The sequence below is a fragment of the Microchirus variegatus genome, assembly GCF_963457635.1.
Source record: "Microchirus variegatus genome assembly, chromosome: 4".
NCBI lineage: Eukaryota > Metazoa > Chordata > Actinopteri > Pleuronectiformes > Soleidae > Microchirus > Microchirus variegatus.
In genome coordinates this window covers 36894974-37009551 of record NC_139805.1, presented here as the reverse complement: position 1 = coordinate 37009551, position 114578 = coordinate 36894974, and the positions used below count along the sequence as shown (strand labels likewise).

At 40.6% G+C, this 114578-nt stretch overlaps 4 protein-coding genes across 4 annotated transcripts; 1 reads left to right on the top strand and 3 right to left on the bottom strand.

Annotated features, from left to right (window-relative positions):
• Nucleotides 1–9914: 9914 nt before the first annotated feature.
• Nucleotides 9915–41626, bottom strand: nek1 (NIMA-related kinase 1; the record flags this gene model as incomplete). The annotated part of the gene is made up of 35 exons (XM_083888335.1): nucleotides 9915–10478; nucleotides 12125–12257; nucleotides 13339–13472; nucleotides 13762–14111; nucleotides 15692–15867; nucleotides 16881–17098; nucleotides 17917–17999; nucleotides 18136–18262; nucleotides 18347–18484; nucleotides 19657–19830; nucleotides 19938–20054; nucleotides 20145–20397; nucleotides 21823–21879; nucleotides 21970–22134; nucleotides 23197–23292; nucleotides 24188–24265; nucleotides 24348–24431; nucleotides 25368–25454; nucleotides 25738–25828; nucleotides 28068–28196; nucleotides 28300–28496; nucleotides 28588–28668; nucleotides 29749–29796; nucleotides 29989–30048; nucleotides 30377–30436; nucleotides 32641–32801; nucleotides 35101–35173; nucleotides 35256–35456; nucleotides 37765–37819; nucleotides 38707–38793; nucleotides 38901–38968; nucleotides 39069–39152; nucleotides 39249–39346; nucleotides 39433–39529; nucleotides 41510–41626. 35 exons carry the CDS (start codon nucleotides 41624–41626, stop codon nucleotides 10465–10467), a joined length of 4191 nt encoding a protein of 1396 aa, XP_083744461.1. The 3' UTR covers nucleotides 9915–10464.
• Nucleotides 41627–44157: 2531 nt separating this feature from the next.
• Nucleotides 44158–55216, top strand: fbxl5 (F-box and leucine-rich repeat protein 5). Its single transcript, XM_083887695.1, has 11 exons — nucleotides 44158–44265; nucleotides 45277–45492; nucleotides 46820–46915; nucleotides 47007–47199; nucleotides 48199–48390; nucleotides 48462–48587; nucleotides 50371–50525; nucleotides 50623–50705; nucleotides 51493–52188; nucleotides 53433–53581; nucleotides 54739–55216. The coding sequence occupies exons 1-11, from the start codon at nucleotides 44182–44184 to the stop codon at nucleotides 54813–54815; spliced, it is 2067 nt and encodes a 688-aa protein (XP_083743821.1). The 5' UTR covers nucleotides 44158–44181; the 3' UTR covers nucleotides 54816–55216.
• Nucleotides 55217–55854: 638 nt separating this feature from the next.
• Nucleotides 55855–89663, bottom strand: cc2d2a (coiled-coil and C2 domain containing 2A; the record flags this gene model as incomplete). Its single annotated transcript, XM_083888334.1, has 39 exons — nucleotides 55855–56169; nucleotides 57429–57606; nucleotides 59796–59854; nucleotides 60141–60263; nucleotides 60350–60484; nucleotides 61316–61429; nucleotides 63086–63169; nucleotides 63255–63458; nucleotides 63598–63612; nucleotides 64523–64699; nucleotides 65550–65648; nucleotides 65741–65837; nucleotides 66745–66848; nucleotides 66933–66990; nucleotides 68696–68863; nucleotides 69789–69803; nucleotides 71508–71599; nucleotides 71774–71866; nucleotides 72200–72403; nucleotides 73069–73207; nucleotides 73296–73443; nucleotides 74705–74858; nucleotides 74949–75126; nucleotides 76167–76477; nucleotides 77856–78012; nucleotides 78097–78237; nucleotides 78488–78594; nucleotides 78692–78901; nucleotides 80446–80577; nucleotides 82319–82455; nucleotides 82533–82698; nucleotides 84666–84707; nucleotides 84750–84890; nucleotides 84965–85066; nucleotides 86397–86480; nucleotides 86567–86735; nucleotides 86965–87065; nucleotides 87159–87239; nucleotides 89541–89663. The coding sequence occupies 39 exons, from the start codon at nucleotides 89661–89663 to the stop codon at nucleotides 55984–55986; spliced, it is 5028 nt and encodes a 1675-aa protein (XP_083744460.1). The 3' UTR covers nucleotides 55855–55983.
• A 3448-nt stretch (nucleotides 89664–93111) lies between these two features.
• On the bottom strand, nucleotides 93112–105733 carry c1qtnf7 (C1q and TNF related 7; the record flags this gene model as incomplete). Its single annotated transcript, XM_083887697.1, has 3 exons — nucleotides 105699–105733; nucleotides 96898–97134; nucleotides 93112–93740 (listed from the first exon to the last, which is right to left on the bottom strand). Exons 2-3 carry the CDS (start codon nucleotides 97124–97126, stop codon nucleotides 93112–93114), a joined length of 858 nt encoding a protein of 285 aa, XP_083743823.1. The 5' UTR covers nucleotides 97127–97134; nucleotides 105699–105733.
• Between the last annotated feature and the right edge of the window lie 8845 nt (nucleotides 105734–114578).

Genomic DNA, 114578 nt, shown 5'->3' with positions numbered 1-114578 from the left:
GGTATAGTTAGAAGAAAAGGCTGAAAACACACAGATTTAAGCCAGAGAACCTAATAAAACAACTAAAAAACTAAAGTTTTTGTCGCGTTGTAAAAACGCTCACTCTCCCCGCACCAAAGCCCATAGAGAAAATCAGTGATTTTAGCTCACGGTGGACACAGGAGCTGCTGCTCTACTGCTGCCTCGTGTGGTCACTTTGTGTCACTGAGTTAAGTCTAAATTAAATATTGTAAAAGCCGAATTCTGTAAAATAAGACATTGTAAGTTAGTGATGGAGGCAGCAGTGGATCAACAACTCCTGTGAACTCCTGTGTCTCTGTGATGTTAAAATCACTGGTTTACTCTATGGACTTTGGTGTGGGAGAGTGAGTGGTTTACAAACTTGAGTTTCCTGTTGTTAAAGTCCGTCTAACAGTGAAGATAAAATATATTCTGAAGATTTAAAACACGCGTAAATTCCTGGCAGCCATGTTTTCTCTCAGACTGGTTCTCAGCTGCAATCAACAGATGAATGAATTGGTAAATTAAAATAATTATATAAAAAGTAACTGCAGCTTCACAACAGACGTGACAGTGGTTTGGCTTCGTTTATTGAGCGTAATGATGCATAAATCAGTCATCTCACACACACACACACACAGAGACACTCACACAAACACACACACGCACAGAGACACTCACACACACACTCGCACAGAGACACTCACACACACTGACACACACAGACACGCACACACACAAACACACACAGACAGACACGCACACAAACACACACTCACAAACACACACAGACACACAGACAGACACGCACACAAACACGCACTCACACACAGAGACACACACACACAGACACTCACAAACACACTCACACAGACACGCACACACACACACCAAGTGCACACACCAAGACACTAACACACACAGACAGACTCTCACACACACACACAGACACACACTCACACACACTCGCGCGAAGAGACGCACGCAAACACACACACACACGCACACACACAAACACACTCACACAGACACGCACTCACACACACACTCGCACAGAGACACTCACACACACTCACACACACAGACACGCACACACACAAACACACAGACAGACACGCACACAAACACACACACACACACACAGACACACACGCACACAAACACGCACTCACACACAGAGACACACACACACAGACACTCACAAACACACTCACACAGACACGCACACACACACACCAAGTGCACACACCAAGACACTAACACACACAGACAGACTCTCACACACACACACACACACACACTCGCGCGAAGAGACGCACGCAAACACACACACACAGACACGCACTCACACACACACACACGCTCACACACACACAGACACGCACACACACACACGCTCACACACACACAGACAGACACACATAGAGACACGCACACACACTCACACACAAACACACACACACAAACACACTCACACACTCTCACTCTACACACTACGTTTAATCTTAAGCCCGTAAAGTCTGCCGTTAGATTACAGAGTTGGGGATTGAAGGTTACACCGTTAATCTCATTTTCTCTAAAGTGGATGACGACACCAGGTAACTGTGATTCTACTGTGATTTTACTGTGATTCTACTGTGATTTTACTTCTCTCTAAAGTGGACGACGACACCAGGTAACTGTGATTCTACCGAGATCATCGCGGCAAACGGACGACAGAAGCTACAGAGACTGAGATTAGAGTGAAAACAGGGATTAAATCAACATTCTTCAATAAGTGAACACTATGCACCAGGTGATTCTAATCCTAATTCTAATCTCTCTCTAAAGTTTATAGTTTTTGGACATAAGACCTATTTTCCAACTCAGCCGGTGTGATGGAGACGTTTTCAGGAAACTTCATTCAATTCTTCTAGTTGCCGAGTTCGCTGGTGCTATGGCTAGCGCAAGTCAATGATACCTGCTAGCATAGCATTAAAAACACTCATAGCGGCTCCACAGTGCACCCGAGGCAAATCAGTTGTAACGGCAGACTATCGACGTACATATCTGTGTTGATAGAATAGTCCGCCGCTGCCGTAGCCTAACAGGAAGTATGACGCGCCGCTGCCGTAGCCTAACAGGAAGTATGACGCGCCGCTGCCGTAGCCTCACAGGAAGTATGACGCGCCGCAGCCTAACAGGAAGTATGACGCGCCGCTGCCGTAGCCTAACAGGAAGTATGACGCGCCGCTGCCGTAGCCTAACAGGAAGTATGACGCGCCGCTGCCGTAGCCTAACAGGAAGTATGACGCGCCGCTGCCGTAGCCTAACAGGAAGTATGACGCGCCGCAGCCTAACAGGAAGTATGACGCGCCGCTGCCGTAGCCTAACAGGAAGTATGACGCGCCGCTGCCGTAGCCTAACAGGAAGTATGACGCACTGCTGCTGAGACATAAATCCTTCAAATTGCAAGGTTGGTTTTATTTCAAACATTCTATCAACACAGATATGACCCAGACACACTTAAATATATATATTTTTTTTGATACATTTTTTGAAGTTTATAAATCGATTCAGAATTGTGGACGATTAGAATCGCGATTCCAATGTGAATCGACTTTTTTCCCAGCAAATTAAGCCACCGCTTAAGGCCCCGTGACCACTAGAGGGCCCCCAAGAGCAATTAAGTCAAAAATCGCTGTAGTTTATTTAGAATTTTTCTCCCCATTTTTACCAAAGCTTTTTTCACAGTTTTTACATAGTTGTCAGATGTGATTGTTTAACTTTATATTTTATTTATAAACCATTTTTACGACCTTGTTCCGGGTGCCTCTGTTGATTTACATTATTATTGAAGCATTTGTTTGATATTTATTTGTTTATTTTATTTAATGCTGTGGGGGGTTTTTTTTACATATAAAAGTCAAATCTTTGTATTACAGGAGTGTATTTTGAGAACATTGCGCACATTTTTTAGATTTTCAGACCTTAATATCTTCATATTTTAATTATAAACCGTGTTGTTTTATGTATTGATTCTCTGTGTCACCAGTAGGGGGAGTTGCTGAGTTTGCCAAAATAAAATTGAAAGGTTTTTCTATAAAGTTTGCAAATTTGCTTTCTCTCACATTTAGTTTTACAAGTGTTTTTGTATTCGTGACAGTAGTAGAACAAGAAGAATATCTTTAGTATAGCAGGTGTGTGAATTATCAATAATCATTATTATTATTGGCAGTAACAGAGGGCCCCAAAGTCACATTTTGTTTAGGGCCCCACGGAGGCTTGGGCCGCCCCTGATGTTAACCGTACGTTCACTAATGAGCGGCTACTTTAACAAGTTGTTAACGCGTCTAAAAAAGAACGCATTTTCAGTAGTTTAATTACATTTTAAACACTTTAAAGTGACTCGGTGCTTAAATTAAAGTGAACTTACCTCCTCCTCCTTCTCCTCCTCTTGTTGCTCCGTATCTCCCGATGTTCCTCCTCCTCCTCCTGCTGCTGCTGCTGCCTCTTTGCTAACGTTCGGAGTTAGCGAGATTTCCCCCCGGAGTCGACACGGCACTTTTTCTGGAATATTCCGCGGACAAACGCCCGAGTGAGACTTCGGGGGGGGGGGGGGGGTCGGGACGTGTGTGGTGAAGTGAACCGGGTCAGGTGTTTAAAAAACGACCGCGACGGTGATGAGAACACGACGGGGAAAACACGACCACGGTGTCCGCAGTGAGCGCTAAGCTAGTCCGCTACTCCTGCTCCTCCTGCCGCTGCTGCTGCTGCTCCTGCCGCTGGAAACAAGCACGGAGGGGGAGGGGCGGGGGGCGTTCACGGACTGTGCTCGAGAGTCGGAGATTTCAGAGACCCGCGAACAAGGCAGCGACACCCTGTTACCCGGGCTGTTACTTTAGAAATATAAAGTTAGAAATATAAAGTAGTTTGAAATGAATATGAATATGAAGCCGCACATGGTTGAATTTTTGGGTTAGGGTTATATATATATATATATATATATACATATACACATATATACATATATAAATATATATACATATACATATATGTATATATATATGCACGTTTTATTATATACAGTATATACACATACATATATGTATGTATATATATATGGCTAGTTATATATACACGTATATAAATATATACATACAGTATATATATACACATACATATACATGTATGTGTATATATATAAATGGTTAGTTATATATACATGTATATACATATATACATACAGTATATATATACATATACATATATACATACAGTATATATAGATATACATATACATACATATATATATATATACATATATACATATATATACACACATATATACATGTAAATATGTATATATATATGCACGTATTATTATATACAGTATATACACATACATATATATGTATGTGTATATATGGTTAGTAGTATATACATGTATATACTGTACATATATACATACAGTATATGTAGGTATATATATATATACATACACATATATATGGTTAGTAGTATAGTATATATATACACACAAATATATTTATATATATATATATATACGTATAAATATATATGTGTATATATATGTGTAAGTATATACATATACGTATACACATATACACATATATGTATATACATGCATACAGTACACATACATATATTGAATTTGTGTCGTTTGTTTTGTCACATGTTCAATCAAAACTCGCACAGTCAGTCAGTGAGTGAGTGAGTGAATGACCAACGCAGCTGAGAATTCCGAGGCGAACCTGAAGGCGTCATGAAAAAAGGGCGTGACTGCAATCAGTGACAAAACTTTTAAAATCTTTATTATTATAATAATGACATTATAGATATTATTTATGTATCTTTTTTTTTATTATTTATTATTTATCTAAAGTTCCATAAAACACCTGCACACACTTTAAACTCTTTCAGTGTGTCGATTATTGTAATTTGTAATAAAGTTAAAAAAGCAATAAAGTTTTTATTTATTTACTTATTTATATATTTACTGATCTTTATCGTTCATTAATGACATTTATGGACCAAACAAATACTCAACTAAGCAGCAAGTCTTCTTTTATTGACACAGAGTGAACAGTGACACCTGCTGGCCACTGTTTCAGCCCTGAAACAACACAACCACAGACCATAATAACAGGATTTATAGATGGAACGAAAACTTACATTTGCAAAAAAAAAATAACAGTAGAGTCGCGTTATCGTGTAAGATACGCAAAATATACATATATATGTAGATATATATGTAGATATGAATATACATATATGTGTATACATATATACACATAAAATAAATGTATGTAACATATATACATATGGTTAGTAGTGTATATATATATATACATACATACATATACATATATACATACATGTATATATATACATACATATATAAACATATATATATATACATATATGTATATATATACAAACATATATAAACATATATATATACATGTGGGTACATATATACACATATGTATGTATGTATATAAATATATATGTGTATATATATACACATATATATACATATATACACATTATGTACATATATACACATATATGTATATACGTATATACATATATGTGTATATATACATACATATATACTGTATATATACACACATATATACATATACTGTATATATACACACATATATACATATATGTATATATATATACACACATATATACATATATATGTGTGTATATATATGCACCTATATGTATACATATATGTATATATATACACACATATGTATATATATATACACATATATGTATATATATATATATATACACATATGTATATATATATATGTGTATATATACACATATATATACATATATGAATATTTACACACATATATGTATACATACACACACATATGTATATATACACACATATGTATATATATATATACACATATGTATATATATACACATATATATATATATACACACATATATGTATATATATATACACATATATGTATATATGTATATATATACACACATGTATATGTATATATATATATATATACACATATATGTATATATATGTGTATATATACACACATATATGTATATATATATACACACATGTATATATATATACACACATGTATATATATATACACACATATGTATATATATATACACATATATGTGTGTATATATATATATGTATATATACACATATATATACACATATGTATATACATATGTATATACACCGCTATATGTGTGTATATATATATATATATGTGTATATATACACACATATATGTATATATATATACACACATGTATATATATATACACACATATGTATATATATGTGTATATATGTGTATATATACACATATATATACACATATATGTATATATGTGTATATATACACACATATATGTATATATATATACACACATGTATATATATATACACACATATGTATATATATACACATGTGTGTATATATATACATATGTGTATATATACATATATATATACACATATGTATATAAAAAAATGAAGAATAAATCCATGAATGTGATGGAGAGAAGAGGAGGAGAAGTGGAGCGAGGGAGGAGACGACGGAGACGATAAAGGTGTGATTTATGTCTGAGGAGGAGAAGCAATAAAGAGGGTGATTTATAAACACAGGAGTCATGTGATCCCCGACACCAGCGCTCGCTCCTACTTCCTGACTGCAGTCAGGCTCCGCCCCCCCGTGACCTCTGTATTTATCAGTGTTGTTGTACATGATTTTTTTTTACCTTTTTCATGAACTGAGCTCATTTTTTGATTTCAGGATAATGTTAATCCGACACGTTTAAAGAAACTCTCACGGACAATTAAAATTAAATAAACCAGACTTTGTTGTTGTTTTTGTCCACGTGTGAAACCTTTAACCGAGGATTTCAAACGTACGCAGTCGTATTTAGCGGATATTAATATTTTAAATATTTTTTAAAAAACGCAGCCTCTGTGTTTTATGACTTCACAGTATAATCTCAGAATATTTGCATTTATGTTAAAGCTCAAAAAGACAAGATTTTTAGGATTCCAAAGATCACAAAAGGTCTGAAGACGACACATTTGGACAAGAGTTCACAAAATTACAGGAAAATGAAGTTTGTAAACCGCTCACTCTCCCACACCAAAGTCCATAGAGAAAACCAGTGATTTTAGCTCACAGGGACACAGGAGCTGTTGGTCCTCTGCTGCCTCGTGTGGTCACTTTGTGTCACTAAGTTAAGTCTAAATTAAATATTTTAAAAGCCAAATTCATCAAAATAAGTCATTGTAAGTTAGTGATGGAGGCAGCAGTGGATCAACAACTCCTGTGTCTCTGTGATGTTAAAATCACTGGTTTTCTCTATGGACTTTGGTGTGGGAGAGTGAGCTGTAAAAAACACACAAAACAATGTTTTAAAAGCAGGAAAATGTGCATTAAAATAATTTTTTGGTGAACAAACGTACATTTATTTGCATTCTTTATAAAAAATATAAATAAAATCTCACTTGATAAAATAAGACTTGTTGTTGTGTAGTGTGTTGTGTAGTGTATCGTCTGCACAGAGGAGAATAATGATGTTTTCATATAAAAGCAGGAAAATGACAAAGAAAAGAGTAAAACTGAGATGACAAAGATATGTTATATCATTTTTTTCTCTCCGACATTGTTCGGACGTCACAGCGGTCGACTCGGCGGCGCTCAGAGGACACGCCCCCTTCTGCCGCCGCCATAAATCAGACGTCAGAACGCGAAAAGGCTGGAGTTTTATTATTCCACCGAGACGAGTCCACAAATAAATCTCAGTGCTGACTGTGTGTGTGTGTGTGTGTGTGTGTGTGTGTGTGTGTGTGTGTGTGCGTGCGTGTGTGTGTTCTTGTACTTGTGGCATACTGAGGACCAGTGAGGGTTTTTAACCACCAAAGTGAGGTCATTTTTACAGTCAGGACATTTTGGCCGGTCCTCACTTTGTTTTCATTGAAATCACTTCCTTAGTTTGCTATAACATGCTCAATTTGTCAAAAAAAATGTCAAATTTTGGAGTAAAATTTTTTTTCAAATTTTTTTTCAAATTTTGGACGACATAGTATAGTATGACATTTTAGTCAAATTTTTGACCAAAAAATTCGGGTCAAATTTGTTTTTCAAATTTTGGAAGACATAGTATGACAATTTTTGTCAAATTTTGGACCAAAAATTTTTGGTAACACTTTTTTTAAATTTTGGTCGACATAGTATAGTATGACGTTTTTGTCAAATTTTAGAAAAAAAATTTTTGTCAAAGATTTTTTTTCAAATTTTGGATTTTTGACCAAAAATTTCGGGTCAAATTTGTTTTTCAAATTTTGGAAGACAGTATAGTATGACAATTTTTGCCAAATTTTGGACCAAAAATTTTGGGTGAAATGTTTTTTTCAAATATTGAAAGACAGTATAGTATGACGTTTTTGGCAAATTTTGGACCAAAAATTTTTGGTAACATTTTTTTTTAATTTTGGTCGACATAGTATAGTATGACGTTTTTGTCAAATTTTGGAAAAAAAAATGTTGTCAAAGATTTTTTTTCAAATTTTGGATGACAGTATAGTATGACATTTTCGTCAAATTTTGTACAAAAAATTTTTGGTAACATTTTTTTTAATTTTGGTCGACATGGTATAGTAGGACGTTTTTGTCAAATTTTGGACCAAAAATGAAAAAAATAAAAAATAAAAAATAAAAAAAATCGAAAAAGTTTTCCTCTGGGGCTCCACCTGCAGATATTTTATGGTACTGCAACCAGTAGTTCTATATAGATGTCATTCATGAAGTAGATATTTGTAATTGTGTTGATTTATAAAGTGGAAATGCTGGTCCTCACTTTGTCAGCAACCCAGTCCTCAGTATGCAGCAAGTACAAGAATGTGTGTGTGTGTGTGTGTGTGTGCGTCTGACCCATTTTTACGACTTTTCTAAAGAACAAATTTCGTCATCTTTTTCTTGTCCTCGCGACGTCGTCGACGCTAACGGCAAACGTGGAGCGAGACGATCGTCACTTCCCTTGTTGTGCAGTTAAAATACACTCGAAGAAAAAATGTTCTCAAAATTCCTTTTTATTAATAATATTTTCACAAAAAAAAAACATATGTACAATATTTGCTTAATAATCATTTATAATGGTAAACGTACATGAATTACTGTTGTTGTTTTTTTTTTTTAAACGGTACAGCGGTCCATGTACTGGGGCTCACAGCGTCACACACACACACACACACACACACTGATGCGTCGCCATGGCAACAACACACAACAACAACAACAGTCTCACATTTATAGATTTGAATCACGACGACGACGACACTAGGAAGTGTGAAAGGAATGTGAGAGAAATCTTATATTTGTCTCTTTCTCTTTGGAGGTTTGACTGGTTCTGTGTGTGTGTGTGTGTGTGTGGTATCAAAAGGGATAGTTCACGGTTTTTTTTTAAAGTGTATTTGTTAGATAAAAAAGTACAGTGTGTCACATTTATTGATGACATAAATAATTTGTCCCAAATTTTACACACTGCACCTTTATTATTATTATTATTATTATTACAGTTATAATAATAATAATAATAATGATAATAAAAAATCATCTAATTAAATCTACACTCGCTAAATATATATTAATATCTATGTTTTCAGACCACTCACTCTCCCACACCAATCCCCATAGAGAAAATCAGTGATTTTAGCTCACAGAGACACAGGAGCTGCTGGTCTACTGCTGCCTCGTGTGGTCACTTTGTGTCACTGAGGTTTATCTGAACCAAGGTTTTCAAAAGCCGAATTGACAAAATAAGACATTGTAAGATGGTGATTGGAGGCAGCAGTGGATCAACAACTCCTGTGAACTCCTGTGTGCTGTGGGACTTTGGTGTGGGAGAGTGAGTGGTTTACAAACGTCAGTTTCCTGTAACAAAAAAAAAACGTAAACTATCGCGTCTTTGACAGATCCGATCATGAGAGAGAGAGAGAGAGAGAGAGCACCTGAGACGACCACATCTTTCCCCGCCAAAATAAAACGCCTCTGACGAGTCTAATGAGAGCGAAAGGAGGGGGCGGAGTCTCACTGCTTTAGCAAACGTTAGCCACTCTTGCTACAAAGTCGCTGCTCTGCGAAAAAAAACCACTCACGAAAAACGTTCTCTCTCTCTCTTTTTTTTTTTTTTGCGTCAACACTGAACTTTGGTGAATAACGAACGTAACGTACTCGCGAACAAACAACAAACGCCGGGCGGCGACGACGTTAAGTTTGTCAAACACAAAAACAAACAGATTCCTTGAGTTTTTGCGCGTGTGCGCGAGGCCGAGGCGCCGTCGGACTCACGACTGCGACGTTTCATGCATAGTTCCACCGGGGGGCGACGTTCGTCAGAGGAAGACATCGGAAAAGAACGGGCAGAGAGTCGTCGTTATTCCTCGTTATCTACGAGAAAGAGAGAGAGAGAGAGGTTATGTTAATAATGGGCTCCTCTAAAGCTCACGAATCCGAACCAAAACAAACGCAGAGTACGAAAAAAAAAGGGCTAGGTTTGTTCATGTTTGCGACTATTTAAATATAGATATAAAAAAAAATAGTTTTTGACTAAATAGTGAGTGTTTTAGAGACATTTTAAGAGTTTTTTACAATTATCGTATATTTTATATTGCACTAATATTGTGAATCGCGAAATTTGAGTCGGCATAATAGCGACATTTAACTCTGTAAAACTGAATTATCACAATTATTACAATCATCCGATCGCGAAATATTGGTTAACTGCGCAAAAATATCGTAGTTAGACTTTGTAAAAACAGACGCGTGAAGTAGAACTGTCCGATTTTTACTGATTTTATAAATAGTGAGTGTTTTAGAGATATTTTAAGAGTTTAAATAAGATTTTTACAATTATCGTATATTTTAGCGCTAATATTGTAGTGATATTGTGAATTGCGAAATTTGACACGGCATAATAGCGACATTAAAACTCCGTAAAACTGTGAATTATCACAATTATTACGATCATCAAAAAAAATTTTGATCTGCACAAAGATATCGTAGTTAGACTTCGTAAAAACTGTCCGATTTTTATATATTTTATATCTATATATATATATATATATATAGATATAAAATGTTTTCTTTATCAATAAGTGAGTGTTTAAGAGATATTTTAAGAGTTTAAAGAAGAATTTTACAATTATCGTATATTTTAGCGCTAATATTGTACTTTTGTGAATCGCAAAATTTGAGTCAGGATAATAACTTTTAACTCTGATATTGTCCTACACCTTGGAAAAAGTGTCAATTATCACAATTATTACGATCATCAGATCACTAAAATTTGTTTTAACTGCGTTAATTGTCAAAAATATCGTAGTTAGACTTCGTAAAAAACGCAGAGTGAAGCAAAACTGATAAGATATACATATGTTTTTGATCAAAACGTGAGTGTTTTAGAGACATTTTAAGAGTTTAAAGAAGATTTTTATTAGAAGAAATTATCGCATTTGCTTTAGCGTTAATATTATACTAATATCGTGAATCGTGAAATTTGAGTCAGAAAAATGGCGACATTTAACTCTTAATTTGTCCTATAGCTTGGAAAAACTGTGAATTATCACAATTATTACGATCATCAGATCGCAAAAAATTGGTTAACTGCGCAAAAATATCGTAGTTAGACTTCGTAAAAACGGACGTGTGAAGTAGAACTGTCCGATTTTTATTGATTATATATATATAAATGTTTTTGATCAAAAAGTGAGTGTTTAAGAGATATTTTAAGAGTTTAAAGAAGATTTTTACAATAATCGCATATATTTTAGCGCTAATATTGTACTATTATTGTGAATCGCTAAATTTGAGTCGGGATAATAGCGACATTTAACTCTGATATTGTCTTACACCTTGGAAAAACTGTAAATGATCACAATTATTTCAATCATCCAATCGCTAAAATTTGTTTTAACTGCGTTAATTGTCAAAAATATCGGCGTTAGACTTCGTAAAAACAGACGCGCGAAGCAGAACTGTCCGATTTTTGTCGCGTATGGCGGTGAAACGTTGCTAAAATGAGTTGACCCGCTCACCCTCTTGGTACGCTCCGTCCGCCATGACCAGGTGAAGGATGTTGGGATACAGATGCTGGTGCTCGGTCCCCAGAATGTTGAGGACGAGGCTGGAGCCAAGGTCGATGTTCTCGTCTTCATCCTCATGGATGGCCTGGAGAAGAAAGACACACACTGAGTCACTGAGGAGACAAGGAGACGAGGAGAGAGTAGACGAGGAGACAGGAGACGAGGAGAGAGGAGACGAGGAGACGAGGAGAGAGGAGAGAGGAGAGAGGAGACGAGAGAGGAGACAAGGTCGATGTTCTCGTCCTCATCCTCAGGGATGGCCTGGAGAAGATAGACACACTGAGTCACTGAGGAGACAAGGAGACGAGGAGAGAGGAGAGTGGAGACGAGGAGAGAAGAGAAGAGACGAGGAGAGAGGAGACGAGGAGACGAGGAGATGAGGAGACGAGGTCGATGTTCTCGTCCTCATCTTCATGGATGGCCTGGAGAAGAAAGACACACACTCACTGAGGAGACAAGGAGACGAGGAGACGAGAGAGATGGAGAAGAGGTCGATGTTCTCGTCCTCATCCTCATGGATGGCCTGGAGAAGAAAGACACACACTGAGTCACTGAGGAGACGAGGAGACGAGGAGAGAGGAGAGAGGAGATGAGGAGACGAGGTCGATGTTCTCGTCCTCATCTTCATGGATGGCCTAGAGAAGAAAGACACACACTCACTGAAGAGACAAGGAGACGAGGAGAGAGGAGAGAGGAGACAGGAGACGAGAGAGGAGACGAGGAGAGAGGAGAGAGGAGAGAGGAGGCGAGGATAGAGGAGACGAGGAGACAAGGTCGATGTTCTCGTCCTCATCTTCATGGATGGCCTAGAGAAGAAAGACACACACTCACTGAAGAGACAAGGAGACGAGGAGAGAGGAGAGAGGAGACAGGAGACGAGAGAGGAGACGAGGAGAGAGGACATGAGGAGAGAGGAGACGAGGAGAAGAGGAGACGAGGAGAGAGGAGACGAGGAGAGAGGAGAGAGAAGAGAGGAGGCGAGGATAGAGGAGACGAGGAGAGAGGAGACGAGGAGAGAGGAGAGAGAAGAGAGGAGGCGAGGATAGAGGAGACGAGGAGAGAGGAGACGAGGAGAGAGGAGAGAGGAGAGAGGAGAGAGGAGAGAGGAGAGAGGAGACAAGGATAGAGGAGACGAGGAGAGAGGAGAGAGGAGACGAGGTCTCCACCTTGATCTTGTTGTAGGCCTGGATGAACTTCTCAAAGCCCATCAGCTGCTCCAGGTTGAGACGAAGCTCCTCCAGACGACTGAAGATACTGTCGTGATGCTCAGCGTCGCCGCTCTGATCGTCTCCACTGTCGTCTGAGAGGAAACAGCAGCGGGATTTAAAGACGCCATATGTAAGAATGTGGCCAAAAGTCTGACCGAATAAAACCTACGTCAGTTTAAGTCTACGACGTCTTTAAGAACACGTTCACGTCTTTATCTTCACTGTTAGACAGATTTTAACAACAGGAAACTGAAGTTTGTAAACCACTCACTCTCCCACACCAAAGCCCATAGAGAAAACCAGTGAGAGGTGATGGAAAAGTCCGTCTCACAGTGAAGATTAAGTGTTTTTGTGTTTTCACAATGTAAATGTGTGTCACACCTGAGTGCCACTCTTCATTGAGTTGGCTGTTGTCCTCTTCTCCAGCACCGTTGGTCGACAGTTCGCCTGCCTCCGCATCACCAGGACTCCCATTGGAGCATTCTTCATCCTCCTCCTCCTCCTCGTCATCTTCCTCATCCTCATCGTCCTCCTCATCGTCCTCGTCTACGTTCATCTGAACGTTGTCCTGATCGACGCCGTTGAAGAACTCCTTGTCTTGGCTCTGTGAGGGGTTTCCGTTGAAGTCTCCGTCCCCGACCTCCTCTTCCTCCTCCTCCTCCTCCTCCTCCTCCTGCAGCAGCCGCTCCATGGACGCCCTGATGTCCCGCAGATCTTCGTCCTCAAACGCACTAAAGAACAGGAGATTCTGTCGTTACCCGAGCGTCACACAGGGTCTCTGCAGGTTTCAACAAGTCAAATTCAAGACTTTTTAAGACTTTTTTAAGACCATAATGAATACAATTTAAGACCCATTTCAAATCCATACTGGTAAAAAAGTACAAAAGACAAATTAACATAGTATAGTGTAGTATGACGTTTTTGTCAAATTTTGGAACAAAACTTTTTTTTCAAAAAAAAAATTTAAATTTTGGCCGACATAGTATAGTAAGACATTTTTGTAAAATTCTGAGCAAAGTTTTTTTCAAAAAAAATGTCAAAATTTGGACAACATACTATAATATGACGTTTTTGTCAAATTGTGGCCCAATAAGCTATTTTAAAAAAAAAAATCTAATTTTGGACGACATAGGTTTTTGTCAAATTTTGGACGACATAGTATAAAGTATGACGTTTTTGTCAAATTTTGGAACAAAACTCTTTTTTCAAAGAAATTGTCAAATTTTGGCCGACAGTATAGTATGACATTTTTGTAAAATTTTGGACCAAAAGGCTATAAAAAAAAAAAAATCAAATTTTGGACGTCATAGGTTTTTGTCAAATTTTGGACGACATAGTATAGTATGACGTTTTTGTAAAATTTTTGACCAAAAAGTAATTCTTATTTATTTAATTTTTTTTAATTTGTCAATTTGGACGACATCGTATAGTCTGACGTTTTTGTCAAATCTTGGAACAAAACTTTTTTTTCAAAAAAAATTGTAAAATTTTGGCCGACATAGTATAGTATGACATTTTTGTAAAATTCTGAGCAAAAAGTTTTTTTCAAAAAAAATGTCAAAATTTGGACAACATACTATAATATGACGTTTTTGTCAAATTGTGGCCCAAAAAGCTATTAAAAAAAAAAAAAAAATCTAATTTTGGACGACTTAGGTTTTTGTAAAATTTTGAACGGCATAGTATAGTATGACGTTTTTGTAAAATTTTGGACCAAAAAGTAATTTTTTTTTTTTTTAATTTGACAAATTTTGGACGACATCGTATATTCTGACGTTTCTGTCAAATTTTGGACCAAAAAAAGTTTTTTTCAAAAATAATGTCAAATTTTGGACCACATAGCGTAATATGACGTTTTTGTCAAATTTTGGACCAAAAAGCTATTTAAAAAAAATAAAAAATCGAATTTTGGACGACATAGGTTTTTGTCAAATTTTGGACAGCATAGTATAGTATGACGTTTTTGTCAAATTTTGGACCAAAAAGTAATTATTATTATTATTTATTTTTTTAATTTGTCAAATTTTGGAAGTTTCATTAATAGATTTTTAAGACCTTTCAAAATTGTATTTAAGACCTTTTATGAGATTTTAGGAGAATTTAAGACATTTTAAGGCCTTAAATTCAAATTATTGGATTTAAGACTTTTTAAGACTTTTTAAGACCCCGTGGATACCCTGGTCAGAGCAGCGCGAGGAACGGAAGGAAAACAGCTCTCCACGTGCAGTACCCATTTCAAACACTAGTTGCTGCTGTTTTACACAATCGTGTAAAACATTATTCAAACTAAAAACATCGATCTGCGTCTCACTCTTCAGGCTCAGACTGATCGTCATCGCCGTCGTCATCTTTAGCCGCGTCATCCAGGTCCTCGATCTCCAGGTTATTGTGTGGAGCGACGTTAGAACAAGTGGCCGCCGCCGCCGCCGCGTCCTGCTGAGCGCTGAAGAGACGACTGAGGTCCGGCAGAGAGCAGGTCCTCAACATCTGACGACACAAAGAACAGCTAGATCCACTGTTTTTATATAAGAACATACAAGAAAGCAACTTTATTTTAGAAGATTTTAGAACAGTGTCTCCCAGTCCTGGTCCTCAGGGACACTCCATGTTTTAGATGTTTCCCTGCTCCAACACACCTGATTGTTTAGTTTCTTTCCATCATTGGTTAGTTTTTGAGATTTTACTAACGGCACAATTTCTACGATAAGGACGAACAGACTTTTTTCTTCTTCATCTGTGATGTCAACAATGTCCAACTGTAGATCAGTTAAAAAGACTTAAAAATCTACTTTAAGTTCCAAAATCTACTTTAAGTTCCAAAATCTACGTATAATTCAAAAATCTACGTATAATTCAAAAATTTACTTAAAATTAAAAATTCCAAAATCTTCCTATAGTTCCAAATTCTACTTATAACTCCATAATCTTCCTTTAGTTCCAAAATCTACTTAAAATTCCAAAATCTATTTATAATTCCAAAATCTACTTAAAATTCCAAATTCTACTTATAATTCCAAAATCTTCTTTAAGTTCCAAAATCTACTTATAATTCCAAAAGTTCCAAAATCTACTTATAATTCCAAAATCTACTTAAAGTTCCAAAATCTACGTATAATTCCAAAATCTACTTAAAATTCCAAAATCTACTTAAAGTTCCAAAATCTACTTAAAGTTCCAAAATCTACTTATAATTCCAAAATCTACTTAAAATTCCAAACTCCAAAATCTACTTATAATTCCAAAATCTACTTATAATTCCATAATCTACTTAAAGTTCCAAAATCTTCTTAAAGTTCCTAAATCTACTTAGAATTCCAAATTCCAAAATCTACTTAAAGTTCCAAAATCCAAAATTAGCCTGGTTAAGGGGTAAAACGTCTCTTAAAAACACTTAATCTCTGAACCAATGAAAGTTTGATGTATTTTCTTCTTCCTTTGATGAATAAAAAAGACGGAGAATCTTCATCTCAATCCCTGACAGGATAATCCCGGCTCCTTACCTTGGGATTGTTGGCGTCGAACATTCCCGTGGACAGACCGATGAGGAGCGAGCTGTGAGGTTTGCAGCGCAGCGGAGAGACGGAGCGCGAGCGCGAGGCCACGGACGACGACGACTCGTCCACGGACGACTGGGCCGAGAGGACGGCGAGGGCGGCGGCGCGGCGCTGAGCCGGCGAGCACAGCCTGACGAACAGAGGCTCCTCCCACTGAGCCACACCTGACGACAGACGAGGAATACGTGAAGCGTTACAAATAGATAAGATGACTGGAAATGGTGAGGTCATGACTGTCTATAGCGCCTCCTTAGGTGAAAACGGAGGCGAAATTGGGTTGCACCGAATTTCCCCAAACTTGGTGGGAAGATGTTATCGACCCAGACGACGAAAAAAGTCGAACGTAACCATGGCCTCACCTCAAGAGGAAGTCGGACATTTTTAATTTTGCTGTTCATTTTGTCTACGCATTTGCAATGAAACAGGAAGTGCCCTATGACTTCGGCATACGTTGAGTTCCACCAAATTTCACGAAACTTGGTGTGAAGATGTTATCGACCAAGACGAACAAAAAAGTCAAACGTAACCATGGCCTCAACTCAACAGGAAGTCGGCCATTTTGATTTTAGCACCCTACGTAAATTAGCGAACTTGTCGAACGAGCGTTTGTCGTACGAACATAAAAAACACTGGAATTTGTCATCAAAGGTGAAAAGCTGTCGAAAGGTTTCGCAGATTCAAAACATCGCTGCCACGGCAACCCTCGACGTTTTGGTGAATTTCGCCCATTCGCCACGAAACAGGAAGTGCCCTATGACTTCGGCATAAGTTGAGTTCCACCGAATTTCGCGAAACTTGGTGTGAAGATGTTATCGACCAAGGCGAACAAAAAAGTCAACCGTAACCATGGCCTCAACTCAACAGGATGTCGACCATTTTGATTTGCACCCTACGTAAATGAGCGAACTTGTGAAACCGACCATTTGCCACGAAACAGGAGTAAAGGTAAATGATCCTAAATGGATTTCAATGACACTCTCACCAGAGGAGGATGACGAGGTCGGTTTCTCTTCGCTCTTCTCTTCATCCTTGGAAACAGCTGGTTTTCCGACGCCCTCTGGTGGCCTACGGGTGAAAATGAAGGCAAATGAGTAGAGTTTACATATCAGCGGTGTAAACAATGATCTTTTTTTTGGACAGATGAGTCACGTTTTTTGAACCGATTTATTTGAACACATAAACAGCGGAGAGTAAAAGTCACCGTGGCGGCTGAACGCCTCCCTGCTGAGCGCCTCCCTGCCGCTCCCACGCCTGCTGAACACCAGCAGGAGGTCGTGACGTCGGCTTGGGCGTCTCCTCCAAAACCAACAAGTCCACATCTGCTGGATCTGAACACAGTCGTCACAGGAGACTTTATTATCTCAGCGAGAAGAAACTGAGGATGTGAGTGACGATGGACAGAAGAGACCAACCCTGAGTGTCAGTGAGGTTGTGTGGCAGTGTCACTGTGTGGATGGTGCTGGTGGCAGATGTCTGGTGTGGTGGAGCAGCTGCTGCTGATGCTGCTGCTGCTGATGCTGCTGCTGTTGCTGATGCTGCTGCTGATGCTGCTGCTGCGTGGTCTGAATCATCTGCAGAAAACCAAACAAGAGAAAAAACCTGCTTCTCAGAGACCTTCTTAGTTCCCTACAATCACAATATACTCTATACTTAAATCCTCTTTTTCTCGACTGAGGCTCGTCGTCATGGTGACGGTTTGTCTTCCTGACAAAGTCTGAGAGACTCTGATGACGCCATGATTTAATCTCGACTGGATTACCGTAACTCTCTATGTGTGACGAAAAGAGAGCACATCGCAGCCGAGTCGTTTAGCTCCAACATCTACTTAAAGTTCCAAAATCTACTGATAATCCCAAAATAATCTACTGATAATCCCAAAATAATCTATTTATAATTCCAACATCTACTTAAAATTTCAAAAATCTACTTAAAGTTCTAAAATCTACTGATAATTCCAAAATAATCTACTTATAATTCCAAAATCTACTGATAATTCCAAAATAATCTACTTAAAATTCCAAAATCTACTGATAATCCCAACATTATCTACTTATAATTCCAAAATCTACTTAAAGTTCCAAAATTTACTGATAATTCCCAAAAAAATCTACTCATAATTCCAAAATCTATTTATAATTCCAAAATCTACTTAAACTTCCAAAATCTACTTAAAATTCCAAAAGCAACATAATTCCAAAATCTACTTAAAGTTTTAAAATCTACTTAAAATATTTCAAAATCTACTTATAATTCCAAAATCTACTTTAAGTTATCAAAAGCGACTGATAATTCCAAAATAATCCACTTAGAATTCCAAAATCTACTTGTAATTCCAAAATCTACTTAAAATTCCAAATTCTACTGATAATTCCAAAATCTACTTAAACGTCCAAAAGCAACATAACTCCAAAATCTACTTATAGTTTCAAAATCTAATTAAAATTCCAAAATCTACTTAAAATTCCAAAATCTACTGATAATTCCAAAATCTACTTAAACTTCCAAAATCTACTTAAAGTTTCGAAATCTACTTAAAGTTCCAAAATCCTGGAGATCCTGGTCTTTTCTGTAGCTGCCTCTAAACCTTGGAAACATTCTGTTTATTGTATGTATCTTCATGTAGAAGATGGGAGGATCTTCTTCTTCTACACGTGAGACGGGTTTTGGCGGCACACTCTAGCGCCCTCTATGTAAGAACGTGAAGGACTGTGTGAAAACAAACCGTGGATGGCGGCGGCGGCGACGGCGGCGTCGTTCTCCAGCTGCTGAGTCAGAGGCTGAAGCTCCGCCTCCTGAAGGACCTTCAGCACCTGAGAGTCCACGTCTGAGGCCCAGACTTTCCTCTGGACTTCCTCCTGGAGGACATTCATCAGTATGACCTCACCTGCTGTTTGCTCTGAGACACACACACACACACACACACACACACACACACACACACACAGTCATTACGGTGTGTGTGTGTGTGACAACAGGAGTTTCCTCGTGAAGACGACGACTCACCGATGGTCGTGATGCACGTCTCGTCCAGAGTTTGCTGAGCGACGGAGAGAACCAGGGGAACTCCCGCCTCCCACTTCCTCCTGTCTCCACCAGAGGGCGGTCTGTCCTCAGACGTGACTGTGGACAGACAGAGGAAGTGTTCTGTCCGTCCGTGTGTCGGACGTGAAAATAAAAACATTCTTCTACTCCACAGAAGGTTGAGCTCACCGCTTGTGCCGGTTTCACACGTTTCTCCCAGCGTTTGCTGGACCACGGGAAGCACCGGCAGTTCGGCCGCGTCCCATTTCTTCCGGTCTCCGTTGGACGGCGGGCGATTCTCGGCATGGTGTGGAGCCGGTTCTGGTTCTGGTTCTGGTTCTGGTTCTGCGACAGGTGGCAGCAGCGACTCGGCCTCTTCCACAGGACTCTGGGATTTTAGGTTCTGGTTGAGTCGTCGCAGAATCTGCTTTTTCTCACTCTGCTGCAAGAAAAATGATTTGTTTTTATTTATTTACTCGGTCAGATGAAGTCTACGATATCTTAACACGGTCACGTCTTAATTTCACTGTTAGACTTTTCTAACAGGAAACATTTGTAAAGTTCCAAAATCTACTTAAAGTTCCAAAATCTACTTATAATTCCAAAATCTACTTATAATTTCAAAATCTACTTAAAGTTCCAAAATCTACTTATAATTTCAAAATCTACTTATAATTTCAAAATCTACTTATAATTTCAAAATCTACTTAAAGTTCCAAAATCTACTTAAAGTTCCAAAATCTACTTATAATTTCAAAATCTACTTAATTTCAAAATCTACTTAAAGTTCCAAAATCTACTTATAATTTCAAAATCTACTTATAATTCCAAAATCTACTTAAAGTTCCAAAATCTACTTAAAGTTCCAAAATCTACTTATAATTCCAAAATCTACTTAAAGTTCCAAAATCTACTTATAATTCCAAAATCTACTTATAATTTCAAAATCTACTTAAAGTTCCAAAATCTACTTATAATTTCAAAATCTACTTATAATTTCAAAATCTACTTATAATTTCAAAATCTACTTAAAGTTCCAAAATCTACTTAAAGTTCCAAAATCTACTTATAATTTCAAAATCTACTTAATTTCAAAATCTACTTAAAGTTCCAAAATCTACTTATAATTTCAAAATCTACTTATAATTCCAAAATCTACTTAAAGTTCCAAAATCTACTTAAAGTTCCAAAATCTACTTATAATTTCAAAATCTACTTATAATTCCAAAATCTACTTAAAGTTCCAAAATCTACTTAAAGTTCCAAAATCTACTTATAATTTCAAAATCTACTTAAAGATCCAAAATCTACTTATAATTTCAAAATCTACTTATAATTCCAAAATCTACTTAAAGTTCCAAAATCTACTTAAAGTTCCAAAATCTACTTTTAATTCCAAAATCTACTGATAATTTCAAAATCTAGTTAAAGTTCCAAAATCTACTTAAAGTTCCAAAATCTACTTCCACTCACTCTCCCACACCAAAGCCCATAGAGAAAATCAGTGATTTTAACATCACAGAGACACAGGAGTTCACAGGAGTTGTTGATCCACTTCTGCCTCCATCGCTAAGTTCAAATATATTATTTTTCAAATTCGGCTTTTGAAATCCTTTGTTCAGATTTACCGCAGTGACACAAAGTGACCACACGAGGCAGCAGTAGACCAGCAGCTCCTGTTTCCCTGTGGGCTAAAATCAGTTATTTTCTCTATGGGCTTTGGTGTGGGAGAGTGAGTGGTTTACAAACGTGAGTTCCCTGTAGTCAAAGTGTGTCTCACAGTGAAGATAAAGTGGTGCATAGATTCATAAGAGCGTTAAGAACTAAAAAGACTTTATAATGACACCATCACACAGCCTCCTCTCACCTGGGTGACAGAGGAAGTCTCTGCCTCAGGTAAGTCGTCTCTGAGTGGAGTCATCTGCTAAAAACACACAAAAAAACAAAACAGTTACAGGAAACCAACGCAGAAAACACAGTGTACGACGAACAACATGGACGCGACTGCAGTTACATTGACTCCTCCCACATTCCTCAGGGCCGCGGTCATGGATATGGCAGGGGCGGAGGGTTTGGACGCGGGCGGAGCCGCAGCTTTGGCACCTGCTTCCGTCTGAGAGGAGGAAGTGGACTGAGGAAGTGGACCGTCGGAGGCAGCCTTCATCCCCCGAGCTGCAAGCTGACACAACACACAGCTACTGTGACTGCACAGTTTCACACACACAACTTTGTTAACTTTTGCAGAAACAGCGTTATGTCCCTTTGTAAACCACTCACTCTCCCACACCAAAGCCCATAGAGAAAACCAGTGATTTTAACATCACAGCACACAGGAGTTCACAGGAGTGAAAAAATCAGACTTTTTTCTGAAAAAAAAAAAAAAGTTATATAAAAAAAATCAAACATTTTTCCTCAAATTTTAGATTTTTTTTCGTAATTTTATTTATTTATTTTTCCCCAAAAAATGTTTTCCTCAAAATGCAGATTTTTTTGCAAAAATTCAGATTTTTTTACTCAAAATTCTGAGATTTTTTCCTCAAAATCCATTTTTTTCTTAATTCAGAGTTTTTTTTCTCGTAAAAATTCAGACTTTTCCTCCTCAAAATTCAGACCTTTGTCCTAAAAAAAAAATTGATTTTTTCCTAAAAATTCATTTTTTTTCTTCAAAATTTAGATTCTTTCTCAAAAATTCAGACTTTTTTTTGGGGGGGGGGGTTATCTAAAAAATTATGACTTTTTCCTCAAAATTCTGATTTTTATCACAAAATTCTGATTTTCAATCTTAGAATTCTGGTGTTTTTCAACATGTGTGCAAGAAATAATATTAAGATATCAAAAAGGATAAAAGATTATATATATATATATATATATATATATTATATCATTAAGCAAAAAAAAATCATCCATTAAAAGCATTAAAATACACCAACACACACATACAGTAGGTACTTTAACATCACAGCACACAGGAGTTGTTGATCCACTGCTGCCTCCATCACTGAGTTCAAATGTCTTATTTTGTCAATTCGGCTTTTGAAATCCTTTGTTTGGATGGACCTTAGTGACATAAAGTGACCACAAGAGGCAGCAGTAGACCAGCAGCTCCTGTGTCCCTGTGAGCTAAAATCACTGATTTTCTCTATGGGCTTTGATGTGGGAGAGTGACTGGTTTACAAACGGTAAGATAAAGACTGTGTTCTGTGAAGAATATTAGTGTGAAATAAAAGATGACAGCGCTCACATGCTCCTCCCACACTCTCTGTTCTCGCTCATACGCCTCCTTCCTCTTCTTCTCCAGCTGCTCCTTCAGTACGGCAGCTCGGGCGTTAGCTTGGGCCTGACAGACGACAACATATGAACATACAAGACAAGGTGTAAGTACGCTTTGACCGCTGTTGTTTTCTTAAGAAATTACTATTATATAATAATAATAATAATAAAGGTTTTTTTTTAACCTCCACCTTCTTTAGAATTCTGGTGGGAAAAAACTTTTGCATTCAGACTCAAGGCTTTTTTCCCCTCAAAATTCAGATTATTTTCCGATTTTTTTTTTTAGATTTTTTCCTAAAAATTCATTTTCTTCAAAATTCAGATTTTTCTCAAAAATTCAAACTTTTCCCCCCAAAATTCAGACTTTTAAAGAAAATTCAGACTTAAAAAAGAAAAAATTTGAATTTGTATATAAAAAAATTAGAATTTTTATATAAAATTTGTTGAATTTTTATATAAAATTTGTTGAATTTTTATATAAAATTTGTTATAATTTTTTTTTTTCTTAATTCAAATTTTTTTTCTCCTAAAAAATCAGACTTTTTCCCTTTCAAAATTCAGACTTTGTCCTAAATAGTTTTTTTTCCTAAAAAAATCTGTTTTTTCCTCAAAATTCAGATTCTTTCTCAAAAATTCTGACTTTTATTTTAATTGGTTTTTATCTAAGAAATTCTGACTTTTTCCTCAAAATTCAGTTTTTTTACACAAAATTCTGACTTTCATTCTTAGAATTCTGGTGTTTTTCAACATGTGTGCAAGAAATAATATTAATATATTAAAAGGATTAAAGATTTTATATATATATATATATATATATATATATATATATGTATATTATTAAGCAAAAAAAAATCATCCATTAAAAGCATTAAAATACACACAAACTCATTTATTACTTTTACCTTTTTGCCGTTTATTAAAGAAATTAGAGAAAAAAGGGAATTGATAGACTCTTTACTCACCTTTAAAGCCTCTATCTTCTTTCTCCTGAGCTCCGTCTCCTCACTGGACTCCTGACTGTCTGAACCGTCGCTGTCGTACTGAAACACATCACAACAACAATCAGCCGTGACGTCAAAGCGAGGGCGACGAGGCTGAGGATGAAGAGCAGAGACAGCTCACCTTCTCTCCTCTGAGACGAGCTTTGATCTGCTGACGTTCGTTGAAGTTCAGCAGACGGATCTGCCTCAGTTTCTTCAGGTACTCCTGAACAGAAAGCACAGAGGAATATCACACACTGTGTACTTTTACAGAGCAGGATGCAGCACTGACACCTGCAGGCACATTCAAACTCAAGATTTAAAAGGAGGCTTCATTCCAAACAAAAACGTGACGTTAGCGTCTGCAGCAGGTTTAAATATCAGTCGTTCAGCCTGAGGAGAAAAAACACATTTAGCCGTTTCAGTGCATTAATGATGCATCAGGGGAGAGTTCAGGTTTTTAAAAGTGAAAATCTTATCTTATCAAATCTTAAAAAACACATTTGACTTTTATTTTGTGTCGTTTTCATTTTCACCACACAGCACACAGGAGTTCACAGGAGTTGTTGATCCACTGCTGCCTCCATCACTAACTTTAATTGTGTTATTTTTTTGCGTTCGGCTTTGAAAATCCTTTGTTTTGACTTACCTCAGTGACACAAAGTGACCACACGAGGCAGCAGTAGACCAGCAGCTCCTGTGTCCCTGTGAGCTAAAATCACAGCTTTTCTCTATGGGGTTTGGTGTGGGAGAGTGAGTAGCTCATAAACTTTAGTTTCCTGTTAGTAAATGTTGTCCAATGATGAGATAAAGCACTAAACATATTCTTAAAATAACGTGCGTCTTTACCCCCCCTGCAGGCAGCCACCTCATACAACCACACATTTTAAAAAACACCTGAACTCCCCCTTTAAATGTGTGCATATCATTCAAAGCAAAACAAACAAACAAACAAAAAAGATATGGGACACTGAAAACAGGAGGTGGTGGAGGTGAGGTTATTAAAAAATAACGCCGTAAACGATGGAAAACATAATGGGATTTGATGGTCGGCTTGTCGTGAACGGTAACAGCCACTGAACAGCAGGGGGCGACGTCACAGGTGTGTCACATGAGTCGTGCCATGAATGAGAGGGTGAGGGCTCCGGTTCCGGACTCCTACCTCCTCCTCTTTGTTGACTCGGGGCCTCCTGCACTGAGCCGAGCCGAGCCGGCCCCCGAAGGTCGCAGACAGGTTTTGCCGCGTACCCTGTTTACCGTTCAATTTAAACCACATTTTAGAAGGACTCGGGCTCACGTGAACGTGCCGTGGGGATCATTCAAGGCTGTGCAACATCGGGTTTTATATTTTAATAAGGCAGAAAGAATAGTTTGAGATATTACTTTAGCGACAACATGAATGTCTTACAATCCCGGTATAGGAGATACGGGATGCGTCGCAAACAGGAAGTCGGTTAAACGTCTAAATCTCATCGTGCGTTATTCAGCGACATGACCGTGAATAAGCTCAACTCCAGACACACAGTACGTACCAGTTGTCCCTCGGCGCGGACTTTGTTGAGCATAGCTTCTCTCTTGCGTTGTAAAAACTCCTCCACTTGAGCGGTCATCGGGTCGCGCTGCCTGAAAACAGAGTCACACACTGATCAACACAATTATTTACCTGCACCGACGACAGGCGAGCAGGAAGTGATCGATTCTAGACATTACTGCGATAATTCAGGACATATTTGTAAATTTGTTCGCAGAAACTAGGGGTGGGAATCGCCAGAGACACCGCAATACGATATTTGTCACGATACGATATCATCGCGATGTTGAAGTCATGATACGTCATTTTGAGAATATTTAAGTCACGATATCATCACAATATTTAAGTCATGATGCGATATTACAACGATATTTAAGCCATGATATGATATTATCATGATATTTAAGTCATGATACGATATCATCACGACATTTAAATCACAATACGATATCACAATATTTTTAAGTCACAATACGATATATTTGCGATATTTAAGTCACAATGCGATATCGCGATATTTAAGTCACCATTCAATATTATTGCACGATACAATATTATCATGATATTTAAGTCACAATACGATATTATCATGATCTTAAAGTCACAATACGATATTATCACGATATTTAAGTCACAATACAATATTATCACGATATTTAAGTCACTATATAATATTATCACACATACGATATTATCACGATATTCAAGTCACAATACGATATTATCGCAATGTTTATGTCACAATACAATATTATCACAATATTTTTAAGTCACAATACAATTGCGATATTTAAGTCACAATACAATATTATCACGATATTTAAGTCACTATATAATATTATCACACATACGATATTATCACGATATTCAAGTCACAATACGATATTATCGCAATGTTTATGTCACAATACAATATTATCACAATATTTTTAAGTCACAATACAATTGCGATATTTAAGTCACAATGCGATATCACAATATTTCAGTCACTATACAATATTATTGCACAATACGATTTTATCACGATATTTAAGTCACAATACAATATCACGATATTTAAGTCAATATATAATATTATCGCACATACGATATCACAATACGATATGATCACAATATTTAAGTCATGATACGATATTATTGCATATTTAAGTCACAATACGTTATTGTCACGATATTTAAGTCACAATACGATATCACGATATTTAAGTCACAATACGATATTATGACAATATTCAAGTCACAATACGATATTATCACGGTATTTAAGTCACGATACGATATTATGACGCTGGGATGTATGGGTTGCATTTTTGTCAAATGTCAAACAGCTAATGTGAAAATGACCCCCGATATTTTTATGAAAAACATATGATTTACAAATTTAAAATGGCAAAATGAAAATTTTAACCTGAAAAAGACCAAATAAATGCGCATAAACACATATTTAAATGAGATGATTGCGACTCATTAGGTCCTAGAATGATGGGAAACAATACCAGGCTCCCCCCTGTGGTGTAAATAACTAAGACTGTATGTTGGCGAGGTAGACAGAAAAGAAAGGTAGGGGAGGTTAGAGGTCGGTCCGATCAGGGAGTTTGAAGCGGACCAAGACAGGAAGTTCCTATTAAGGCTGTTTTTTAGTGTGTATCTGCGTCATTACCTTGTTTACGAAGCCCTGAAGGTTCTAAACAAACAGTTCAGCCACTGCTGAGAACGCTGTGTTTTATTGTAATCTCGGGCTCAGCGAGATCTCTGAAAAAACCCGGTCCGGTTACGTAAACAGCGGTTCTCCTGAACAGCAGATCGTCCTGCTCCGGGCACTAGTCCGGGCACATCCGGCTGCGTACACTGAACCGCAGAAGAAGAATAACGTCCGTTGTGGAGGTGTTTCACGAGCGACAGTGTCTTCAGACTCTGGGTCAAAGTCATCAAAGGGACTGCGGCGGGGAGTCGTGAAGAAGCTATTTGTTAAAACAATGTTTTGATAATGAGGAGCAGTGCATCCACCGTTCCAGAGGGGGGAGCTGCGCTTCTGAGAACGGGTGTGCTGAATATGTCACTTCCGGGTATTGGCCTATTTACAAGACCGTTGGGAAGGCTCTACGCTGGCTGGCCAATCACAACACAGTCTGTCTTCTGGGGGTGAGATTTATGTCTGAAATATCGCGGCTGATAAACAGCGTCAGAAAAGACAGATTTCTATCGGCTCGTTTACAGCAACTAGGAGGTTTTAGACCATAAAAACAAGTCAATGTATGTAAGTAGACCTCCATAACTATATGTGCGACAGGACCACTCTATGTGACCTTTAATAAATGAAAGCGAGGCTACTTGACTGACCTACTGATGCCAGCTTGAACAGAAACAAACTGCAGCCTCTGAAGTTCTCTCTTGATTGCGTCATGGTTGAGGAGGTGGGCGGGTCCTTTGGGCCGCACTGGTCCAGCAGCTGCTGGTACACTATTACACACACACACACACACACACAGATAGTGTGATTAAAATAATCATTTAAAACACACTGCAGCTAAAGAGAAGGAGAGAGAAAAACATGCGGACTAACCGGACTGGACTCCCTGGTCCTGGAGACGATCCCTCCCTGCTGATGTCTTTAGGTTGTGCTATAGTTATCTGATCCAGAGCAGCGTGGTAGTGCTCATAGCGGCCTTTGCTCTGGACAGGAGCTTGACCAGGACCCGGACCATAGCCCGGGACATCGGGGGTAACACCGGCAGCCCTGTTACGTCCACCTACAAAACACTGAGGACAAGCCGTGAGTGTAAAAGTGAAAGTGTGTCAGACGTGTTTAGCCGTGATCAGATCTGTCAGGACGGACATGGATGTCCAGTACCTTCCTCTCTGGACTGCTGCCTCCACTGGAACTCAACACATGCTTCCAGCCTTGTTCTCTGGCCTGGTTTATGCGGTTGATCTGGAAAACAGGGGAGGTAGGTAGTTAGGGTAGGTTAGGTCAGTAAGCTGGAAGGCAGGATAAGTAGGGTAGGTAAGGTGGGTAAGTTAGATAAGGTAGGATAAGTAGATAAGGTAGGTAGCCATGTCAGGTAAGGTGTGATAAGTAGGGGGGAGGTATGTAGGCCAGTTACGGGAGGTAAGGTAGGTTAAGTAGGAGAGGTAGGTAAGGTAGGATAAGTAGGGTTGGTAAGGTAGGGTATGAGGTAGGATAAGTAAGGTAGGTAAGGTAGGATAAGTAGGGTAGATAAGGTAGGTAAAGTAGGGAAGTTAAGGTAGGGTATTAGGTAGGATAAGTAAGGAACGTAAAGTAAGGTAGGTAAGATAGGATAAGTAGGGTAGGTAAGGTAGGGTATAAGGTAGGACAAGTAAGGTACGTAAAGTAGGGTAGGTAAGGTAGGACAAGTAGGGTAGGTAGGTGAGGTAGGCTAAGTAGGGTAGGTAAGGTAGGTAAAGTAGGTAAAGTAGGGGAGGTAGGTAAGGTAGGGTAAGTACGGTAGGTATGTAAAGTTGGGTATAAGGCAGGATAAGTAGGGTAGGTTAAGTAGGGTAGGTAAAGTAGAGTAGGTAAAGTAGGGGAGGTAGGTAAGGTAGGATAAGTAGGGTTAGTAGGAAAGGTAGGTAAAGTAGGGTATAGGTAGGATAAGTAAGGTAGGTAAAGTAGGGTTGGTAAGGTAGGTAAAGTAGGGGAGGTAGGTAAGGTAGGATAAGTAGGGTTAGTAGGTAAGGTAGGATAAGTAGGGTAGGCAAGGTAGGATGAGTAGGGTTGGTAAGGTAGGGTATAAGGTAGGATAAATAAGGTAGGTAAGGTCGGATAAGTGGGGTTGGCAGGTAAAGTAGGGTATAAGGTCGGTAAAGAAGGGGAGGTAGATAATGTAGGATGAGTGGGGTTGGTAAGGTAGAGTATAAGGTAGAATAAGTAGGGAAGGTAAGGTAGGATAAGTAGGGTTGGCAGGTAAGGTAGGATGAGCCTTTCAAATGCTCGTAAGAGTCAAATCATGAAGATTAAGAGAAGAGAAATCATCAAATTTAACTCTCTCACCTTTTCCTTTTCATATCTCTTGATTTGCTCTGCTTTCACCAGGAACATCTGAAGACGACAGAGAGAAAACGTTCACTCTCATCTCACTGGATCCAACCCAACTTATGCAAAGTTTGATTAAGTGCAAAATCAAATATTGGATGAAAACATCTGAAAATCATATAAGGTAGGATATTTGCTCTGCTTTCACCAGGAACATCATCATCTTCAGATTCAAACAAATCAATCACATGTGATCACCTGCTCTCTCTGCTTCCTCTCCCTCTCTATCAGCTCCAGTCGTTTCTTCCTGATGCCGTCCTGCAGCACGAGGCAAAAGCATGTGAAATGAAAAACAAACAAACAAACAAACAAACAAAGAGGGTTATTTATTGATTTATCCTTTCAAGAAAAGGATCCAGAGGCAGCAGCAGGACTGAGGAGGGAAAGATCGAAGAACACGTCCAACAAGTGAATCAAGCAATGACGACAGAGGGAGAGAAATCAAAAATGGTGGAAGACACACATTCACGTCTTCATGTGTGTTTGTGTGTGTGTGTGTGTGTGTGTGTGTGTGTGTGTGGAGAGAGAAGAGGGAACGGGAAGAAAACAGAGTTAAAGTTGTACTGTATGGTTCTCTCAGCTGTACCTGGTGTTTCTTCCTCTCCTCCTCGTCCTCTCTTCTTTTGAAGGCTGCAGGGAGAGGAGCCTGAGCGACATATGATGCTTCAGAGGTTACCAACACACACATACAAACAAAGGGGAGTGGCCTCAGAGGTCACAAGTTTGAATGAATGTGCCATATAGAGCACAATCTATAGGCAATCTGATGAAATTACTGTTTTTTATTCACTCAAAATATTACATTTTTAAGTTGGCTTGGCTCATTTTTATGAACAAACTTGCGTCATAAACTGAACCATAACTTGGATTTTTTTAAAGCCTGAAGGTGTGACCTATAAACACACACCCACAGGATGTCCATATAAGGAGTTGTGTATTATTCTTGCAGAAATTAACCAAGGATGCACCTGCGCAAACACGAAGGGTTAAAGATGCTAAATACAAACACGCACGTATGAGTAACGCACCATCACAGTGAACTTTAACTTTAAAATAAGCTACCAAACTACCAGTAATACAGCTACTAAAGACCAATTACCAACACTACTACCAAACTACGAAACAAAACTACCAGTAAATGAACTACTAAAACAACTACTGCTAAATATACCACACAAACTACTACTAAAACAACTAAACACAAAATATATATAAAAAACTAAACTACCAGTTTACCAAAATAACTACTAAAACTACTACTAAACTACAAACACAACTACCAGTAAAATAACGACTCAAACTACTACTAAAACTACCACAAAAACTATGGTTAAACAACTGAACTACCAGCAAAATAACATAACTACTAGAACTATTACACAGACTATTACTGAACTACGAACAAAACTACCAGTAAAATAACTACTAAAACTATTACACAAACTAACAGCAAAATAAATACTAGAACTATTACACAAACTACTACTAAAACTACCACACAAACTACTACTAAAACAACAAAACTACCACACAAACTACTACTAAACAACTAAACTACCAGCAAAATAACTATTAGAACTATGACAAACTACTACGAACAAAACTACCAGCAACACAACTACTAAAATTATTACACAATCTACTATTAAACTACTAACAAAACAACCAGTAAAATAACTTCTTAAACAACCAAACTACCACTAAAACAACTATCAGTAAAACAACTACCAAATCTACCACACCAACTACAACTAAACACAAATATATAAAAAAACAACTAAACTACCAGCAAAATAACTACTAAAACTATGACTAAAACAACTAAACTACCAGTAAAATAACTACTGAAACTATTTCATAAACTACCAGCAAAATAACTACTAGAACTTTTACACAAACTACTACTAAAACTACCAAACAAACTACTACTAAACACAAATATATATATATAAAAAAACAACTAAACTACCAGCAAAATAACTACTAAAACTATTACTAAAACTACTACTAAACTACGAACACAACTACCAGTAAAATAACTACTTAAACTACTACACAAACTATGACTAAAACTAAACTACCAGTAAAATAACTACTGAAACTATTACACAAACTACCAGCAAAATAACTACTAGAACTATTACACAAACTACTACTAAAACTACCAAACAAACTACTACTAAAACAACTAAACTACCAGCAAAATAACTACTAGAACTATGACACAAACTACGAACAAAACTACCAGTAAAATAACTACTAAAACTATTACACAAACTACTACTAAACTAGGAACAGTTCTTAAACTACTACTAAAACAACCAAACTACCACTAAAACAACTAACACTACCAGCAAAATAACTGAACCTAAAACATTAGAACTCCCCTAAAACCGCAATTAGATATTTTACCCTGAAATAGTTCAGGCCTCGTTAATTCAAACACAATTTCAATTTAAAACTCCACTTCTTTTAACACAAACAAACAAACAAACAACCGCTGATCGTGTTTGTTCTACACTGGTTTAAATTTCACAATAAGAGCAGACATCTGACATCACTAGCTTTCAAAATGAGCAAGAAACAGGAGAAAATGCTTTAAAATGTAAAAAAAAAAAAGTACGAAATAACACTGTTCACGTCTTTTAATTCTCTCATGTTATCATTTAATGGCTAATTTAGCTAAATCACATTGTTTAGTGTCAAGTCAGAGTCATTTTCCAGCCTCTTTTATCATCATTGTTCTTTTATATGCAGATGATACGCTTCACTATATCGCAGAATTGTAATAATATCACAACATTCCAAGAGTGGAACCACACAAAGAAATCTAAATAAACGTGTACTGACCGCTTTATGTTTCACAGCTGGATTCCTCTCCGCGGGATCCTTCTTCTTGGCGGCGCCGTCCGACACCTTCCTCACGATTAAAGGCACTCCGTACTTGGCGGCTGGTTTGGTGATTTTCTGGGCTGGAGTTAGAGGCGTGAAGCCAGGGGCCGGACGTTTGACTGATCAAACAAAAGAAAACACAAGTAAACAGAAATAAAAGTCATTTAAGGAGCTGAAAAATGACAGAAACATGAAAATATTCACATTTAAGAAGCTGAAAAATGACAGAAACGTGAAAATATTCACATTTAAGAAGCTGAAAAATGACAGAAACGTGAAAATATTCACATTTAAGAAGCCGAAAAATGACAGAAACGTGAAAATATTCACATTTAAGAAGCTGAAAAATGACAGAAATTTGAAAATATTCACATTTAAGAAGCTGAAAAATGACAGAAACGTGAAAATATTCACATTTAAGAAGCTGAAAAATGACAGAAACGTGAAAATATTCACATTTAAGAAGCTGAAAAATGACAGAAATTTGAAAATATTCACATTTAAGAAGCTGAAAAATGACAGAAACGTTAAAATATTCACATTTAAGAAGCTGAAAAATGACAGAAACGTGAAAATATTCACATTTAAGAAGCTGAAAAATGACAGAAACGTGAAAATATTCACATTTAAGAAGCTGAAAAATGACAGAAACGTGAAAATATTCACATTTAAGAAGCTGAAAAATGACAGAAACGTGAAAATATTCACATTTAAGAAGCTGAAAAATGACAGAAACGTGAAAATATTCACATTTAAGAAGCTGAAAAATGACAGAAACGTGAAAATATTCACATTTAAGAAGCTGAAAAATGACAGAAACGTGAAAATATTCACATTTAAGAAGCTGAAAAATGACAGAAATGTGAAAATATTCACATTTAAGAAGCTGAAAAATGACAGAAACGTGAAAATATTCACATTTAAGAAGCTGAAAAATGACAGAAACGTGAAAATATTCACATTTAAGAAGCCGAAAAATGACAGAAACGTGAAAATATTCACATTTAAGAAGCTGAAAAATGACAGAAATTTGAAAATATTCACATTTAAGAAGCCGAAAAATGACAGAAACGTGAAAATATTCACATTTAAGAAGCTGAAAAATGACAGAAACGTGAAAATATTCACATTTAAGAAGCTGAAAAATTGACAAAAATGTGAAAATATTCACATTTAAGAAGCTGAAAAATGACAGAAACATGAAAATATTCACATTTAAGAAGCTTAAAAATGACAGAAACGTGAAAATATTCACATTTAAGAAGCCGAAAAATGACAGAAACGTGAAAATATTCACATTTAAGAAGCTGAAAAATGACAGAAATTTGAAAATATTCACATTTAAGAAGCTGAAAAATGACAGAAACGTGAAAATATTCACATTTAAGAAGCTGAAAAATGACAGAAATTTGAAAATATTCACATTTAAGAAGCTGAAAAATGACAGAAACGTGAAAATATTCACATTTAAGAAGCTGAAAAATGACAGAAACGTGAAAATATTCACATTTAAGAAGCTGAAAAATGACAGAAATTTGAAAATATTCACATTTAAGAAGCTGAAAAATGACAGAAACGTTAAAATATTCACATTTAAGAAGCTGAAAAATGACAGAAACGTGAAAATATTCACATTTAAGAAGCTGAAAAATGACAGAAACGTGAAAATATTCACATTTAAGAAGCTGAAAAATGACAGAAACGTGAAAATATTCACATTTAAGAAGCTGAAAAATGACAGAAACGTGAAAATATTCACATTTAAGAAGCTGAAAAATGACAGAAACGTGAAAATATTCACATTTAAGAAGCTGAAAAATGACAGAAACGTGAAAATATTCACATTTAAGAAGCTGAAAAATGACAGAAACGTGAAAATATTCACATTTAAGAAGCTGAAAAATGACAGAAATGTGAAAATATTCACATTTAAGAAGCTGAAAAATGACAGAAACGTGAAAATATTCACATTTAAGAAGCTGAAAAATGACAGAAACGTGAAAATATTCACATTTAAGAAGCCGAAAAATGACAGAAACGTGAAAATATTCACATTTAAGAAGCTGAAAAATGACAGAAATTTGAAAATATTCACATTTAAGAAGCCGAAAAATGACAGAAACGTGAAAATATTCACATTTAAGAAGCTGAAAAATGACAGAAACGTGAAAATATTCACATTTAAGAAGCTGAAAAATTGACAAAAATGTGAAAATATTCACATTTAAGAAGCTGAAAAATGACAGAAACATGAAAATATTCACATTTAAGAAGCTTAAAAATGACAGAAACGTGAAAATATTCACATTTAAGAAGCTGAAAATTCACAGAATTCCTCTTTAAGGAACATTACAGTCTAAAAGTGGCTGTAAACGTCTTCTTTTTCCATAAAACTTAAGTTAAGAGTATTTGTCTCACCTGGTTGCCCGGGCAACGCGCTGGCTTTAGGCTGCTTGTGAAGAAAAGTATGGCGGAATTCCTGAGCGATGAGCTGTAACGAGTTTGAAAACAGAGAGTTACAGAGCGCGGTTCAGTCTGAAAACTCTGACGGAGACAAGAAGACGCGAGGTCACCTGTGGCGTGAGGAACCTCTCTATCCTGTGCGACAGGAAGGGTTTTTCCAGGACGCCGCTGACGGACGGACGCTCGCGCGGGCTGCGTTTGAACAGCAGCGCCACCAGAGAGCGCAGCTCCTGGGAGTAGTGAACAGAGACGGGAGGATAGGAGCCGCGGATGATCTTCAGAACCAGGTTCTTCATGTTACCAGCCTCAAACTGACGCACACACAACACACACACAAAGGGGTGTGTTAGCCAAGTACACAGACACCAATAAACTACCAGTAAAACTATGACCAAAACTACCAGTAAAATAACTACTAAAACTATTACACAAACTACTTCATTATTAGTAAAAAAAAAAAAATTACTTAAACTACAACTAAAACATCTAAACTACCAGCAAAAAAACTACTAAAACTACTACACAAACTACCAATAAACTATGAACAAAACTACCAGTTAAAAAAACTACTTAAACTATTACACAAACTACTACTAAAACTACCACTAAACTATGAACAAAACTACCAGTAAAATAACTAAAACTATTACTAAAACTACTTAATTATCAGTAAAAAAACTACTTAAACTACAACTAAAACAACTAAACTACCAGCAAAAAACTACTAAAACTATTACACAAACTACCACTAAACTATGAACAAAACTACCAGTAAAATAACTACTAAAACTATTACACAAACTACCGCTAAAACTACCACTAAACTATGAACAAAACTACCAGCAAAACAACTACTAAAGACCAGCTACCAACACTACTATTAAACGATGAACAAAACTACCAGTAAAATAACTACTTAAACTACTGCTAAAACTACTGAATTATCAGTAAAACTACTTAAACTACAACTAAACTACCAGCAAAAATAACTACTAAAATGATTACACAATCTACTACTAAATAATACTAAATAACTACGAACAAAACTACCAGTAAAACCAGTACTTAAACTACTACTAAAACTTAACTCTCAGTAAAACAACTACTAAAACTACCACACAAACTACTACTAAAACAACTAAACTACCAGTAACATAACTACTAAAAGTATTACACAATCTACTAAACTACTATCAAAACACTACTACCAATAAAACAAGCAGTAAATCAACTAATAAAACAACTACCATAAAACTAGTACCAACACTGCTAAACTACTAACATATCTACCAGTAAAACTACTAAAACAACAATAACTAAACTAATAGCAAAACTACTATGAAAACAACTACTACCTAAACTTCTAAACTACTAGTAAAACAACTACTAAAAGCCTCCTACAACAAAACTACTATCAACGCTACTAAAACTACAACAAAACTACTTAAGTACCAGTAAAACAACTACTAAAAGCATACTACAACTACTAAACTACTATCAAAGCTACTACTAAAACAACTAACAAAACACAACTAAAACAACTACTGGACTCATACCAAAACAACTACTACTAAAACAACTTAACTATCAGTAAAAAGACTACTAAAACTACCACACAAACGACTACTAAAACAACCAAACTATCAGCAAAACAACTACTAAAACTACCATCAAAACACCACTACTAACAAAACTACCAGTAAATCAACTAAAAAAAACTACTACCAACACTCCTAAACTACTAACATATCTACCAGTAAAACTACTAAAACAACAATAACTAAACTAATAGCAAAACTACTATGAAAACAACTACAACCTAAACTTCTAAACTACTAGTAAAACAACTACTCAAAGCCTCCTACAACAAAACTACTATCAACGCTACTAAAACTACAACAAAACTACTTAAGTACCAGTAAAACAACTACTAAAAGCATACTACAACTACTAAACTACTATCAAAGCTACTACTAAAACAACTAACAAAACACAACTAAAACAACTACTGGACTCATACCAAAACAACTACTACTAAAACAACCAAACTATCAGCAAAACAACTACTAAAACTACCATCAAAACACCACTACTAACAAAACTACCAGTAAATCAACTAAAAAAACTACTACCAACACTCCTAAACTACTAACATATCTACCTGTCAAACTACTATCAGCACTACAAAAACAGGTCGCGAAAACTACGAGTAAAACAACTACTACTACTACTACTATCAAAACACTACTAAAACAACAACCAAAACTACAACTAAACTAATCACAAAATTGCTAGTAAAGCAACTAACAAAACACAACTAAAACAATTACTAAACTAATACCAAAACATTACTAAAACTACTACTAAACTAATACCAAAACTACTAAACTAGCAGTTAAACAACAACACTACAGAAAACTCATCTTATTCTGAGTGAGACAGTGTTATGATGGAGTTCTAGCACACGTTTAGTAGGGAAATGTAAAAACAACACAGGACATGTTTTAGAGGAGGCGGAGCTTCACTAACTGTCTTACAGTTCAATTATATATAAATATATATATATAATTATCAGAGTAAACTCTCTCTCACACACACACACAGTGTGGACACACTTACTGCATGTTTCAGGGTGCACATTTCATACAGGACGCAGCCCAGGGCCCAAACATCACTGCAGAGAGACAGAGGGACAATAACACAACCACTTATTCAACATAAAGGGAATTAACGGACTCCACTTCACTAAAGTGGATTAAATTACCTGCAAATGTAAAAGACTTGTAAAGGAAAAGGAAAATCGATTTGTGCTGCAGCTGCACACGAGCAGGTTCACTCGATAAAAACAAGAGACGCGACACCTTTGCATCGACGAGACGACTCCCACGCGAGTGTTTGACCTCTGCTCCACTATTAAATATTCATTCATCACACCCTGTTATTATTGAGGGCCCTAAATATTCTCATCCTTTTCCCGGTCCTTTTTGAGGTGGTTAACGTGCATAAAATCTATTGAACTCTTGGCTCTACAGCGCCCCTCTAAGGTGAAAACAGAGGCAAAATTGAGTTCCACCGAATTTCCCGAAACTTGGCGGGAAGATGTTATAGATCAAGACGAAGAAAAAAGTCGACCGTAACCATGGCCTCAACTCAACAGGAAGTCAGCCATTTTTAATTTTGGCGTCCATTTTGGCAATTTGCACCCTACAAACAGGAAGTGCCCTATGACTTCGGCATACATCGAGTTCCACCGTATTTTACCGAAACTTGGTGGGAAGATGTTATCGCCCAAGACCAACAAAAAAGTCGACCGTAACTCGGGCCTCAACTCAACAGGAAGTCGGCCATTTTGAATTTTGGCGATTTGCACCCTGCAAACAGGAAGTGCCCTATGACTTTGGCATTCATCGAGTTCCACCGAATTTCCCGAAACTTGGTGTGAAGATGTTATCGACCAAGACAAACAAAAAAGTCATCTGTAACCATGGCCTCAACTCAACAGGAATTGGAATTTTGGCCTATGTAAACGAGCGAGACACAAAGGCGAAAGGTTGTCGTTACCTCTTGTTGTTGTACGGTTTGTTTTCGCAGATCTCTGGCGACAGGTAATAAGGCGTTCCGATGCACGTTCTCGCCAGTTCTACGGTGCTGCAAAAGCAGAGGAGAAAAAAATAAACGAATAAAACGTTAATATATTTAAGAACTTTTCACAAATAAACTGCAGATTGATTTATTCACCGTGACGTCGTACGAACCTGTTCAGCACCCGCGCAATTCCAAAGTCCCCGAGTTGCACGGTCCCGTCTTTGGTCAGAAATATATTCTGTGCAGACATTACATTTTCATTTTGTTTTTATTCGTGATAAATGACGAAAAAAAGGCTAACTCGATGTGACGTGACGGACGACGAAGCGATCAATCACCTGTGATTTGATGTCACGGTGCAGGATTTTGCGGTCGTGAACGTGTTTCAGTGCCAGGCAAATCTGCACGAACCAGTCCAGGATCTACAAAGAGCGAACGTCGTTTAATATTGATGTACAAGGTCAATATAAATCAAACCAATGCGTCCGTAAAGGCTGCGTGACGAGTGTGAACCTCACCTGCTCCTCTGTGAACAGAACTCCTTTCTGAGAGTTGATCTTCTTGAACAAATCTCCACCTTCACAGTAATCCATCACAATATAGAGACAGCCGCCCTCTGAAAACAGGAAGCACAGGCACATTAAACACCGTCATCATCATCATCATCATCATCATCATCATCATGATGAGGATCCGCGTTACCTTCAAAAGACGCCTTGTACTGGACGATGTTGGGGTGACTCATTTTGGCCAGAAGAGCGACTTCTTTGCGAGACTCCTGTCTCTCTCTGTCTGGCATCTGCGCAAATTAGAAGTAAAAGACAACAGGGATTATTTTTCTCCGAGGCTACGCTCATTTTCGAGAGGGTTAACGCGCATAAAAACTCTTGAAATTTGGCACGGAGGTCGGGTCGGCGAAAAATGCGATAGTTGCAGCCGTTAGTTTGAACCCGTACGTTGAAATTTGGCGAGTGTGTCAGGCTTACTCCAAAGTTTCTTAAAGAATTTTTTCGGCATTTTTGACGCGAGATAAAGTGGCCAAAATTGCGTTAAATGCTATTTTTACACCCAGAAGTCGGCCATTTTAGAAAAAAACGAAAACTCGGTCCATACGTCCCATTGTTCCTGTTAAGATTATTATTTTTCTCCAAAATTGCGTTCATTTTTGAGGAGATTAGCGTGACTAAAAACTCTTGAAATTTGGCACGAAGGTCGGGCCGGTGAGAAATGTGATGGTGGAATGGAAATGCACGGGCTCTATAGCGCCCCCAGAAGTCAGGACATGGTCAGACACAAGTTGTCGGATGGGGACGAAATTTGGCGAGTGTGTCAGGCTTACTCCAAAGTTTCTTGAGGAATTCTTTGGGAATTTTTGACTCGAGAAAAAGTGGCCAAAATTGCGTTAAATTCTAGATTTTTTCCTATCGTCTCTAAGTCGTACGTAGTTGTTCCGATTTGAACCAAACTTGGGAGAGTGGTACGACGTACTACTACTAAAACTACCACACAAACTATTACTAAATGACTATCAAAACACTACTACTAAAAAAACTACAACTAAACTATAGCAAAACTACTACGAAAACTACTAAACTACCAGTAAAACAACTAAAACAACTGCCAAAACACAACTAAACTACAACAACTACCAAAACACAACAACTACTAAACTACTCCTAAACGATCTTAACGATCAGTAAAACTACCACACAAACTACTACTAAACGGCTATCAAAACACTACTACCAACAAAACTACCGGTAGATCAACTACTACAAAAACTACTACCAACACTGCTAAACTACTAACATATCTACCAGTAAAACTACTAAAAACAACTACTAAACTAATAGAAAACTACTACTAAAACAACTACTACCAAAACCAAACTTGGTACACTTGTTGCTCTCATGATTCGAAATAAAATAATTTCTAATGTACTTCCATTAGCTCCGCCCACCCAGAAGTCGGCCATTTTGGAAAAACAAAAATGGCTCATCTACGCATTTGAACAAACTTGTTGTCCTAGCATGTTTGAGCTAGCCGAATCAAACTCAGTCCATACGTCCTATTGTTCCTGTTGAGATTATTATTTTTCTCCGAAATTGTGGTACTACTACTAAAACAACTTAATCAGTACTTCTAAAACTACCACAAACTACTTCTAAAACTACTACTAAATGACTAACAAAACACTACTACTAACAAAACTACAACTAAACTAATAGCAAAACTACTACGAAAACTACTAGTAAAACACAACTAAAACAACTACTAAACTACTCCCAAAACTACTACTACTAAACAACTTAACTATCAGTAAAACTACCACACAAACTACTACTAAACGGCTATCAAAACACTACTACTAACAAAACTACCGGTAAATCAACTAATAAAACAACTACTACTAAAACAACTACTATCAAAACCAAACTTGGTACACTTGTTGCTCTCATGATTCCAAACAAAATAATTTCTAATGTACTTCCATTAGCTCCGCCCACCCAGAAGTCGGCCATCTTGGAAAAACAAAAATGGCTAGTCTACGCATTTGAACAAACGTGTTGTCCTAGCATGTTTGAGCTAGCCGAGTCAAACTCGGTCCATATGTTCTAGAAAAGTTAATGATGAAAAGTTGTCAGAGGATTTTCTCTACGTCAAGCGCTTCGACAAAGTTGACGTTAAAATGGCAGGAAAACTACTTAACGTAACGTAACGTTAACGTTAACGTAAACAGAACTACATGAACTCTAACAGTGGTCTGAAAGCAGCTTACTCCAGAGATGCCGATCTCCTTGATGACATAGTGACGTCCATCTTGTTTGGATTTGACGAGGATGGCCTTTCCAAAGGAACCTTCGCCGATTTTCTTCACCTTGTCGTACTTTTCCATGTTAGTGAGAACGTGGTCGTCTCCTCATGCTGGGTCTGCAAAACCGTCAAAACCGGCAAAATCGTCATGAGTGACGTCAGTGATGATTTATGATTCAGTTTTAATGATTTTTCTTTGTTGTATGGAGCAAAGAAACCAAAGAATATTCACATTTAAGAAGCTGAAAAATCACAGACGCTTGCTTTACGTAAATTAAAAATCTCAAATATTCACGTTACAGGCATTAAGCAGCAAAGAAACCAGACCATTTAAGATTTTAAAGTCAAATATTAACATTAATTTAGTAAATGATTGTATATTTACAGTCATTTTGATGCTATCATGGCTGTAGAGCCTCCACTAACTATTACTTTTACAAATGCATTGATTTACCTTCGATTGGTTCATAAAATATGTCAAATTTTGTAAAATATTCGATCAAATACCAAAATGATGATGTCCACAAATGTTTGGAACATTAAATCACAGCAAATATTAAGATTAATTTAGAAATCGATTGTATATTTACAGCCAATATGACGCGAACATAGAACGTCAACTAAATATTCATTTTCAAATATATTAATTAACCTTTGTTTGGTTGAGTCAAATTTTGTCAAATGTTTTTTTTTTCCCAAATCCCAAAATGACGATGTCCTCAAATGCTTGGTTTTGTCCACAAAAATATTAATATTATTGGCATAAAAGAGGCAAATAAACCAAAACACATTTACAGTTTAAGATTTATTAGTCAAATTAAGGTTAATTTAGTAATCGGTTGTACATTTACAGTCATTTTGACGTTAACAGAGACAAAATGTTACAAATGTAGTAAATTTACCTTTGTTTGTTCCTTAAAATGTGAAAACGTTTGCTAAATATCTGACTTTTTTTTTTATTATGATGTCCTCAAATGTTTGGTTTTGTGCACAAATCAAAAACACTCACTTTATTGGCATAAAAGAGATCATTCGTTTACAAATTAAGAGGCTGAAATCACAGAAAATGTTTGTTTGTTCGTTTAAAAAGGGCGATTAGTAAATTATCAATAGATTAATCAATAAGATGAACATGTGATGTGTGTAGCTGGTGTAGCTAACACACAGTCAATGTTATTAGCTCCATCATGCTAAAAAAACAAGCACACACACACACATTACTCGCGCTAGCAAAGGTTGCTAACGTTACCGATACAGATTAGTTAAGACGAAAACGGCGAAGTGTCGTAAATAAAATATAAACCGCGCGAGTGAACACACAGAGAATTAAATTAAGCCACTGACATGTGTACGCGCGTGTGTGTTAAAGTGTGTTAATCGTGTAAAAGTGTGTGTTTTCTCACCATTAGTGTGTCAATCTCTCTTTTCTCCCAGAAAGCTCCCTGCCTCGCTCTATCTAACGTCGCTGCTTCCTCTGCTGCGCTCTCATTGGTCAGCTTCGTATTTCCCGCTCGCCGACTGGTTCACACAGACGTCAGTCAACTCCCTGCCGGGTCTAGGCCCCGCCCTCTCTAACGGGGCAGTTGCTGTGGACGTTTCCTGTCGTACCTTAGCAACCACAGGCACGAGCACGAACACGAGTACGAGCACGAGAGCGAGCTTCACTGCACCTCACTGAGTTTCAAAATAATGGCTCAAAATGTTTCTTTTTCTTCAGAAAAGAATAGGAAAAAAATAAAAAATTTAATTTCTATTTTTTGAAATGTATTTAATTTGCATTTTTATATGAAATAGAAGAAAAACACACAATGAATCATAAAAAAAACAACACTATTTATTTATTTTAATAATAATAAAAGTGCTCTACTGTACAGAACTTTACAGTTTAAAAATATGCTATATTATTATATAGTTTAGATTGCGTATTCATACTGTGAAATACAAACAATTTACTATTATCAGTATTATTATTCTTTTTTATCTCATGCATGTTTATCTTGCAGGTTTAAGGTTTTCTATCTTATTTTGTGTTTGATGTAACTCTACACAGTACAATTTAAAAAAAATCTGTTTAGAAAAACTATATAATATGCTATTTAAAGTGTACTATTATTAATATAATTACAATAACTGGGTGAAACATAGATAACAAATCTATTTATTTGACAAAATACAAGAAATTAAAACACAAAAATAGAGTTCACTTTTGTTGTTTCTTGCATGGTTTTGGCCTATTTTATAAATATATATATATATATATATATATACTACACTTATTAATATATATATATAAAACTGATGTTTAATTATGAAATGAGTCATTTTAGAGGCTCATAATCTCATCCACACATTGAAAAACAAACATCAAACCAACAAAATGAAAAAGTAAAATGTGCTGGAATAAAGGAAATGTGTAATAGTACATTTGTTTGCGTTTATTTACGTGTATTTCCACGCACCTGAGTACCTGCACGTCAGCGCAGACTTTTACGCCGATTACGTAACGCTCCTGGTCACGCACGCAGCGCACGTACGCGCACACGCACGTACGCACGTACGCACGCCCCCTGGTTGTTTAGTATCGCAGCAGCAGCCGCAGATGACGCACTGACTCGGGCCGTGGAGTGCGGACAAAACATGGCTCCTTTCCCGGATGAGGTGGATGTTTTCACCGGACCACACTGGCGCATGAAGCAGCTGGTGGGGTTATACTGCGAAAAGGTGCGTACGAATTATTACCGACTGCGTGTTTTAAAAAAACAAATATTATTATTATTATTTTTACGGTCGATTTAAGACGTGACGTTACGGCCCCACGGACGAGCTAACGGCAGCTAGCGTGCTAACCAGCTAGCTTGTGTTGCGCGAAGCAGACGCAGAAACCGAGAAACGGCGGTGGTTTGCGAACACGAACAGTGCGACATTAACGCCACAAAAAAGGGAATTAATTCGGCGTTAAACACGAGGTTATTGATTCAAATAATATCAAGTTTACGCTTGTTAATAGTCGCAACTAGCACAACTAACCTGCCTGAACAGCGTATTATGCAACACGCTTAAAGTGTTCGCACTTTCTAAAGGTTTTAATGGGATTAAATGCTCTTTAAAACACACAAAAATGACAAATATGAAACTAAAAAGAATATATAGAGAGGCAGAAAAATACAATTACACTGAATGACGTATACAGAATATTATAATGTGCTCACACCACATTGATAAGTGTAATAACAGTGTATTATCTTGTGTACAATGTGTATAAACATGTACAAGATATAAACTACAAATACATTTTATTTTGTTTTAACAGCCAAATGTAAAAAAAAAAATATAAAAAAAGAATTGCTGAATAGTGAGCTGAATATCTTAGCGCTAAGCTCATGTGTTTATGTTTTAAATAGCATTCATAGAATTGTGTTGTAATGATTCGTTTATCTATGAGTGAGTCCCAACATGACAAATTTATACTGGGATTTTCATTTAAAAAGTTTTTTTATTGCTCCATATAAAAAATATAAATTAATCAAAATCATCATTCTGGGGTTTTATGGGAAACACTGATCAACGTTTATTGACATTTTATGGCCCAAACAAATCAAGGAAACGATCGACAGTTTAACTTATAATTTGAATCTAGTATTATCTTTGGCTCAAACCTCCACCAAACTAATTGTCTGATGTTTATCCCTACAATGTTCCGACTCCCACTGCGCTCTCCTTTTTCCCCCGCAGCTCTCCAAAACCAACTTCTCCAACAACAGCGACTTCCGCTCCTTCCTGCAGTCGCTGTGCGCCACCTTCAAGGAGTTCAAGATGCACGAGCAGATCGAGAACGAGTGCATCATCGGCCTGCTGCAGCAGCGCTGCTGCACCGTCTACAACGTGCACGCGGGCAACAAGCTCTCCGAGATGCTGTCGCTCTTTGAGAAGGGACTGCACAGCGTCAAGGTAAACATCCCGTCGTGTTCGAATCGTCGTTTAAACGTGTTAGGTGTTGCCAAAAAAAATTGCAGGCTTTACTGACGCGGCGCGGCGGGGTGGAAATTAGCTAGAAACCGCAACTGCTGCTTGTTCCTCGGTAGGTGCAGTAACACTGTGATTAGGATAACGACCACGTTAACCAACCGTAGACTCCTAAATTGTTATTTTTCATATGTACAGGCTAATTGTAAAGGTCGGTAATTATCATACAGAGTTCGGGAGGTGTCTTAGTGTCTCCCAAGACTCCTGTAGGTTACACAACAGAAAAAGTATTCCCATAAATATGAAATATTAGCTAATGTTAGCTAATATTCTCAATAGAAAAAGTGCCAAAAATCTTTAAAACAAAGGTTGTTACGCCCTATGATGATGCACTTGATGCACGGTCGATTTAAGACGTGGCGTCACGGCCCCGCGGACTAGCTAACGGCAGCTGGCGCGCTAACACGCAGAAACCGAGAAACCGCGGCGGATTTAGGAAACACGAACGGCGCGCCGCTAACGCCGCAAAACGGCAGTTAATATGGCGTCAAACATTAAAATAATAACAAGTTTACGCTTGTTAATAGTCGTATTATAGTAACTAGCATAGCTAACCTGCCTGAACAGCGTATTATGCAACATGCTGAAAGGTACAAAACAATACAAGTACAAGTGAATGAAATATACAGAATATAATATAATGTGTGACTTGATAAGAAGTGCATAGAAATTATGATAAAGGTTTGTTATTCTTTCCAAAAAGATGTTGTAGTATCATCAACATGGGACCAAATGACTCTACGCTCTATTATAGGGATAATACTGATGAATATTGTGAATAAAAATAGCCAAAAACAATGAAAAAGTAAAAAAGACTGTGTAATATAAGCTAGAAATGGGATTTTTTTTTCCCATATGCCACCACCGGGGCTAAATCTAAATACGGATTTATTTATCGTAAAGAAATGTGTTTTTGTCACAAATCTGTGGCGTAAAAACGACTTAAACAAAGGCAGAAATAAAAGGATTGAAGTGTTCGATAGAGGTCGAGTTATTGTTCTCTTAATTAAAGATGAACTTTCATTGTCCTGATGTAAACACAGCCGTGCTTAGACTGTGTTAATAGTCTATTTTGGTGAAAGAGATCGTTCTTAACAGTTAGGTTGTGGGAGATTTTTATGTGGGGGGCCACCGTGAGGATTATAAATAATTATTAAATAACACGTGCATGAATTGAAGCAGTGACTCATTGATCAAATGTGCAGTATGTCCAGGAGTAGAGGTTTAAAACACTGGCGTTTTCCCTCTTTAGAGTGAATGTGAGCAGCTGAACTATGTGCAGCAGCTGAAGGAGCGACTGGAGGCGTTCACGCAGGACTTCCTGCCCCACATGAAGGAAGAGGAAGAGGTGAACACATGGATTCATTTATTTACTCAATAAAACACCTGCTGGAAGTGTGAAGTGTGGAGATAAAGGTGAGGAGCTTGTGTGTGTGCAGGTGTTTCAGCCCATGCTGATGGAGTACTTCACCTACGAGGAGCTGAAGGACATCAAGAAGCAGGTGATCGCTCAGCACTGCAGTCAGCAGCAGTGGGACTGTGCTGCCGAGGTCCTGAAGGGCTTCAGTCTGTGGCGTCAGGCCGAGCTGCAGAAAGCCTTCAAATACACCGACCACGAGAAGACCGACCACGGTCAGTCACACACACACAATCATGCAGAAAATGCTCTTTTCTAGCTTGTTAAAAGAAGTATTTAAGCATCACAAACGTATTCATATCCTGATTTTCAGAGCATCAACAACACTTCGGCCCCGTCCCAATACCTCCCCCTTAAAATTTCCACTTGGTTTGGAGTGCCCTCAACCGTAAATTCCCCCTCGTTGACTTAATCACAATTCCCCTAGCTCCCAGCTACACGTGAACGCGCAATATTTGGGACATCACTATATGCAAATTAGCGCAGCGACCTTAACGAACGTGCTAACCTATGCCACATGTTGACGATTCTACCGGTGGAGCGTGCTAATATTTTCGTTGCCGGCGGTCATGTAGCTCTACATGACGGGCATACGCTCTCGAAGCACTCGGCAAATAGCCGCTAGCTAGCTAGTTAGCTAGCTGCTTTCATAAATGGTCACTTGGTTTCTGACATTAGTGTTCAAAGCTCAACGGTCCTTTGGATGTATAACAAGCCAACACACTTCGACATTGAGGGTTGATTAAAAGGGCAAAATCGCAATTCCCCTAGCTCCCAGCTACACGTGAACGTGCAATATTTGGGACATCACGATATGCAAATTAGCGCAGCGAGCTTAACGAACGTGCTAACCTACGCCACATGTTGACAATTCTACCGGTGGAGCGTGCTACTATTTTCATTGCCGGCGGTCATGTAGCTCTACATGACGGCCGTATACGCTCTCGAAGCACTCGAGAGCGTATACGCTTACTTAACATTTTCTGGACCATACGATTCACTCGATTCATCGAGAAATGAATCGTTAGTTAAAGCTCGACTTGAATGAACTCTGATAACTGACCCTAACTAAGCCGTGTTATCTTTCAAACGTGTCCTTGTGTGTGAAGCTGGTTGTAATCCTCAAGCATTTTCACAGTCGACGATGAACGTTGTTGACGATGAATGTGGGCGAGCCGTTTATTTTCCCTGACTCGCTTGTGTTTTTTTGAAAGAACTGGAAAAGAAAAGCAGCGACTCCTCCTGCGCCCACATCTGCCAGCTGCCCACAGAAATCCTCCTGAGACTCTTCCGCTACCTGAGTCCTCAGGACCTGTGTCGCTGCAGTCAGGTGTGCAGCTCGTGGTCAGAACTGGCTGTGACCGGTTCTCTGTGGAGGCACCTGCACCCCGTACGCTGGGCCAGAGGTAAATACCGACATCGCAACCGATCGCGAGTCATTTCAAAAAAACGTCACCGTTGCTTACTCTCCCCGCAGGCGATTACTGCAGCGGCCCACCGGGGGAGCTAGACCAGGAGCCTGACGACGAGTGGGTGAAAAGTCGGGAGAACGAGGGCCGGGCGTATCAGGAGTGGGACGAGGACGCCGACGTCGACGAGTCCGGTAAGGGTTTTTTTTGTTACGCGCACGCACGACGCCGTCACGCTTGTTGGTGGGCGTGTCTCGACGGTACGTGACGTTATGAGGATCTGTCAAAACTAGTGCTGGGCACGTTAACGCCATCAACGCTAACGCATGGTGCGTTTTCAAGACGGCCGTTAAAGTTGACGCACATTAGCGCATGACGCCGGTAAAGCACATTAACGCATGGTGCGTTTCCATGACAACCGTTAAAGTTGACGCACATTAACGCACGGCGCGTTTCCATGACGGCCGTTAAAGTTGACGCACATTAACGCACGGCGCGTTTCCGTGACGACCATTAACGTTGACGCACATGAACGCATGACGTCGGTAACCCACATTAACGCATGGTGTGTTTCCTTGACGTCCGTTTAAGTTGACGCACATTATCGCATGACGCCGGTAACGCACATTAACGCATGGTGCATTTCCGTGACCACCGTTAAAGTTGACGCACATTAACGCACGTCGCGTTTCCGTGATGACCATCAAAGTTGACGCACATTAACGCATGACGCGTTTCCGTGACGGCCGCTAACATGGACGCACATTAACAACCATTAAAGTTGACGCACATTAACGCATGTCACGTTTCCGTGACGACTGTTAAAGTTGACGCACATTAACGCATGACCCGTTTCCGTGACGACTGTTAAAGTTGACGCACATTAACGCATGACCCGTTTCCGTGACGACCGTTAACATTGACGCACATTAACAACCTTTAAAGTTGACGCACATTAACGCATTGCTGCGTTTCCATGACAGCTGTTAAAGTTGACGCACATTAACGCATGGCGCCGGTAACGCATATTAACGCATGGTGCGTTTCCATGACGACCGTTAAAGTTGACGCACATTAACGCACGGCGCGTTTCCGTGACGACCATTAACGTTGACGCACATGAGCGCATGACGTCGGTAACCCACATTAACGCATGGTGCGTTTCCTTGACGTCCGTTTAAGTTGACGCACATTATCGCATGACGCCGGTAACGCACATTAACGCATGGTGCATTTCCGTGACCACCGTTAAAGTTGACGCACATTAAGGAATGGCGCGTTTCCGTGACGACCATCAAAGTTGACGCACATTAACGCATGACGCGTTTCCGTGACGGCTGCTAACATGGACGCACATTAACAACCATTAAAGTTGACGCACATAAACGCATGACCCGTTTCCGTGACGACCGTTAACATTGACGCACATTAACAACCATTAAAGTTGACGCACATTAACGCATTGGTGCGTTTCCATGACAGCTGTTAAAGTTGACGCACATTAACGAATGGCGCCGGTAACGCATATTAACGCATGGTGCGTTTCCATGACGACCGTTAAAGTTGACGCACATTAACGCATGTCGCGTTTCCGTGACGACCGTCAAAGTTGACGCACAACGCATTTCCATGACGACTGACCGGAAAAAGAAACGCGTGACGGCATGTTTACATGCCGCAGCAGTTAGCCCCTTTAGCGCCGTTAGCGCGCCTACAGTGGAACTGGAGCGGTCTGTTTATTAAAGGAAAAGAGCAGCTCTACAAATAACCAGCATACCCGTGTACCTTAACGTATCGGGGAGTCACGCGTCACGTAAACATGACGTCGCGCGCGTCTTTTTCTCGTCATGCGTTAGCGTAAGCGCTGTTAACATGCCCCAGCGCTGGTCAAAACAAGAACAGCCTCGTCACGAGTCACCTAAGCCTTTACGTGTTTGCTGAAGATGATCAGACGGAGTCTTTCTTGTGTCCTGTCAGACGAGTCGGGCCACACGCCGGCCTCTCTGGCCATCAGCGCGGCTCGCAGAGAGAAACGCCTTCTGAACGGGATCATCCAGAACCTTCTGCCCGCCGTGGGGACGTCCGTCAAGTCCATTGTTCTGGCGTACAGTTCAACGGTCTCCAGTAAAATGGTGCGTGGCTCGGTCCGATTCATTCACTCTTCGCGGCCAGAGTGCGTGGCTCCAAAAGCGAGACCGTGTGTCGTTGACCCTGTTTTTTTGTTTCCAGGTTCGTCAAATCCTCAGACTTTGTCCCAACATTACTCACCTGGATTTGACCCAGACCGATGTTACCGATTCTGCTTTTGACAGGTGAATATTGGAACCAGATAGTTAGTGAAAGAGTTGCCTCATGAAATCTACGTTTGTCTACGATATCTTTAAGAACATGTTAAAAAACCACTCACTCTCCCATACCAAACCCCAAGGAGAAAACTGGTGATTTCAACATCACGGCACACAGGAGTTCACAGGAGTTGTTGATCCACTGCTGCCTCCATCACTAAGTTCAAATGTCTTATTTTATTACTTCGGCTTTTGAAAGACTACGCTCAGATTTACCTTAGTGACCACACGAGGCAGCAGTAGACCAGCAGCTCCCGTTTCCCCGCGTGCTAAAAATCACTGATTTTCTCTATGGGGTTTGGTGTGAGTTGATTTGAGAGAAGAAAAACTGATTTTTAGCCACTAAACAATAGACTCGCCTAATAAAATCTATGTCACTTTAAGTCTACGAAGTCTTAAGAACACGTTCACGTCTTTATTAGACAGACTTTAACAACAGGAAACTTAAGTTTGTAAACCACTCACTCTCCCACACCAAAGCCCATAGAAAAAAACAGTGATTTTAACATCACAGCACACAGGAGTTGTTGATCCACTGCTGCCTCCATCACTAACTTCAAATGTCTTATTTTCGTCTATTCGGCTTTTGAAATATTTAATTTAGACTTAACTCAGTGACACGAGGCAGCAGTAGACCACTGATTTTCTCTATGGGGTTTGGTGTGGGAGAGTGAGTGGTTTACAAACTTAATTTATCAGTGGACATTATATTTTGTACTCACCTCTGCGTTTCCTTCCGTCCTCTGTCTTCCAGCTGGTCCTCTGTCGGCGCTCGCCTCTCTCTGGAGCACCTGGACCTGTCGGGGTGCGAGAAGCTCACCGATCACACCCTGAAGAAGCTGTCCATCGGCCTGGGCGACCTCGACAAGCGCCCGGAGCGGCGAGCCAAGCTCCTGAAGAGCGCCACCGTCCCCGCGCTGGCGCTCCTGGACGAGAGGCACCTGCGCCCGCTGGGGCGCAAGCGGCAGGCCGTGGTTTTCAAGCAGCGGCGGGACGGGCGCTGGAGCTCCGCCTGCACGCCCGCGCACGTCTGGGTCCTGGACTCGTCGGACCTGGCCGACATCGAGGACGCCGCCGAGTGGAGCCGGCGCGGCGCGGAGAGCTTTGTGGAGGAGACGCAGCTGGTGGGAGGCTTGTGCTCCTGCAGCAGGAGGAGGCGCAGGAACAGGACTGAGTCAAACGCCCCCTACCTGCAGCAGCAGCAGCAGTACGCCGTGTCGGCAGAGCTGCTGTGCGGTCACTCCACCTGCTGCTCCACAGACGCCGCCCTCAGGACTTTAGAGACGGGCTCCGGCAGAAACGCCGCTGCACACTTTCGGACTAAATGCTCCTCCTTTGGAGAGGTGCAGTGTGTGGAGCCCGAGAACAGGACTGACCAATCAGAGGCCAGACGCTCGCTGAAATTCCTCAGTCTCTCTGGATGTTACCAAGTCACGGATTCCGGATTGAGGTAAAGTACCTGAATGTTTTTTTTTTTACTGCACTTAAATTGAACGAAAACAACGTCCTTTAACAGAATTTACTACCACAGCATAAGCCCTCTGCTGCCACCCACTGGCTTCCTTGTGCACTGCATCTTTGGTGGCATTTAAGTCTGAAAACTGCCACAAAAGAAACATCGGAATAAGCGAGTTTTACGTCGCGATATTCTGCCACAGCTCAGTCCTGTCTCTGAACCACCAGCTGATAAATGACAGAAACATGAAAACATTCACATTTAAGAAGCTGAAAAATGACAGAAACACGAAAATATTCACATTTAAGAAGCTGAAAAATGACAGAAACATGAAAATATTCACATTTAAGAAGCTGAAAAATTACAGAAGCGTGAAAATATTCACATTTAAGAAGCTGAAAAATGACAGAAAGTAGAAAATATTCTCATTTAAGAAGCTGAAAAATGACAGAAACATGAAAATATTCACATTTAAGAAGCTGAAAAATGACAGAAACATGAAAATATTCACATTTAAGAAGCTGAAAAGTGACAGAAACACAAAGATATTCACATTTAAGAAGCTGAAAAATGACAGAAACATGAAAATATTCACATTTAAGAAGCTGAAAAATGACAGAAACGTGAAAATATTCACATTTAAGAAGCTGAAAAGTGACAGAAACACGAAGATATTCACATTTAAGAAGCTGATAAATGACAGAAACATAAACATATTCACATTTAAGAAGCTGAAAAATGACAGAAACATGAACATATTCACATTTAAGAAGCTGAAAAATGACAGAAACATGAAAATATTCACATTCAAGAAGCAGAAAAAAAATTAGACTCAATTTAATAATGGATTAATCTTTGCAGCCCTATTTGTTTTATTTATTTATGTCAATTTTGCATCGTAAAACACTTGAGCTGCATTTTACGTGCGAGGTTTGGGGAAAAACTGAGCCACATTTCTTTGATATTTTATGGACAACAAGGGGATTCAAGCACTTGAATGAATTCATTAAGTGATTTAATAATGGATGGATCGTTGCAGCGCTGGTTTATTTGACGAGAGTCTCGCGAAGACGGTGCTACAGTGTCGTCTCAGTTAGCTCCTCATGACTCAGCTGTTTGACCGTGGACGAGCACACAGTCACGTCTCCACGGTTTATGACCTCGGCTTTTCTGATTATGTTGCTGTCTTGATGTTTTATTGTGTGTGTGTGTGTGTGTGTGTGTGTGTGTTCACTCAGGGCTCTGTCTCAGCGTGGAGGGCTCCCCCTGCTGGAGCATCTGAACCTGTCGGGCTGCCTCTTCATCACAGAGGTGGGGCTGCAGGAGCTGGTGTCGGCCTGTCCCTCCCTCAACGACGAACACTTCTATTACTGCGACAACATCGATGGTAACACATGGAGACACACACACACACACAACACAACACACAACACAAGGGCTCACCTAATACATTCTACATGTTCTTACTTCTACGATATCTTTAGAATATGTCATTTATCTCACTGTGAGACAGGAAAGTTAAAAAAAACACTCACTCTCCCCACACCAAAGCCCATAGAGAAAATCAGCATCACAGAGACACAGGAGCTGCTGGTCTACTGCTGCCTCGTGTGGTCACTTTGTGTCACTGGTTTAAATGTCAATCAGACATTGTAAGTTAGTGATGGAGGCAGCAGTGGATCAACAACTCCTGTGAACTCCTGTGAACTCCTGTGTCTCTGTGATGCTAAAATCACTAATTTTCTCTATGGGGTTTGGTGTGGGAGAGTGAGTGGTTTCAAAAAACTTCCGTTTCCTGTTGGAAAAGTGAGATGAAGACGTGAATGTGTTCTTAAGATTTTACGAGCCTTGTGTTAAGTGATGTAAATCAGTTTTTGTTTCCTCGTGTAAAACTGGTTTGTTAAACCACTCACTCTCCCACACCAAAGCCCATAGAGAAATTCAGTGATTTTACAAGACTTTAACACCACAGCACACAGGAGTTGTCGATCCACTGCTGCCTCCATCACTAACTTACAATGACTGATTTTAGTGAATTCGGCTTTTAAAATCCCATGTTCAGAGTCACCTCAGTGACACAAAGTGACCACACGAGGCAGCAGTAGACCAGAAGCTCCTGTGTCCCTGTGATGTTAAAATCACTGATTTTCTCTATGGGGTTTGGTGTGGGAGAGTGAGTGGTTTACAAACTTCAGTTTCCTGTTGTTAAAGTCTGTCCAACAGTGAAGATAAAGACATCGTAGACTTAAACCGAGTCTTCCATTTATCTATATAAACGATAAGAATATTCTATTTCTTTTTGCCTTCAAAAATATGAACTGTCCCTTTAACATCGTCCATTATAGAAAAAGTAAAAAAAAAAAATCCTAATTCTAAACAAAACATGGCTAATCTCACTGTGTCACAGCTGCTCAGGTCAAAGGTCAGTATCGGCTTCTTCACTGGTGCTGTCGCGTGCCTGCAGTTCATTAACTGACCACTGTGTGGCGTCTCTGTCCCTCTCTCTGTGTGTGTGTGTGTGTGTGTGTGTGTGTGTGTGTGCAGGTCCTCACGCAGACACGGCGAGCGGCTGTCAGAACCTTCAGTGCGGCTTCAGAGCTTGCTGTCGCTCAGGAGAGTGACTCCGCCCCCCATTGTCCCCGCCCCCCCCCACCACCACCACCACCACCACCACACGCCCCTCCCCCCTCCCCTAAATAAAACAGAAACTGGTCCCGCCTCCTTTTCTCTTGCACTTTATCACAGGGGGGGAAGGTCACGCTGCCTCTTTTTTTTTTTCTTCTGTTTATGGAAAAATAAAAATTAGGGGGAAAAAACAAAACCATGAACATGTTTATATTTAGTTTGTTTTCTGTCTGTTTTTTTTTCTTTTTCCATTAAAACTTTATTGACTCTGCTTTATTCTCCATAATCAGCGTCATCGTCACGGTGTCGTTTTCGCGATGTGGGAAATGTAAAAACGGGAGTTCACTGTTGTCACGGCGATTGGTTATCAGACAGGAAGTCGATAACTGATGATATTCTGGAGCTGCAACGATTGATATTGAAGTTATTATTAAATGAATTGCAAACTATTACGACGACGACTTTGAGTGTTTACTTTAATCTGGTTTTTTTTCAGTGTGGAGTTTAACTAAAGAATTTACGAACGTCTTGTTCACGTCTTTATCTTCACTGTGAGACAGATGTTTTCCAACAGGAAACTGACGTTTTACTCTCCCACACCAAAGCCCATAGAGAAAACCAGTGATTTTAACATCACGGGGACACAGGAGCTGCTGGTCTACTGCTGCCTCGTGTGGTCACTTTGTGTCACTACAGTAAATCTGAACAAGGGATTTCAAAAGCCGAATTTGAAAAATATTTTTTTTGAAGTTAGTGATGGAGGCAGCAGTGGATCAACAACTCCTGTGTCTCTGTGATGTTACATCTTGTAAAAAATCGCTGGTTTTCTCTATGGGGTTTGGTGCAGGGAGAGTGAAACGTCAGTTTCCTGTTGGAAAAGTCTGTTTAACAGTGAGATAAAGACGTGAACGTGTTCTAGAGATATCTTGAGTAACACACTAAGTGAAATAACCCTGTTTGTGAATAAATCACCTACAGAAAAACTGAGAGAGATGTGAAACGTTACTGTAAATGTTTTAATTTAATGGAGGTGATGGATTTGACATGAGTTTAAAAACCTTAAAAGCTGCTTAATTACATTACAAACATATGTTACAGTGCGTGTCGGTGTCGTGAGTGCAGCGTGGAGCACACATACTGTGACCGAGGAGCAGAGGTCAGAGGTCAGGTGTGGACGAGCGACGCCAGGTAGACCCACACCGACAGCACGTTGTTGGGGTAAGGGTGGACGTACACGGCCAGCGCAAACTCCACGTTGGACGCCTGGACGTGGTGAACGCCGGTGCTGTGCACCGCCTCGATGATGGGCCGGATCTCTGAGAACGGGAGGTGCAGCGGGAATCCTGAAATCTGAGGAACGACGGCGACGACAACAACAACAACAACAAAAAACAGCTGTTAAAGACGCTGGGTGACTGATGACATCACACGGTTCAGAGCCACGCACACTTCTCTGTGTTTAAAGGTCCTTCCTGTTCCGAAGTTTTGGCAGGAACGCGCCCCTCATGTCGGGATGAGCATTAAAATTTACATTTATATAACACAAAAACTTACATTTATCTTTAAATATAACACAAAAACGTACATTTATCTTTAAATATAACATAAAAATGTACATTATCTTTAAATATAACATAAAAATGTACATTTATCTTTAAATACAACATAAAAACGTACATTTATCTTTAAATATAACACAAAAACGTACAGTTATCTTGAAATATAACGCAAAACCCTACAGTTATCTTGAAATACAACACAAAAACATACATCTTTCTTTGAATGTCACGCAAAAACATACATCTTTCTTTGAATGTCACGCAAAAACGTACATTTATCTTTAAATATAACGCAAAAACGTACATTTATCTTAAAATATAACACAAATGTACATTTATCTTTAAATATATCAAACATATATTTATCTTTAAATATAACGCAAAAACCTACATCTTTAAATATAACAAACGTACAGTTGTCTTTAAATATAACATAAAAACGCACATTTATCTTTAAATATAACGCAAAAACCAACATCTTTCTTTAAATATAACGCAAAGAGCATAAATATAACGTGAGCGTATATTAATCTTTAACTATAACATAAAAATATACATTTATCTTTAAATATCACATTAACGTATATTTATCTTTAAATATATAACACAAAAACTTATATTTATCTTTAAATATAACAAACGTTTGTATTTATCTTAAAATATATAACACAAAAACTTATATATTTATCTTTAAATATATAACACAAAAACGTATATCTTTAAATATAACAAAACCGTATATTCATCTTTAAATATAACATAAAAACGTACATTTATCTTTAAATATAACACAAAAACTTACATTTATCTTTAAATATAATAATATTATTTATTATATATATTATATATATAATAATATTATTTATTTTATATATTATATATAGTTATTATTCATTTATTTTCTGTTTTTTTTTACTATATATCGTTCCATGTCAAAACAATAACTTTTATTTTGAAATCCCGTGCAACTGCATAATGAAAAAGTGTGTGAGGGTTTAAGGGTTTTATGGTTTTATGGTTTAAGGGTTTAGGTTACTGGAGCAGACTCACCCTGTTGTCTCCCAGCATGCTTTGCAGCTCGTGGCGGTGTCCCTCGGCAAGGTCCCGCCCCCCGCTCTGCTCCAGTTTGGGCAGGAAGTGTTTGAGGGTGGTGGTGCAGTGACGGTTCCAGCGCGTGGGCTGACGGGGGCGCCATTCCATGATCTTCTCCTTCAGGATCTTCTCTATTCTGTCAACGTCAGCACAGAGAGAGAGAGAGAGAGAGAGAGAGAGTGTGTGTGAGAGAGTGTGTGTGAGTGAGTGAGTGAGAGTGTGTGTGTGAGAGAGTGAGTGAGTGAGTGAGAGTGTGTGTGTGAGAGAGTGAGAGAGTGTGTGTGAGAGAGTGTGTGTGAGTGAGTGAGTGAGTGAGAGTGTGTGTGTGAGAGAGTGAGAGAGTGAGTGTGAGAGAGAGTGTGTGTGAGAGAGTGAGTGTGAGAGAGAGTGTGAGAGAGTGTGTGAGAGAGTGTGAGTGAGTGAGTGAGTGAGAGTGTGTGTGTGAGAGAGTGAGTGAGTGAGTGAGAGTGTGTGTGTGAGAGAGTGAGAGAGTGTGTGTGAGAGAGTGTGTGTGAGTGAGTGAGTGAGTGAGAGTGTGTGTGTGAGAGAGTGAGAGAGTGAGTGTGAGAGAGAGTGTGTGTGAGTGAGTGAGTGAGTGAGAGTGTGTGTGTGAGTGAGTGAGTGAGAGTGTGACAGAGTGTGTGAGAGTGTGAGTGTGAGAGAGTGTGTGAGAGAGTGAGTGAGTGAGAGAGAGTGTGTGTGTGAGAGAGTGTGTGAGAGAGAGTGTGAGAGAGTGTGAGTGAGTGAGTGTGTGTGAGTGAGTGTGAGAGAGAGAGTGAGTGTGTGAGTGGGTGAGAGAGTGAGTGAGAGTGTGTGTGTGTGAGAGAGTGAGTGAGTGTGTAAGTGAGTGTGTGTGAGAGTGAGTGAGTGTGTAAGTGAGTGAGTGAGTGAGTGAGCGAGTGAGAGTGAGTGTGTGTGTAAGTGAGTGTGTGTGTAAGTGTGTGAGAGTGTGTGAGTGAGTGTGTGTGTAAGTGTGTGAGTGTGTGTGAGAGAGTGAGTGTGTGAGAGAGTGAGTGAGTGTGAGAGAGTGAGTGAGTGTGTGAGAGAGAGTGTGTGTGTGTGAGTGAGTGAGTGTGTGTGAGAGAGAGAGTGTGTGTGAGAGTGAGTGAGTGTGTGAGAGAGTGAGTGAGTGTGTGTGAGAGAGAGAGTGAGTGAGTGAGTGAGAGTGTGTGTGTGAGAGAGTGAGTGAGTGAGTGAGAGTGTGTGTGTGAGAGAGTGAGAGAGTGTGTGTGAGAGAGTGTGTGTGAGTGAGTGAGTGAGTGAGAGTGTGTGTGTGAGAGAGTGAGAGAGTGAGTGTGAGAGAGAGTGTGTGTGAGTGAGTGAGTGAGAGTGTGTGTGTGAGTGAGTGAGTGAGAGTGTGAGTGTGTGACAGAGTGTGTGAGAGAGTGTGAGTGTGTGAGAGAGAGTGTGTGAGAGTGTGAGTGAGTGAGTGAGTGAGAGAGAGTGTGTGTGTGAGAGAGTGTGTGAGAGAGAGTGTGAGAGAGTGTGAGTGAGTGAGTGTGTGTGAGTGAGTGTGAGAGAGAGAGTGAGTGTGTGAGTGGGTGAGAGAGTGAGTGAGAGTGTGTGTGAGTGAGAGTGAGTGAGTGTGTAAGTGAGTGAGTGAGTGAGTGAGCGAGTGAGAGTGAGTGTGTGTGTAAGTGAGTGTGTGTGTAAGTGTGTGAGAGAGTGTGTGAGTGAGTGTGTGTGTAAGTGTGTGAGTGTGTGTGAGAGAGTGAGTGTGTGAGAGAGTGAGTGAGTGTGAGAGAGTGAGTGAGTGAGTGAGTGTGTGAGAGAGAGTGTGTGTGTGTGTGTGTGAGTGAGTGAGTGTGTGTGAGAGAGAGAGTGTGTGAGATTGAGTGAGTGTGTGTGAGAGTGAGTGAGTGTGTGAGAGAGTGAGTGAGTGTGTGTGAGAGAGAGAGTGAGTGCGTGAGAGTGAGTGAGTGTGTGAGAGAGTGAGTGAGTGTGTGTGAGAGAGAGAGTGAGTGTGTGAGAGTGAGTGTGTGTGTGTGTGTGTGAGAGTGAGTGAGTGTGTGTGTGTGTGAGAGTGAGTGTGTAAGTGAGTGAGTGAGTGAGTGAGTGTGTGTGTGTGTGTGTGTGTGTGTGTGTGTGTGTGTGTGTGTGTGTGTGTGTGTGTGTGTGTGTGTGTGTGTGTGTGAGTGAGTGAGTATGTGGGTGTGTGAGTGAGTGAGTGAGTGTGTGGGTGTGTGAGTGAGTGAGTGAGTGAGTGAGTGTGTGGGTGTGTGTGTGAGTGAGTGAGTGAGTGAGTGAGTGAGTGAGTGAGTGAGTGAGTGAGTGAGTGAGTGAGTGAGTGAGTGAGTGAGTGAGTGAGTGAGTGAGTGTCCTCACCTGTCCTGAAGTTCAGCAGCTGCTGCTCTGTCTGTGCGTCGATACACCAGCTCCTCCGGCTACAAACACACACACACACACATCAACCATGTTCACATAAACAGCTGCTGGTCTACTGCTGCCTCGTGTGGCCACTTTGTGTCACTGCGGTAAATCTAAACAGGATTGGACAGCAGTGGATCAACAACTCCTGTGAACTCCTGTGTCTCTGTGATGCTAAAATCACTGGTTTTCTCTGTGGACTTTGGTGTGGGAGAGTGAGTGGTTTACAGACTGCGGTTTTAAATGCCGTCACATTATGTTATGCCTGTGCGTTGATGGAGGCTCGGCCTCGACGACACTCACCTGAACACTGGACAGTCCGGGGTGAGAGAACGCTCTGGAGAAAAACGGCTTCCACAGATTGGCTTTTGTGACGTCAAAATTCATCGTCATCGGTGAAGCGTATTCTTGGACGTTCAACCAAACCTGAGTGAGTGAACATGAAGTGATGAGGAACGTCGTCAAAGAAGAGCGACACGCAGTGTGTGGACGGATAATGAAAGCGCGCTCACGTTGTCCGCGTTGACCAGGCAGCCCACGGCCTGCAGGGGGCAGAAGGTGTCGTACTGGCCGTAGAACTGACCGCTGCAGGGATTCCAGATCAGGTATCGGCTCTGCTCAACGGTCAGGACGTACGCTGTCGGTCCCTGAGACGTAAACAGAGCAGAAATGTCAGTGCTGCTACTTAAAGGGACAGTTCAACCTGAAGTTTGTAAACCACTCACTCTCCCACACCAAAGCCCATAGAGAAAATCAGTGATTTTAGCATCACAGAGACACAGGAGTTCACAGGAGTTGTTGATCCACTGCACAAATAGTTCAAATGTCTTATTTTGTTAATTCAGCTTTTAAAATTCTTTGTTTTGATTTACCTCAGTGACACAAAGTGACCACACGAGGCAGCAGTCGACCAGCAGCTCCTGTGTCCCTGTGAGCTAAAATCACTGCTTTTCTCTATGGGGTTTGGTGTGAGTTGATTTGAGTGAAGAAAAACATGATTTTAGCCTCGAAACAAAAGACTCTCCGAGTAAAACCCACGTCAGTTTAAGTCTACGATATCTTAAGAACACGATCACGTCTTTATTTCACTGTTAGACAGACTTTTCCAACAGGAAACTGAAGTTTGTAAACCCCTCACTCTCCCACACCAAAGCCCATTGAGAAAATCAGTGATTTTAACATCACAGAGACACAGGAGTTCACAGGAGTTGTTGATCCACTGCTGCCTCCATCACTAACTTACAATGACTGATTTTGTCAATTCGGATTTTTCAAACCTTCGGTCAGATTTAGCGCAGTGACAAAAAGTGACCACACGAGGCAGCAGTAGACCAGCAGCTCCTGTGTCACTGTGAGCTAAAATCGCTGATTTTCTCTATGGGCTTTGGTGTGGGAGAGTGAGTGGTTTACAAACCTAAATAGATTTTATTTGATGTCTTTTAAATCCCTCTCCATGTGATAAATGAGTGTTTTCTCACCTCTGGTATCGCCGTACCAATAATGAGCCAGGCTTTCTTGCCCATAGACAGGAAGTAGTTGCACAACAGCACGGCGTGTTCCTCTTCATCTCCTGCGAGGAGGGTGAGGAATTGCTGTGACAGTAACAAACAGGAGAGGAACATTCATTTTTAAGAAAGCACATAAAACTATACACAAAACTATACCCATGTTTCTCTGATTTTGGACTTCAGACGAACTTCACAGTTACTGACCCAATATGAGAGCAAAATTCAAAATGATCGACTTCCTGTTGAGTTACAGTTTTCCTCCGTCTTGGTCGATAACATCTTCCCACCAAGTTTCAGGAAATACGATGGAACTCGATGTATGCCAAAGTCATAGGGCACTTCCTGTTTTGTGGCGAATGGTCGAAATTCGCAAATTCGAAATCCGCAAAATCCTTCGCCAACTTTTAACCTTTGACGGGTCTCGTACAAATTGGCATATTTTTTATGTTGGTGTGACAAACCAACGAGTTTGCTCATTTACGTAGAGTGCAAATCGCCAAAATGGACTCCAAAATTAAAAACGGCCGACCTCCTGTTGAGTTGAGGCTATGGTTACGGTTTACTTTTTTCTTCGTATTGGTGGACAACATCTTCCCACCAAGTTTCGGGAAATTCGATGGAACTCGATGTATGCCAAAGTCATAGGGCACTTCCTGTTTTGTGGCGAATGGTCGAAATTCGCAAAATCTTTCGATAACTTTTCACCTTTGATGTGTCGAGTACAAATTGGCATATTTTTCATATTGGTACGACAAATGCGATTGGACGAGTTGCTCATTTACGTAGGGTGCAAATCGCCTGAATAGACGGCAAAATTCAAAATGTCTGACTTCCTGTTGAGTTGAGGCCATGGTTACAGTTGACTTTTTTCTTCGTCTTGGTCGATAACATCTTCCCACCAAGTTTCAGGAAATTCGGTGAAACTCAACATATGCTGAACGTTATAGGGAACTTCCTGTTTCGCGGCGAATCATCAAATTCGCCAAAACGCCAAGGGTTGCCGTAGCCACACCGTTTTGAATCCGCAACAATCGCCTGAATAGACGGCAAAATTCAAATTCGCCGACTTCCTGTTGAGTTGAGGCCATGGTTACAGTTGACTTTTTTCTTCGTCTTGGTCGATAAAATCTTCCCACCAAGTTTCAGGAAATTCGGTGAAACTCAACGTATGCACAACGTTATAGGGAACTTCCTGTTTCGTGGCGAATCATCAAATTTGCCAAAACGCCAAGGGTTTGCTGTAGCCACACCGTTTTGAATCCGCAACATCTTTCGCCAACTTTTTACCTTTGATGTGTCAAGTACAAATTGGCGTATTTTTTATGTTTGTGTGTCATTTACGTAGGGTGCAAATCGCCTGAATAGACGGCAAAATTCAAAATGGCCGACTTCCTGTTGAGGTGAGGCCATGGTTACGTTCGACTTTTTTCTTCGTCTTGGTCGATAACATCTTCCCACCGAGTTTGGGGAAATTCGGTGGAACTCAATTTTGCCTGTTTTAACCTTATGGGGGCGCTATAGAGGCCTTGAGCAACGCACGGGTTCCGGGAACTATGCTGATATCGCATTTTCCTGAGCTCCATGCAAGGTTTCAGGGGTCAGGGGTTTTTTATGCACGTTGACGCCCTCAAAAATGACCGCAACAACACGAATATGATCATAATCTGAAGGATTAGTAACGAATTTGCTCGATGGTGTAAAACAAAATGCACATTTGATAAAAATGTATATAGAACCCACGTCACAGGTGCTCCAGAGGTCACAGGAGAAAGAGAAGGTGACTCTGTCCGGCAGAGACGGGATGAGGGAGACGAAGCGAGCCACCAGAATCTGACGAGAAACAGAGGGAGGAGCCAGTCAAGCACTGTCATGCAATCGGCTAAACCCAGGATGTCGACGTGGGACTCACCGTCGCCGCCTGCTGGTTGTCGGTAAACGCGTCCAGCAGCTCCTGCGGGGGGTTGAGCGCTCGCACGTAGCGCGTGATGAAGACCGTTTTGCCGCTGAGGTCGATGACGGTGGTGGCGCACGGTCGGTCCGGATACGAGCGCGCCGCCTCGCTCTCGAAGCGCTCGGCGGCGTTGAGCAGACGCTCGTCCTCCTGGCTGTCAAACTGACGACAACAACAACAACAACAACAACAACAACGAGAGGTCACAAGGTCAGCGGCAGGTCAACGTTTTGCGGTAATGACGACGTGAATGAGACGAACACGTGAGGAAGAGGGGGGAGGAGTTCTGAGGCACTTTTACCTTCACGTCCCTGATCTAGAACATGCAGCGGAGCAAAATCAAGTGACACAAAAAAAAAGTATGAAAAGAAAATTATTTATCATTCAACATAATAAAATGTGATTAAAATATGAATAATAATTATACAGACAAAAACAATAACATAAGGAACTTTAAGTTCACTCTCCCACACCAAAGTCCATAGAGAAAATCTGTGATTTTAGCTCACAGGGGACACGGGAGCTGCTGGTCTACTGCTGCCTCGTGTGGTCACTTTGAGTCATTAAAATAAGGCTGAAAGTGATTTTTTAAAAGCCGAATTGACGAAATAAGACATTTGAAGTTAGTGATGGAGGCAGCAGTGGATCAACAACTCCTGTGAACTCCTGTGTCCCTGTGACGTTAAAATCACTCATTTTCTCTATGGGGTTTGGTGTGGGAGAGTGAGTGGTTTTCAAACTTCAGTTTCCACAAGGAAAAGTCTGTCTAACAGTGAAATAAAGACGTGAACGTGTTCTTAAAGACGTCGTAGACTTAAACTGATATTGATTTTTATAGACGAGTCTTTTGTTCAGCGGCAAAAATCAGTTTTTCGTCACTAAAAACAACTTTGTGTCACTGAAGTAAGTCAGAAACAAAGGATTTTAAAAGCCGAACTCACAAAAATAACACAATTAAACGCAGTGATGGAGGCAGCAGTGGGTCAACAACTCCTGTGAACTCCTGTGTCTCTGTGATGTTAAAATCACTGATTTTCTCTGTGGGCTTTAGTGTGGGAGAGTGAGTGGAGAGTGGAAAGTGACATAAAATGCCATGTAACTGTAACATAAAGCACCGATACTCTAAATGTTTGTATTATAGATTTCAGCTGCCAAAGACTTTACAATGTATGCCTTAAAAAATAAAAAAATTAAAATGAATCATTGCTTTAAGAAAACCGACTGACCTTGTCCCTGATGGACTCTCCCGGCACCAGGTGAGGTTCGATGGTGATGAAGAGTGTGATGAAGGTTCCTTCACTCAGGCTCTTCAGCATGTCGTAGCCACTGTTGGAGCTGTGGCTGCGCTCCTTGCTGTAGCCCAGCAGCACGGGGGGCGTGTTCACCTTAAACGTGCCGTCAATCTGAGACACGGGGAAAACAACCAAGAAGAAGAAGAAGAAGAAGAAATAAATTAATGAATAAGAAAAACATCTGAATCCCAGCAGAGACACAAGAGATTTTAGCCACTTTACAAAAGACGATGTCGATATCTACACTGTTTGACTGACGTTTCTGTCCCACACCAAACCCCATAGAGAAAATCCTGGTCTACTGCTGCCTCGTGTGGTCACTTTGTGTCACTGAGGTATGTCTAAATTGAATATTTTAAAAGCCGAATTTTACAAAATAAGACATTTAAACTTAGTGATGGAGGCAGAAGTGGATCAACAACTCCTGTGAACTCCTGTGTCTCTGTGATGTTAAAATCACTGATTTTCTCTATGGACTTTGGTGTAAGTGTTTTTGAGTGGAAAAAAACCTGACTTTAGCCACTGAATAAAAGACTCAAGTAATAAAATCTACATCAGTTTAAGTCTACGATATCTTTAGAACACGTTCACGTCTTTATTTCACTGCTAGACAGACTTTTCCGACAGGAAACTGAAGTTTGTAAACCACTCACTCTCCCACACCAAACCCCATAGAGAAAACCAGTGATTTTAACATCACAGAGACACAGGAGTTCACAGGAGTTGTTGATCCACAGCTGCCTCCATCACTAAGTTCAAATGTGTTCTTTTGTCAATTCGGCCTTTTTAAATCCTTCAAAATGATTGACCGCAGTGACACAGAGTGACCACACGAGGCAGCAGTGGACCCCTGTCCCCACAAGCTAACAAAACAAACTTCAAATGATTCAGTTTTAATGATTTCTTTGTTTTTAATGGTGCAAAGAAACCAGGAATATATACACATGTTCAGGACTCTCACCCTGGACTGAGAATAGATGGTGCTGAAGGGAATCTTGACGGAACCTAACCAGTGCTTCTCCGCTCGGGTGTGAACGGATTTCCCGCCGTCTTTGTCGCTCTGAGACAAACAAAAACAAAAACAAAAAACAGTGGAGTTAAAGCAGACACTAAAAATGAAACCCTCACAGACACAGACACCACCAGACTCACCACTCCGGTTTCATAAACCACTTCGTCGAATATGTTGATGAAGACTTCGTCTCTGACCGACTGCAGACTGGCAACGCTGTAGTCACCATTGGGGGCGCTGCAGAGAGGAAATTAGACATTTTTTGATTTTTTTATCTGTAGAATTACGGGGAAAAACTACACTTCGTGGACAAATGGAGGACGAGCCAAAGAAGACCATGAAGACTTAATAAAACGGGCCCCCCCCCCATAACGCACAACCTCAGGTTTCATCCAAATGGACACAGGAATTTCCCTTTAAGTTCTTTTGTAGTTCGCGCGCTAACGGCGTCAATGTTAACGATAATCTTTAAAAACAGAGGCGCACATACGCCGTACACAGGTACGCTGGTTATTTGTTAGAGCTGCCCTTTTCCTTCAATAAACAGACCGCTCCAGTTCCACTGTAGGCTAACGCTAACGGCGCTAAAAGGAGCTAACGCAGCTAACGGCACTAACTGGTCAACGGTGCCTGGACCCCGATGCCACGTCGCGTAAACATGACATCACGCGCGCCTTTTTCCGGTCAGTCGACATGGAAACGCATCACGCGTTAACGTTGACGCCGCTAACGCCGTCAACCGCCGCTAACGCCGTCAACCGCCGCTAACGCCGTCAACCGCCGCTAACGTGCCCCGCGCTATTCATTTTCTTAATATTTCTCAAAGGTTTCCCGTGAAAACGTCATCGTTTCAGGAAATGCCTTATCTAAACACAGTAGCACATATGGCATAGGGCCTGTATGTGGCGCTGTGACGCGAGTAGAAGTTTTGAACATGTTTACATGAAATTCTGCGATGTATTTGCCAGATTTCCATGGTGGATTTAAAGTGACAGTGAAGAGGAGCCGTCTGGAGTAAACAAACCGAGTCATGTTTACGTTACTTTTGGATGAAGAACAAAGAACAATAATTTGTAATACTTAGCTGATGAATAATATGTTTTTCTCGATATTTACATCACATGTGAAGCTCAGTGTTGTTCACCTGAAGGGCAGCAGCAGCTCCTCGTTCCAGCTGGGGTTCGGTCCGTCCGCCGTGGTCGTTTGAAGAACCGAGCGCTGGAAGGAAACTTCCACAAACGGCCTCACCTGAATCAACAACAACACAAAACACAACAAAGATTTATTTCAGCTCTAAATGTGTTTTCTCTGCCGAGACGAAAAGACGTTTACCTGACTGACGAGCCAATCGCTGCCCTGGACGACGCCCTGAGGTGACGGTCCAGGTTTACTGAAATACAAATGATCACAGGAAGTAAACCGTCAGCAACAAACAGTTTTTCATCTACATGAAGCTTCCAAGTTGAAACGTGAGCCCAAACCAAGCTCCACCAAGTTTCACTAAACTTAGTGGGAACATGCCACAGCTCAAGACAAACAAAAAAGTCCATTGGGACCATGGCCTCAACTCAACGCAACAGGAAGTGGGCCATTTTTTAATTTGGCGTTTGCCGCATCTTGCCGATTTGTACGAACTGGTCTGGGCACGTTTATCGTACCAACATAAGGAAAAAAATGTGTACTAGACACATCAACGACAAAATGTTTCCAAAAGTATTCAAAAGGGGGCGTGGCCACCAACCATCGGAATTTTGGCGAATTTTGTTCCAGCGCCACAAAACAGGAAGTGCCCTATACCTTGGCCGTACATTGACCGGTCGGCTCGAAACTTCATACACGAAACGAGAGACTGACCCCGAACACGTCCACAGAAACACAAACTTGACCGAAGTTTTTGGAGTTCTGGTTCTTCTAGTTCTTGAAGTCCTTCTTGTTCTTCTTCTGGTCCTTCTAGTTCTTCAGTCCTTGCAGTTCTTCTTCTGGTCCTTCTTGTTCCTGTAGCTCTTCTTCTGGTCCTTCTAGTTCTTCAGTTCTTGTAGTTCTTCTGGTCCTTCTAGTTCTTGTAGTTCTTCAGTTCTTGTAGTTCTTCTGGTCCTTCTAGTTCTTGTAGTTCTTCTGGTCCTTCTAGTTCCTGTAGTTCTTCTGGTCCCTCTCGTTCTTGTAGTTCCTCTGGTCCTTCTAGTTCTTCATTTCTTGTAGGTCTTCTTCTAGTCCTTGTAGTTCTTCTGGTCCTTCTAGTTCCTGTAGTTCTTCTTCTGGTCCTTCTAGTTCTTCAGTTCTTGTAGGTCTTCTTCTTCTAATCCTTGTAGTTCTTCTTCTGGTCCTTCTAGTTCTTCAGTTCTTGTAGTTCTTCTGGTCCTTCTAGTTCTTCAGTTCTTGTAGAGTTTCTTCTTCTAATCCTTGTAGTTCTTCTTCTGGTCCGTCTAGTTCTTAAGTTCTTGTAGTTCTTCTGGTCCTTCGAGTTCCTTAGTTCTTCTGGTCCTTCTCGTTCTTGTAGTTCTTCTGGTCCTTCTAGTTCCTGTAGTTCTTCAGTTCTTGTAGGTCTTCTTCTTCTAATCCTTGTAGTTCTTCTTCTGGTCCTTCTAGTTCTTCAGTTCTTGTAGTTCTTCTGGTCCTTCAAGTTCCTGTAGTTCTTCTTCTGGTCCTTCTAGTTCTTCAGTTCTTGTAGGTCATCTTCTTCTAATCCTTGTAGTTCTTCTTTTGGTCCGTCTAGTTCTTCAGTTCTTGTAGTTCTTCTGATCCTTCTAGTTCTTCAGTTCTTGTAGTTCTTCCGGTCCTTCTAGTTCTTCTGGTCCTTCTAGTTCTTGTAGTTCTTCTAGTCCTTGTAGTTCTTCTTCTGGTCCTTCGAGTTCCTTAGTTCTTCTGGTCCTTCTCGTTCTTGTAGTTCTTCTGGTCCTTCTCGTTCTACAATTCTTCTTCTTCTAGAGAGACCGACACTGAACTGGACACGTCTACTCGCACAAACTTGACCCAACAGGAAGTCAATGTATCCGCCATTTCACCACAAACCAGGAAGTGCCCTGTAACTTTGCCGTAGATCAACCGATCTGCTCACTTTCAGTCTTTACAGTGAAGCTCTATGAGAGCGAACTTACCTGGTCTGTAGTCTGCGGACGGGGATGTTGTAGGCGCGGATGATGTTGACCAGCAGCTTGATGTCTCCGTCCGACAGATTCTGAGCCGTCACCTTCTTTCTCTCTTTCCTCTGAGGTTTCAGCGGACGTTTGGGCTCGGCCAGTTTGAAAAGGTTGAGTCCCAGAATCCTGAAGAGTGTGGAGAGATCAGTCTTCAGACTTCAGACACTTAGCTCATCAACTCCTGATATTTTTTATTTAAAAACAGTTCAGTCCCTCCAGGTTTTGGCATTTTTACAATCACAATACTGATGTTTGGACCAATCCTCGACCCATATAGGTTTTTAAAATGTAGACTTTAGTGAATTAGCAACATTAAAGTTTTGAAAAAACAAAAATGCAATGTAATCTATTATATTTGTCTAAATTAGTGCTGTGCAAAAGGTTAACGCGCATTAACGCATGACACGTTTTCCACCACGACTGACCGGAAAAAGACGCGAATGACGTCATGTTTACGTGCCGCGACACCGTCGGAGTCCAGGCACCGTTTACCAGTTAGCTCCGTTAGCTGCATTAGCTCCTTTTAGCGCCGGTTAGTGCGCCTACAGTGGAACTGGAGCGGTCTGTTTATTAAAGGAAAAGAGCAGCGCTACAAATAACCAGCGTACCTGTGTTACTGCGTATGTGGGCGTCTGTTTTTAAAGTTTAGCGTTACTTTAGAGACTCATTTTAACAAGCGGGAGTCACGTAAACACGTCACGTGCGTCTTTTCCCGGTCAGTCGTCATGGAAACGTGTCATGCGTTAACATGCGTTAACGTCGACGGCATTAAATGGCGTTGACACATTAACAGCACTAGTCTAAATAAATGGTAAATATTAAATCGATCTACCGCTAACGATATATCGATTTTACTTCTCGATCAAAATCAGGATAATCATGTTTCACTTGAGTGACTTGTGCATGCCAACATACAGTCCTAGTGACTTGTTCCCGGAGGGTCTGAAGACTGCAGGGACTACACAGGTTAAAGGTCACTACAGAGGTCAAACTGAAACTAAACGGGGATGAAACTAAAGGCACGTGGGGTTAAAGAAGAACAGCGACATACCCAGAACCTGCACCACTGTTCCAAAGACACGGCAGAAGAACAGAGAGGAAACGTAAAAAAAAAAAAACATGAAATAATGAAGAACAGATCAACAGGCCGACAGACGGTGAGGACGTGTGAATCTTCTCTTCTCTGGTCATAAAGAAGAAGACTGAACAGCGCTGAAGGTTCCAGAGGAACGCAGATCAAAGAGGCCGTGGCTGATTCAGGCCAAACTAACGTTCTCGCGTCAGCCTGTGATTTGTGTCAACCCTAAGAGCAGGAGCAGGGAGTTCTTCATCTAGTTCCTCTTCTGCTGGTCCTTCTAGTTGTTTTTGCCATTTTTCTTCTTGTCCTTCTCCCTTCTAGTTCTTCTAGTTCCTATTTTTCTTCCACTTCTTCTCGACATTTTAGTTCCTTTCCCGTTAGTATTCAATCAAAAAACCGCTTCGAATGGTGGATAATGTACTTTTCTAAGAGAGTAGGTTCTGGAGAACTTGTGTGCCAAATTTGGTGCTTGTATCACCAAGTGAAAGATTCTTTTGGGATAGCGTCTTAATCTGTCCCACTAGCAGAGGAACTACAAGAAGATCTAGAAGAATAAAGTCACCTCACTAGTTCTTCTACTAGTCCTTCTGGTTCTTGTAGTTCTTCTGGTCCGTCTGGTTCTTGTAGTTTTTTTCTTCTAGTTCTTCTACTAGTCCTTCTAGTCATTCTAGTTCTTCTAGTTGTTGTAGTTCTTCTTCTGGCCCTTCTAGTTCTTCAGTTCTTGTAGTTCTTCTAGTCCTTGTAGTTCCTCTTCTTGTTCTTGTAGTTCTTCTTCTGGTCCTTCTAGTTGTAGTTCTTCTTCTGGTCCTTCTAATTCTTCAGTTCTTGTAGTTCCTCTTCTTGTTCTTGTAGCTCTTCATCTAGTTCTCCTACTAGTCCTTCTAGTCATTCTAGTTCTTCTTCTGGCCCTTCTAGTTCATCAGTTCTTGTAGTTCTTCTAGCCCTAGTAGTTCCTCTTCTTGTTCTTGTAGTTCTTCTTCTGGTCCTTCTAGTTCTTCAGTTCTTGTAGTTCCTCTTCTTGTTCTTGTAGCTCTTCATCTAGTTCTTCTACTAGTCCTTCTAGTCATTCTAGTTCTTGTAGTTCTTCTTCTGGCCCTTCTAGTTCTTCAATTCTTGTAGTTCTTCTAGTCCTTGTAGTTCCTCTTCTTGTTCTTGTAGTTCTTCTTCTGGTCCTTCTAGTTGTAGTTCTTCTTCTGGTCCTTCTAGTTCTGCAGTTCTTGTAGTTCCTCTTCTTGTTCTTTTAGCTCTTCATCTAGTTCTTCTACTAGTCCTTCTGGTCCTTCTAGTTCTTCAGTTCTTGCAGTTCCTCTTCTTGTTCTTGTAGCTCTTCATCTAGTTCTTCCAGGTGTTTAGCGCTTGTAGTTCTTCATCTCGACCTTCTCGTTCCTCCTCTGCTAGTCCGTCTCGTTCCTTTTCTAGCTCTTGTCATAGTAGTAATAGTGGTTGTTACTATTCTTCTTCTTCTTCTTCTTCTTTTGGGTTTCATGGCAGCTTGCATCTATGATGTTGGACCACCGTCACCCTCTGGAAACTACAAAACTCCCACACACTCCCCAGTCCACCACACTCTCCCTGGAAAAACACCCACAACTGACCATAACTCGTAATTAATATATTATATTATAAATTAGCCTCCCTTTTAAAGATGAGTCAGATGATGAAGGACAGTAGCACAGTAGACAGTGTATTTACCCGATGCTTGGGATCTCCTCTTCAATCACTAAGTCAGACAGCAGGTAGTGATGTCTGGCAAGAAGGAATCTGTTGATGACTGATTCCCTGATCTGTGGATGAAAACAAAAATAAAACAACGTTTTGACGACATTTGACGTCTGTCAAAGTTCTGAGTCGTCTAATCGTCTATCGATCAAAGTCTCTACTACGATCAATAGTAGAGACTTTAAGCTGCTGTTTTCCTGGCGTTAAATAAACGCCGATGTGCGTCCGATGCGTCTCACCTTCTGCAGATATTTGGCCACTAAAGCTCGGTGCGTGTCCAGATGATGTTTGGTGTCGATAATCTCTCCTTCCTTCAGTCTCTGCTCATAATCCTGGACAAGAACAAGGAAACAACAGCGTCATTCAAACGATCACAAACAAACTGAACCTGAAACATGAACACACTTAAAACCTATATTCTTTTATTTAACACTTTTACAGACTCTAGGGTAGTGACAGAGATTCCAAATTCCAGCAGGTGGCAGCACTGAAACGTCCTGGAAAACCCATAGAAGAAGTCAATTTGCAATTGACTTTCCTTCCGTTCTGTCTCTTTGTTATTTTAAATTGTGTTGTTTTTCCAGACAGAACTTTGAAAATGCTGCACGATTAATCGGGCGTTTCTCATCAACCCGTCCCTATTTTACCGCGACGACGCCACTGACCTGGAAGACTTTGTCGGTGACCTCTCTCTCCAGAGCGGGAACACATCTGAAATTACGAAACTCTGCCACCTCTTGGCTCCGAAGTCTGAGCAGACGGAACCGCCTGGAGTTCTCGAACTCTTCGTCGGCCACAAAGTTAAACTCCTCCTGGAGCTGCTCCAGACGGAAGTAATCTGGAGCGGTCACCTCTCCACTGCTGGCCACCTGAACACACACAGAGACTTAATGCATCCTTAACCTAACCATACACCTTAAAATGAGTGCTGGGCATGGCGCGTTTCCATGACAACTGGGAAAATGAGTCTCTAAAGTATCGGTAAACTTTAAAAACAGAGGCACAAATACGCAGTACTCAGTTCCACTGTAGGCTAACGCTAACGGGGCTAAAAGGAGCTAACTGGTAAACGGTGCCTGGACTCCGGTGCTGCGGCACGTAAACATGACGTTACGCCTTTTACGCCTTTTCTCCGGTCTGCCGTCATAGAAACGCGTTTAGCGTGCCGCTAACATGCTAACGTGCCCAGCACCACTTAAAATGTAGTCATTTATATTATTGGGACTTGATTTAGGTCCCCATAAAGAACAGACCGAGGTCCCCACAACATGAGAAACACATGGAAAACACGCACACAAAACTGGATTTCTATATCTTAGTGAGGACACATCGTAGACATAATGCATTCCCTAACCTTAAGTGCCTTATCCTAACCCTCAATCTAACCCTAACCCTAAAGTCTCACCCCAAACAGTAAAAAACAAATTATAAACCTTGATTCTTTAAGGAAGTTGAGGTATTTTCCATTTCCTCTTGATTTTAATGCTATTTGTTTACTTAACTGAACTAAAGTGAAAAAACTCTAAAAACTCACTTTCAGCAGCTGCATGATGGAGGCGTTTTTTGGATCGTTGGGGTCGAGACGTGACTGCGTCGCCCAGTCCGCGATTTTCTTCATGTCGTACAGTCCAGACGCGCCGATGTAGGAGATGGCGTCCACGCGTCCCAGTCCGCTAAAAACACACACATTATAATAATAATAATATTAATAACAATAATAATAATAAAATAACATTAAAGCTATCACTGAAGTAAAGCTACCTGTGTACGCCGCCATGATGTTGAGAAAGGGGAGGAGCCAGTGGAACGTCGTCCTCGCCGACTCCCCAAGAAACACAGCACGACAGTTTCCCAGAGGTCAACAAGGTCATTTTGTTACTGCCGTCGGCATCGAAGGAGAGGGGGACGTCTGACATGAGAGACAAAAGAAACAAACATTATTTCCCAAAAGTAGAAATGAGGATGTTCTCAAAGGTCAAATGCTACAGTTTGAATGATTTCTTTGTTATACGGAACACAGAAACCAGGAAATATACGCAAAAAAAACACTCAAAACTGATTCATCAATGACCAAAAAGGTTGACAAATGTGATCAAACATAATCCAGGTAAAAAAACACTCTGTGTTTTACAGTCCAGCACTAAATCCAAACTTAGTATGATGGTAGAGTGTGTGATCCTGCATACACATACAACATTTTGTTCGAATCTGATGAATTTTGACAGAGATATCAATAGGACATTTACAGTTTTGCCCATTGTAAAGAGATGGGGACTTCCTGAAACTGGATCATGTTTTGTGGCATCATCAGTGGGTGGATTCTTCTCAACATTGAATGGGAATATTTTTGAGTGATAGCCTACACATCACAAAAAATGCAGACTGATCTGTTAAAATATGTAGCTGAGATATACACATCTGACATTTTTCAATGAACTGAAAAACGTAACATTGAAATTGTCTCCAAATCTGTAATCTGGCTGAGACATAGTATGATGGTAGAGTGTGTGATCCTACATACACATACCAAATTCTGTTCAAATCCGATGAGTTTTGACAGAGATATCAATAGGACATTTACAGTTTTGCCCATTGTAAAGAGATGGGGATTTCGTGAAATTAGATCATGTTTTCTGACGTCATCAGTGAGTGGATTCTTCCCAACATTGAATGGGAACATTTTTGAGTGATCGCCTACACATCACAAAAAAATGCAGACTGATCTGTTAAAATATGTTGCTGAGATATACACATCTGACCTTTTTTAATGAACTGAAAAACGTAACATTGAAATCGTCTCCAAATCTGTAATCTGGATTAGATTTGACTGAAACATAGTATGATGGTAGAGTGTGTGATCCTATATACACATACCAAATTCTGTTCAAATCCGATGAGTTTTGACAGAGATATCAATAGGACATTTACAGTTTTGCCCATTGTAAAGAGATGGGGATTTGGTGAAATTAGATCATGTTTTCTGACGTCATCAGTGAGTGGATTCTTCCCAAAATTGAATGGGAACATGCATGGGTGGTCGCCTACACATGACAAAAAATTCAGACTGATCTGGCGTAGCAAAAAAAAACCTGTAGACAGGAAGTTGCTAACAAGAGGACAGACTTACAGATAAACATATTTTTCTGAGTATCAAACGGGGAGACTCTTACCACTTCCAACGCCCTCGTGGTCAAACATCACTCTCTGGTTGCTGCTGAACTCAAATTCCTCAACAGGGACGCCGCCCGTCAACACGGACGGCTCCGGCACGGGGACGAACACTTGAGCCAGGAGTGGACATGACGATCCAATGTCCTCGTACACCTGCACACACACACACACACACAGAAAAACCACGATCGATGAAGAAAAACCCCACTTCTCTGTGGATGTTAGACTCCGTCTGGACTGTACCTGTAAATTGATGCTCCGGGGACAGTTTAGGATCTTGAGCGTGAAGATCTGGCCAAAGTGGACTCTAAAATCACTGTTCAGGGAGCGCCTGTTAGTGCGCGAGACCTCTTTGCCGTTGTACACCACTTTGACGAAGAGAGAGCGCCGCGTCACCTCCTCCCTTCGCGCTACCTCAGCCCTGAAACCAATAACAATTTGAGTGTTTTTAAAGGGATAGTTCGGAATTTTGAACATAAGACCTATTTTCCAACTCAGCCGGTGTGATGGAGACGTCTGGAGACGTTTTCAAGAAATTTCATTCAGTTCTTCTAGTTGCCGAGCTCGCTGATGCTATGGCTAGCGCAAGTCAATGATACAAGTTAGCATGGCATTAAAAACACTCATACCGACTCCACAGTGCACCTGAGGCAAATCGATTGTAACGGCAGACTATCGATGTACATATCTGTGTTGATAGAATAATATTTGAAACAAAACTAACGTCGCATTGCATGAATTTTTGAGGGACTACTTTCTCAGCACTATACTTGTAGTAGTATGACTCGCTGCTGCTGAGACATAAATCCTTCAAATTGCAAGGTTGGTTTTATTTCAAACATTCTATCAACACAGATATGTACATCGATAGTCTGCAGTTACAATCGATTTGCCTCGGGTGCACTGTGGAGTCGCTATGAGTGTTTTTAATGCCATGCTAACTTGTATCATTGACTTGCGCTAGCCATAGCATCAGCGAACTCGGCGACTAGAAGAACTGAATGAAATTTCTTGAAAACGTCTCCAGACGTCTCCATCACACCGGCTGAGTTGGAAAATAGGTCTTATGTCCAAAAATTCCAAACTATCCCATTAATATTTCACTTTGCACAGAACAAGCGAAACAAGTCCCGAGTGTGTTTGTATTATTTTGCAAGAGATTCAATATAAACTTGATGAGTTTGTCTGTGTTTTTGATAGCAAAATGTGGCTAAATAAGGCACTGAAAACATAAAATCTACACCTATTTAAGTCTACGATATCTTTAAGAACACGTTCACGTCTTTATCTTCACCGTTACACAGACTTTAACAACAGGAAACTGAAGTTTGTAAACCACTCACTCTCCCACACCAAAGCCCATAGAGAAAAACAGTGATTTTAACATCACAGCACACAGGAGTTTATACGTTCGTTAAAAAAGTCAATTCTCCGTCTCTGTGATTGTGTGTGTGCTCGTACTTGGGGCAGAGTTCGCTGGCGGTGATGTTTCCAGACGCAGACAGATCCGGGATCAGGACGGGCTCTCCTGGTTTCCTGCGAATCCTGGACGCTTTCTCTCGGACTCGCTGCTCAACAGAGTCCAAGTCCGGCTTCTCGGGGGGTTCTGGCTTCGGGAGCTCTTCTTCTTCTTCTTCAGCGGGCTCTTCTGGACCACTCGCCTCCTGATCTTCATCGTCGTCATCATCTTCTTCTTCTTCTGTATTGTCCTGTAACCGTCCCCTTTTCTTCTTTTTCTTCTTCTTCTTCTTCTTCCTCTTCTTTTTATCTTTCTGGAAAGAGTAAACATGACGTCGTCACACCATCAGGGAATGATCATGGATTAGAAACAGGTCACAATACGATATTATCACCACGTTTATAGTCACAATATGACATTATCACAATATTTATAGTCACACTACGACATTATCACGATATTTAAGGTCACAACACGACATTATCACGATATTTAAGGTCACAATACGATATTATCACGATATTTAAGGTCACAACATGATATTATCACGATATTTAAGGTCCCAACATGATATTATCACGATATTTAAGGTCACAATACGATATTATCACGATATTTAAGGTCACAACATGATATTATCACGATATTTAAGGTCACAATACGATATTATCACGATATTTAAGGTCACAATACGATATTATCACTATATTTAAGGTCACAACATGATATTATCACGATATTTAAGGTCACAACATGATATTATCATGATAATTAAGGTCACCACGATATCATGATATTTAAGGTCACAATATTATCACAATATTTAAGGTCACAACACAATATTATCACAATATGATATTATCTTGATAGTTAAGATTACAATACAATATTATCACAATATTTAAGGTCACATTATGATATTGAAGGTCACAATGCGATATTATCACGAAATTTAAGGTCACAATTCGATATTATCACAGTATTTAAGGTCACAATATGATATTATCACGATATTTAAGGTCACAACATGATATTATCACAATAGTTAAGGTCAAAATATTATCACGATATTTAAGGTCACAACATTATCACGATATTTGAGGTCACAATATTTTCGCGATATTTAAGTTCACAATATTATCACGATATTTAAAGTCACAATATTATCACGATATTTAAGGTCACAATGCGATATTATCACAAAATTTAAGGTCACAATACGATATTATCACAGTATTTAAGGTCACAATATGATATTATCATGATATCTTAGGTCACAATATTATCACGATATTAAAGGTCACAATATTATCACGATATTTAAGATCACAATACAATATTATCACGATATTTAAAGTCACAATATTATCACGATATTTAAGGTCACAATATTATCACGATAGTTAAGGTCACAATATTATCACGATATTTAAGGTCACAATATTATAACGATATTTAAAGTCACAATATTATCATGATATCTTAGGTCACAATATTATCACGATATTTATGGTCACAATATTATCACGATATCTTAGGTCACAATATTATCACGATATTTGAGGTCACAATATTATCACGATATTTTAGGTCACAATACGATATTATTATGATATTTAAGGTCAAAATACGACATTGTCACAATATTGAAAATGTTGAGGCATTCCTAAAACAAACACACGGGGCAGCACCTGTTTCTTTCTGGACAGCTTCCACTCAGCCAGCTTCCTCTTGTACTCGGCCAACTTTCGCTGGTATTCCTCTTCGCTCTCGGCCTCCAGCTCCATGACTTCTGCCAAGATTTCCTCTTCGTACTCGCGCTCGTCTGACTCCCGCTCCACGCTCGCTCTGGAAGAACACGAGGACACATCGCGTTAGAGACTCTGCAGCAGACTTTCACCGACAGAGAAAGAGCGAGAGAGAGAGATTTACTTTCTGAGGCTGAGCTTGTACGGAGTATTGGTGAACTTCTGGAACTCTCTCAGGGCTTTCGTCTCCTTCCACACTTTCACCAGGTTCTTCAGCAGAGTCCGATCTTTCTCCTGCTCGCTGTCTCGCAGCTGCCGTGTATTCCTGCACAGCAAAACGTCAAGATGTACATTTTTCAGCAGCGGTGACGCCATTTTATTTAGCAATCGGGGCAACGGACAGCCAATAACTGATGATTCTTGGGACCCTCAGTAACCCTGAAGGGCACATTTAGCAAAATATTAACTTCTTTCTTGCACTAAATTCAAGCACTTCCAATAAACCAAATGTATTTATTTTCAAATTCACAAACTTTCAAGGACCCGTGGGAACCCCGATGCTGCAGGAAACTCACCGAACCTCCAGAGTGTACTCGGATATTCTGTGCTGCATGACCTCAGAGAGACTCCGTGCTCCGTGGATCTCCAGCATGTTCTGCAGCGCTCGCCTCAGTCCGTTCAGCTGCAAAACAAAAGCAAAAACACACCAAACCAGGTTGAGTATTTCTGAAAATGTTCAGGTCCCCGTCTCTCTCCGCTCCGCTCGGTGAAGAGTTGACCTTGTCCGTGAGGTGTCCCGTCAGGTTGTTGTGCTGTCTGCTGAGATACTGATCGTAGAGCTGAACCACACGAGACGCCAGCACATGCTCGCGGCTGAAGAGAGGGTGATGAGAGAAGATCAGACCGGAGACGTCAACGTCGAGGCGGTAATCTCCCTCTGGATCTGCAGCACCGCTGATGTACATGTTTGCATGTTTGGACTTCACTGGCTGCACAGAAGGATGAAATAAAGATCACTACAATATACGATATTACAACGATATTTAAGGTCGCAATACGATATTGTCACGATATTTAAGGTCACAATACGATATTGTCACAATATTTAAGGACACAATGCAATATTATCACAATATTTCAGGTCACAATGCGATATAATCACGATATTCAAGGTCACAGTGCGATATTATCACAATATTAAGGTCACAATGCGATATTATCATGATATTTAAGGTCACAATTCGATATTATCACGATATTCAAGGTCACAATACAATATTGTCACGATATTTAAGGTCACAATACGATATCATCAGGATATTTAAGGTCACAATACGATATTATCACGATATTTAAGGTCACAATACAATATTATCACGATATTTAAGGTCGCAATACGATATTGTCACGATATTTATGGTCACAACACGATAGTATCACAATATTTAAGGTCGCAATACGATATTGTCACAATATTTAAGGTCACAATACGATAGTATCACGATATTTAAAGTCACAATACGATATTGTCACAATATTTAAGGTCACAATACGATATTATCATGATATTTAAGGTCACAATACGATATTGTCATGATATTTAAGGTCACAATATGATATTATCATGATATTTAAGGTCACAATTCGATATTATCACAATATTTAAGGTCACAATGCGATATTATCACAATATTTAAGGTCACAATACGATATTTAGGGTCACAACACAATATTACCACGATAATTAAGGTCACAAAATGATATCACGATATTTAAGGACACAATGTGATATTATCCCGATATTTAAGTCACGGAAATGTCATGATATTTAAGGGCACAATATTATCAGGGTATATAAGGTCACAACACAATATTATCACAATATGAAAGGTGCCAATGCGATATTATCATTAAGGTGACAATGCGATATTATCATGATATTTAAGGTGACAATGCGATATTATCCCAATATTTAAAGTCACAATATTGTCAAGATATTAAAATTCACGATATTATCACAATATTTAAGGTTACAATGTTATCACGATATTAAAGTCACAATATTATCACAATATTTAAGGTTACAATATTATCCCGATAAAAAAGATGTAATGCCTTCCTTTTTACATGGAGCAAAGAAACCAGAACACATTCACATTTAAGTAGATGAAAAATCACTGAAACTGGTTTCAATTTAATAAATCGACCCACAACTACTTATCTTGTGCGTGTTTAATCAACGTTGTGTTCTTTCTTTACTGTCACTCAGTGTAATGGAAAAAACAGACACGCCCCCCATCCACTGAGCCACGCCCACGTGACCTCTGACACACTTGTTTACATTTTTGTCATATTTTGGCTGCAGATGTGGCTGAAAAATGTGAGGTTAATAAACCGGAGGCCAGATCTTCTTCAGCATAGTTTCGTACCAAATGTCAAATGCCTTTTGCCTCATTTCGTGTGTGTGTGTGTGTGTGTGTGTGTGTGTGTGTGTGTGTGTGTGTGTGTGTGTGTGTGTGTGCGTGTGTCTGACCTTCCTGAACACAGTTTGCAGAGCAGCGTCCAGGTCGTCCACCATGTGGAAGAGAGGCGGTCTGGTGGACGATTCTTTGATGGGGTCGGGCAGAGCCACGATCCTGCCGTCGTCTCCGAACCACTTCTTTCCCTTAACAAAGAAAATCAATAAAAAAACAAACAATCTGATCAATGTTTATTTCACAGGGAAAAGCAACAGCGAGTCAAACGAATGAATTTCGAATGAACACATCCTGGCTCCATTTTCTCCTATCAAAATATAACACGATATTATCACAATATTTAAGGTCACAACGCGATATTATCACGATATTTAAGGTCACAACGCGATATTATCATGATATTTACGGTCACAACACGATATTATCACAATATTTAAGGTCACAATGCGATATTATCACGATATTCAAGGTCACAATGTGATATTATCACGATATTCAAGGTCACAAAGCGATATTATCATGTTATTCAAGGTCACAATGCGATATCATCATGATATTTAAGGTCACAATGCGATATTATCACAATATTTCAGGTCACAATGCGATATTATCATGATATTTAAGATCACAACACGATATTATCACAATATTTCAGGTCACAATGCGATATTATCACAATATTCAAGGTCACAACGCGATATTATCACGATATTCAAGGTCACAATGCGATATCATCACAATATTTAATGTCACAACACGATATTTAAGGTCACACCGTGAGATTATCACAATATTAAAGGTCACAACACGATATTGAAGGTCAAAACACGATATTTAAGGTCACAACGCGATATTATCACAATATGTAAGGTCACACCACGATATTTAAGGTCGCAAGGCGATATTATCACATTATTTAATGTCACAATACGATATTATCACAATATTTAAGGTCACAACACGATATTTAAGGTCACAGCGCGATATTATCACAATATTTAAGGTGACAACACGATATTTAAGGTCACAACAAGATATTTAAGGTCACAGCGCGATATTATCACAATATTTAAGGTCACAACACGATACTTAAGGTCACAACACGATATTTAAGGTCACAGCGCGATATTATCACAATATTTAAGGTCACAACCCGTTATTTAAGGTCGCAAGGCGATATTATCACAATATTTTATGTCACAATATGATATTATCACAATATTTAAGGTCACAACACGATATTTAAGGTCACAACACGATATTATCAAGATATTTAAGGACACAACACGATATTATCACAATATTTAATGTCACAACACGATATTTAAGTTCACAACGTGATATTATCACAATATTTAAGGTCACAACATGATATTTAAGGTCACAATGCCATATTATAGCAATATTTAAGGACACAACACGATATCACAATATTTAAGGTCACAATAGTACCACGATATTTAAGGTCTTCATCGAAACAAAAACGCACAAAATTCTAATTTTGTACGACAAATCTACAAAATAAGTCCGTCTGTAATAGCGTTATTTAAAGTCCCGGTGTGTGAAACGTCAGCAAATTAGTTTTTATTTGCCAGAAACTGAAGATAAAATGACTATACCTCATTTTTAGTAGGTAGGCGTAGGCAATAACCACACTCAAAATGGTATGTTTGGAGCATAAAAACAACTATTTATACAATTAGGTGATTGCACCCATCCCACAAAAAAACAACAAACAAGAAGTACAATTACTAAATCTTCAATTTCTAAATTTCACATTTCGTTAAATGCTCTGCTGCTCCCTAAAGTGTCGAGACAATGTCACTGTTGTTCTTTTCTATGCAGATGATTCACTTCAATAATCACACCGTAAATTAAAACCGTTAAAACAGAAAAGCAATAAGTGTCAAGAGTGGAAAACGACTTTACCTCCTCCATTTTCAGGATGCGGTTCTCCAGGATGTTCTGGTTGATCTTGGACACGGGGGGCCTCTCGCCCACGTACAGACCCTCGTCCTCCAGGAAACGCGGCTTCATGTTTTCAGGCAGTTTGACGGACGCGGGCACTGTGACGACGACAAAGTTCGTCAATCGTCCCGAAAACAGAATTTAAAAAAACTGACACTGGGACATTTAGAAATACCTGCTCTGTAGCTCGGCGTGAAGAACAGCCCGCGCTCTCTTTCTCGCTGGACGCGTTTTCGGTACCCGACGTACTCCGCTTTCCTCACTTCCAGGAAGTCCTGGGACGACTGTTCGATGGTGAACAAATCGTCCTCACCGTCTCGTACCAGAGGAGCGTCCTCTGTCTGAGGCGAGGGTGGGAGGGGAAACAAAGAACATGGTGCCTCAGAAGAAGTGACGTATTGAGAGTTTCCCACTCTGAACACAGTTTTCCAAAGACGCAGATTCTGCGTTACGATAAAAAACCTCAGCAGATTCGCCTACACTTCCTGTCGTGGTGTCGGTACCTCACAATACCTCACGATGTTTAAGGTCACAATGCGATATTATCACGATATTTAAGGTCACAATGCGATATCACGATATTTAAGGTCACAACATTTAAGGTTACAATACGATATTATCATAATATTTACGGTCCCAACACAATATTTCAGGTCACAATGCGATATTATCACAATATCTTAGGGGTGGGAATCCCTTGGCACCTCACGACTCGATTCGATTACGATTCAGAGGTCAACGATTCGATTCTTAAACGATTATCGATGCATCTCGATGCAACAATTTTTTACTTTAATACTTTGCTACTCATTTAAAAGTAAGATAAAGCAACATAAATGTAAAAGTGGTAGTGCCCCCTCATCTGCCTCATCTGGTGCAGACAAACGGCCCTTTTATTTCTGCGCACCGCCCCTGCTCAGTTCTCTTCTCCCTCTCCTGCGCCGTTTGTCGCTCCTCTGCGCTTCTGCGTCTCCAAGTGGTCATTTCATATCTAAAGCAGACCGGATCATTTCTCTACGTGTTTTATCCCCACATAAGAATAATGATCTTTATGACGAGGATGGAGTACAGTCGCGATGAAGTGCAGGTGATCTGAGTGAAACGCGGTGATAGACTCTGAAGAGCAGAGCGCACTTTTCATCGTTTTCACTCCGTGGTCTTAATCTTTGTGGAGGAAGACGCTTTAACGATGTAATTCAGGGAATAACAGATGCATCAGATGAGCTGATGTCCTTTGTTAACTGCTCAAAGAGAGAGAATGTTCTCTGCTATGAAGTGAATGTTGCGGGGAGTTCACAATCTGTGCCGCACGCAGCCAAGTTTCGCTGTTAGCGCAGAGACTTTCCAGCGTTTAACAGGTAATGTTCCACCGTGTTGTAGCTGTGTTTCGACCGCCAAATTATCGGTGCATCCCTAAATATAACATCTTTATTGACAAGAACGATGTAACCGTAATAATGGCGCACTTGATAGTGTGACTTGGGTTTCAATCGGCACCTGGACAAGCGTGCAAGCGATTACACGGGGGAACATGCGCTCTTGTTCCCCGGTATAGAAAAAGCCCAGGTGTATAAAAAAATCTATTTTAAATAAATAAACACGCAACACAAAGCCTGGCGGGGGGGCAGGTAAAGCCTGGCGGCCCGCTAGGCTTATAACGACTTGGGGAAACCCTGGCTCTGCAGCGAGCGAAGCGAACAGAATGTTGCAGCAGGCGAAGTAATTACATTTTTTAAAATTCCGATTATTAACTTCTCCGCATCGATTCGGAATCGTTCTAGAGAGAATCGCGATGCATCAAAGAATCGATTATTTTTCCCACCCCTACAATATTTCAGGTCACAATAGGATATTATCAGGATATTCAAGGTCATAATGCGATATTATCACGATATTCAAGGTCACAATGCGATATTATGATATTTCAGGTCACAACACGATATTATACCGATATTTAAGGTCAAAATGCGATATTATCAAAAAAAAATTCGGGTCACAATGCGATATCACAATATTTCAGGTCACAACACTATATTATACCGATATTAAAGGTCACAATGCGATATTATCGCAATATTCAAGGTCACAACATGATATTATCACAATATTTATGGTCACAACACAATATTATAGGTCACAATACTATATTATGACATTATTTAAAGTCACTGCGATATTATCACGATATTTAAGGTAACAATGGGAAATTATCACAATATTTAAGGACACAACACGATATTATCACAAATTTTTTTTTTTACATGGAGCAAAGAAACCAGAAAATACTCACATTTAAGATCTCATTTACCTCATCTTCCTTTTGATTGTCCTCGTCACCGTCGTCTTCTTCTTCTTCTTCTTCACTTCCTCTGTCGTCTCCTCCTCCTCCTACTCCGTCCTCCTCTGCTGCTCTTTTATGCGTTTGCCGTTTCCTGCCGACGCTCTCGGGCGCCGCCGCGTCTTGTGGGTCCGGCTCAAAGTTGAAGGTAAAGAAATTGTACGCCTCCTCAGCGGTCGGGAGGCCTCTCTCTGTCTGCGAGTGTACGTTTAACAATGAAGGACACATACAAAGAGGTTTTATGGTTATTATTATTTAAAAAGTCTTACTTGTTGTCTTGCTGACTCTCTGAACTTGACCCTGGAGCTGAGGTCGAGGGAGGCGTGGTGCGGATGATGCTGATCTGGTCTTCCACTTCTGTCCGGGTCCACCTGTAAGACAGTGGCAGTGATTTAGGAGACAGCACAGTCACAAAACGATATTACCACGATATTTAAGGTCACAATGCGATATTATCATGATATTTAAGGTCACAATACGATATTATGACGATATTTAAGGTCACAATGCAATATTACCACGATATTTAAGGTTACAGTACGATATTATGACGATATTTAAGGTCACAATGCAATATTACCACGATATTTAAAGGTGCATTATGTAATAAATCTAAAGCAACTGGCCATAAAATCCTCCTAATATGTCCCAGAGACTCAGGAATAATGTTCATATAACAAACTGAACTCACCAACAACAACAGTACAGGCAAAATCATGTTTTGGCATGTGGCGCCACCTACCGCCCTCTATCAATCATTACAGTCAGTAGAGTCTCAGCTGCCAAGCAATCACGGGTTGCCAGTTACGTCAGAAAATGAAACCTAAAAGACCTCGGTATTTTGAATTTGATTATAGTAACTGTTTTTGGCCACATTCTTACATACGGCACCTTTAAGGTCACAATGCGATATTATCACGATATTTAAGGTCACAATACGATATTACCACGATATTTAAGGTCACAACATGATATTATCACCTATCATGTTGGTGGTCAGCTGGTCACAATACGATATTACCACGATATTTAAGGTCACAACGTGATATTGTCACGATATTTAAGGTCACAATACGATATTGTCACGATATTTAAGGTCACAACATGATATTATCACGATATTTAAGGTCACAATACGATATTATCACGATATTTAAGGTCACAATACGATATTATCACAATATTTAAGGTCACAACATGATATTTTCACGATATTTAAGGTCACAATACGATATTATCACAATATTTAAGGTCACAATACGATATTATCACTATATTTAAGGTCACAACATGATATTATCACGATATTTAAGGTCACAACATGATATTATCACGATAATTAAGGTCACAATACGATATTATCACTATATTTAAGGTCACAACATGATATTGTCACGATATTTAAGGTCACAACGTGATATTATCACGATAATTAAGGTCACAATACGATATTATCACTATATTTAAGGTCACAACATGATATTATCACGATATTTAAGGTCACAATGTGATATTATCACGATATTTAAGGTCACAACATGATATCACGATATTTAAGGTCACAATGTGATATTATCACGATATTTAAGGTCACAACATGATATTATCACGATATTTAAGGTCACAATGCGATATTACCACGATATTTAAGGTCGCACTACGATTTCCACTTGACGGCGTGCGAGTGAAGGAGCCGCTCACCTCACTGTCTCTGAGACTCTGTAGACGACTGGACGTCTCCACAGAGGAGGACGACTCCTCCTGCTGGAAGCTCCCGGCTTTAGACTGGAGGAACCAATCAAACGTCAATCAAAACAAGACAATGAGACAGTGAGACATGTTCAAATCAAACAACTGGAGACTGGTCTTACTCTGGCTGCTCTCAACCTCTCCTTCAGCTGTTGTGTCACATTGCTGTCGAAATGCTGAGAGCCAGTCGTGGACTGACGTCCTGGGGTGAGACCTGGAGGACAGACGCAGATCAGGACGTGACGACGAGTCGAGAAATCAGGCACAACGAGTCGATCGAGGCGGACTGAACTTGGTCAAAAACAGGGGCAAACGCAGTGACCGACCTCTGAGAGAACCTAGTGGAGGTCTTGAAACAACCGTTGAAGATCCCCTCTCTGAAGATCCCCTCTCTGAAGATCCCCTCTCTGAAGACCTCCTCTCTGAAGACCTCCTCTCAGAAGACCTCCTCTCTGAAGACCTCCTCTCTGAAGACCTCCTCTCAGAAGACCTCCTCTCTGAAGACCTCCTCTCTGAAGACCTCCTCTCTGAAGACCCCTCCTCAGCGTCACTGTGGGACTGTTTGGTGGAAATCTCCTCCACGTCATCCCGAGACTCCTGGACTGAAGATTGCTCAAGCAGCTGATGGTCACAGTGGTAACAGAGCAGGGATTAGAGGCGGTAGAAGGGTTTACTAGCGATGATGCCGTTAATGGCAAATAAACAAACAAATACCCGTTTCTTCCTCTTCTCTCTCTGAGCCTGGATTCTTCGTTTCAGCGTCTCTCCTGGATCTTCATCCTTGTCTTCATTCTCCTGCTTTAGCACATGAAAGCTGTGACAAACGGCGACAACAAACAAACAAACAAACCAACAACAATCTACTGCTAATTAGCACACACAAGCTGAGAGAGGTGTTAGCTAGCGGGAGGAAGCGGTGTCGTAGACCCCCCCAGTCCAGGACTCAGACCCGAGTCAGACTCCAGTCCTGATTGTCAGGGCTCGTCTGAGACTCCATTTGAACCTCTGTGGACTAAGAACAGGGAAGAACTTGACTCAGACTCTAGTATTAGTGACGTGGACCTGGACTCCAAATCTTCTGAAGAGGTTTACTCAAAGATTCAATGACCCTCTTTTTAGAGACTCAGGGCGCTTTCACACCACTAGTTCGATTATTTGATCCGCACCAGGCAATACAATTGTTATTATGTAACATATGACTCCAGTGTGGTCCGCTTTCACACCAGCAAACGAACCAAAATTGGCCCGATTGACGTTTCATCAATGTGTATATCTTCCGGTAGAAAAGCGCCAATTTTGACTGTACATTCTCTGTATTGGCCATTTTTGGCAAAATATCCAATTTGAGAATGAGTCGCGGCTGCGTCTGGAGAACTATCTGCTGATGCGCTGGAGTCGGCGAAGACGTACAAGCGCGCCATTTCAGGCAGAGGGGACGCGCTATTTTCATGAATGTGGTCGTGCTAACTATGAGACAAAGATTGCTCCAAAGACCTACAAGGTAGGCTATGTCCATGGCATTTACTGCAGAATATGGTTTGGACCACACACCAGAGTCTGACATTTGGTGCTGAGTCAAGCGGACCGAGACCACCTCTTTTTGGCGGTCCCGGTCCGCTTGATTTGGTGCGGACCCGAGTGCGATTGATGATTTCACACCAACGAAAACGAAACGAACTAGAGTTTTTGGTTCGAATTGGATCGTTTGGTGCGCAACCAACTGCTGTTGGTGTGTAAGCGTCCTCAAACACAACTCTTGACTCTTTTTCAAAGATTCAATGACTCTGATGCATATAATAAGAAGTGGGGAATGTTTTTAAGATTGTATTCTTTACATGGTAGCTAAAAGATATGTGTGTGCTTTGGGGGCAATGTTTGTTTACTGGAATACCTCAATTTCACATTGGACAATGGATGGACACACAGTAGTAGGTTGGTAATCGTTTGGAAAGACTGCTCACAAGACGTGTCACACTTTGTTTAATTTCTTTTTGTCGTGGACTGTCTAGTTTAGCTTCTATAAGGTGTGTTTATATGTTTTTGTTATTATTTATTTATTTAATTAATTTTAATTTATGTATTTATTTTCTCTTTTCCTTATAGTCCTATTGTATGTTGTAAGAATTAAAGAAACAATAAAGTTTGAGTCATAAAAAGATTCAATGACTCTTATTTTAGAGCAGGGGTTCTCAAAGTTCTGATACCTGAGGGCCAATTTAGGAACCCAACATTGGACTGAGGGCGGCCAAAAAAAAAAAAAAACAGAAATAAATCCCATTTGTAATCATTTTAATGACCAGATTGCAGTTCTACAGTTTAGTAATATAAGCGTTAATATAATGTAACTTAAGCGTTAATATAATAACGCTTTATAATTTACTGGGTAATTACCCAGTATTTTGGCCATTGTTCTTACCTTCTAATTACAGGTTAATACCAAGTAACACATTTCTGTTACCATATATTTACTGGGTAAATAGCTAGTAATTGGGGGCTGTAGCTACCTGCTTATTACCAGCTTATAACCCAATAATACACTAAAATTCGCCATATAGAAACCAAGTAAATACCCAGTATTTTTGTTTACACTTATTGGTCTGTATCCAGTAATGTCCAACATAAACATTTAACAAGCTTAGTAGCTCCTGGATTAAAACTATCAACTGCTATTCACTGCGGGGGCCGCCAGAAATGTTTCTGCGGGCCGCCATTGGCCCCCGGTCCGCACTTTGAGAACCAATGTTTTAGAGACTCAAACACAACTCTTTACTCTATTTCAATGATTCAAAGACTGGAGGAGGGGGGGGTGATGAAGCGCCACACACACACACACACACACACACACACAGAGAAGAGAATGACTACTACCTACAAACTACAGCACCAAACACACACCGACCTCCTTAATCACGGTTCGTCGTTTCCCTTCACTCGACTTGGTCGACGGAACCAGAGCCTATCAAGTATAACGACATGAGCTAAAAGCGTTAGCATCTCCGTGTGTGTGTGTGTGTGTGCGTCTCCTGTAGAGACTTGACGGCTAATTGCACACGGTTCAAACACCGCGTATTCACGCTAACAGCCGGTAAACGTCACCTGCTCGTCGTCCTCGTCGTCGGTCTTGGCCAGTGTCTCTCGCAAAGCGCGTCTTTTCTGCCGCAGTTTCTCTCGAAAGCCGCTGAAACACAAGACGTGGTTGTGGTGAAGCTCGGCTAGCATTAGCTTAGCGTAGGAAGCGGCGGTGATTTTTTTTTTTTTTTCTTAATAGATATTTTGTTTTGGTTTAAAAGCCACTTTAGAGTCGTTTAATGAGGCGAACATGGGCGGGAACGTGTACCTTGACGACGCCAGTGTGACGCTGGTGGTCGCCTTGACACCTGGGGTTCGAAAAATCCTGACTTTGATCGACTTTTATCCACGTTTGCGGGACTTTTGCGCTCAGCATCGCAGCCGCTGCTTAGTAACGGGAGATAAACTACGCCTCAACCGAACTCAGTTCTCCCCCAGGAAACGACGCAGAGGACCCGCCTCTCCCTGCCCCCCGATTGGCTTGTCGTGATTTACTTCCGTATTTTCATCCAATCACCAGTCTTCATGTCAAAACCTGAGCCAATCTGATGCAGAGGAGCAAAGAAGTTTCTGGAACAACAATAACAACGACAAACGAACACATGAAAAAAAAAAAAAAAAAAAGACAATTTAAAAAGAACCTTTATGTCTTTTTTATTTATTTTTAAAATCTACTACCACACGTCAGTTTTCAGTGTAAAATGCTTAAACTGAATCAAAACTTTGTTTACAATCTTTTAAAAAATATACCATCGATCTATCTCTCTCACACACACACACAAGAATACGATGCCACATACAACTTCAAGCTTCATTAGCTCTTGTTTTTAGCCCAAAACACCAAAATATTACGAACATTTCAGGTTTCACCAAATATCAAATACATTATGTACACTACCGTTCAAAAGTTTGGGGCCAAATGTCCTTATTTTTGAAGGAAAACCACTTTTTTTCAATGAATAGAAGACATTTTGAGAAAGAAATGAAAATTTGGAGAGAAAAAAAATAAAAATGTGGAAAAATAGAATGACAATTTGGGAAAGCAATAACAATTTTGACGAAAAACTTTATGTTATACTTTGTTAATGTGGTAAAAACGTCTGTTTTTGTAAGGAATATGTACATAGGCGTATAGACGCTATAGTGCTGTCAAACGTTAATACGTCAACGGCGTTTAATGGCGTCAACGCTAACGCGCGCTAACGCAACTCAAGTGGGCCGGACCAGTAAAATAATAGCATAATAACCTTATAACCTTCACAAAAGTTTTTTGTGAAGTATTTTTTTATGAAACTATTTATGAAATTTCTTGTGAAATACACGTGCAATTTCAACAATATTATGCCTAAATTTACCATGTACACATCACACTGGATCTATAAAGACACAAACATTTAGTCACAGGTATCTGGAAGTGAAAAGTATATTGTATTTGACGTCGACATTTTAACAAATCCATCCTTTTGGCCGGATTGGACGCTCTGGCGGGCCAGTTCTGGCCCCCCGGGCCATACGTTTGGCACCTCTGCTCTAAAGTAACGCTAAACTTTAAAAACAGAGGCAAACATACGCAGTACACGGGTATGCTAGTTATTTGTAGCGCTGCTCTTTTCCTTTAATTTCCCGGCGCTAAAAGGAGCTAATGCAGCTAACAGAGCTAACTGGTAAACGGCACCTGGACTCCGGTGTCGCGGCGCGTACAAACATGACGTCATGCGAGTCTTTTTCCGGACAGTCGTCATGGAAACGTCTCATGCTTTTTAACGTACGTTAATAGAGGCCCATGTCCAGTGTTCTAATGGTATATTGTGTTTGCTAATGGCGTATATTGTGTTTGCTAACCGATGTCCTAAGACGCAGTGGCAGAGACAGTAGAAGGCTGTTGGATGATTTGAAAACCCTCGCGCAATGATGCTAGCACAGCTGAAAACAGTTTTGCTGGTTCTTTGACGAAAGGGTAAAATGATTATTTCGAATAAAAATCATTATTCCTAATCTTGTCAATGTCTTGACTATATTTTCTATCGATTTTGCAACTCTTTTGATGAATAAAAGTCATGAAAAAGTCTGAAAACACAAATATTGTACACTTGAGTCCAAACATTTGAACGGTAGCGTATTTGTGTCACATGTTTTACTGTTGTGCTGCCGCTGTTTTTCCATGAAATCCCTCAAAAATCATTGAACTTGCAATTCGTCTTAGCTGTGGATTTTCGTTAATTCTTTCTCCGCTGCTATGCTAAGCTGTAACACACCGCAGCGCACGCACACTAGCACACTAGCACACTAGCTAGGGGTGCTCGATAAATTCTCACCGGGCAGCACAGGTGGCCTAATTTAGTTCCGCTTTGTAGCTATGCTAGCGCATCCTGAAAAAACAGAAATATTTCAAAGCGAGACTGAAGTGTTAATGGATTTTTTAAGACCTTTTGAAATTATATTTAAGACATTTTATGAGATTTTAGGATAATTTAAGACATTTTAAGGCCTTAAAGGGATAGTTTGGAATTTTGGACATAAGACCTATTTTCCAACTCAGCTGGTGTGATGGAGACGTTTTCAAGAAATTTCATTCAGTTCTTCTAGTTGCCGATTTCGCTGGTGCTATGGCTAGCGCAAGTCAATGGTACCTGCTAGCATGGCATTAGAAACACTCATGGCGACTCCACAGTGCACCCGAGGCAAATCGATTGTAACGGCAGAACTGTATCTATGTTCCCCGGGTCCTATGTTCCCCGGGTCCTATGTTCCCCAGGTCCTATGTTCCCCGGGTCCTATGTTCCCCGGGTCCTATGTTCCCAGGGTCTTATGTTCCCCGGGTCTTATGTTCCCCGGGTCCTATGTTCCCTTGGTCTTATGTTCCCTGGGTCCTATGTTCCCCGGGTCCTATGTTCCCCGGGTCTTATGTTCACTGGGTCCTATGTTCCCCGGGTCTTATGTTCCCCGGGTCTTATGTTCCCCGGATCCTATGTTCCCCGGGTCCTATGTTCCCAGGGTCTTATGTTCCCCGGGTCTTATGTTCCCCGGGTCCTATGTTCCCTTGGTCTTATGTTCCCCGGGTCCTATGTTCCCCGGGTTCTATGTTCCCCGGGTCTTATGTTCACTGGGTCCTATGTTCCCCGGGTCTTATGTTCCCCGGGTCTTATGTTCCCCGGATCCTATGTTCCCCGGGTCTTATGCCTCCCAGGTCTTATGCTCCCCGGGTCTAATGTTCCCCGGGTCTTATGTTCCCAGGGTCTTATGTTCCCCAGGTCTTATGTTCCCCGGGTCCTATGTTCCCCGCTTTGTATGAGACCGGGGAACATAGGACCATTTCTCTAAAAAAGGGTTCTATGTTCCCTGCTGTTCACCCAAAAGGACCCGGGGAACATAGGACCCTACCCCTTACCCTAACTTGGCAACTGGAAGAACTGAATGGAATTTCTCGAGAACGTCTCCATCACACCGGGTGAGGTGGAAAATAGGTCTTATGTCCAAAATTCCGACCTAACAATTTAAATTCAAATAATTGGACTTTGTAAGACTTTTTAAGACCCCTGAATACCCTGAATTCTTGCGAGTTTAGTCGCAGTCTTTCTTTGTCTCTCGTTCCTTGGTTCTACACATAATCCTCCGCCAGTACGTCAAAGTAGTTTGTGTCGGCGTAGAGGAGGAAGCCCGAGAACAAGCTGTCGGCCCACCCGGGGTCGGCAAACAAGCCGTTCTGGTCGTTGTAGAAGATCTCCAGCCACACCTCGTCCTCGGGGTTCAGGTACATGACGGTGGAGCCCGACGCCACGTCGTGGTTCCCCGTGTTGCCGTCGAACGTCTTGACGCGTTGCTGGCCGTTCTGCACCAGCGCGATGGCCAGGTGCTTGTTGGCCAGCGTGATGTCGTACGAGAAGAAGTAAACGCCCGGGTACGCGCAGACGAACTTGCCCGTCCGCGGGTCGTAGTGTCCGCCGTCGTCGAAGAGGACCTTGTTGAACCTGATGGGGGCGTTCTCCACCGGGTAGCTGCTGGTGATGCCCACGGAGAAGGCCGATTTGGGCAGAAGGCTGCCACATCTGCACACCCCGCCGGGGCCACGTGGCCCTCGCTGACCCTTGTCCCCTTTCGGTCCTTCGCGCCCCAAAGGGCCTGGAGGGCCCGCGGCTCCGCCCTCTCCCGCGGGGCCCTGTTTCCCCGCGGGGCCGCGGTCGCCTCGCTCTCCGATCTTTCCCGTGGGACCGACTCTGCCCTTCAACCCTGAAGAAAGACAAAAGCAGATTATCTTTAAGAACGTGTTCACGTCTTTATCTTCACTGTTAGACAGACTTTAACAACATACACACCAAAGCCCATAGAGAAAATCATTGATTTTATCTCACTGGGGACACAGGAGCTGCTGGTCTACTGCTGCCTCGTGTGGTCACTTTGTGTCACTGACGTAAATCTAAACAAAGGTTTTAAAAAGCCGAATTACAAAAATAAGACATTTGAACTTAGTGATGGAGGCAGCAGTGGATCAACAACTCCTGTGAACTCCTGTGTCTCTGTGATGTTAAAATCACTGATTTTCTCTATGGGCTTTGGTGTGGGAGAGTGAGTGGTTTATAAACTTCAGTTTCCTGTTGGAAAATTCTGTCTAACAGTGAAATAAAAACGTGAACACGTTCTTCAGATGTCGTAGACTTAAACTGACATAGATTTTATGAAACAAATCATTTGTTAAACGCCTAAAATCAGTTTTACACCAAACCCCATAGAGAAAATCAGTGATTTTAGCCCATGGGGGAAACAGGAGCTGCTGGTCTACTGCTGCCTCGTGTGGTCACTTTGTGTCACTGAGGTAAATCTGAACAAAGGATTTTAGATGCCGAACTTAAAAAAATAACACAGTTAAAGTCAGTGATGGAGGCAGCAGTGGATCAACAACTCCTGTGTGCTGTGATGTTTAATTCTAGTAAAAATCGCTGATTTTCTCTATGGGGTTTGGTGCAGGGAGAGTGAGTGGTTTACAGACTTCAGTTTCCTGTTGTCAAAGTCTGACTAACAGTGAGATAAAGATGTGAACACGTTCTTAAGACGGCGTAAACTTAAACTGACGTAGATTTTAATGAAATAAATCACTTGTTAAACGGCTAAAATCAGTTTTTCTTCACTCAAAAGGTGTCACACCAAACCCCATCAAATCAGTGATTTTAGCCCATGGGGGAAACAGGAGCTGCTGGTCTACTGCTGCCTCGTGTGGTCACTTTGAGTCACTGAGTTAAGTCTAAATTAAATATTTTAAAAGCCGAATTCACTAAAATAAGACATTGTAAGTTAGTGATGGAGGCAGCAGTGGATCAACAACTCCTGTGAACTCCTGTGTCTCTGTGATGTTAAAATCACTGGTTTTCTCTATGGGCTTTGGTGTGGGAGAGTGAGTGGTGTGTAAAGTGACACAAACTTCAGCTCCTAAAGAGTGTCTAAAATGTTCCTGCTGGCAGCCGTTGTTTTTTTTGTTTTTGTTTTACAGTGAGCCTCTATTTTAACTTCTCAGCAGTAGGGGGCGCTCACAGCGCAGTCAGTGCTACCAAAAAAAAAACCTGGAATGTCGCCTTTCACGATCTCAGCCATTTCTGATTGGGATCGAGACACTTATTCATGTTGAATCAAGTTCTCCGCATTCACGTTCGTGTGTGTGTGTGTGGGTGTGTGTGTGTGTGTGTGTGTGTGTTTTTGTGAATTCCTGTTTCCACACACAGTGGAATAATAAATAAATAAAAGGCAGGTGTGCGACTTTTATGGATTCATCGCTGACAGATAAATATCTCTGCAATCAAACGCCAACTTTTCCACAGGATTATTTAAAGGGAACCCATTTAAACTTAAAGGTCCCATATTATAGCCTGTTTCTACACGTTAAGCTAGTTCCCTGGTGTCCTCATGAACACGTCTGTGACTCTTTAGGTCCACCTTAAAGGTCCACCTTAAAGGTCCACCTTAAAAAAAGTATAACGAAACTTAAGGGACAGGAAATGACATCAGCCACAGAGGCTACTGGGAGCTAACAGCAGTTAGCATTTGTTAAAGTGGCTCTAGCAGGCACATTGCCGTCATATATAACACGTATCCACTGGACAGATAAATCCTCTGAGGCTGGAAGTTTGTGTAGAACTCTGTGCTGCACTGTGGAGACAAGAGTAGAACTTTTCATAGACTTTGCGGACTTCTGTTTTTTTTTTTTTTTTTTTTTTATATATATATTTCACCCCGACACATGGCCAGGCCATATCAACAAGATCAAAAAGCAGTTCTGCGCTAACCGCTACGCCAAGCGATGTCGGCCCACTATGCAAACTAAAGCTCGGTAAATCTAGTCCGAGTCCGTGATTTACCGAGATTTTTTAACCACAACCTTGTCTTCTCCTGCTCGCTGTGAGTTTCACACGTTTCCGTTGCACGAAAGCCTGTTAGCCTGTTATTAGCCTGTTAGCCTGTCACAACATATCAACACCATCTTCACTTTTTTACGGTTAAAAACAGCCGACGTACACAAGTCTGATTTACGAGTCGTCTCGTATATATGTTGTTTCCTGCCAGAGGGCGTTAACATGGCAGAGATTACGAGTCGCAACGTGTCCGACTTCTGCAGACGATACACTTTTATTTTGAAGGAAGTGATGACCTTAAAGGTCCACCTTAAAAAAAAAGTATAACGAAACTTAAGGGACAGGAAATGACATCAGCCACAGAGGCTACTGGGAGCTAACAGCATTTAGCATTTGTTAAAGTGGCTCTAGCAGGCACATTGACGTCATATACAGTATAACACGTATCCACTGGACAGATAAATCCTCTGAGGCTGGAAGTTTGTGTAGAACTCTGTGCTGCACTGTGGAGCCAAGAATAGAACTTTTCATGGACTTTGCGGACTTCTGTTTTTTTTTTTCTTGGCGTAGCAGTTCAGCGCTAACGGCTACACCAAGCGCGTCGGCCCACTACGCAAACTTGAGCTATTTTTTAACCACAATCTCGTCTTCTCCTGCTCGCTGTGAGTTTCACACGTTTCTGTCGCACTAAAGCCTGTTAGCCTGTTAGCCTGTTAGCCTGTCACAACATCTCAACACCATCTTTTTTATAGTATAGAGTATATAAAATATGATATATGATGAAGGAAACTGTGACAGACAAAACCAACACGTGTTTGTTATAATATTTAAAGGCGCCATAAGTAAGAATGTGGCCAAAAACGGTTACTACACTCAAATTCAAAAATACCGAAGTCTTTTAGGTTTCGTTTTCTGACGTAACATGACACGCCACATGACGCCAAAACACGATTTGCAGTCTGCAAAATATGTTTTTTTAATGCAAATATTTTGTCTGTACTGTTGTTGTTGGTGAGTTCAGTTTTTCATATTTTTATATCTCATACCTGTGTCTCCCTTCTCTCCCCTTTCACCCTTCCTGCCGTCTCTGCCATCTCTTCCCGGGATACCCACATTCCCATCAGCCCCGGGGCCCCCGCTGGGACCGGGTTTACCGGGCGGCCCCGGAGAACCGGGGACGCTGCAGACGAGACGCTGCGCTCCTTTCAGCTTGGTCTCGAACCGCTGTCCTGAGACGCAGTGGCAGAGACAGACGACCACCACCAACGTCCACATCCTCAGATCTGTGGAGACAAAAGGGACAAAAGGTTTTTTCAACATCAGTCCTGGTCATAAATAACAAAAAATACAACACCAACACCAACACAACACCAAAGCCCATAGAGAAAATCTGTGATTTTAGCTCACAGGGGACACAGGAGCTGCTGGTCCTCTGCTGCCTCGTGTGGTCACTTTGTGTCACTGATGTCAATCAGAAAGATTAAAGTCAGAATTCTGCAAATAAAGTCAGAATTCTTCAAATTCTGAGAATAATTTTAAGAGTTTTAAGAGTTTTAAGTCAGAAATTCAGAGTTAAGTCAGAATTCTACGAATAAAGTCAGAATTCTGAGAATTAGTTAAATCTCAGAATTCTGAGAATAAGATAAATCTCAGAATTCTGAGTTTTAAAAGTCAGAATTCTGCGAATAAGTAAAAATTCTGAGAATAAGTAAAAATTCTGAGAATAAGTAAAAATTCTGAGAATAAGTTTAATCTGAGAATTCTGAGTTTTAAAAGTCAGAATTCTGCAAATAAAGTCAGAATTCTGTGAATAAAGTCAGAATTCTTCAAATTCTGAGAATAATTTTAAGAGTTTTAAGAGTTTTAAGTCAGAAATTCAGAGTTAAGTCAGAATTCTACGAATAAAGTCAGAATTCTGAGAATTAGTTAAATCTCAGAATTCTGAGAATAAGATAAATCTCAGAATTCTGAGTTTTAAAAGTCAGAATTCTGCGAATAAGTAAAAATTCTGAGAATAAGTAAAAATTCTGAGAATAAGTAAAAATTCTGAGAATAAGTAAAAATTCTGAGAATAAGTTTAATCTCAGAATTCTGAGTTTTAAAAGTCAGAATTCTGCAAATAAAGTCAGAATTCTGTGAATAAAGTCAGAATTCTTCAAATTCTGAGAATAATTTTAAGAGTCAGAATTCTGAGTTTTGAGTCAGAAATTCAGAGTTAAGTCAGAATTCTACAAAAAAAGTCAGAATTCTGAGAATTAGTTAAATCTCAGAATTCTGAGAACAAGTTTAAGAGTCAGAATTCTGAGTTTTAAAGTCAGAATTCTGCGAATAAGTAAAAATTCTGAGAATAAGTTCAATCTCAGAATTCTGAGTTTTAAAAGTCAGAATTCTGTGAATTCTGAGAATAAGATTAAGAGTCAGTTCTGAGTTTTAAAAGTCAGAATCGTGAGTTTTAAAAGTCAGAAATTCTGAGTTTAAAGTCAGAGATCTGAGAATGAAGTCAGAATTCAAACGCTTTACGCTTTAGAAAAGTTAGTAAAAAAAAAAAGCTCAGAATGGACCGAACACTGGAGGAACGGCTAGCAAACTCACACCAAACCCCATAGAGAAAATCAGGGATTTTAGCTCACAGGGACACAGGAGCTGCTGGTCTACTGCTGCCTCGTGTGGTCACTTTGTGTCACTGAGGTAAATCAGAACGAAGGATTTTAAAAGCCGAATTGACAAAATAAGACATTTGAACTTAGTGATGGAGGCAGCAGTGGATCAACAACTCCTGTGAACTCCTGTGTGTCTGTGATGTTAAAATCACTGATTTTCTCTATGGGCTTTGGTGTGGGAGAGTGAGTAGTTTTACAAACTTTAGTTTCCAGTCAAAATAAGTCTGTCCATTTTCTCAGGCTGGTTCTCTGAGCAGCAGGGGGCGCTCACAGCACAAATCAGCGCTGGAGAAGCAGAACATTTGCCGTGACGTTGTGGACTAGAGCGTGAACGAGTGAATCACATTAGATCACGCGGAGACAGATGTGACTGTTGTGTTTGAGTGTGTTTCACACACTGATGATGATGATGATGATGATGATGATGATGATGATGATGATGATGATGAAAACTCTCCGTCTCTCCGTCTTCTTCTTCTTCACCAAAACATTCCTCAGTGGTGACCTAGCGCAGTGTGATCACAGTGACATCACAGGGTCGTGTTACACAAAGAGCTTTAAACATCATCACCGTCATCTTTGAACATCTGGACGATTCTGCTGCTGTTTGAGCCACTGAAGCTAAACCAGCTCCTAGAGCAGCTTTATACGGCAGAGGATTAGTGCCACACAGGAAGAAAGAGTTCTGACTTTATTCTAGTTTGAAGTCTGAATTCTGAGAATAAGTTTAATCTCAGAAACTCAGAATTGTGAGTTTAAAAAGTCAGAATTCTGAGTTTAAAGTCTGAAATTCAGATTTCAAAATCAGAATTGTGAGATTAAAGTCAGAATTCTGAGAATAAGTTTAAGTCAGAATTCTGAGATTAAAGTCAGAATTCTACAAATAAAGTCAGAATTCTGTAAATTCTGAGAATAAGATTAAGAGTCAGAATTCTGAGAATGAAGTCAGAATTCTGAGATTAAAGTCAGAATTCTACAAATAAAGTCAGAATTCTTCTAATTCTGAGAATAATTTTAAGAGTCAGAATTCTGAGATTTAAGTCAGAATTCTGCGAATAAAGTCAGAATTCTGAGAATAAGTTTAAGTCAGAATTCTGAGATTAAAGTCAGAATTCTACAAATAAAGTCAGAATTCTGTAAATTCTGAGAATAAGATTAAGAGTCAGAATTCTGAGATTAAAGTCAGAATTCTACAAATAAAGTCAGAATTCTGTAAATTCTGAGAATACGATTAAGAGTCAGAATTCTGAGAATAAAGTCATAATTCTGAGATTAAAGTCAGAATTCTACAAATAAAGTCAGAATTCTTCTAATTCTGAGAATAATTTTAAGAGTCAGAATTCTGAGATTAAAGTCAGAATTCTGCTAAAAAAAGTCAGAATTCTGTAAATTCTGAGAATAAATTAAGAATTCTGAGAATAAGTTTAAGAGTCAGAATTCTGAGTTTTAAAGTCAGAATTCTGAGAATAAAGTCAGAATACAAATGCTTTACGCTTTAGAAAAGTTAGTTAAAAAAAAGCTCAGAATGGACCGAACACTGGAGGAACGGCTAGCAACTGTTAGCTATTGTTAGCAATACCGGCGGATAACACCGCTCTACACTGCGTTAGCAACACGTCTGCGGATAAAAATGAAACGTTAACAAACGATTCACTGTGAAACAACACGACAGAAGTGATACTAACACTAAAAGTAGCAGGGTTTGTGTACAAGTGGCAGCCATTTTGAAATCCCTATGAGGGTTGGTGCTGTTGACAGGAGTGGCGGCCATCTTGGAATCCTATGGCTGTTCTGCCACAGTCTTTATGTTTAATGGTGTAATTCCTTGTTTTCCTTATATCTTTGTGTTTTCCTCATGTCACTGTGTTTTTTTTCTACGTTAAACGTGAAGCTAACACTAGGAGGCGTCGCTGTGGCCTGTGCTGAAATATCTGACAGGGATCAAACACCAGAATTCCCACACAGATAATTTTCCAAACAGGGAAAACCGTGTGTGGGAGTTTTGAGTCGAGAGGTTTCTGGACATATTTGCCAAACGTGGGCGTGAGAAGACGAGTCTGTGAGAGTCTGCTACACAACATGTGTTCAACATCAACACGGATCAGAGAGGAAGTAAATGCAAGGTTTGAGTCAACCACTCACTCTCCCACACCAAAGTCACTCGCTCTCCCACACCAAAGTCACTCACTCTCCCACACCAAAGTCACTCACTCTCCCACACCAAAGTCACTCACTCTCCCTGCACCAAAGTCACTCACTCTCCCTCACCAAAGTCATTCACTCTCCCACACCAAAGTCACTCGCTCTCCCTGCACCAAAGTCACTCACTCTCCCGCACCAAAGTCCCTCACTCTCCCACACCAAACTCACTCACTCTCCCACACCAAAGTCACTCACTCTCCCACACCAAAGTCACTCACTCTCCCATACCAGTCAATCACTCTCCCACACCAAAGTCACTCACTCTCTCACACCAAAATCACTCACTCACTCACACCAAAGTCACTCACTCTCTCACACCAAAGTCACTCACTCTCCCACACCAAAGTCACTCACTCTCCCACACCAAAGTCACTCACTCTCTCACACCAAAGTCACTCACTCTCTCACACCAAAGTCATTTACTCTCCCACACCAAAGTCACTCACTCTCCCTGCACCAAAGTCACTCACTCTCCCACACCAAAGTCACTCACTCTCCCACACCAAAGTCACTCACTCTCCCTGCACCAAAGTCACTCACTCTCCCTCACCAAAGTCATTCACTCTCCCACACCAAAGTCACTCACTCTCCCGCACCAAAGTCCCTCACTCTCCCACACCAAACTCACTCACTCTCCCACACCAAAGTCACTCACTCTCCCACACCAAAGTCACTCACTCTCCCACACCAGTCAATCACTCTCCCACACCAAAGTCACTCACTCTCTCACACCAAAATCACTCACTCACTCACACCAAAGTCACTCACTCTCTCACACCAAAGTCACTCACTCTCCCACACCAAAGTCACTCACTCTCCCACACCAAAGTCACTCACTCTCTCACACCAAAGTCACTCACTCTCCCACACCAAAGTCCCTCGCTCTCCCACACCAAAGTCCCTCGCTCTCCCACACCAAAGTCACTCGCTCTCCCACACCAAAGTCACTCGCTCTCCCACACCAAAGTCACTCGCTCTCCCACACCAAAGTCACTCGCTCTCCCACACCAAAGTCACTCACTCTCCCACACCAAAGTCACTCGCTCTCCCACACCAAAGTCACTCGCTCTCCCACACCAAAGTCACTCGCTCTCCCACACCAAAGTCACTCGCTCTCCCACACCAAAGTCACTCACTCTCCCACACCAAAGTCCATAGAGTAAACCAGTGATTTTAACATCACAGAGACACAGGAGTTCACAGGAGTTGTTGATCCACTTCTGCCTCCATCACTAACTTACAATGACTGATTTTAACAATTCGGCTTTTAAAATCTTTGTTCTGATTAACCTCAGTGACACAAAGTGACCACACGAGGCAGCAGATGACCAGCAGCTCCTGTGTCCCTGTGAGCTAAAATCACTGGTTTTCTCTATGGGGCTATAAACTGGATAAACACCCACACACATATATATTTATACAGTATAATAAACACACACACACACACATACACACACACATATATGCACAGTATAAAAACACACACACATATATATATGCACAGTATAAAAACACACACACATATATATATGCACAGTATAAAAACACACACACATATATATATGCACAGTATAAACACACACACACACACATATATATACACAGTAAAAACACACACATATATATATACATAGTATAAACACACACACACACATATATACATAGTATAAACACACACATATATGTACAGTATAAACACATACATATAAACACAGTATAAACACACATATATATATACACAGTATAATCACACACACACATATACACATATATATATACACAGTATAAACACACACACATATATACACAGTATAAACACACACACATATATATATATACACAGTATAAACACACACACATATATACACAGTATAAACACACACACACACACATACACAGTATAAACACACACATATATACACAGTATAAACACACACACATATATATATATACACAGTATAAACACACACACATATATATATACACAGTATAAACACACACACACATATACACAGTATAAAGACACACACACATATATATACACAGTATAAACACACACGTATATATATACACAGTATAAACACACACACATATATATATACACAGTATAAACACACACACACATATATATACACAGTATAAACACACACACACATATATATATATACACAGTATAAACACACACATATATATAAACACAGTATAAACACACACATATATATAAACACAGTATAAACACACACACACAGTGTATATACAGTACAAACACACACATATATACACAGTATAAACACACACACACACATACACAGTATAAACACACACACACACACATACACAGTATAAACACAAACGTATATATATACACAGTATAAACACACACACATATATATACACAGTATAAACACACACACACACATACACAGTATAAACACACACACATATATATATACACAGTATAAACACACACATATATATATACACAGTATAAACACACACACATATATATATACACAGTATAAACACACACACATATATATATACACAGTATAAACACACACACACATATACACAGTATAAACACACACACACACATATATACACAGTATAAACACACACACATATATATACACAGTATAAACACACACACACATACACAGTATAAACACACACACACACATACACAGTATAAACACACACATATATATATACACAGTATAAACACACACATATTTATATACACAGTATAAACACACACACATATACACAGTATAAACACACACACACACACATATATACACAGTACAAACACACACACACATATATATATACACAGTATAAATACACACACACACATATACACAGTATAAACACACACATTAGCATGTAGCGTAGCATGTTTTTGAGGTTAATGAAACGCTCACAGAGTCAGAGACGAGTCCTGAGAGAGAGAAACCACGCCTTACACACACACACACACACACACACACACACACACACACACACACACACCCACACACACACACACACACACACAGTCTTCAAGGTGTTGATGTTAGAAACATGTTTGCCAAAGTTCACCGAGTTAAAAACAAGAAGAAGCTGAGAACCAGACGATCTGAGACTTTATCTCACTGTTAGACAGACTTTAACAACAGGAAACTCTGTCTGTCTGTCAATTCACTCACTCTCCCACACCAAAGCCCATAGAGAAAACCAGTGATTTTAACATCACAGAGACACAGGAGTTGTTGATCCACTTCTGCCTCCATCACTAACTTACAATGACTGATTTTGTCAATTCGGCTTTTAAAAATCTTCGTTCAGATTGACCTCAGTGACACAAAGTGACCACACGAGGCAGCAGAGGACCAGCAGCTCCTGTGTCCCTGTGAGCTAAAAATCCCTGGTTTTCTCTATGGACTTTGGTGTGGGAGAGTGAGTGAGTTTACAAACTTCTGGAAAAGTCTGTCTCACAGTGAAGATAAAGACGTGAACGTGTTCTTAAAGACTTAAACTGATGTTGATCATATGCGTAAGACCCGTGTCTTACACAGGTTTTTGGAGCAGGGGGCGCTCTTTACTTTGACAGGTGTTCTGGTGTCTCCAAGCTGCAGGGTGACATCCATCATTTGTAAACGTACAGTGTGTGTGTGTGTGTGTGTGTGTGTGTGTGTGTGTGTGTGTTCTTGTACTTGCGGCATACTGAGGACCAGTGAGGGTTTTTAACCAACAAAGTGAGGTCATTTTTACGGAGTGAGGACATTTTGGCCGGTCCTCACTTTGTTTTCATTGAAATCACTTCCTTTGGTTGCTATAACATGCTATACTCAATTTGTAAAAAAAAATAGAAATTTCAAATTTTGGACGACATAGTATAGTATGAAAAAAAAAAAATAATAATTTGAAAAAGTTTTCCAGCCCTTTTTGCTCTGGGGCTCCACCTGCAGACATTTTATGGTACTGCACCCAGTAGTTCTTTGTAGATGTCATTCATGAAGTAGATATTTGTCATTGTGTTGATTTATAAAGTGGAAATGATGGTCCTCACTTTGTCAGCACGTTTACCTGGTCCTCATTATGCAGTAAGTACAAGAATGTGTGTGTGTGTGTGTTTTCTTGTACTTGCGGCAAACTGAGGACCAGTGAGGGTTTCTAACCAACAAAGTGAGGTCATTTTTACGGAGTGAGGACATTTTGGCCGGTCCTCACTTTGTTTTCATTGAAATCACTTCCTTTGGTTGCTATAACATGCTATACTCAATTTGTCAAAAAAAATAGAAATTTCAAATTTTGGACGACATAGTATAGTATGAAAAAAAAAAAAAAAAAAATTGAAAAAGTTTTCCAGCCCTTTTTGCTCTGGGGCTCCACCTGCAGACATTTTATGGTACTGCACCCAGTAGTTCTTTATAGATGTCATTCATGAAGTAGATGTTTGTAATTGTGTTGATTTATAAAGTGGAAATGCTGGTCCTCAGTGTGCAGCAAGTACAAGAATGTGTGTGTGTGTATGTTCTTGTACTTGTGGCATACTGAGGACCAGTGAGGGTTTTTAACCAACAAAGTGAGGTCATTTTTACGGAGTGAGGACATTTTGGCCGGTCCTCAATTTGTTTTCATTGAAATCACTTCCTTAGGTTGTAAACATGCTATACTCAATTTCTAAAAAAAATAAAATAAATCTAATTTTGGACGACATAGTATAGTATGTGGTTTTTGTAAAATTTTAGACAAACAATTAAAAAAAAAAAAAAAGTTTTCCAGCCCTTTTTGCTCTGGGGCTCCACCTGCAGAAATTGTATGGTACTGCAACCAGTAGTTCTTTGTAGATGTCATTCCTGAAGTAGATATTTGTATTTGTGTTGATTTATAAAGTAGAAATGCTGGTCCTCACTTTGTCAACAACCCAGTCCTCAGTGTGCAGCAAGTACAAGAATGTGTGTGTGTGTGTGTGTGTGTGTGTGTGTGTGTGTGTGTCTCACCTCTTATCTCCTCAGATCCGTGGTGAACATGTTCATGTTCCTCGTCTCAGAGTCAGAGCTCAGCTGTGAAGGAGTTCCCGCCGTGGATCAGCAGCAGTGAAGCTGGATTCATACACTCCCCGTTTCCTGCCACACACACTTCACAGGAGAACACAGTGTGTGTGTGTGTGTGTGTGTGTGTGTGTGTGTGTGTGTGTGTGTGTGTGTGATCATCTCCATGATGTCATGGACCAAGACTCTGCTGTAAACACTAAACACTAAACGTGCAGAGGTCACTGCAGACTGAAGCCGCCGCCTGTTTCATCACGTCTGAGCTTTGTCCCGCTCGGACGTCAGACTCTCAACCACTAGGTGGCGCTAAAAACGTGACTCGTTTGTCGATTTTATTCTTATTTGTCCTTTTCTGTTTATTTGGGTGATTTTTATTGACATTTCAGTGAATATGTTCACGTCTTTATCTTCACTGTTAGACTTTAACAACAGGAAACTCACGTTTGTAAACCACTCACTCTCCCACACCAAAGCCCATAGAGAAAACCACTGATATTAACCTCATGGTGGACACAGGAGCTGCTGGTCTACTGCTGCCTCGTGTGGTCACTTTGTGTCACTGAAGTAAATTTAGACAAAGAATTTTAAAAGCCGAATTATACAAAATAAGTCATTTGAACTTAGTGATGGAGGCAGAAGAGGATCAACAACTCCTGTGTCTCACAGACACACACACAGAGAAACACACACAAATAGACACACACACACACACACACAAACACAGACACACACGCACACAGACACACACACACAGACACACACACACAAACACAGACACACACACGCACACAGACACACACACACACACAAATACACACACACACAAACACAGACACACACACACAGAGACACACACACACACAGAGACACACACACAGACACACACACACACACACACAGACACACACATACACACACAGACACACACACACAAATACAGACACACACACACATACACACACACAAACACAGACACACAGAGACACACACACACACAGAGACACACACACACACACACAAATACAGACACACACACATAGACACACACACACACACAGACACACACACACACACATACACAAACACAAACACAGACACACACACGCACAGACACACACACACACAGACACAAACACAGACACACACACACAGACACACACACAGAGACACACACACACACACACACAAACACAGACACACACACGCACACAGACACACACACACACAGACACACACACACACACAGAGACACACTCAGACACACACACACACACAGACGCACACAGACACACACACACAAACACAGACACACACACACACACACAGAGACACACACACACACACACACATACACACACACACATACACAGACACACACACGCACAAACACAGACACACACACAGGTACAGACACACACACAGACACACTAATACACACACAAAGACGCACAGACACACACAGACACACACACACACAGACACACGCACACACACACGCACACACACACACAGACACACACACACACACACAAACACAGAGACACACACAGACGCACAGACACACACACACACACACACACACAGAGAGACACACACACACACACAGAGAGACACACACACACAGAGAGACACACAGACTCACACAGACACACACACACAGACACACACATACACAAAGTGACCACACGAGGCAGCAGTGGACCAGCAGCTCCTGTGTCCACCGTGAGCTAAAATCACTGATTTTCTCTATGGGCTTTGGTGTGGGAGAGTGAGTGGTTTACAAACTTCAGTTTCCTGTTGTTAAAGTCTGTCTAACAGTGAAATAAAGACGTGAACGTGTTCTTAAAGACGTCGTAGACTTAAACTGACTCAGATTTTATTCAGTGAGTCTTTTGTTAAGTGGCTTAAATCAGTTTCTCTTCACTTTAAACTCTCTCACACTAAACCTCATAGAGAAAACCAGTGATTTTAACCTCACGGGGGGGAACACAGGAGCTGCTGGTCCGCTGCTGCCTCGTGTGGTCACTTTGTGTCACTTCTCACCATCATCATCATCATCAACATCACCAGCAGCAGCAGCAGCCATGTCGTGTCCAAACAGAATGTGTCTTTATTCAGGAAAAAGGAAAAACAAAGGCTGCACTCGACACGCCATTTAAATACAAAACCAACAAAGGAAATGGTAACAGTAGTAACCGTGATACTCACTTTGCATATCAAAGAGCCATTCAGTATAATAGTTACAGTCCAAACACCTCACACACCACTGTTCTGTTCATCTATGCACAAACTCTGAGTCAGAAAATTAGTCACTTTGACGATAAAATTACAAATATTTAGCTTAAAAAATAAATCAAAATATCTTCGCAGTTAGCATCTTTAAATTATATTATTATTATTATCATCATATAGTGTTTATTCCACATAAAAATACAAAAAAATAATACCAATGACATTCAAATATGAAAATTATTCAGCGATTATTCAACGGCGTGTGTGTGTGTGTGTGTGTGGGGGGGGGGGGGGTAAAAAGAAATATGGATGAAAAAGTCTCTCTTGTTGTTAGCAAAACACTATCCAAAATAACTACAATCATTTACATCAGTACAAAGATTTCTGGGTTTAAAAATAGTCGCAATGAAAAAACTGGTTACTTGTTTTTTTGTTTTTTTCTTTTTTGGACGGTAAAAAAATGACACTGTGGATCAGAAACCTGCAAAATATGCAATGAAAAAAATAAATCTGCATTTCAAAAAGGTTTACAGTGTAGCTCTTTAACTCTGATACAAACATTAGAAACAGTATTGCACGTCACTACACAGATTCAGAGGTTAGTCTTTCAAAATGTGTCAATATTCAAGTTTCAGAGCGTCCCAGACGCCGCCAAAGACCGCGACGTGGACGGCGCCTAAGACCGCGACGTGGACGGCACCGAGGACTGCGACGTAGACGTCGCCGAGGACCGCAACGTAGAGGGCGCCCAGGACCGCGACGTAGACGCCGCCTAAGACCGCGACGTAGACGGCGCTAAAGACCGCGACGTAGACGGCCCCAAAGACCGCGACGTAGACGGCGCCAAAGACCGCGACATAGACGCCGCCCAGGACCGCGACGTAGACGCCGCCAAAGGCCGCGGCGTAGACGCCGCCAAAGACCACGGCATTAACGCCGCCAAAGACCACGACCACGACGTGGACGGCGCCTAAGACCGCGACGTGGATGGCACCGAGGACTGCGACGTAGACGTCGCCGAGTACCGCAACATAGACGTCGCCGAGGACCGCAACGTAGAGGGCGCCTAAGACCGCAACGTAGACGGCGCCAAAGACGCGACATAGACGCCGCCCAGGACCGCGACGTAGACGCCGCCAAAGGCCGCGGCGTAGACGCCGCCAAAGACCACGGCGTTAACGCCGCCAAAGACCACGACCACGATGTAGACAGCGCCAAAGCCCACGACGTAGACGGCGCCAAAGACCACGACGTAAAAGCCGCCGTACACCACGACGTAGACGCCGCCAAAGACCACGACCTAGACTCCGCCCAGGACCACGACGTAGACGGCGCCAAAGACCAGGGCGTAGACGCCGCTAAAGACCACGACGTAGACGCCGCCCAGGACCACGACGTAGACGGCGCCAAAGACCAGGGCGTAGACGCCGCTAAAGACCACGATTTAGACGCCGCCAAAGACCACGACGTAGACGCCGCCCAGGACCACGACGTAGACGGCGCCAAAGACCAGGGCGTTAACGCCGCCAAAGACCACGACCACGATGTAGACGGCGCCAAAGCCCACGACGTAGACGCCGCTAAAGACCACGACGTAGACGCCGCCCAGGACCACGACGTAGACGGCGCCAAAGACCAGGGCGTAGACGCCGCTAAAGACCACGACGTAGACGCCGCCAAAGACCACGACGTAGACGCCGCCCAGGACCACGACGTAGACGGCGCCAAAGACCAGGGCGTTAACGCCGCCAAAGACCACGACCACGATGTAGACGGCGCCAAAGCCCACGACGTAGACGGCGCCAAAGACCACGACGTAGACGGTGCCAAAGACCGCGACGTAGACAGCGCCAAAGACCGCGGCGTAGACGGCGCCAAAGACCGCGACGTAGACGGCGCCAAAGACTGCGACGTAGACGGCGCCAAAGACCGCGACGTAGACGCCGGCAAAGACCGCGACGTAGACGCCGCCCAGGACCGTGACGTAGACGCCGCCCACGACGTAGACGCCGCCCAGGACCGCGACGTAGATGCCGCCTAAGACCGCGACGTAGACGCCGGCAAAGACCGAGACGTAGACGCCGCCCAGGACCGCGACGTAGATGCCGCCTAAGACCGCGACGTAGACGCCGACTAAGACCGCTACGTAGACGGCACCCAAGACCGCGACGTAGACGGCGCCAAAGACCACGACGTAGACGGCACCAAAGACCGCGACGTAGACGCCACGTGGCCCAAGACCACGTGGGCGACGACGTAGACAGCACGCAAAACCATGTAGACGACATTGGCGCCCAAGACCACGTATATGACACCAAAGACGACTTAAATGGCACCCAAGACTACAACGTAGACGACGTAGATGGCGCCAAAGACGACAACGTAGATGACACCACAGACGACTTAGACGGCACCCAAGACTACAACGTAGACGGCGCCAAAGACGACGGCGTAGACGAAGCCAATGATGACGTAGATGGCGCCAAAGACGACGATGTAGACGCCGCCCAAGACCACGTAGACGACCACGCAGACATCGCCCAAGACCACGTAGACGGCATCGGCGCCAAAGACGATGATATAGACGCCACGAAAGATGACGTAGACGTTGCCAAAGACGTAGACGGTGTCAAAGACGATGCCGTAGATGGCGCCAAAGACGACGACAATGACTTAGTCGGCGGGGGGGAGATCTCAAGTGTCAAAATAAAAGCCTTCCTTCAAACCAAATGTGTCGCGTGTATCAAAATAAGAGAATTCTTTAAAAAACCGCCATCGATTTTCCTCTTTGAAAAAACTCAACAAACCAGCGCGTGGTAATAAATAAACCCCCGATTTATTTAAATAGAAAAATACAATCAAAATCAAAAACTTTTTTTTTTTTTTTTTTTTTTGTCGTCTACAAAAATAGTGAAATAAATATGATTATTATTATTATAATTTTTTTTTTTTACAAAAACAAAAAAAGACACGGAACAAAAAGAACAGTGTTGAACATAGAAAATCTCACAGGGAAAAAACAGCACGAGTCATGTTTTACAGGCGACGATATTCACAAAAGTCCTCGTCATCCACATCCATCACACTATACGTTAGCTTATATATATTATATATATATATTTATATGTGTTTATATATGTGTATTAGAAAATACTGGGTTCTCGCTCTAACTCACACGGGACACAGAGAAATTAAGACACTGCTTCACGCTACATTTTAAATACGGAATTATGAAAAAATAAAAAATTTCAATTAATAAATCATCTGTAGCGTTTTATTATAAATAGGTGGAAAAGGATCAGGGTTTTTTTTTTCTGGAAACAAAACAAATAAATAAATAAAGATAAATAAATAATAATAATAATTTTTAAAAAAAGTCAGAATTCTGAGATTAAAATCTGAAATTCTTAGATTAAAATCTGAATTCTGAGATTAAAATCTGAATTCTGAGATCAAATGTCGACGTGACAAGTGACTTAAATTAGAATTCAGTACAAAATTCTGGGCAAAAGTCAGATTAGCGTCAGACTTTTCAGATTCAAGTCATTTTTTAGATTCAAGTTAAGATTTTGTCCGAAATCTGAGATTAAAGTAAAGAAAATCTGGAGAAAAAAGTTCTGAGATTAAAATTCTCAGAATTCTAAGAAAACTGTCAAGAATTATGAGATTAAAATAAATAAATAAATAAATAAATAAATAAAAAATCTGGTGGGGAAAAAAAAAAGGCAGATTAAATTCAGAATTTTCAGATTAAAGTTAGAAATCTGAGATTAACGTCAGAATTCAGAATTTGTTTCCTAAAAAGTCTTGACAGTTATAAAAGTAGTGCATAATATATCGTGTAAAAAAAACATGGTGAAGGTAAGAAGTCGACACAAATTAAATTGTAATCGTCCTTTTTTTTTTTTTTCTAACAGTACGCACTTCGTAGCGAGGACTAGCACGAAAGCTACGAAGCTACGGAAACCACGACGACATGAGAGCGACGCGCGGCGACGGTACACAGATTGTCCATAACTACGATTTTTTTTTTTTTTTTTTTTCGTATTTCAAGAGAAATCGGAACAAACAGTACAAGCGAAGTGAGGAATCTCTTCATATTCAACATCGTTATTATGAAAGCTTATATTCAGGAGATGCGACGACGCGCGCGCACACGTACTGCACTGCATTGTGGGTGTGTTGAGACGCGAGCCAATCACATCGCATTCAGGCTGTCGAGCTCAGACATTACAACGTCTCCCCCTTGCCCAAAAAACAACAACAACAACAACAACAACTCCTGCTAGAAACGTCAGGCGCGCTAGCTTGAACCCAACGATACGAATGTAGCTCGGAATTCTTTATATCTTCGGCAAGATTTAGCACAACAAACCCAACCGCCCGTTTCCTCCGAGTGTTATTGATTCTGATCGGTCAGGGTTCGGTACGCTACGCGTTTCTTTGCGTTTTAATCTGGAATAGAACCAAAACAATTCCCGGGCCCTATCCCTTCTCTTTGGGCTACCAGAGTAAAACGGTACGGTATGGTCAGGGTGGAGCTACACAGGCTCCGCCCACGAAGGTCAGCTGTTTTGATAAAAAAAATGTAAGAGATATGGGTAGCGCCGTGAGGCGGAGTCAGCTGAAGCCCGAGATGCGGGGAGGTTCTGCTCGAGTACGAGTCTGGAACCTCCAAATTTCATGACCAACGGCCGTAGATCGAAATGCCTCATATATGCCGGTTGGATCGACGGCTAGCTAGTAATGGCTACCGAATATCAGTACCATACGCGTTTCTTTGCGTTTTTTAATCTGGAATAGTACCGAAACAAACCGGCGCTAACCGTTCCATTCTTCGGCACACTTCCCTTCCCTTTGGGGTACCGGAGTAAAACGGTACGGTATGGTCACGGCGGAGCTACACCAGGCTCCGCCCACGATAGTCAGCTGTTTGGATAAAAAAATGCAAGCGATATCGGTAGAAACTGGACTGTATTCCTTAAAAGGAGGCGGAGTCAGCTGAAGCCCGAGATGCGGGGAGGTTCTGCTCGAGTACGAGTCTGGAACCTCCAAATTTCATGACCAACGGCCGTAGATCGAAATGCCTCATATACGCACAATTGGATCGACCCACAACCAATCCTGGATCGATTGCTAGCTAGTAATGGCTACCGAATTTCGGTACCATACGCGTTTCTTTGCGTTTTTAATCTGGAATAGAACCAAAACAATCCCGGGCCCTATCCCTTCCCTTCCATTTGGGGTACCAGAGTAAAACGGTACGGTATGGTCAGGGTGGAGCTACACCAAGCTCCGCCCACGATAGTCAGCCGTTTGGATAAAAAAATGCAAGCAATATCGGTAGAAACTAGACTGTATTCCTTAAGAGGAGGCGGAGTCAGGGGAGGTTCTGCTCGAGTACGAGTCTGGAACCTCCAAATTTCATGACCAACGGCCGTAGAAATCGAAATGCCTCATATACGCACAATTGGATCGACCCACAACCAATCCTGGATCGATTGCTAGCTAGTAATGGCTACCGAATTTCGGTACCATACGCGTTTCTTTGCGTTTTTAATCTGGAATAGAACCAAAACAATCCCGGGCCCTATCCCTTCCCTTCCATTTGGGGTACCAGAGTAAAACGGTACGGTATGGTCAGGGTGGAGCTACACCAAGCTCCGCCCACGATAGTCAGCCGTTTGGATAAAAAAATGCAAGCGATATCGGTAGAAACTAGACTGTATTCCTTAAGAGGAGGCAGAGTCAGGGGAGGTTCTGCTCGAGTACGAGTCTGGAACCTCCAAATTTCATGACCAACGGCCGTAGATCGAAATGCCTCATATACGCACAATTGGATCGACCCACAACCAATCCTGGAGCGATGGCTAGCTAGTAATGGCTACCGAATTTCGGTACCATACGCGTTTCTTGGAGTTTTTAATCTGGAATAGAACCAAAACAATTCCCAGGCCCTATCCCTTCCCTTCCATTTGGGCTACCAGAGTAAAACGGTACGGTATGGTCAGGGTGGAGCTACACCAGGCTCCGCCCACGATAGTCAGCCGTTTGGATAAAAAAATGCAAGCGATATCGGTAGAAACTAGACTGTATTCCTTAAGAGGAGGCGGAGTCAGGGGAGGTTCTGCTCGAGTACGAGTCTGGAACCTCCAAATTTCATGACCAACGGCCGTAGATCGAAATGCCTCATATACGCACAATTGGATCGACCCACAACCAATCCTGGAGCGATGGCTAGCTAGTAATGGCTACCGAATTTCGGTACCATACGCGTTTCTTGGAGTTTTTAATCTGGAATAGAACCAAAACAATCCCGGGCCCTATCCCTTCCCTTCCATTTGGGGTACCAGAGTAAAACGGTACGGTATGGTCAGGGTGGAGCTACACAGGCTCCGCCCACGATAGTCAGCCGTTTGGATAAAAAAATGCAAGCGATTGCGGTAGAAACTAGACTGTATTCCTTAAGAGGAGGCGGAGTCAGCTGAAGCCCGAGATGCGGGGAGGTTCTGCTCGAGTACGAGTCTGGAACCTCCAAATTTCATGACCAACGGCCGTAGATCGAAATGCCTCATATATGCCGGTTGGATCGACGGC

What these genes read in the sequence shown, in the direction of transcription:
- fbxl5 (XM_083887695.1), top strand. Translation starts at nt 44,182, where the DNA reads ATGGCTCCTTTCCCGGATGAGGTGGATGTTTTCACCGGACCACACTGG. An exon ending in ACATGAAGGAAGAGGAAGAG is followed by an intron (nt 46,916 to 47,006) that starts GTGAACACATGG and finishes GTGTGTGTGCAG; the next exon opens with GTGTTTCAGCCCATGCTGAT. An exon ending in CCCCGTACGCTGGGCCAGAG is followed by an intron (nt 48,391 to 48,461) that starts GTAAATACCGAC and finishes CTCTCCCCGCAG; the next exon opens with GCGATTACTGCAGCGGCCCA.